The following is a 144,179-nucleotide window of genomic DNA, read 5'->3' as shown; positions in this document are numbered from 1 at the left end:
GTGTCACCCTGCCTGCGAGAACGGAGCGGCGATGCATCACCAACGAGAAGGGGGAGCTGCGATGTTACTGCTGGCCAAATTTCTCCGGGGAGCGCTGTGAAGTCGACCACTGTAAAGACTACTGTCAGAACGGGGGCACATGCTCAGGCTCTTCCATAGGTAAGCCTCTTCTGGTGTGTGTGTGTGTGTGTGTGTGTGTGTGTGCTCCCTTCTCTTCCACTGGGACCTCCAGGACAGGAGAGGGCGCTCATCCATCCGTGACTATGGGAAATGAGCATTGGGACCAATGCCCCTGTCCTGTCAGCCAATGAGATCCTTCCCACAGATGCCAGTTCTGCTGTGACAACTTCTGGCTTCATGATTGATAATCTGCTTCTAAATAACTATCGCTCTGCGTCACATGTGTCAAACGTATTCCATGGAGGGCAGAGTGTCTGCAGGTTCACTCCTCTGCTGTACGAGATGGATCAATTAAGGTCACTGATTAGTAAGGAACTCCCCACACCTGGTTGTCTAGATCTTAATTGGACACCAATCTAATGGAAATAACTCAAACCAGCAGACACCCCATGGAATGAGTTTGAATCTCTTGCTTTGTGTAGTTGTTGATGGGACATCAGTGAGCATTTGTGCCAGTGTCAGGGAGCCATACGAAAGTGCAGTTAAAACCCCTTCGTTTGACTACCCCTGAGAGATGTAAGCTATAGATGTATCTGAAAATACAGTATGTATGGCCCCACTTTGGTATTGCATTAGCGAAGACGTCAGTACCACCATGAATATGCACGGCACGCTTTCCGTGTGACATTGCTATCTATTTTTGAACAGTTGTTAAAACACATTAAAGTCCCCAAAGTCCAGGTTCCGTTACAGTAAATGCATAGCAAGGTTGTTTTTTCTCTCTCTTCAGGATGAATAATTGAGAGTGGAGATATAAATAAATGGCATGGATCAAGCTTCTCTCTTTTCTTTCTCTTCCGATGACATTTTTGGGAGGAAATGAGGTGGTCAAATATTTAGGCGTGAAAGAACAGTTCAATGTTAGTGTTGGCATGGCGACATCAGTGACAACTTACCTCTTAGCTGACAGATGGAGCATCAGGGGAAAGAACTTCAGACATACACAGTAAGTTTCTATTCATCCCAGTCAGGAGCGGGCAGCAGATTGTTGTATTTCAGATGAAAGCTCTCCAAGCGGTCATAGGACCAGTGTGAAACCAGTTAAAATCCTTCCAGTGCAAATAGACATGGCTGCTTAGAAAACATTGGACCTTGGGGGTCTCTTTGTGGACATCACCTTGGATGAGAATTGGTTTTGAATCTCTCATATGAAATGTGAGTGAAATCACATCTGCCTTGTGTTTGCTTGCTTTTCCATTATGACGTTGGACAGAGGACATGCTTGTGATTATATTTATATCAGCTACAGAATTTGGAGCCAATTTCAATAGATTGTCAAATAAATCAAACTACACCCCCCCTCTCTCTCTCTCTCTTCCTCCCTCCTCCTCATTCTCTCTCTCTCCCCTCTCTTATGTCCCCTCCCTCCCTCTCTCTTTCTCTCCCTACCTCCATCCATCTATGTCTATCTCTCTCTCTCTCTCGATATCTCTTAGGGAGGCCTACATGTCGTTGTGCTGTGGGGTTCACAGGGCCGGTCTGTGAGAGGAAGGTGTGTGACAACTACTGTCTGAATGGGGGCACCTGTGACGTCAGCAGGGGGAACCAGCCAGTGTGTCGCTGTATGGCCGAGTACACTGGGGAGCGTTGTCTCCACCGTGAGTCAGATACACACACACACACACACACACACACACACTAAGATTGGCCTGTTTTAGGACAAGCAATCAATCCATATTACGTGTTGCATTCAGTCTCCGCAATGAGAAGAGAGGGGTTTGTGGTTTCCACATTTACCACAACACTGAAAATGAGTTGGAATATTTTGTTAGTCTCCTCATATCTGGTGGTTTCAAATAAGTTTGATAGGAAAATCACTTCAAAAGCTGCTTGCTTGCAATGGCTCAATATCAAGGGCTGAACAAATAGATGTTGCACTGATTGATACAGTGGAAGGCCAGGAACACGTGAAATAAATACGCTTGTTTACCTCCACCTTGGATCCAGATATCTGCCATCACTACTGTGCCAATTCGAAGGCTTGTACTCTGTCGAGCAAGAGCCACGTGGAGTGTGTGTGTTCAACCAGATATGAGGGAGTGAAGTGTGAAGTGGACAGATGTCTCCAGTGTCGAGGGGCACCGTGTATTGTCAACCCGGAGACAGACAACGTGTCCTGCAAGTGAGTATCATCTGAGTAGAATAGGTCACACTTGATTTGGATAGTCCAGATAGTATGACCATCTGAAAGACGGAATATCTGTTGATAAACAACTGCTTGCTAAGGTTAGGGTTAGATCAGGGGTTAGTTTAAGGATTGGTTTAGGGTTAGAACAGGGGTTAGGGTAAGGATTAGTTTGGGGTTAGAACAGGGGTTAGGGTAAGGATTAGTTTGGGGTTAGAACAGGGATTAGGGTAAGGATTAGTTTAGGGTTAGTGTAATGATTAGTTTAGGGTTAGAACAGGGGTTAGGATAAGGATTAGTTTAGGGTTAGAACAGGGGTTAGGTTAAGGATTAGCTTAGGGTTAGAACAGGGGTTAGAGTAAGGATTAGTTTACGGTTAGAACAGGGGTTAGGGTAAGGATTAGCTTAGGGTTAGAACAAGGGTTAGGGTAAGGATTAGTTTTGGGTGAGAACGGGGGTTAGAGTAAGGATTAGTTTAGGGTTAGAACAGGGGTTAGGGTAAGGATTAGTTTAGGGTTAGAACAGGGGTTAGAGTAAGGATTAGTTTAGGGTTAGAACAAGTTAGAGTAAGGATTAGTTTGGGGTTAGACCAGGGGTTAGGGTAAGAATTAGTTTAGGATTGAACAGGGGTTAGAGTAAGGATTAGTTTAGGGTTAGAACAGAGGTTAGAGTAAGGATTAGTTTAGGGTTAGAACAGGGGTTCGGGTAAGGATTAGTTTAGGGTTAGAACAGGGGTTAGAGTAATGATTAGTTTGGGGTTAGAACAGGGGTTAGGGTAAGGATTAGTTTAAGGTTAGAACAGAGGTTAGAGTAAGGATTAGTTTACGGTTAGAACAGGGGTTAGGGTAAGGATTAGTTTAGGGTTAGAACAGAGGTTAGAGTAAGGATTAGTTAGGGGTTAGAACAGGGGTTAGGGTAAGGATTAGTTTAGGGTAAGAACAGGGGTTAGGGTAAGGATTAGTTTGGGGTTAGAACAGGAATTAGGGTAAGGATTAGTTTAGGGTTAGTGTAATGATTAGTTGAGGGTTAGAACAGGGGTTAGAGTACGGATTAGTTTAGGGTTAGAACAGGGGTTAGAGTAAGGATTAGTTTAAGGTTAGAACAAGGGTTAGGGTAAGGATTAGTTTAGGGTTAGAACAGAGGTTAGAGTAAGGATTAGTTTAGGGTTAGACCAGGGGTTAGAGTAAGGATTAGTTTAGGGTTAGAACAGGGGTTAGAGTAAGGATTAGTTTAGGGTTAGAACAAGGGTTAGAGTAAGGATTAGTTTAGGGTTAGAACAGGGGTTAGGGTAAGGATTAGTTTAGGGTTAGACCAGGGGTTAGAGTAAGGATTAGTTCAGGGTTAGAACAGGGGTTAGAGTAAGGATTAGTTTAGGGTTAGAACAAGGGTTAGAGTAAGGATTAGTTTAGGGTTAGAACAGGGGTTAGGGTAAGGATTAGTTTAGGGTTAGAACAGGGATGACAGTAAGGATTAGTTTAGGGTTAGAACAGAGGTTCGAGTAAGGATTAGTTTAGGGTTAAAACAGGGGTTAGAGTAAGGATTAGTTTAGGGTTGACCAGGGGTTAGAGTACGGATTAGTTTAGGGTTAGAACAGGGGTTAGAGTAAGGATTAATTTAGGGTTAGAACAAGGGTTAGAGTAAGGATTAGTTTAGGGTTAGAACAGGGGTTAGGGTAAGGATTAGTTTAGGGTTAGAACAGGGATGACAGTAAGGATTCATTTAGGGTTAGAACAGAGGTTCGAGTAAGGATTAGTTTAGGGTTAGAACAGGGGTTAGAGTAAGGATTAGTTTAGGGTTAGAACAAGGGTTAGAGTAATGATTAGTTTAGGGTTAGAACAGGGGTTAGGGTAAGGATTAGTTTAGGGTTAGAACAGGGGTTAGGGTAAGGATTATTTTAGGGTTAGAACAGGGGTTAGAGTAAGGATTAGTTTAGGGTTAGAACAAAGGTTAGAGTCAGGATTAGTTTAGGGTTAGAAAAGGGGTTAGGGTAAGGATTAGTTTAGGGTTGAACAGGGGTTAGGGTAAGGATCAGTTTAGGGTTAGAACAGGGGTTAGGTTAAGGATTCGTTTAGGGTTAGAACAGAGGTTAGAGTAAGAATTAGTTTGGGGTTAGAACAGGGGTTAGGGTAAGAATTAGTTTTGGGTTAGAACAGGGGTGAGAGTAAGGATTAGTTTAGGGTTAGAACAGGGGTTAGAGTAAGGATTAGTTTAGGGTTAGAACAGGGGTTAGGGTAAGGATTAGTTTAGGGTTAGAACAGAGGTTAGAGTAACGATTATTTTGGGGTTAGAACAGGGGTTAGGGTAAGGATTAGTTTAGGGTTAGAACAGGGGTTAGGGTAAGGATTGGTTTAGGGTTAGAACAGGGGTTAGAGTAAGGATTAGTTTAGGGTTAGAACAGGGGTTAGGGTAATAACTAGTTTAGGGTTAGAACAGGGGTTAGGGTAAGGATTAGTTTAGGGTTAGAACAGGGGTTAGGGTAAGGATTAGTTTAGGGTTAGAACAGGGGTTAGAGTAAGGATTAGTTTAGGGGTTATAGTAAGGATTAGTTTAAGGTTAGAACAGGGGTTAGAGTAAGGATTAGTTTAGGGTTAGAACATGGGTTAGGGTAAGGATTAGTTTAGGGTTAGAACAGAGGTTAGAGTAACGATTCGTTTGGGATTAGAACAGGGGTTAGGGTAAGGATTAGTTTAGGGTTAGAACAGAGGTTAGAGTAAGGGTTAGTTTAGGGTTAGAACAGGGGTTAGGGTAAGGATTAGTTTAGGGTTAGAACAGGGGTTAGGGTAAGGATTATTTTAGGGTTAGAACAGGGGTTAGAGTAAGGATTAGTTTAGGGTTAGAACAAAGGTTAGAGTCAGGATTAGTTTAGGGTTAGAACAGGGGTTAGGGTAAGGATTAGTTTAGGGTTGAACAGGGGTTAGGGTAAGGATCAGTTTAGGGTTAGAACAGGGGTTAGGGTAAGGATTCGTTTAGGGTTAGAACAGAGGTTAGAGTAAGAATTAGTTTGGGGTTAGAACAGGGGTTAGGGTAAGAATTAGTTTTGGGTTAGAACAGGGGTGAGAGTAAGGATTAGTTTAGGGTTAGAACAGGGGTTAGAGTAAGGATTAGTTTAGGGTTAGAACAGGGGTTAGGGTAAGGATTAGTTTAGGGTTAGAACAGAGGTTAGAGTAACGATTATTTTGGGGTTAGAACAGGGGTTAGGGTAAGGATTAGTTTAGGGTTAGAACAGGGGTTAGGGTAAGGATTGGTTTAGGGTTAGAACAGGGGTTAGAGTAAGGATTAGTTTAGGGTTAGAACAGGGGTTAGGGTAATAACTAGTTTAGGGTTAGAACAGAGGTTAGAGTAACGATTGGTTTGGGGTTAGAACAGGGTTAGGGTAAGGATTAGTTTAGGGTTAGAACAGAGGTTAGCGTAAGGATTAGTTTAGGGTTAGAACAGGGGTTAGGGTAAGTATTAGTTTAGGGTTAGAACAGGGGTTAGGGTAAGGATTAGTTTAGGGTTAGAACAGGGGTTAGAGTAAGGATTAGTTTAGGGGTTATAGTAAGGATTAGTTTAAGGTTAGAACATGGGTTAGAGTAAGGATTAGTTTAGGGTTAGAACATGGGTTAGGGTAAGGATTAGTTTAGGGTTAGAACAGAGGTTAGAGTAACGATTAGTTTGGGATTAGAACAGGGGTTAGGGTAAGGATTAGTTTAGGGTTAGAACAGAGGTTAGAGTAAGGGTTAGTTTAGGGTTAGAACAGGGGTTAGGGTAAGGATTAGTTTAGGGTTAGAACAGGGTTAGGGTAAGGATTATTTTAGGGTTAGAACAGGGGTTAGGGTAAGGATTAGTTTAGGGTTGAACAGGGGTTAGGGTAAGGATCAGTTTAGGGTTAGAACAGGGGTTAGGGTAAGGATTCGTTTAGGGTTAGAACAGAGGTTAGAGTAAGAATTAGTTTGGGGTTAGAACAGGGGTTAGGGTAAGAATTAGTTTTGGGTTAGAACAGGGGTGAGAGTAAGGATTAGTTTAGGGTTAGAACAGGGGTTAGAGTAAGGATTAGTTTAGGGTTAGAACAGGGGTTAGGGTAAGGATTAGTTTAGGGTTAGAACAGAGGTTAGAGTAACGATTAGTTTGGGGTTAGAACAGGGGTTAGGGTAAGGATTAGTTTAGGGTTAGAACAGTAGTTAGGGTAAGGATTGTTTTAGGGTTAGAACAGGGGTTAGAGTAAGGATTAGTTTAGGGTTAGAACAGGGGTTAGGGTAATAACTAGTTTAGGGTTAGAACAGAGGTTAGAGTAACGATTTGTTTGGGGTTAGAACAGGGGTTAGGGTAAGGATTAGTTTAGGGTTAGAACAGAGGTTAGAGTAAGGATTAGTTTAGGGTTAGAACAGGGGTTAGGGTAAGGATTAGTTTAGGGTTAGAACAGGGGTTAGGGTAAGGATTAGTTTAGGGGTTATAGTAAGGATTAGTTTAAGGTTAGAACAGGGGTTAGAGTAAGGATTCGTTTAGGGTTAGAACAGAGGTTAGGGATTTGATATTTAATTGAAATGTTATTGATACTCTTGCGATATCTAAATAAAGTGATACCGAATAGAATTACTAGAATGGAACATTTGACTGACACCCATCACAGAACACTCACTTGAAAGGAATATCCGTTCTAGTAATTATATTTCTGTGGATGCTGCCACATGTCAGCATTCTCCTGTCTCCATGATTCAGGCCTTGCGTCATTAGAAAAATGCGCAAGGTTTTATTAATGCGTTATGAATGTGCTTTGCAACACTTTATGAAGTCATTGCCATATTCCTTTCCTGTCCTTCCAGCTGCAGTAATGGCAGAGTGGCAGCCACCTGTCAACTGTGTGATGGATACTGTTACAACGGAGGAACCTGTCACCAAGACCCCAAGACCAGCCTGTTGTTCTGCCAGTAAGTCAGCACAATTGTTTTTGTATTTCTATTGATGATATTTCTTTCAACTGAGTAGGTTGTCATCGTCAGTTGTCATCATCAACTAGTGGCAAAAGATCCGAATTGGGCTGCCTGTGTAAACGCAGCCATTTCAGTTGTATCACACACACACAGCACTGATGCAGTACAATTAGTGGTATTGAAAGCGGTTGTGTTGTTTTGCTGTGCGAGACGGAGCGAGTACTGTAGTAGAGACGGGATTAGACCCAGGATACTAAAATGGGAACGTAGTCGAAGACAATGAGGTCTCACCCTGAGGTGGCTTATTTCCACGTTTTTTCCAAGAGAAAAAGGGTTTCAGTTTTCCTTTCTCTCTTGCAAATTGTTTTGATCTCCTACATTCAAGTACACAGAGGCTTTTGGTTGTGTTTGTTTCTGGGGCTGGCATCACTCACGAGACTTTTCAAAGTTGATCCATCCTTATTTGCGTCAACCATTTTTTTTTTTTGTACTTTTGGAATGAATCATATTCAGTATTATACAGTCTGTATAGCCAAATTAAGAATATATACCCATTGATTCAAGAGGACCACAATGGAAATAATTCCCAGACTTTATTGTGCGTTATCCTCGATGATTTGTGCATGTATGGCTTTTTCAAGTTTTTTTGTGTGCTTGTTTTGTAAACTGGTCGAATGAATAAACTAAACTCAACCTAAAGATTCTTGAATAATATAACGTATAAATGCCTCATGAGCTTAGTTCAACTGTCCTACCCCATCAGAACCCAAAATGTAATCTTATTTTACTCCAAATGCTTAGAAACAATGTAAATGGAAACAAACACTGTGTATCCTTAAAACATTGTTAAACTATCATGGACGGCCAGCCCTTGCATCCGTAGCTCTGTCTATCAATTTGAGAGTGGTTACATTTCTCCAGGCCCACCCCTCAGCCTATTACCAAAACAGAGGCGGGGTACGTGCTTTGTTATTGTTTCAATGAAGGATTCTAGCTTTAAACAGTATGCCTAACAGTATGCCTAACAGTATGCCTAACAGTATGCCTAACAGTATGCCTCGATAACACCGCCTCCAATACTACAGCTTTGAATGAGTGGTTTCCCTTTTGGGAAATTTAAAACAAAATTATTATAATAATGTGTGTCCTTGTTTAGTTCGTTTTTTTGCTTTTATCTTTGTCATCCAATTGCATGTTGTATTGGGTTGGTGGTGGAGAAAGACAACACGTACCTAGAGGGCTTTACACTACCGGTCAAGATATTTTAGAACACCTACTCATTCAAGGGTTTTTCCCCTATTTGGACTATTTTCTACATTGTAGAATAATAGTGAAGACATAAAAACTGTGAAATAACACATATGGAGTTGTGTAGTAACCAAACAGAGTGTTAAATAAATCAAATTATATTAGAGATTCTTCAAATAGCCACCCTTTGCATTGATGACAGCTTTGCACACTCTTGACATTCTCTCAACCAGCTTCATGAGGAATGCTTTTCCAACAGTCTTGAAGGGTGATTCTGGAGGCCAGGTCACTCCATCACTCTCCTTCTTGGTAAAATAGCCCTTACACAGCCTGGAGGTCTGTTGGGTCATTGTCCTGTTGAAAAACAAATGATATTCCCACGAAGCCCTTCAAGATGGGATGGCGAATCGCTGCAGAATGCTGTGGTAGCCATGCTGGTTACGTGTACCTTGAATTCTAAATAAATCACAGACAGTGTCACCAGCAAAGCACCCCAACACCATCACACCTCCTCCTCCATGCTTTACGGTGGGAAATACACATGCAGAGATCATCCGTTTACCTACACCGCGTCTCACAAATATATGGCTGGTGGAACCAAAAATGTCAAATTTGGACTCATCAGACCAAAGGACAAATTTCCACCTGTCTAATGTCGATTGCTCGTGTTTCTTGGCCCAAGAAAGTCTCTTCTTATTATTGGTGTCCTTTAGTAGTGGTTTCTTTGCAGCAATTAGAGCATGAAAGCCTGATTCACTCAGTCTCCTCTGAGCAGTTGATGTTGAGATGTTTCTGTTACTTGAACTATGTGAAGCATTTATTTGGGCTGCAATTTCTGAGACTGGTAACTCTTTTGAACTTATCCTCTGCAGCAGAGGAAACTCTTCCTTTCCTGTGGTGGTCCTCGTGAGAGCCAGTTCCATCATAGCGCTTGATATTTTTTGAGACTGCACTTGAAGAAACTTTCAAAGTTCTTGAAATGTTCCATATTGACTGACCTTCATGTCTTAAAATAATGATGGACTGTAATTTCTCTTTGCTTATTTGATCCGTTCTTGCCATAATATGGACTTGGTATTTTACCAAATAGGGCTGTATACCCCCCTACCTTGTCAAAACACAACTGATTGGCTCAAACGCATTAAGAAGGAAAGAAATACCACAAATTAACTTTTATCAAGGCACACCTGTTAAGTGAAATGTATTCCAGGTGACTACCTCATCAAGCTGGTTGAGAGAATATCAAGAGTGTGCAAGCAAAACTGTCATCAAGGCAAAGTGTGGCTATTTGAAGTGTAAAATACATTTATATATGAAATATATTTTGATTTGTTTAACACTTTTTTGGTTACTACATGATTCCATATGTGTTAGTTGATACTTTTGATGTATTCACTATTATTCTACAATGTAGAAATTAGTAAAAAATAAGGAAAAACCCTTGAATGAGTAGGTGTTCTAAAACGTTTGACCGGTAGTGTGTGTCATTCTATAGATCTCAAACAACAATCTGGGGCTATTCCTGCCGTTGAACCTATTTTGCTCCCACTTGGCGTGACATTAGATGGATTGCTTGCCATAATGCTTTGCTTTCTCACCTGAACACGCACACATCCTATGGAAACACTAGGATGAAATAGGGCCTAGCTCCATCTGTTCGATTTCATACTCTGTATCCTCCAATGGCCCGAGCTGGTGGTCTGTGAGAATGTGTTGTGCTCTACCTTCTTTTATCTATGTGTCCAAAATGGCACCCTATTCCATATGTGGGCCCTGGTCAAAAGGAGTGCATTATATAAAGAATAGGTTGCCATTTCATGTGCAGACTTTGTCTCTGTGTTCCTCAGTTATATGATTCTTTCATGTGGCGATAATTTCTCTGTGCTGCAGCTGCACGCCTGGGTTCTTGAACCAGCGCTGTGACCAGCGGGCCAATCCATGTGATAACTACTGTCAGAATAAAGGGATTTGCACGTTAACCGCCTTAAACAAACCCCAGTGCAAGTAGGTCTGACTTTTACCCCTCCTCTCTTCCCTGGCTCCCTTCCCCTCCTTCCTCCTCTCCTCATCTCCTTCCCTCCTCCTCTCCTGCCATTTCCGAGACCAGCCCTCACTCTCTCACTATCCAGCAGCATCCACTCTGTACATCACCCCCCGTCTCAGAATCTCACCAGTACCTCTGTCTCTGTCTGTTGTCTAACATATTGTACAATAGAACAGCTTACAACACATGTTCCTCGTTCCCTCATTCACAGCACAGACACGCCTTACGTTTCCCTCTTCGCCCTAGCATCTCAAAGCATGCAGTGAAAACAGGACAATAACGAAGTCTCTAAGTGATTGAGAACAACTTTCTGCAGCTAAGCATATTCCCAAGCAACCAATGGTGTGATTTTTATATAGGTCAGCTACAAGCTGTCATGCCCTTCAGAACTATGATTCATGTGGTACCTGCAGTGAGCCACAGTCCCTCTAATGAAAGTTTGATTAAATGCTGCTTACAGTCTATTTAATATGAGCTAATATCATTTCATCATCATGCGGTCCCCCTTGTCAGATTACATATAGCGTAATTGCATGTCTTACTCCCCTCTGGGCAAGGGAGGGGAATGAGAAAAGTAGTAATGGATCATTGTCTCTGGATTACATCCAAACCTTGATGGGTCCCATATGGCACCCTATTCCTTACATAGTGCGCCACTTTTGACCAGATTCCTATGGTCCCTGGTCAAAAGTAGTGCAGAATCAAGGGGAAAGGGTCCCATTTGGGATGCGGACTTCGTGTGAGATGATGCTTATTTTCTTTAACTCGACGAGGGAATGAATTATGCATGCATGTTCCCTGAGACTTTACCAAATGAGGAGATGAAATTAAGAGGTGTGTGTGTGTCACAGGAGACTGCTGAGGGGAGGGCGCCTTCATAATAAGGGCACACCTGGAAACCATGTGTTTGATGTATTTGATACAGTCATTACCACGAGCCCGTCCTCCCTAATTGAGACGGCTATAGTGTGTGTACACCATAGCCTTCTTGTTAAAGAGATTTGGTTTGACCAACAGACAGCTATTCATACTCATTGCGACTTTTCTAGGTGTCCAGCTGATTGGTCAGGTACACAGTGTGAGAGACCTGCCCCCAAGAACAGTCTGTCTGGCAACATCAGCGGGGGTGAGTAGTTATTGGAAAGAGTTGTGAAGAGACTCTCTCTCTCTCTCGCTTGTTTGCTCGCTCGCCCTCTCTCACAAACATACAGATGTGAGATCTTAATTTGATCACTATTTTGTTGCTTAGAATGTGCAAACTTGTGGTGTATTTGAAAAAAAGGCTTCTAAAGTTTAATGTCCACTACGGAAAATGTATAAACCCCTACAAAAATGTTCATTAATTATAATCCAGGTGATAATTCATATTTCCTGTTGCTGCAGGATTATTTTCCTGTTGTAGCAAACTGGCTCAAATTAAGATCCTGCATCTGTACAGACACACACACATTCACACACACAAACATAGACACAAAATCCTACAAGAAAAATACAGTCTATTTTCACTTCTAAAAGTGCTATTGTCTAGATTTGGAGACCTTTTCAGACTCTTTGAACCACCCTACCCTCCCAAAGATTGGTATTTCTGCACTCTGAAATTTCACTGTCGACTTGCTCTCAAGGCTTAACTGTGCAGACTGAGCCTTTTACCTCCATAGACTGACTTTAACTTTAGCAGAGCCATAGAAATGCAGTCCCCATATGTAGAACCTTGTTGGAAAGTTATTTTTCCAACCCCTGAAGCTTTTTGGATGTTAACATATTGTATTGTTTCACTACAGAGAGGAGGGAAGTATGTTACGTATTGAACTGTGTGTTACAGGAAGCATGGCCATCATTGTCCCACTGGTTCTGCTGGTGATTCTCATCACTACCATGGCCTTTGGTGTTTTCATATGCAAGAGGAAGCAAAGGTATGTCTTTACTTCTATGTAGACAGGTTCCAAAACATTCCCAGTCACTTCATACTACTTACAGTGCCTTCGGAAAGTATTCAGACCCTTTGACATTTTCCACGTTTTGTTAGGTTACAGCCTTAAATTGATCAAGGCGTTTTTTTCCCCTCATCAATCTACACACAATACCCAATAATGATGAAGCAAAAACAGGTTTTTAGATGTGTTTGCTAATTCATTAAAAAAAAATGTAAAACTGAAATATCACATTTATTTAAGTATTCAGACCCTTCAATGATGCTGCCACCACCACGTTTCACTGTAGGGAGGGTGCCAGGTTTCCTCCACACGTGGCATTCAGGCCAAAGAGTTCAATCTTTGTTTCATCAGACCAAAGAATCTTGTATCTCATGGTCTGAGAGTCTTTAGGTGCCTTTTGACAAACTCCAAGTGGGCTGTCATGTGCCTTTTTACTGAGGATTGGCTCCCGTCAGGCCACTCTACCATAAAGGCCTTATTGGTGGATTGCTGCAGAGATGGTTGAAGGTTCTTCTGGAAGGTTCTCCCATCTCCACAGAAGAACTCTGGAGCTCTGTCAGAGTGACCATTGGGTTCTTGGTCACCTCCCTGACCAAGGCCCTTCTCCCCCGATTGCTCAGTTTGGCTGGGTGGCCAGCTCTAGGAAGAGTCTTGGTGGTTCCAAACTTCTTCCATTTAAGAATGATGGAGGCCACTGTGTTCTTGGGGACCTTCAATGCTGCAGAAATGTTTTGTTACCCTTCCCCAGATCTGTGCCTCGACACAATCCTGTCTCGGAGATCTACGGATAATTTCTACGACCTCATGGCTTGGTTATTGCTCTGACATGCACTGTCAACTGTGGGACCTTATATTGTGTGCCTTTCCAAATCATGTCCAATCAGTTGAATTTACCAAAAGGTGGACTCCAATCAAGTTGTAGAAACATCTCAAGGATGATCAATGGAAACAGGATGCACCTGCCCTCAATTGTGTGTCTCATAGCAAAGGGTCTGAATACTTAGGTAAATAAGGTATTTTTGTTTTTTACCAACTTGTTTTCACTTTGTCATTGTGGGTTATTGTGTGTAGATTTCTGATTTTTTATTTATTGAATCCATTGTGGAATAAGACTAACGTAACAAAATGCAGGTCGGAATACTTCCCGAAAGCACTGTACATGTTCTGTTGTGTGATTAATGGACATGCGCATCGTAGTAAGCAGTCATGAAGGTTTATAATGCTCTCCTAACCTCCATCAATGTTATCATTCACAGGGGGAAAATAGTCCAGCGGCAGCCCATGGTGAATGGCGGGCTAAACGTAGAGATCGGTAACCCCTCGTACAACATGTATGAGGTGGACCACGACAATCACTCTGATGCTGGGAATCACCTTCAGCCAAGCTTCACTCTGGACCCACACAAGGTCTGGAAATGCTTACTCATGTGTCCTCTCTTTTCCCTGAGTTACTAACAAGGGCTACGCAATACCCACACTAGCGTGCTACATAGAATGCATGCCCAATACATTGATTCAGTGTTGTGCCAGTGTGGATATTGGCATGTAGCCAATAGGCAAAGGTTTATTGTATTCTATTCTGGAAGGTTAAACTGTAATGGTTGTGTTGGTGTGTGATGTTAATGTGGTCATTATGTGTTGTAGGGTTGGTGTGTTGGTGTGAGGTCTAGTCACCTGCACACTCTGTCAGTTCACCCTGACAGAGTACATCATCTCCCTAAGGAGATCCTTCCTGGACAGGTAAACTCCTTGTGAATTGTACTGTCCTCTCTGGGAGAGATGCTGTATAAAAGCCTACTGTATATTGATCCAAGGCCATTGGGTTCCTAGTAGGTTTTATGAGACAATCCAGGATCTCATGTTGTATTCATGAAAGCTACGGTAAAGGCTTCCTCCAGAACCCCTGAGGTGCCTTATTGCTGTTATAAACTGGTTACCAATGGAATTAGTGCAGTAATAATACATTGTTTTGTCATACCCGTGGTATATGGTCTGGTATACCACTGCTGTCAGGCAATCAGCATTCAGGGCTCGAACCACCCAGTTTTATAATTGAAAGAAACCATCTGCTGGTGTTCCACATGGCTAGAGCTTGTCTACAGTCACCTGGTGGGATGGTAGCGACAGTGTCCTTGTCTTGCCTTGTTAAGCAACAATAAGCTCTGGACTTACTGCAAAATACTTTATTCACATTAACACTGTCAATTGTTGTTTATACCCAAATAGGCTGGGCATCTGAAAGATACGAGATACTTTAATAAATAATGAATCTAATTGAAATCATGCTGGCCTATGAAATGGTTATTAGCTCATCCGGGCCATGTTTAGTGTAAAAGTAATACTCTCCTTGGGTTTTTGTGCTTTTTTCCCCCCAGGCCATGAACTACACCAACCCAGTATACGCTAAGTTATACCTTGATCAGGGACAGAACTGTCGGAAGCCCGTCATCAATATTGAAGAGAGAAGAGAGCCACTCCCAAAGAAACTGGAGGCAACTATACGAGAGACAGTTGCATAGCCTTTTACAGTACGCTATTGGGATAATGTTTTATATGAGCTGTATAAAATGTACAAAATGAAAAGAAGGATTTTTATATGTCCATATCACACTAGAATGTTCTGTTTTCATGTTATGTCCGAGGCATCATCAGGCGACACAGCGATGTGTATCTTTTGCATTGCACCTTAAAAAGGACTTTCCCTTCAACACTTTGAAAGTAGTACCTGCTATGATGCTTTGAGCTCGCAACTGTTACCAGCTGATCAGTAATCAATTGCTCATCAATGTGCCGCAAGGATAGGACAACAAAAAGAATGTGACTATGGTGTCACAGCCTACATTCATGTATACAGTATTTACCTTCTCAAATGGCGATGAAAAGATGGAACAGACGTTTTATAATTTTATATATGATTTATATATGTCCAGTTTGGCTTGTATTTTCTGACAAGATATTACGCGTCGTACTTTTATACAAAACTGTACAGTGCATCGCTATGTAATAAATGGGGGGTTTCTTGACCTTTCAAGTACACTACTGCTCATCTATATACATATATTGTGTTGCTGTTTTTATATATAAATGTATTGTTGTATGCCTCTGGCTCCCCAATTTGATTGCAAACCTTTTGCTCAGACTTAAAAACATTGCAACTGAGTAAACATGTCTGGGCTCAGTTTCCCGAAAGCGTCTTCAGGCTAAGTTCATCGTTAGAACAGTAGCATCTGAACTCAGGACTGTTCCTTTACCTGCTGATTGTCTTTGGGGGTGGTAATTGTTGGGTCAGTAGGGGGCACTATATGTCCCCTAAGTTGTTTTGCGTCACTGCATTCTTGCAAATGTCCTATCTTTCTCAGTTAAGCCACAGCACCAAAACCAGGGATCTGTTGTACATTATCACGTTTTGGGATATGTTTCCATGAACAGATATCTTCAAAAGCAACAGAGAAAAGGAAATGACTTCAACGATATGATCACTCATGAGATTGTGTGGGGCACTACTATCCAATGTACTGTATCCTTGTGCTCAGAATGATTTTCAGGCTCTACATACTCATGGATTGTGCTGTCCTTCGGGGAATGAGTCTCACAGCTCCTCTGTCTTCTACTAGGCAGGGTTTAATTCCACTAGCTGCTCCTTATCTGAAAGCACACCTGCCCGCACACACTGCAGAGGGTTGGTTGTGTTGTCAGCCTCCCTGTGATTTTCCCCACCCTCTCTAACCAAGGGCCACGCAGAGTATCCAGATTGAAAAGGTGAGAGAAATCCTGGCGAGCAGACACCTTATTATATAATATACATTGAAAGTAGCTTATTTGCTGGGAGCCCTGTATTGCTGTATGGAATGCTACTCTTGAGTGATGTCTTCATTGTCTTGTCATTGGTTGGTGACGCTCACGGGAGTCAACACTACTTGAAAACTGTCACTCATAGATGGATAGGCTCATCCCTTCCTATTCTTACTAACAAGATATCCATCAACATGGATTCATCTCTCAATCCATCCATGCCACTTTGTAAATCAGTCAAAACAACAACACAATTGGCATCCAGTATGTTGCAAAATGCTGTTATCGGCATTCCATTCTTCGGTCCCATGTTTTCTCACAGTAAAAAGCCGTGTGACATCTGGTATTGTTCAAGGTCTAACGTTCGGCCTGGGAGCTCCGGTGTCGTTCTCAGGGAGCGAGAGGACATCAATTGGCTTCAAGATAATGCCTTCTCCCCTGCAAAGTTAGCTTTAACTACCGTGAGTAGGCTACTACTTTAAGTGGCGCAGTCGAGAGGAACAACGTTTTCAAAGGCACAGAGAGGGAAGTTAAGTATGATGACACAGGACTTCTCATTGACCGGGTCTATCCCCAATTAGGCTTGTTAACAGCATTTTCTCCTTCTTTTGGCGGCTATGTTTAGGTGCAACAAAAAAGGATTTAAGCAATGCGATGAAACATGGTATTAGTAGTGCTTGGCCACAATAGTGTATGGCTTCACAAGATATCAGCATTGAAGGACACATTGATTTTGCCTTCTGATGAGAGATAGAGAGAAGGGTGAGGGAGAGACAGAGGTATTGTTTGAAGACAGGAAAATGATTGCCATTAAATGGTCAATTATATTTCAACGTTTCTTGTAAGGTATCTCTTTAATGAAAAACCTTACCTAACTACTTTTAGTCAGTCTGAAATAAATAAGCTATTATCACACACACATGGACGTAAAAGTTTGAATTAAAAGGCTAGGAACACCTGGGTTTTGTCATGGGCCCTATATTTAGACTAAAGACATCTCTTTTCGAAACCATCCACAACACACCTTATACTTAGTACTATTCTCCTCAGCCAAGCAGGAAGCCTACAATCACTATTTTGCCGTTAAGTGATAATACTTGTTTTGAGAATACGTGTCTCCAGTCTATAACTTCATTTTGATCACAAATGTGGATTAAAAAAGACAGAGCCAGAACCTCCTCTGGAATATATTCTCGGGAACCCAGAACCTGGCCAGCTAAAATTAAAGTTGCAGTCTTTCAAAGATTATCTTGAATATAACCTTTAGGAATTACAAGAAACACACACAAAAAAGGACGAAAAAAAAAGATCTCCGATATATGCCTCAGTCGAACATCCTATTCACCTCAGATCACATGGGGTGGCTATGCTGCTCTGCTTCCCGATCCTCTTTCAGAAGACCGTCTCCAGGAATGTGCTCTAGTGTATTATGGAAACATCCGTCCTTGCTGTGTTAATTGGCTGCTGGTATGCAGACTGTAAAATCTTAACCCAGAAGTAAGATCTTGTGCAATTTGGTCAGCTGCGCAGAATCTGTCCACGGGAGATTATGTAGACGGTGAGTAAAATACAGTTACAGTCATGTTCTTTGCAATGATATTTTAGTTCCCTATTATAAGGTAATAATTGGAGGGTAAGTTGACAAGGCTTGTAAATATTGTATCGGTCACAGTTAGTGAAGATACACCATTCGAGAGCACCAAGTCATAGAAAGCCCAAAAGTGTTACAACTTTCCAAGTCTCCCCTACTTAGGCTATGTAACAGGAAAGGTAACTGTCTAAACAAACACTCAAGAATGGACCTCACAAGTGAACTAATGAGGAGGGTACGTTCATTTCTTTGAACACTACAGGAGCTGACACTTTGAAAGGAAGTAGGCACAGGGTGGGCACTGGGTAAAAACCTGACACAACCTACTTGTTCTGTTGCTCATTCCAGTGAGAAGTAGCTTTGGCATAAGGTAGGAAGACCCACACAGTAGGATACAGGAGGAAATCTGCTGGAAATCAGACACCTTTGCTATGAACAATTTATGAGGTTTCTTCTCATGGAAATCCAAAGCAATATCTTCAGAGATGTATGATATCCGACAGACAAGGGTCTAATTTGACTTCAGCTAGACATCAGTAGAATCCGTGGTTAGGAACTATAGCAGGGTTCCCCAAACGGCAACCTCCTGATGATATTATTTGGCCCCAGAAGTGTTCTAAGCAAAATATACAGTTGAAGTCAGACGTTTACGTACACCTTAGCCAAGTACATTTAAACTCAGTTTTTCACAATTCCTGACATTTAATCCTAGAAAAAATTCAGTTAGGATCACCACTTTATTTTAAGAATGTGAAATGTCAGAATAATAGTAGAGAGTGATTTACTTCAGCTTTTATTTCCTTCATCACATTCCCAGTGGGTCAGAAGTTTACATACACTCAATAAGTATTTGGTAGCATTGCCTTTAAATTGTTTAACTTGGGTCAAAAGTTTTGGGAAGCCTTCCACAAGCTTCCCACAATAAGTTGGGTAAATTTTGGCCCATTCCTCCTGACAGAGCTGGTGTAACTGAGTCAGGTTTGTAGGCCTCCTTGCTCGCACATGCATTTTCAGTTCTGCCCACACATTTTCTATAGGATTGAGGTCAGGGCTTTGTGATGGCCACTCCAAAACCTTGACTTTGTTGTCCTTAAGCAATTTTGCCACAACTTTGGAAGTGTCATTGTGAATTTGGAAGACCCATTTGCGACCAAGCTTTAACTTCCTGACTGATGTCTTGAGATGTTGCTTCAAAATATCCACATCATTTTCATTCTTCATGAAGCCATCTATTTTGTGAAGTGCACCAGACCCTCCTGCAGAAAAGCACCCCCACAACATGATGCTGCCACCCCCACAACATGATGCTGCCACCCCCGTGCTTCACGGTTGGGATGGTGTTCTTAGGCTTGCATGCCTCCCCCTTTTTCCTCCAAACATATCAATGGTCATCATGGCCAAACAGTTCTATTTTTGTTTCATCAGACCAGAGGACATTTCTCCAAAAAGTACGATCTTTGTCCCCATGTGCAGTTGCAAACTGTAGTCTGTCTTTTTTATGGTGGTTTTGAAGCAGTGGCTTCTTCCTTGTTGAACGGCCTTTCAGGTTATGTCGATATAGGACTCGTTTTACTGTGGATATAGATACTTTTGTACCTGTTCCCTCCAGCATTTTCACACTGTTGTTCTGGGATTTATTTGCACTTTTCGCACCAAATAAGTTTATATCTAGGAGACAGAACTCATCTCGTTCCTGAGCAGTATGATGGCTGTGTGGTCCCATGGTGTTTATACTTGGGAACTACTGTTTGTACAGATGAACGTGGTACCTTCAGGCATTTGGAAATTGCTCCCAAGGATGAACCAGACTTGTGGAAGTCGACAATTTTTTTTCTGGGGTCTTGGCTGATTTCTTTTGATTTTCCCATGATGTCAAGCAAAGAGGCACTGAGCTTCAAGGTAGGCCTTGGAATGCATCTACAGGTACAAAGTAGATGTCCTAACCGAATTGCCAAACTATAGTTTGTTAACAAGAAATTTGAGTAGTGGTTGAAAAACGAGTTTTAATGACTCCAACCTAAGTGTATGTAAACTTCCGACTTCAACTGTATACTGAATATATATATATATATATATATATATATATATATATATATATATATATAGTAATTTACAGTACCAGTCAAAAGTTTGGACACTACTCATTCAAGGGTTTTAATTCATTATTACTTTTTTCTACATTGTAGTTTCATATAGTTTCATTTTTCTGAAAAACTGCTGTACAATGAGTCTACCAAACATTAGGAGCAGGGCATGGACTCTACAAGATGTCGAAAGCGTTCTACAGGGATGCTGGCCCATGTTGACTTGAAGTGGATTTAGCAAGTGATATCCATAAGGGATCATAGCTTTCCCCTGAATCGGAATCCACGCTTCAAGAATGTTTTGATCACACGGACTGCGATATGTTCTGAGTCGCCTCTGAGAATAACATTGACGAATACACTGATACGGTGACTGAGTTTATCAGGAAGTGTATAGGAGATGTTGTATCCAGTGTGACTATTATAACCTACGCTAATAGATGGCAGCATTCGCGCAAAACTGAAACCACAAACCATCATATTTAACAATCAAACAGGCAAAAGTCACAGTATAGAGACAAAGTGGAGTCGCAATTCAACAGCTCAGACACGAGACGTATGTGGCAGGCTCTACAGACAATCATGGACTACAAAGGGAAAACCAGCCATGTGGATAGATGGCAGCAACGACATTGTCCGGAAGCATCGAATGTCTTGCTTCCGGACAAGTTAAACACCTTCTTCGCCCACTTTGAGGATAACACAGACGCGGCCCACTATCAAGGACTGTGGTCTCTCCTCCGTGGCCGACGTAAGACATTTAAGCGTGTTAACCCTCGCAAGGCTGCCGACCCAGACGGCATCCCTAGCCGCATCCTCAGAGCATGCACAGACCAGCTGGCTGGAGTGTTAACGGACATATTCAATTTCTCCCTATCCCAGTCTGCTGTCCCCACATCATTGTTCCTGTACCCAAGACGCAAAGGTAACTGAACTAAATGACTACCGCCCTGTCATCATGTGCTTTGAGAGACTAGTCAAGGATCATATCATCTCTACCTTACCTGACACACTAGACCCACTTCAATTTGCTTACTGCCCCATTAGATCCACAGATGATGCAATCGCCATTGCACTGCACACTGCCCTATCCCATCTGGACAAGAGGAATACCTATGTAAGAATGCTGTTCATTGACTATAGCTCAGCATTCAACACCATAGTATCCCTCCAAGCTCATCATTTAACTCGAGGCCCTGGGTCTGTACCCTGCCCTGTTCAACTGAGTCCTGGACTTCCTGATGGGCCAACCCCAGGTGGTGAAGGTAGGAAACAACACCTCCACTTCGCTGATCCTCAACACTAGGGCAACCCACAAGGATGCGTGCTCAGCCCCCTCCTGTACTCCCGGTTCACCCATGACTACGTGGCCACACACGCCTCCAACTCAATCATCAACTTTGCAGACAACACTACAGTAGTAGGCCTGATTACCAACAATGACAAGACAGCGTACAGGGAGGAGGTGAGGGCTCTGGAGAAGGTGGAAAGCTTCAAATTCTGAAATGGTGCACACAGACAGTGTGGTGAAGAAGGCGCGACAGCACCTCTTCAACCTTAGGCGGCTGAAGAAATTTGGCTTGGCACCTAAAACTCTCACAAACTTTTACAGATGCACAATTGAGAGCATCCTGTCGGGCTGTATCACCACCTGGTACGGTAACTGCACCTCCCGCAACCGCAGCGCTCTCCAGAGGGTGGTGCGGTCTGCCCAGCTACCTGCCCTCTAGGACAACCTACAGCACATGATGTCACAGGAAGGTCAACAGATCATCAAGGACAACAACTAACCGAGCCACTGCCTGTTCACCCCACTATCATTCAGAAGGCGAGGTCAGTACAGGTGCATCAACGCTGGGACCGAGAGACTGAAAAACAGCTTATATCTCAAGGCCATCAGACTGGTAAACACCATCACTAGCACATTAGAGGCTGCTGCCCCATACACATAGACTTGAAATCACTGGCCACTTTAATATAGAACACTAGTCACTTTTAATAATGTTTACATATTTTGCATTACTTATTTCATATGTATATACTGTATTCTATGATATTCTACTATATTTTAGACTATGATGCTCTGACACTGCTCACCCAAATGTTTATATATTCTTAATTCCATCCCTTTACTTTAGAGTTCTATGTATTGTGTGTTGTGTTGTGAAATTGTTAGATATTACTTGTTAGATATTACTGCACTGATGGAGCTAGAAACACAAGCATTTCGTTATACCCACAATAACATCTGCTAAACACGTGTATGTGACAAATACACTTTATTGTAATTTTATTTGAATTCACCTGATTAGTCTATGTCATTGAAAGAACAGTATTTACTTTTACTATAAGTCCATATAACCTACTATAAGACCAGTGGTGTAAAGTGCTGAAGGAAAAATACTTTAAAGTACTACTTAAGTAGTTTTTGGGGAGTATCTGTACTTTACTTTACTCTTAATATGTTTGACTACTTTTACTCCACTACATTCCGAAGGAAAATAATGTACTTTTTACTCCATACATTTTCTCTGACACTCAAAAATTACTTGTTACATTTTGATTGCTTAGCCAGACAGGGAAATGGTCCAATTCATAACTCATATCAAGAGACCATCCCTGGTCATCCCTACTAGCTCTCATCTGGCGGACTCCCTAAACACAAATCTTAGTTTGTAAATTATGAATGTTGGTGTGTGCCCCTGGTTATCTGTAAATTTAAAAAACAAGAAAATTATGCCATCTGGTTTGCTTAATATAAGTGAAATGATTTATACGTTTACTTTTGATACTTATATTTTTGCAATTATATTTACTTTTGATACTTAAGTATATTTAAGACCAAGTACTTTTAGACTTTTACTCAAGTAGTATTTTACTGGTTGATTTTCACTTTCACCTGAGTCATTTTCTATTAAAGGTATCTTTACTTTTACTCAAGTATGACAATTGGATACTTTTTCCACCACTGTATCAGACCATGTTGAACACTGCTTCAATTTACCCATTATTCAGAACATAAGTTTGTAATCCATTTATTCCATCCTCACTGGCGGACTCAATTCCACAACAGCAGCAGTGAGTATTACCAGACTTGTGAAGTTCACATACAGTAAGAGTAGTAAAGATTAGCAGCAATCCCAGTAAAGCCTGTTCCAGGACAGTAAACTTTCTATTAGCCTTCATCTCGTCTTTGACCCAATGACCTGCTCACATCAGCGTCACATACACAACGTCTGACTCAAGGCTTGTGTCTCAAATGGCCTCTTATTTCCTATATAGTGCACTACTTTTGACCAGAGCCCTTTGTGCCCTGGTCAAAAGTAGTGCACTATGTCGGGAATAGGGTGCCGTTTGGGACGACCCATGGTAGATAGGCTGTTAGGTATATAGTCTGACTCATTGTAGAGCTGTAGAATCCAGGCCTGGGTGAGACAGATAGGAGGGTGGCTCCTGGGTCGCATTTCTTAACAAACAATAATTTTCTCCCCAATTTCCAATTGGTAGTTACAATCTTGTCCCATCGCTGCAACTCCCGTATGGACTCGGGAGAGGCGGAGCTCGAGAGCCATGCGTCCCCCTCCAAGCCGCATTGCTTCTTGACACACTGCTCGCTTAGCCTGTATGCCACACCAATATGTCGGAGGAAACACAGTACAGCTGGCGACCAAAGTCACAAGGAGTCACTCAAGCGCGATGGGACAAGGACATCCTGGCCGGCCAAAAACTGTGCGCTGTCTCATGGGTCTCCCGGTCGCGGACGGATGTGACACAGCCTGAGATCGAACCGGGTCTGTAGTGACACCCCTAGCACTGCAATACAACGCCTTAAACCACTGCGCCAACAAACCAATTTTCAACAAAAAAATAAATTCTGATTCAGGTAGTCCAACCATGTTTTCGTCCTGTTTCCATCCAGGCCTGGGTCATCCAGAGGCAGACAGGAGGGGAAGTTGGCACCTGCCTTCCAGCTTGTCACCCTTAAGACAGGGCATGTAGCATCTGGCTAAGGGAGACCGCCAGGACACAACTTCAGACTCATGGTAGTCTGTCTGTGGAATCAGATTTGAAGCAGATGGAAGAAGAGGGAGGCACCTGCCCTTCAGTATGTCTCCAGCCCCTTTCCCTCCATACTGTATTTGTTCTACGTTTACTGGACAGAGACCGTGTGGGACAGCAGAACCCATCCTGGCACCGGCATACGAGTGCTTCGTTGGCTGTGCAGTGACTCCTAGACCACCCCAGGACACTGTCTCCAACCATTAATCCAGGGCATCTGTCTGGGGAGGCTGGGAGAATACAGAGGCACTGCAGGACCGTAGCAGGGCCATGCCATTCAGCAGAGCCCCAGCTCTACTTCCAGAGCAGGCTAGAATAAGGGCAAGCCAAGTCTAATAGATGGCATCAAGACAAAGCAATAACTTTAAATTGGGACAGAGCCACATTCTGTGGCACAGCATCGACGGTGCGATGACCCTATCTCTCTCTCCAGGCGGCAAAGGGCTTATTCTGCTCACATACATTTAGGGGATTACAGTGTTATTGGCTGGTCAGTCAGGGTGAGAATAAACAACATAGCTGTAGCATTCTAAATCAGATGGAAAGAGGAGCATGTGGGAATAGTTCCCAAGACTTATGTTAGTTCCCAGAACGAATGTCTAGGCTTTAGCTCAGTGGGCTAAATCAGTTTTGAGATCACACCAACAATCTGGATTCAATTTACATGAATTGAATGATCATTGAGCTAACATCATAAATTGGTAAATTATAATTTTGTATATTATAGTATAACCGTAATAACTTTTCTATTCACGAAAAAAAGTGTAGATATCCCACAAAAATGGTCAAGGAGGAGTTGAATTTGCCAAAGACTATTGTTACAGTATGGATTCTTCAAGAGGGTCCACCTACACCCCAGGGGGTAGTATGGAGACTTGAAGGCGGGATGTGCTGTCCTCCCTCCTCCTTGTAAGACTGAGCAACTTGTTGTGTCTTGATTGGAAAAGTTGGCTGAAAAGAAAAGAACGCTCTAAAACTACCCACGGATTCAACCTTTAATTACAATCTGAGGAGCCACGGTTCTGAAACAACTAAACGAGAACTATTTCGTCACTCAAGAACATTTGGAAAACTTTCGAAGATTCTCAAATGGGATCTAACATCTGTGAAAATTTGTGGCATATTTTCCTTCGGTGAAATTGTGAACCGCTACTATGGATTGCGTAGTTTGCAGCCTCACACAGGCGTCAGTCCCGGGATATCTGCGCATTGTGGTTCTCTGTTTGATGCAGTTGAGAGCGCTTGCCCAGTTAGGTAAGTCGAATAAATCAGAACGTTTAAAAAAAAGTACAGTAAGACGTGAATGCCTCGACTATTGCCCTTAATAAAAAAAAAGGAAGATATCACAATTTAGTTTAGCGCACAATTGTTGACTGATGAGAGCTTTGCAGTTTGATTATTTTTTATGATCCAGGGAATATAACAAAGTGTATTGTCAGCGTTCTTTCACTCCTCCATATACTTTTTAATAACAAAAATGCACAGATAAGACTTGAGAGGATCAGAACATTTTCCCAAACTTTTCCATTGTCAGACAGCTGCATCAGATTTAAGGCAGTGTGGTATGGCAGTATGGACCATATGGTAAGAAAGCAGCAGTTTATTGGACACATCCGCAGACAACATAGCAGGGCTGACAATCATTATAGCCTTACATACAGTTACAGTCTGGATTGCTTTTGGGGGAGGTGGAACAAATGTCTCCCTTGATACCTAAATCAGCCTTTTGTTGTTCTACTTATAAATAAATACTGTTAAACAATCATAGTATAGTATGGTATAGCTCTGTATAGGTCTATGGCAAGTGTTGTGCTTTGTCACCTTACATAATGATGCACTGGACTCTCTATTATTATAAGTGATCTAGAAACACAACCAGCTGGAGAACTTGGCACTGTGTTGCTTAGGTCTCTTTCTCAAAACCTTACAGTAGGCCTATAATGTAAGTTGTATATAATGCATCATACTGTAGGCCTAAGTGTTTTAGAAATGCAAGCTGCTGGAGAACTTGGCACTGTGGCCAGTTGCTGAGGAGGACACAATTAGAGGTTGTGTGGCTGTGTCATTTGGTGTCTAGTTCTAAAGCCGTGCATACCTGTCACTCACCACCAGCCAACAAGTAGATAAGTAGATATGCATAAGGAGTTTTGTCATGGGCAGCTTTACAGCATTGTAACCATGTTACCAGTAATACAACATTAAAACAATGTCAATACAGAGTTGTAAATATAGCCTATGTGGGACAGTACAGAACAGACAGCACATACAGTACATGTAATGAATGGCATTTTAAACATAGACACTTGTAGACTTGGAGTTGGACGTTTCTCCCCAACACTGTAAGCCCCAAGGCATTTTTTACTCAAAAACGTCTAGTAAATTGAACCCAAAGTAAATTTAAAAAATCATTATTGTTTAAATTGTTTGTGCGGTACTGATATTTTTTAAAGAAGTTATGACAACAAATGTACTTTTTTCCCTAGCATGGGCTATTGCAGAGGTCGATTTTTGTGAATTGTATTTAATATCTATAATCGTATGCTACACATGCTATTTAGCTTGATTTTTTTTTGCACCAGTTACTGAAATGGTTGTTTCAGTTTAAATGGCTTGGGTAGTCTCCTCACACTGTTCCTCACCCTGGCAGTCATTACGAATGCAGTTTGTGGGTGAATAAATATTTTAACTATTGGATATCTTAACTCTGGCTGGATTCCAATAGGAATTACACATCACTTTTTCAAGCCAGCATAATGTGACTTGCAGGTAGGGTTGCAAAACTCTGGTAAATTTCAGAGGTTTTCCAGAACTTTGGGTTGGGAGATTCCTGGAAATCCTTCATCCAGGATTTTTTGAAAATCTGGGATTTTTGGGAAAGTTACTGGAATTTTGCAACCCTACTTGCAGGCCTGATGTGGCCTATAAACCATGAGTTTCAGGCCACTGTATTAGAGTAAAAAATAAGGCCATATGAGATTTATACTGAATAGAGTTTAATTATAATGATAACATTTGCCTAGGAACTCACTTGGTGAAGGCCACAGGACTGAAAATGAATGAATTCAGCAGCTATGTCGGTGGTAACTCTACAATTCACTCAAAAAGGCAAGGCACACTGGGAAATTATATTAGAGAAGTGGCTTTGTGGGGGCATTATTCAAAATGTTCAAGCTGATTAAAAAAAATATATAAAAATTGGCCAATCAGCATTGAACTGACCTCAACTGTGGTTTGTACTGCTGCAGCAAAATGCCCCCAAGGGAGGCCAGTTTGGATTTGGTTTCACACTAATTTGGACTTGTGGTTTTGACTTAATTCTCTGTACAGGCCAATTATTATAACGGAAGTTCTGATCTAACCATAATTTAACGTATTGTGCCACTGGCCTGAGACGACTGAAGTTCAATACAGTGTGGCAAAAAAGTATTTAGTCAGCCACCAACTGTGTAAGTTCTCCCACTTAAAAAGATGAGAGAGGCCTGTAATTTTCATCATAGGTACACTTCAATGACAGACAAAAAAGAAAATTACATTGTAGGATTTTTTTATTAATATATTTGCAAATTATTGTGGAAAATAAGTATTTGGTCACCTACAAACAAGCAAGATTTCTGGCTCTCACAGACCTGTAACTTCTTCTTTAAGAGGCTCCTCTGTCCTCCACTCATTACCTGTATTAATGTCACCTGTTTGAACTTGTTATCAGTATAAAAGACACCTGTCCACAACCTCAAACAGTCACACTCCAAACTCCACTATGGCCAAGACCAAAGAGCTGTCAAAGGACACCAGAAACAAAATTGTAGACCTGCACCAGGCTGGGAAGACTGAATCTGTAATAGGTAAGCAGCTTGGTTTGAAGAAATCAACTGTGGGAGCAATTATTAGGAAATGGAAGACATACAAGACCACTGATAATCTCCCTCGATCTGGGGCTCCACGCAAGATCTCACCCCGTGGGGTCAAAATGATCACAAGAACGGTGAGCAAAAATCCCAGAACCACACGAGGGACCTAGTGAATGACCTACAGAGAGCTGGGACCAAACAAACAAAGCCTACCATCAGTAACACACTACGCCACAAGGGACTCTAATCCTGCACTGCCAGACGTGTCCCCCTGCTTAAGCCAGTACATGTCCAGGCCCGTCTGAAGTTTGCTAGAGAGCATTTGGATGATCCAGAAGAAGATTGGGAGAATGTCATATGGTCAGATGAAACCAAAATAGAACATTTTGGTAAAAACTCAACTCGTCGTGTTTGGAGGACAAAGAATGCTGAGTTGCATCCAAAGAACACCATACCTACCGTGAAGCATGGGGGTGGAAACATCATGCTTTGGGGCTGTTTTTCTGCAAAGGGACCAGGACGACTGATCCGTGTAAAGGAAAGAATGAATGGGGCCATGTATCGTAAGATTTTGAGTGAAAACCGCCTTCCATCAGCAAGGGCATTGAAGATGAAACGTGGCTGGGTCTTTCAGCATGACAATGATCCCAAACACAACTCCCGGGCAATGAAGGAGTGGCTTCGTAAGAAGCATTTCAAGGTCCTGGAGTGGCCTAGCCAGTCTCCAGATCTCAACCCCATAGAAAATATTTGGAGGGAGTTGAAAGTCCATGTTGCCCAGCAACAGCCCCAAAACATCACTGCTCTAGAGGAGATCTGCATGGAGGAATGGGCCAAAATACCAGCAACAGTGTGTGAAAACCTTGTGAAGACTTGTTTGACCTCTGTCATTGCCAACAAAGGGTATATAACAAAGTAATATTTTCCACCATAATATCAAATAAATTCATTAAAAATCTGATTTTTCTGGATTTTTTTCTCATTTTGTCTGTCATAGTTGATGTGGACCTATGATGAAAGTTACAGGCCTCTCTCATCTTTTTAAGTGGGAGAACTTGCACAATTGGTGGCTGACTAAATACTTTTTTGCCCCACTGTATATTAAAGGGATACTTTGGGATTTGGGCAATGAGGCCCTTTATATACTTCCTCAGAGTTAGATGAACTTGTAAATACCATAAAATTTTCTCTGTGTCAAGTATGAAGGAAATTAGATATAGTTTCGCAAGCCAAAGCTAACTAGCATGAGTGCAATGACTGGAAGTCTATGTGTATCTGCTAGCAGATACCATAGACTTATGTGGATCTGCTAGCAGAAACCATAGACTTACAGTAATTATGCTAGCGCTAGTTAGCAATTGCACTACCGCAAGTCAGCAACTTCCTTCAAACTGCCTGTATGCAGAGACATAAAAAATGGATCCACGAGTTCATCTTACTCTGGGGAAGTTAATAAAGGGCCTTATTGCCACAATTCTGAAGTATCCTTTTAAGTGCAACGGGTTTACTCAAAGGTTTTGAGTAATTGGGTTATACAGTGCAGGGGACTAGTAGATTTATACCATTTATACCATAAACACTAGTTCCTTGGTGTTTCTCCTCTCCCACATCCAATTTGCTCCTTCAGCAGAGTTGTCACAACAAATAAATCATGAATGGGCCCTGACCCTTCAGTTCACCACAGCACGGCGTGTGTGTCGGTGAGCGCGCACATGTGTGCGTGTGCCTGTATGTGTGTGTGCATTTGTGCATGTGTGTGTGTAGTCAGAGAGTTAAACCACTAAACAACTGCCCTGAGAATGGACTCTGATGGCCATCTCTTCATGAGACAACAAAGCATTCTTTCACTCGCAGCACCATGTTCGGGGTCATAGGTCAGATCATGATGGGGAGCCTGTTGTTGTGTGTCACCCACTCTATGTCTAAAATGGCACCCTATTCTCTACATAATGCATGTGTCTGTAGGGCTCTGGTCAAAAGTATTGCACTATGTAGGGAAAAGGGTGCCATTTTAGATGAAGTCTTAGCTTTTGTGTTATGGCTTTTCAACCTCTGCCATATTGTAGATTCAGAGCTATTTATCTAATAGAACTCAAAGTGTGGCGTACCGCAGGGCAGCTCTCTAGGCCCTCTTTTCTATTTTTTGCCAATGATCTGCCACTGGTATTAAACAAAGCATGCGTGTCCATGTATGATGATGATTCAACCATATATGCATCAGCAACCACAGCTAATGAAGTCACGGAAACCCTTAACAAAGAGTTGCAGTCTGTTTTGGAATGGGTGGCCAGTAATAAACTGGTCCTGAACATCTCTAAAACTAAGAGCATTGTATTTGGTACAAATCATTCCTTAAGTTCTAGACCTCAGCTTAATCTGGTAATGAATATTGTGGCTTTTGAACAAGTTGAGGAGACTAAATTAGTTGGCATTATCTTAGATTGTAAAGTGTCATGGTCAAAACATGTAGATTTAATGGTTACAAAGATGGGGAGAGGTCTGTCCGTAATAAAGAGGTGCTCTGATTTTTTGACACCACACTCCAAAAAGCAAGTTCTGCAGGCTCTAGTTTTGTCTAATCTTGATTATTGTCCAGTCATGTGGTCCAGTGCTTCAAGGAAAGACCTAGTTAAGCTACAACTGGCACAGAAGAGACAGGCACGTTTTTCTCTTCATTGTAATCAGAGGGCTGATATAAATACTATGCTTCCAGTCTTTCTTGGCTAAGAGTTGAGAGACTGACTGCATCACTTCATTTTATAAGAAACATTAATGTGTTGGAAATCCCACATTTTTTGCACAGACAACTTACACATAGCTCTGACACATACACTTACCCTACCAGAAATGCCACTAGGGGTCTTTTCCCAGTCCCCAAACAAATTCAAGTACAGTATTATATAGAGCCCTTATTGCATGGAACTTCGTTCCATCTCATATTGATCAAATAAACAGCAAACCTGGTTTACAAAAACAGATAAAGCAACACCTCACGGCACATCGCCTCTCCCCTATTTGAACTAGATAGTTTGTGTGTATGCATTGATATGTAGGCTGCAGTACATGTGCCTTTAAAAATATATATATGTGGTTCTATCCTTGAGCTGTCTATTGATGTTCTGTATTATGTCATGTTTCATGTTTTGTGTGGACCCCAGGAAGAGTAGCTGCTACTTTTGCAAGATCTAATGGGGATCCTAATAAAATACCAAATACCAAATTCCATCCAACCAAGTTACTCCATACAGCAGGGGTGTCTAACTCATTTTGCCACATTCAGTCTTCAACAAGGTCCGGAGGGCCGCACTGAAAATGTGTATTATATTTCTTTGCCGTCCAAATGTGTTGTATTTACAAATCCTCTATCTTTCTGCACACACCTTGTCTGGAAGCTTTACACCTCGTCTGTGTCTGTGTCTGGGAACTCATTCTCTCCAAGCACTAAGGTCAAAGGTTTTCCAAACAGCCATGTTTTCCAGAGGAGAGGAAATGAGAGGCTGTTGCTGTTGGGTAAACCTAGTCAAATTGGCCTTTAACAGAGTTTACAGCGCGGCAGGGAGGTAACCTCATAAATAGTCTCTAGGGAACTCTCACCCCAGGACAAACCTTCATCATTAGCCCAGGGGGGCAGACTGTTGCCGCATCCAAATGATGTGAAATATGTAACGTCATTTGGGGGTATTGTAAAAAATGTGCTACATGCCATGTTTTGTGATTGATCATTCAACATAAATGTCCTAATATGGTCACCTAGGTAGGATTTCCAAAGTATGCTCTTCATTAGGTAGAAACGCAGTAAGGCCTTCCTATTCCTCTGTTACAGCTCTGACTGAAATCCTGAAGTCCTAGTCATTTTGACCCATTTTCAATTTACAGACAGGGAAGAGTGATAATTGGTGCAGGTTCTTTGACACTTGAATGGACAAAGGATGTGAGAGGTCTGACTTTAAAGTCATTTTCTCTCCATTTTTAGCCTTCAGCTGAGAGCTATGTTCAGAACCTGTCATGGATCTCTGGCTTTATTGTCTAACCCTCCAGGGGTGAGTTTAGAAAGGAGGGGAATTAAGTAAATGAATGTGTGTTATTTTTACCTGTTTGAATATACCCTCCTCATCTCTCCCTCTAAACGTTACAGTAAATTAACTCTCGTTCCACCCTTTAAGGAACTGACTGAAGTTATAGAGCCACTGGGATGACATATTTTGCTACCTTTTTTTGGTACCATGCCCTGCTCACTCCCTCCCTCCTTCCAACCCTACCTCCCTCCCTCCAACCCTCACTCCCTCCCTCCTTCCAACCCTACCTCCCTCCCTCCAACCCTCACTCCCTCCCTCCAACCCTCCCTTCCTCCATCCCTCCCTCCCTTCCTCCCTCCATAGTCCAGGTTGACATCACAGTAACTACCCAGAAAGACTCCTATATTCCAAATACGTTCATCTTAAAAAATAAAAAGTATACTGTGAACGTAACGTGTTTTCTTACTAACTTTGTCCTTCTGCCTCCCCCAGCTCCAGAGTGCTACCCGGGAGGTTACCGCATGTTGAGAAACCCGTATCGCAGCGTGGACTTTGACTCCAGTGACCTGCAGAACACTGCTATACAGGACCTGATCTGTGATCACTCCCTCTCCCCAGGATGGTACCGCTTCAGCATTAACAACAAGCCTGCAGAGATGCCCACCAGCTGTGTGGAAGTAAGCTAAAGCTGTTAAACCATGCCGTCTTGCCCCTAGTGTGTAAAGTGGTTCCACCAGGCTCCATTTTAGGGCCTCTTTTATTTACCATTCACATAAATGATACAGGCAAAACTATGATTAACTCTTCACAGGGGCTGCAGGGTAGCCTAGTGACAAGGTACAAATCTGTCGTTCTGCCCCTGAACAGGCAGTTAACCCACTGTTCCTAGGCCGTCATTGAAAATTAGAATATGTTCTTAACTGACTTGCCTAGTTAAATAAAGGTAAAAAAAATAAACAGTGCAAGGGATTTTCATTAATTACGTTGTCCACTACAGGAGATAATGTACTTAATCAATTGGTTTTCTTAATGGAACATGTTGTGCATCCAATATTTAAAGCGTGGTGTATTATGAGAATTATAAAGATTATTCTTTATAAACATCCCAACTGTAGTTACCAATGCAAGGCATGAATTATACAGTTCATTTCCGTGTAAATGAGTCCATACAACTGATCTCATTCAATACAGCTGTGTTTGGTTTTTGCGTGGAGGGTTTTTCTACAGTGAAAAGTTGAGTGTAAACTGTATAATGAGTAGCTACAGAACAGGTGGAAGCTTTTACACAAAGCGTCTCAAAGTAGGAATGCTGATCTAGGATCAGGTCCCCTCTCATACCCATTACAATTTAAAAGGCAAAACTGATCCTCGATCAGCACTTACTCTGAGATGCTTTGTAAATACGGGTCATTGTCTTCTCTCCAGATGAACAGATGTGGCACCCAGGCGCCTGTGTGGCTGTCTCTCACTGATAGCTCATTGCCCCGCCCAGGGGAGGTCCGCCAGCTCTCGGCCTGTGCCACCTGGCAGTTCTTCCACGGGAGCACCAAGGACTGCTGCCTCTTCCGCATCCCCATCTCAGTACGCAACTGTGGGGAGTTTCTCCTGTACTACCTGCAGCCCACCCAGGGGTGTATGGGATATTGTGCCAAAGGTGAATTAGAATTACAGAATCACTGTCAGTTTGGTGTGAATGGATGTATGGGTCACTGCTTCGCTGGCATTTGGAATTTGTTATTAGCCTTAAGATATGTCTGCTGCTCTATTTGTTCACTCTGGTCTAAAGCCTTTAAGTATATAGTGGAACTGAGGAAATAAAATACAAAATAACTGTATTTTTCTTGTTTTTAGTCATATCAGAATTTGGACCTAAATTATGCGCCACAGGTGAGGTGGAAGTCAATGGGCAATGCAAAGGTAAACAACCACAACAAGCTCATTTTTTAATTAATCATGTCTGGGTGGTCCTTGATATCAGCTTCTTGTTCATCCCTCAGCAAGTCTCCCTGCATTATCCTACAAGCCTGTGATCACCCCAGAGCTGGTGGGCAGCAGTGTCCACCTGCGATGCACCTTCAGTGGGGTGAAGACTTCGGGACTCCCCTTGGGCTATCTGGTGGTCTGGGCCCGACACCTGGCATCCAATATGAAGGTGGAGATCAGGAAAGATTCTATCATGGAGACCTTCTCATTGGTGGAGATGGACGGAGTCCACTTCAGACTGGGGGAGACGGTAATAATGCCTACCAGACGTGTGTGTGTTACGTGCGTGTGTGTGTGTGTGTGTGAGCTTACATGCGTGCGTTTGTGTGATGGGGGTTGACCTTCTTTGGTGGCTTAAAACCTCTTGAAACTCCCCATCCCGGATCCGGGATCGTGACTAAAGCCTCAGGCTCATTAGCATAACGCAACGTTAACGATTTCTGAAAATCGCAAATAAAATGAAAATAATGCGCCTACTCTCAAGCTTAGCCTTTTCTTAACAACACTGTCATCTCAGATTTTCAAAATATGCTTTTGAACCATAGCAATTGACTAATTTGTGTAAGAGTATGCTAAGCTAGCTTAGCATTTTGAGTAGCATTTAGCACGCAATATTTTCACAAAAACCAGATAACCAAATAAATAAAATCATTTACCTTTGAAGAGCTTCGGATGTTTTCAATGAGGAGACTCTCAGTTACATAGCAAATGCGCAGTTTTTCCTGAAAGCGTCTGTGTGTAGGAGAAATCGCTCCGTTTTGTACATCACATTTGGCTACCGAAACGAAACGAAAATTCAGTCACCTACAACGTCAAACTTTTTCCGAATTAACTCCATAATATCGACTGAAACATGGCAAACGTTGTTTGGAATCAATCCTCAAGGTGTTTTTTCACATATCTCTTCATTGATATATCGTTCGTGGAAGCCTGCATTCTTCTCTGAATTCTGTGGAAAAATACTTGCAGCTGACTTTTGCGCACCAATTTCGGCGCAGGACACCGGGCGGACACCTGGTAAATGTGGTCTCTTATGGTCAATCTTCCAATGATATGCCTACAAATACGTCACAATGCTGCAGACACCTTGGGGAAACGACAGAAAGGGCAGACTTACTCCTCTCGCATTCACAGCCATATAAGGAGACAAGGGAAAACAGAGCCTCAAAAATCCTGCTCATTTCCTGGATGCCGTCTCATCTTGGTTTTGCCTGAAGCTCACGTTCTAGGGCACGCACAGAAAATATCTTTGCAGTTCTGGAAACGTCAGAGTGTTTTCTTTCCAAAGCTACCAATTATATGCATAGTCGAGCATCTTTTTGTGACAAAATATTGCGCTTAAAACGGGCACGTCTTTTTATCCAAAAATGATATAGCGCCCCTAGAGTTTCAAGAGGTTAACCAATGGATGGATCCTGTTGACCTCTTGACCTTTCTGACTGGGGTTCAACATGTAGAAAAAAATAATAGAAGAAGGTGTGTCAGATTGTCAGGGAAGAGAAAGGAGGTCAGGAAGTGTAGAGGAATACATCAGACTCAGTTTAGGGTTGGTCTTTCTTACTTTTAATTGCTGCGAGGACTCTTTCACATGATTCCCATCAAATGCTTTCTTTGCAATTGGTATGTGGCATTGAGGCTCTTCTTCTAACACAGATAGTAGACATCTTCAACCTGTCCCTGTCACAGGCTGTAGTCACCACTTGCTTCAAGGAGACCAGCATAGTCCCAGTGCCCAACAAAACCAAGATGACATATGACTATCGCCCTGTCACACTCATCCCTGTAATCGTAAAGTGCTTCGAAAGGCTGGTCATGGCCCACGTCAAGGCCAGCATGCCAGGCACACTGGACCCACTCCAATTTGCCTACCGCTCCAACAGATCCACGGAAGATGCCATTTCCATCGCTATTCACGCGGCCCTAAAGCATCTGGACTAGAGGAACACCTAAAGTATGTAAGAATGCTGTTCAGTGACTACAGTTCAGCATTCACCACTATTGTTCCCTCCAAGTTCATCACCAAGCTCAGAGCCCTTGGTCTGGACACTACCCTCTGCAACTGGGTCCTGGACTTCCTGAAAGGCAGACCACAGGCTGTGAGGATTGGCAACATCACCTCCACCACACTGACTCTAACACTGGGGCCCCCCAAGGGTGTGTCCTCAGCCCTCTGCTACACTCCCTGTTCACCCATGACGGCATGGCTTTGCATGATCCCAATTCCATCATTAAGTTTGCTGATGACACCATGGTTGTTGGCCTGAAAACCAACAACGACGAGTCAGCCTTTAGATAGGAGGTAAGTGACCTGGCATTGTGGTGCCAGGAAAACAACCTCTCCCTCAACGGCAGCAAAACAAAGGAGTTGATTGTTTACATTAGGAAGCATAGGGAACATGCACTATCCACATCAACGGGACTGCAGTAGAGAGAGTCAGCATTTTTAAGTTCCTCAGTGTCCACACCACAGATGAATTCACATGGACCAACAACATCACCACTGTTGTCAAGAGGGTGCAACAGCGCCTCTACTTCCTAAGGCGGCTTAAGAAATGTGGCCCGTGCAGGAGTGTTGTGACACACAGGAGGAAGACATTGAATAGGACCACCGCAAGCACACACCTTTGGCTCACACTAGTGCCAACTCCAAAGGGTTCAGACTCCTGATCTCCAACTGTTATCCTACACACACATCACAACTGCTGCTACCAATAGTTATTTCCTATTGTTAATACTGCACTATTTAAACAGTTGCCCCCAAATCCACCCCTCCCCAATACACGTGTAAATATTGGACTATAAATGGTGCCTTCTTGTATTATACTTATGCTTAAATGTTTATTCTATTCTACTCAGCCATTTACTTTATGTTTGTATTCTTATATTTTCTTATTTCTTATTGTTGTTGCATTATCGAGAAGGAACCTGCAAGTAAGCATTTCATTGGACAGTGTAATACCATGTGTATCCTGTATATGACTAATACAACTTGAAAGTTCAGATAGCAAAAAAACTGTATTAGTGCTTTGTCTGCTAAATTACCATATATCCCTGCCATTGGAAGCCATGTGTGGATGGATACAACGTGCAATGCTAGTTGTGTGTATCCATGACAAGCTGTGCAGTACAAAGCAGGCCTGGCCTCACTCATCAGGCTCTGTTCCACACATGCTGATGTCACAGCTGGGCTAGATCAGGGGTGACTACTTTACTGAGGATGGAGTTAAACACACAACGTCTCCAGCCCTAGCCTACAAGCCACATGACTCAGTGAAATGTTTGGATGAATTACACATGCAAGCCAACACAAATTAGAAAGACCATTTTTATGGCCTTATGCTTTTTTGAAGGGAAAATATTGGTGTTTCATTTGTGTCATAGATAGCTTTGTCACTGACTTGCCAGGTGAACACTTGATAGTAGCTACTTGTGTCATTATTAACGTAGGATTATTTTGTACAGTTCTCCTGCAGTGTTTCCACGTTACTGGGTAACTCCAGCCGGACACAATCTCTGGCCAAAGAGAGTGAGAGCTTCTACGCTGGAATTAAGGTAAACCATCATGACTGATGCAATTTACTAAAACCCTCATCGTTCTGAATGTGTTTGAAGCTGGGATGGTTGTTGGTTGACCTCTAAGTTGTGTATAATCCATTGTTGAGCATTAAACTCCTCCTGAACTGCATCGCGTGCTGTAAAATAAATGAACATTGAGCCCAGTCTGTCCAGGAATCTGTGTCTGTACTCTCGCTCCCTCTCTCTCTCTTTGCCTGCAGTTTGTTCCAGATGTGCTGCACATTGCAGAGGATGGAAAAGAGCATGCTGTAACCATCCACAGTACAGTGCCTATCCCTTGTTACGGGACAGAGCATGGCCGACCATGTGGAGTCACTCTCACTCTGAGTGTCCGTGACTCAGGTGAGAATTAAAATAGCCTAATTTCCATGACCATGCAATCTCTGTGTTTGTTTTTCTTTCTTTCTTTTATTTAACCTTTTTTTTAACTAGGCAAGTCAGTTAAGAACAAGTTCTTATTTACAATGACAGCCTAACCTGGCCAAATCCTAACCCGGACAACGCTGGGCCACTTGTTATACAGCCTGGAATCAAACCAGGGTCTGTAGTGACGCCTCTAGCACTGAGATGCAGTGCCTTAGACCACTCGGGAGCCCCACTGTGTGAGCCAGTGCTTACTGTACTGCCAGAGGGGTTTAAAACCAAAAGACTCAACATGTGATTAATTCCTGTTTGTTTACACCCATCCAATCCTTTCTCAGATCTAGGGGCTAGGGGTTGATTTCATATTCAGGCTATCTGTCTTGCAGCTCTGTGGGGGTATTTACTAACCAGACACTGTTATGTGTCCTGTTGCCCTCCCAGACAGCCTGGATCCCAGCGTGGAGGCCCCCAACATGGCCCTGTCTACCTGCCAGGTGGAGCTACAGCCTAGTGCAGCCTGCAGCCAGAGACAGGGGTGTGCCTGGGCCAGCCTCACCCTCACCGCCGTCACAGACTTCACCCGCGACGGCAACCGCCCCAGCCTACTCAGCGCCACGCCACGCTCTGACGCACCGCGCCTCTGGAGGGGATACAGCCCCACACCTCTCAAGGTCCGACCGGGAGACCCATAGAAATATAATTAGTACACATTACAACACTACAATGGAATTAGAACTTTGGAAGATTCTAATGCACTTTTTTTCCGCAAAAACCCGCCTCTGGATGGGCTATAGCCCACCCCACTCAAGGTCTGAGAGAGAGAGAGATAATGTAGCTGTAAGCCTCAGAACAGCTGCTTATAACACTAACAGAACTGCAGTAAATGTCTGCATGACATAGCACCACAGTGTTTACATCGTTAAAGAGAAGACTGTTATGAACCAACGACAAATCACTCACACTGCTTTTCTACATGGGCTTCCACTCTTTCCTTTAAACTAAGTCTTAACATTACTCATGTAGCAAAACCCGTTGTGTCCTCCTAAACCTCCGACTTCCCCTTTGTTTTGTCATCATTCAGTCATGCAGTCAGGCTAGCCACATCTGTGTTTAGTGTTTAAGCCAGTGAGACATGAAAGCATTTCTGCCTGTTTATCACACACACACACGCACACACACACACACGCACATGAAAGCCCTGTGCTGTTGCAGACACTTTAATCAGCACGACCAGAGTGGGTCACGCTAAGCTTTGTTCCTCATACCTCTGCAGGTCACAGTTCAAGATGTTCCCACTGCAAGCTGCTACTCTCTGACTGATCCACACATCATTACGTTGGATGGCAGGTAGGTAACTGGGGCATGGTGGTTAGCATGCTGTGTCCTCTGTTGCTCAGTTGGTAGAGCATGTCGCTTGTTAGATTCCCAGGACCACCCATATGTAAATCACTTTAGATTTACGATTTATGTCACTTTGGATAAAAGCATCTGCTAAATGGCATATATTATTATTATATATTCGTGTGCTACGTACAGACTTGGAGACTTCACCCCCCCCCCCCCCCCCCAATAGACCTTTTTGTACATTGAAATACAGTGTGCTTCAAAATTGTTCTCATCTACTATGCATTTTCCCCCACATTACCTTGTTTTGGCCGATTTTAATGATCAAGAAGAGCTATTTATTTATTTCACCACTCCACCTCCTGCTAACTGATTAAGTTCTTTACTGTAATTATTATTATTAACTATCCTCTCAAAGCTGGTACTTCAAAACATTGCAAAAAACACCCACTAATCAGAGATAAATATGTTAAAAATGTTTTTCAGACCAAACAGGTTCGAAAGGGACCAGTCCGTAACCTTCTAAATAGATAGAACATTTTAAATCCTAATTATTTTTAAATAATTGCTTCACCTTCATCATGCTTTTGCAATCTCTAGATCCCATTATCAAAATACCCTTTTTGCTTGATTATGATAATTATTGGAAACTAGGTCTTACCATTTATTTTAACTTGCCAGTAAAATAACTTTAAGTTGAACTTATCTGATGCACATGTTCAATTCTAACAAATTGCCACAGACATTTTCACACGCAAGATGCACAATACACATATGTTGTTTTGGTATTTTCAAGTAAGAACATCACAGCTATGATATCAGTCCAATTTATCACCCCTGTTTTAAGACCAGTTTCTCCCCACCAGACGCTATGAGAACCAACAGACGGGTACCTTCCTCCTCTACAAGAGCCTCCACCGAGTGTTTGAGATCCAGGCTCGTCAGTGGGACTGTGGCAGCCGCCATTACGCTGTGTCCTGCAACTGTGGAGTGGCGGCCAGAGAGGGAAACGAGGTTGATTGATTCAATTGTTATTTTTGTACCTTTATTTGACCAAGTTTGTCTCATTGAGATTAAATATCTATTTTACAAGAGAGACCTGGCCAAAACGGCAGCACGAGAAGTTGAATACAAAAAAACACGTTTACAACATCAAACACAAAGCACTACAGTTTAACACACCCATTTACACATTGATCGGGCTAGATGGTTTGAGGAAATCATTTATTGATTGAATGATTCATAGATTCATTTAATTGATTTGAAAATTAACCTGGAAGTGGTCAAATGGAGGTCAAATGGAGGAATGAAACGTAATCTCTCTTTTCTATACTAGTGGTGCGTGGCTAAGCTTTAAATGCCTCAAGAGGAAACTTTGAGACAAAAGCACAAAATTTGTAGATGTATGTACCCTGAACAGATATAGATATTCTCATTCTCATCGAGGGGCTGCAGTGGAGCAGGTTGAGAGCTTCATGTTCCTTGGTGTCCACATCAACAACAAACTAACATGGTCCAAGCACACCATGACAGCTGTGAAGCGGGCAGGACAAAACCTATTCCCCCTCAGGAGACTGAAAAGATCTGGCATGGGTCCTCAGATCCTCAAAAGGTTATACAGCTGCAACATCGAGAGCATCCTGACTGGTTGCATCACTGCCTGGTACGGCAACTGCTCAGCCTCCGACCGCAAGGCACTACAGAGGTTAGAGCGAATGGCCTAGTGCATCACTGGGGCCAAGCTTCCTGCCATCTAGGACCTCTATACTAGGTGGTGTCAGAGGAAAGCCCTAAAATGTGTCAAAGACTCCAGCCACTCTAGTTATAGACTGTTCTCTCTGCTACCAGACATCAAGCAGTACTGGAGCGCCAAGTCTAGGTCCAAAAGGTTTCTTAACAGCTTCTACCCCCAAGCCATAAGACTCCTGAACATCTAGTCAAATGGCTACCCAGACTATTTGCATTGCCCCGTCTTACTTTTGTCTTTATTTTTATCCGTATTGTTTGAAACTGCACTGTTTGTTAGGGGCTCGTAAGTAAGCATTTCACTGTAAGGTCTACTTTGTATTCGACGCGTGTGACTAATAAAATTTGATTTGATTTTCTATGGAGCCACCCCAGATTTGGACCCCGGGAGGGTGTGGCAGCCAGTATAAAAAAAAACATAAATGCATAGCATTCCAGAGTTAGAGCTAAAAGCCTGATGGCGCCCATATCACCGATATCACCCATTTTGGTGGCTCAATCGCCAATTTGTCAGCCTCTGAGTACCACAGAAACACTTTGAATGAATAACAGACAAATGTTCATAGCAAGCGGCTATGAATAAAATTGATCAAAGTATCTCTTAAAACATGGAAAACATTAAAAACTTATATTTTGAAATATCACATTTTGATTGTAAATGTATGACTTTTTTATATATGCTTATTTTGGGGAATTTAAACTGTTTACTTGTGTTTCATCGGTTAATAAAACAAAAAGTGGTACTTGCTGAAAGACAGTGTCTCTTTGCAATCATTACCAATTTAGGGTAAAAAAAAAGACCACAATTGGCGCTTCTAAGCTACAAATATGTTGCCGCTTTTATGGTTAAAGAAATGTATATATACATTGCTCAAAAAAATAAAGGGAACACTTAAACAACACAATGTAACTCCAAGTCAATCACACTTCTTTGAAATCAAACTGTCCACTTAGGAAGTAACACTGATTGACAATAAATTTCACATGCTGTTGTGCAAATGGAATAGACAACAGGTGGAAATTATAGGCAATTAGCAAGACGCCCCCAATAAAGGAGTGGTTCTGCAGGTGGTGACCACAGATAACTTCTCAGTTCCTATGCTTCCTGGCTGATGTTTTGGTCACTTTTGAACTGGCGGTGCTTTCACTCTAGTGGTAGCATGAGGCGGAGTCTACAACCCACACAAGTGGATCAGATAGTGCAGCTCATCCAGGATGGAACATCAATACGAGCCGTGGCAAGAAGGTTTGCTGTGTCTGTCAGCGTAGTGTCCAGAGCATGGAGGCGCTACCAGGAGACAGGCCAGTACATCAGGAGATGTGGAGGAGGCCGTAGGAGGGCAACAACCCAGCAGCAGGACCGCTACCTCCGCCTTTGTGCAAGGAGGAGCAGGAGGAGCACTGTCAGAGCCCTGCAAAATGACCTCCAGCAGGTCACAAATGTGCATGTGTCTGCTCAAACGGTCAGAAACAGACTCCAAGAGGGTGGTATGAGGGCCCGACATCCACAGGTGGGTTGTGCTTACAGCCCAACACCATGCAGGACGTTTGGCATTTGCCAGAGAACACCAAGATTGGCAAATTCGCCACTGGCGCCCTGTGCTCTTCACAGATGAAAGCAGGTTCACACTGAGCACATGTGACAGACGTGACAGAGTCTGGAGGCGCCGTGGAGAACGTTCTGCTGCCTGCAACATCCTCCAGCATGACCGGTTTGGCGGTGGGTCAGTTCATGGTGTGGGGTGGCATTTCTTTGGGGGGCCGCACAGCCCTCCATGTGCTGGCCAGAGGAAGCCTGACTGCCATTAGGTACCGAGATGAGATCCTCAGACCCCTTGTGAGACCATATGCTGGTGCGGTTGACCTTGACCCTGGGTTCCTCCTAATGCAAGACAATGCTGGACCTCATGTGGCTGGAGTGTGTCAGCAGTTCCTGCAAGAGGAAGGCATTGATGCTATGGACTGGCCAGCCCGTTCCCCAGACCTGAATCCAATTGAGCACATCTGGGACATCATGTCTCGCTCCATCCACCAACGCCACATTGCACCACAGACTGTCCAGGAGTTGGTGGATGCTTTAGTCCAGGTCTGGGAGGAGATCCCTCAGGAGACCATCCGCCACCTCATCAGGAGCATGCCCAGGCGTTGTAGGGAGGTCATACAGGCACGTGGAGGCCACACAGACTACTGAGCCTCATTTTGACTTGTTTTAAGGACATTACATCAAAGTTGGATCAGCCTGTAGTGTGGTTTTCCACTTTAATTTTGAGTGTGACTCCAAATCCAGACATCCATGGGTTGATATATTTGATTTCCATTGATAATTTTTGTGTGATTTTGTTGTCAGCACATTCAACTATGTAAAGAAAAAAGTATTTAATAAGAATATTTCATAAATTCAGATCTAGGATGTGTTATTTTAGTGTTCCCTTTATTTTTTGGAGCAGTGTATATACAGTTTGTAAATACAGTACAAAACTATAAGGATAACACAATACAGTCAATTACTTATTTTATTTTGTGGTCCTTAAGGTGGTCATGCTGGACATGTGTAATGGTCAGCTTCAGGAGACCAGGCCCCAGCTCTCTCTGAAGAACCTGGGAGGATATAACAGAGGCTCCAGTCAGTATCGGATCAAGATCCATGAATCTCACCAGGGGAAGAAAATTACAGTAGGTATTGGTTCATTTAACGGGATCACTTTTACCAAGTAGGTTTACCCATTAAATTGTTGGGAGAATATATCGCTTGTGCGACTTTCTTTTTCTTCCCTTTTCGTGGTATCCAATTGTTAGTAATTACTATCTTGTCTCATCTCTACAACTCCTGTACGGGCTCGGGAGACACGAAGGTCAAAAGCCATGCGTCCTCCGATACACAACCCAACCAAGCCGCACTGTTTCTTAACACAGCGCGCATCCAACCCGGAAGCCAGCCGCACCAATGTGTCAGAGGAAACACCGTGCACCTGGCGACCTTGGTTGGCGCGCACTGCCCCCGGCCCGCCACAGGAGTCGCTGGTGATGAGACAAGGATATCCCTACCGGCCAAACCCTCCCTATCCCGGATGACGCTAGGCCAATTCTGCTTTGCCCCATGGACCTCCCGGTCACGGCCGGCTGCGACAGAGCCTGGGCGCGAACCCAGGGTCTCTGGTGACAAAGCTGGCGCTGCGATGCAGTGACCGAGACCATTGCGCCACCCAGGAGACGGCTTTCTATCTTTTTGTTAAGTTTTTTCTCAGGTAGTCAGCACCTCTACAAGCATTTTTGTATATGCGTCAGCTCATGCTTTTTTACTAAAGTCATTAAAACCACTTTTATGGGCTGTTTCCTCCTTCACTGTCTAGACAGGTTTTGGGGATGTGTGAGTTTGTGAGCCCAATGAGCCCAATATTGAATGAAACGACTTTTACAAGTCATGGGAAAACACATTTCTGCTCGGGGCAATCTGCAACACTGTACGATTGATGCAATGTAATGTCCAACATGATGTTGTTGATGTTGTTGTTTTGATGAGTCCCAGTATGTACTACTCTGATCCACACAAGAAAACAATGAGTGAACTCTTTCTATAATATGCAGTTTGCATTAAGATCTGTTAGAATTGGCTTCTGGGTGTAATAAATGTTAACTCTTACTTTATAATATATAATAATATATGCCATTTAGCAGACGTTTTTTTATTCCTTTTGTAGTTGATCTTTCCATCTGGGGCCTTTGTAAGGGCGGACATCAGTGATTGGGGGATGAGCCTGTCAATCAGAGCTCCCAGTGTGGACTATAGCAGTACCACGGGACTCTGTGGGACGTTCGACCGGAACGGTCACAACGACTTCCATGGACCTGATGGGACCACCTATGGGAGCACTGAACAAGAACGCTTTGTGGAGGAATGGAGGTAACTACTAATGATTCTATATAGATCTGACAGTGGTCCCCTGAGCTGGTAACTGTTCAGTGTACATTCCCCCCACCCCTTTCCTTTTTTGTCATTTAGTTTGTAAGTGAATTGTTGTTCCTTAATAACCTTGGGTTACCTTTTCTATTTTAGCTGGCATGAGAAAAGAAATCCTTTATCAAATCCTGTGTTATCCCCAAGGCTTACTCTAATTCAGAGTCTGATGAGATCGCTCGTTGTCTGATCCGTACCCCTCTGTTTCTTCTTCGTGTCAGGCTAGCCGCGGGGGAGAGCTTATTTGACACCATGCCCCCTGTAATGGAGGTGGAGGAACTACGGCCTTTCTGTCGGTGTCAGGAGGGCTACAGCATGTCTCTGCATTTCACCACGGGCCACACCGGCGATAGCCACTACAACTTTAACCCCTCGTCACCCCAGCACCAGGCCCAGTGCCAGTCTCATGACAACGTGGATTATACCTCTGTCTTCCCCTGGGTGGACACTACCACTGAGTACATTAGGAGCTCTGAGCCAGAACAAAGTGACCACCAGGGAGTGTCCATCCTGAACGGCCCAGCTCTGCCTATGGAGATACACAAACAGCCGAGTTCCCAGATGGTGGACTATGGTGGTTTTGGGGACCACGGTGATAAGAGTGAGAGAGAGGTTGACAGGGAGCTCAGAAGAGAGTTCCTGGTTGCCGTAGACGACAACAGGCCCAAGACAAAGAGACAGGTGCTCATCCTTTGAATTTGTTCTTCTATTTTTGTTTTTCTTGTTGTACAGTGTCCTTGAGTTTATTTGAATGGCCCTTTGTTGTTGTTATTGTCATTATTGCTATTATTACTATTGTCATTATTAGGCGCTGTACGAGTTCCAGCCCATCTTCACCTCACAGTCCCTGAGCCAAGCGGACCTGGAGAGCTTAGCCTATTTCTTCCCTGAGGACCACCACCTGTCTGCAGAGCGACCAGTGGCCCAGCCTGTGTGGCCCACCCCGAGTGGGCTTACCTCGGTCAAGGCCCTGGAGGTGTGCCAGCTAGCCCTGGGGAACTCCACGGTGGGAACAGTGTGTAGAGGGCTGCTGGGCCGGAGGCTGGATGAGGCAGTGGACCTGTGTATCCTGGATCTGCAGCTCAAGGTATTTCTGTTTGTGTCTGTGTCTGAAATGACGCTCTATTCCTTATATAGTTCACTACTTTTGACCAGAGCCCATAAGGGCGAGGAAATCTTGTGTCATTTCGGACACTACCGTTGTTGATTTTGTAACTTGTTAGTATAGGTCTTGTCTGCCCTTTTGTCAAGCCAATTGTACAGTATGCTCATGGATTTCAGTTTCCATTGACTGCAACGTGAGTGCAGTTCAACTTGAACTTACTGAACTTGATGTTGTAGGATGACCTGGCCTGGGAGGAGGCTCTGGTGCACTACCTGGAGAACGAGTGTGAGAGGAGGCTATTGGAGAACCGGACCCAGAGGGTCCTGGAGCTGGGAGAGTCCAGGGCTGGGCTGGAGGGGGTTGAAGGGATCATTGGGACGGTACTCACCGCACTGCGCTGCCCCAACTTCTGCAACGGGAATGGCCAGTGCACTGAGTGGGGTTGTCAATGCTATCCTGGCCACAGCTTCTACGACTGCAGTCTGGCTATCAGTGAGTATTCACTTGCAAACTGCTCAGAGATTGGATATAATTTTGCGGCAAAACATATTTTCTTAAAATTGGATTTCATCAGCTTATTGGTCATTTTGTTGTTAAGTCTGCAACATTAGACTACTGCAGTCTCAAGTTATTTTTAATATTGAATACAGTGAGTAATCCTAATTCACATCCACAAAGGTCCATATAATTATAATGTAAAAGACAAAACTGACCCGAGATCAGTACTCCTATTCTGGTATGCTTTGTGAACATAGATCCTGATTGAGAGATGGGTGATAGTAGGATACTGTTTATCACCAGGTAGCGGTCCGGGCATCCATCCGTGACCTCTCTCTGTGTGTTGTGTGATTTATAGTAGCTGATCTGGGATCAGGGTCCTAGGGGAATATGGCAGGGCGCGCCAATAAATCCAGCTAATAGCTCAACTGATCACAGGCGAGCATCAAGTCTCCCCCTGGGCAAGAGCACAGGGGGAGGAGGGGACATTGAAGGGAAATTGTCTCCTCTTTTGTGTTGATTGTTTGTTGTCATTCTTATTCAAATGCCATCGACTTCAAAAGTTTAATATCACTTATGACATTGTTTTCTGTAGAAAGTAGAATCAAACTAGAATCAAAGGAGGCAGACATACTAGTACTGTACTTTATGCAGACAAAGGGACTCTTTGTTAAACTCATTCTTGCAGGTATTATAAAACAGTGTGCTGCTTCATGACAATGTACTTGAACATGACCTCTCAATTCTATGACTTTGTGTCTGGCTGGTGATGTATTTATTGCGACGGTCTCTGCGAATTTACTAACTGTGTTGTCGTCATGGACAACGTGCCATTTTGTCACATCATACGTAATGTATACCTGAGTGCCCTTGAATTGGTGAATCTTCCATTTTGAGTCTTTCTGTTTTGGCACTTCCTCACTTACACATATTCCACTCCGTCTTTCCTCAACTCTGATGATCTATCTATCTCTCTTCTCCTCTCCCCTCTCATCCCTTTCTCCTCTCTCCTCAGGTCAGCCCGTGGAGTTGACAGACCTGGAGAACAGTGGTCTGTGTGACATCAGAGCGTTCGACTGTCGCAGCGTCCGGGTCTTCGGCCTCGGCTTCATCGACTCTCCCAACCTGGGCTGCCACCTCACACGACTGATGGTGAGAGAAATAACTCAGACAATCGTCACGGTCATACAAGGACATACCCGCAAAGTGTTGCTGCATTCAACAGAGTGGGGAACACAGAAAAAGCAGACAGGATGCTGAAATCTCTCCAAACCAGTATTTTTTTCATTGAAAGAGTTCAGCAAAACTATGGTGCTCTAGATTCCCTTTCTCTATCATAGGAGGGGGGCTCATTTCAGTAGGCCTTATAATCATCCCTCAGACAGACTGGTAAAATGCTAGTTTTACAACAGGACTCCAACGTCAGCTATGTGAATAGGCAGACTGTGGTGGGAGAATGGGTCTGTCTAACCAACCCAGTATCACAGATTATTGTGAAATAGACATAAATTGCTTATTGGACTGTATATTTTTGTGTGTGCAGTTTACGGTTTTGTATAGAGTGCATTTCAATCACAGATGAGGACAGTGGGTTACTTAAGACAGAAATGATAGGAGGGAGGTTGGTCAGGGAGGATGGTTTGGCATATAACGTGAACGTCTTGCAACCCAAAGGTTGTGTGTTCAAATCTGATCACAGATCACTTTACCATTTTTGCTAATTAGCTACTTTGCAAATACTTACTACTTTCTAGCTACTTTTCAATTACTTAGCATGTTAACTAACCCTTCCCCTAACCTGAACCCTTTATCCTAACTCCTAAATTGAACCTGTTAACTACTTAGCCAGCATGCTAACTAACCTTAACCCCTAAACCCCTAACCCTTAACCCCTAGCCTAGCTAACATTAGCCACCTAGCTAGACTACCTAACATTAGCCACAAAAAAATAATTTGTGTAATGTACACCAATGCGTTATGAAGAAAGAAAATTGTGTAATACACACAAAATGCGTTGTGATGAAAATTGTGCAATACTCTTTCTTCTTTTTTTGTGCAAAAACTTTTCCGTGTGCCTGTCACGAATTTCGAATAAGTCATTTGTGTCTATTTCACAATAAGCTGTGATATTGTGTAGGTCTTAACAAACTACTGCTCTGCAGGACTGGGGTTCAGCCATGATCAAAGTTGTAATTACACATTAGACACACAATATTCACATGCTCTGATGGTGATCTATCGATCTATCTCCTCTAGTACCTGAATGGTGAGCGGGTTCCGCGAGAGAAGCAGAGGACCAGAGCTACCTTCCTGAGCTCCAAGGCTTTAGACTGTTCTGTCCCCTCACTGAACAGCATGATGACTATCAACTCTGTAGACTTTATGGTGGATGACAAACCCTATGCTCGCTGGGAAGTCAAGGTAAAGTTACTTACAGTATTATATAGTTATATCAATCAAGTTCATTCATTGCGTCATTCATTTTACTAAAGCGCATGGAAAGTCACCTCATTTCCTTGTAAGAAACTGTTGTTATAGCTCACTTTTTTTTAAAGTCAACTTGAAGTCTTCTGCTTTGCCCTATTCCTGACCTTCTCCTTGCCTGCTCTATAGCCTATATATCATGTTCCAGCATGTCCCTGAGTGGTTTGGGATCGCTGTTTGTTTACTGCCGTATTAGAAGACATTAGCATAAATCTCAATGTAGGAGACAGAGCCGTGGGGCCTCTCTCCTCACCCCCAAGGTTAGCCCAAAGTCAGGTCTGTCTGCTGAAGTGGATTATGTGAGCCTGGGTAAGTGGGCTTAGAAGATGAGCCCAATATTACCGACCTTAGCCCTGGCTCTGCCATTAATCTACAAGGTTTAGGGGAGCTTGAGTCACCCATCCCATAGGAGTGTGAGGTACATTTGTATTGGATGCTGTGAAAATGTCTAAGTGTGCATAAGCATGAATTTCAAATCCTATATCAACTTGTTTTGATGTTGTTGTTGTTGTTGTTGTTGTTTTACCGTATTATGAGCTTCATCCTTCTGAAATCATATTAAATGATTTACTTAAAGCTAAACCACCAAACCGTTTGACCATCCATACCAAGCTCAAGACACGGAAGCCTTACTAATTGATACGAATGTCTGAAACTGGTTAGCACTAGTGTGTTGAGTATTGGTTGGTTACAGTGTTGTTCCTTCCTGTCTCAGGTGACCAATGACGGCTCTCAGTACAGTGAGCCTAAGTTGCTAACAATCTACGATGGTGTGTGCCAGGTGTGTGAACCAACCCACTCCGGACTCTGTAAGTTAAAGGTAACTACTATACACCACACAAACCCGTGCACACATGCATGCACGACCACACACACACATACGCACACACATTCATATTTCCCCTAAAAGACGCAGTGTATCTCCTCAAGAACCATGCAGTATTAGGACAACTCTTCACCACTGAGAAAGGCGTAAGATATTCGTATAACGAGAAGAAGTAGAAACCAGGCTGTCTCGTAATGTCTGCAGGGTAACTGTTGTTGAACATGCTGTGCAACATGTTTAGTGAAGTGTTGTTGTACATCTTTACTCTTGGGTTTACTGTACAGTGGAAACCAGGCTGTCTCGTAATGTCTGCAGGGTAGCTGTTGTTGACCATGCTGTGCAACATGTTTAGTGAAGTGTTGTTGTACATCTTTACTCTTGGGTTTACTGTACAGTGGAAACCAGGCTCTGGAATACCGGTTGTCTCTAGGATGACTAAAACAGACACTCACAACATCACTTTCAGAGCTCCCTACGTCCAAGGATGTTTGTTCTACACCACAGATGTTATGAATGTCCTCCCCGCACACCATACAGTACACACACACACACACACAAACACACACACACACACACACACACACACACACACACACTGGAACACAAGCACACACACACACACGCACACACGCACACAGGGGACTACTGTAGCTGCTCCTGCCAATTATGTTTTAATCAAATTGAGTTACATTTGGTAGAAATTGATTTGTTAGTGTTTGTTTTCTGTTCATTTCCTGCTGTGATTTTCTTCTATGGTCTCCAGATGGAGGCTCAGACATGTCCTAGTGCTAAACATTGAGAAGGACATATTGCATGACACTTTATCAAATTGTTGCTTCATAAATTTGTACAAGTTCATCTCTGTCACACACTCTTCCTTTAACCTTTTTATTCCTATTTATCATCTCAGTAAATGTAGTAACAGTGAATGTCTTTCTTCCTTCCTTCCTTTCTTTCTTTCTGTCTGTCTGTCTGTCTGTCTGTCTGTCTGTCTGTCTGTCTGTCTGTCTGTCTGTCTGTCTCTCTCTCTCTCTCTCTCTCACTTGTCTGTCTCTCTCTCTCTCTGTCTCTCTCTCTCTCACTTGTCTGTCTCTCTCTCTCACTTGTCTGTCTCTCTCTCTCACTTGTCTGTCTCTCTCTCTCACTTGTCTGTCTCTCTCTCTCTCTCACTTCTCTCTCTCTCTCTCTCACTTGTCTCTCTCTCTCTCACTTGTCTGTCTCTCTCTCTCTCTCTCACTTGTCTGTCTCTCTCTCTCTCTCTCTCTCTCTCTCTCTCTCTCTCTCTCTCTCTCACTTGTCTCTCTCTCTCACTTGTCTCTCTCTCTCCCTCTCTGTCTCTGTCAGGAGAGGACATGCAATATAGATGGAATGTGTTTTGCTAAAGGAGACTCCAATCCTGCCAGTCCCTGCCTCCTCTGTAATCCAAACATATCCAAATTCACATGGTCCGTAAATGAAGGTAAGTCAAATCCGTCAAATGGAAATTACTGCTGAATATTGTAGAACAAAATATGCTTGAAAAGTCTCAAACTACACACTGATACAACAGACTGCAAACAGCTATGGTGACCGTGATTGGCATGTAAGGTTTGAAAAAGGATCAATCGGATTGATATCCTTGATTTCTTGCGTCCTCTCTCCTTCTTTCAAAAACCATTCAATGAGAAGGTCAGATCTCCCTCCCCTCTGATCTCATCCAATGGGTTTTGAGAAGGAGGCGAGGAGAGAGGACGCGAAGGATCAAAGAAATGCAATTCAAATTCTCGGCAAAGACTAAAGTGGTAGGTGACGATAACGATAGATAGCGGTGCTCTTGCCACGGTCATTCATTTTCACTTGGAGGGGGGCTGTCACACTGGTATAGAGAGGAGAGACAATCTCTCTCTTTCTCCATTTTCTCTCCTTTCCTCTCTCTCTCCCTTTTCTCTCCTTCCTTCCTTCTCTCTCTCTCTCTCTCTCTCTCTCTCTCTCTCTCTCTCCCTCCCCCCCTCTTTCTACCCCTCCTCAGGTATATTTACAGTCTGCCTGCCGGCCTGCAACACACCCACCCGCCCAGGGCTACAGATGCTTCCTATATCTTTGCGCTGCATGGTTCACTTCATTAACACCGTCTAATAGGGATTAATAATAGACAGTCAGACAAGATTGATCATGATTGGCACAGGGTACATTTGATGGAGTGGAGAACTTTGGAGTTTTATGACTTTTATGACTCAGACATGATTCTATTTTAGTTGAGTTATAGGTCAGGAAGTTTCATTTATGGGCTTTGAACAGATTTCCCTTTGAAGGTTATATTGTTGGATTATACTTGCAAACACACCCATGCACAGGCACACACACACACACACACACACACACACACACACACACACACACACACACACACACACACACACACACACACACACACACACACGCGCACGCACAGGAACACACACACAAATGAGAAAATAGTCTCTTAGTAGTTCTCGAACAGGCCCTGCCTTTCTCTCTTCTCAGGGGCTGTGTGTTTCTGAAGCAGCCTGTCCCTGTGTTACTGTCTATGTCATTAGGTCTCAGCTCTGAGGAAGATGCCTGGTCCCATTAGCTGTGTCATCAGTCTCTGTCCCAGTGTTAGATCAAAGGAGAGCAGGCCATCTGCAGGGGCTCTGTTTCTTTACCTGTCAGGACCTGTCTAAATGCACTCTGCAACAGAGGAGCCTGTCTTCACATGTCTCTGTGTCCCTGTAGAGAGACTGTACCCCTCCTTCTTCCTCCCACCCTTCATCCTCTTCCTCTCCTCTCCCTCCCGCCATCCCCAACCCTCTCTCTCTCCCTGTATCTCTCTCCCTTCCTCCATCCCTCCTTCCCACCCCGGACACTAACATGTTGTGACAGCCCTTTGGGGCTTCACAGTGTCAGTGATGCTCTCTGTAGTAGACTACAGTACACCAGTTCCCCCTCAATTTCCCTTTGTGCTCGGAACTACCCTCTCAAACCGCTGGAGTACAATAATGAATACCGTCTGTCAACCACAGTGGATAAAAAGAGAATACTTTTGACTGTTTTATCTTTTGTCTGTACCTCAATCTTTCTCTCTGTCTCTCTGTCTCTCTGTCTCTCTCTCTCTCTCTCTCTCCCCCTACCCCCAGTCAACCAGCCCCCCAACCTGCACCAGCCTCAGGGGGGCCTCAGCACCTTCGCGGGGGAGAACTTTGTGTTCCAGTTCACGGCGGCGGACCCCGAGGGCTCGGCGCTCCTCTTCCTCCTGGAGCAGGGCCCTCCCGACGCCAGCCTCTCCCCCGCCGGCCTCCTCATCTGGAAAGTCCATCCAGGGGAGACACAGGGGAAGTCTCGGCAGAGCTTCGAGTTCACGCTGTCCGACGAGTGCAATGCCCAGAGCAGCTACACCGTCGAGGTGAGAAAAGGGGGAGGGAGTGACTTGTAAACAGTTTATTCTTACCTCCCTCATTCCCTTCCTCCCTTGGTGGGTGGTGCACCACCGTTTAGCCCCCAAAGCATGAAAACAGACCTCAGTCAACACATGCAGTCATCACGGATGTGTTTCTCTCCACACCATAGCTCCGTGCGTGCTTATCCTCTGTTGACATGATGTCCGTCTGCTTAGAGCTGGAACTTGACAACAAGTTGACAACCCAGGGTTTTGTCATTCCCAGGTTCATGCCCATAGTTGGTCATGTGGTTATAAAACCGTTTACCCCAGAGCTGTGAGACAACTACAGTATGTATCTGCACCTTACCCTGTGAGCCCAGGTCTGGCTTGGCACGGACAGCAATAAAGAAGACATTGATACGATGCTGATAATCACCCTCAACTCCCATGGTATAAAACAGTAATACGAGGATCTCTTTCCGTGATCATAAGAGAGCTGGAAGCAGATGGTGGTTTCCTGTCTGAGGGTATTGTAGAGTCAGAGTGGGTATTCATCTCTTTATTAGCAGTGAGAAGACTTGAGGATCTAGGGAAAGTGAAAATAGCCATACGCTATGATTAAGCAGACCATATGAAGCTATTCTGTTCCTATAACAGGCTGAGTATGATGCCATTTAATTGGCTATGTTGAAAGCTATGTAGGCAACAGCTGTTTGTCCGTCCGTCCTTCCGTCTATCCGTCCGTCTGCCTCTTCTCTTCAGGTGGCTGTGAAACCTTGTGGGTGTTTGAACGGCGGGACGTGCGTGACCAACGTGGCCTTCCCGGCGGGCAGCGGAGAATACCTGTGTGCGTGTCCCCAGGGGATAGGAGGGGTCCTGTGTCAGGAGGACTTTGACGCGTGTCTTTCGGCTCCATGCGGTGCCGGGGTGTGTGTTGATACCGTTGATGGCTTCCTCTGTGAATGCCCTGCAGGCCTGAGAGGTAAGGCTACAGGAACACACACGCAGGTGCACACACATAAAGACAGAGAAACCCAGAACTGTGTATTGACACTGTCAGAGATCTGATATATTTTCCCCCTCCCCGTTCACCACTACCAGCAACAAAGAGCCCAGAGTCTTAGTGGTGTTTGCGATGTATTCATAACCCCTGGTGAAAACACAGATCTGTGCTGCCGTGGGTTAATAAACAGCTGCAGGCTAGTTCCAAGCATCCTGATCACTCCCTCGAGGCTGTGTGTGTAACTAGTAAGTGTTGAAAGATCAGGGGTGAGGTGAAGTGGGCGTCGGGAGTAGCTAAGAGCTGAAAACAGTGACGTGCGTTGAGGTCTGACTTAGGCACTTTCTATTGAGGACCCCCCCCAGGTCCCCGTCACTCACTCATAAAGCGGATTATTGCTACGGTGTTTATCGGTATGACACGATCACAAAGATAACCATCAAACAACCACAACCATACATCAAACAGCATCAGGTAGGCGGCTTAACCCTTGGACACACGCCCTCACATGCCCTAATAGGTTGTGCCCCTCTCAACTACTGCCCTGCACAAACAGGCGACTTTCAGCACCACGGACAGCAACCCAAATGCCAGCGAAAAGGCCTACTTGTGACAGCGCTGCAAACGCAACATGGTAGTCAGCACTACCGATTGAGAGAGATACTCTGTCCTCACACCATAGACATGCAATGTAATAATAGTGGACGGCACTACTGTAAATAAACACTTGCACGTGTAAACGAAGTCCATCCGTCTGTACTTCTGGGTTAAGTCATCAGTGACTGAACTGTAACACTCGTCACAGTTGGCCCTCGGTTTTAAAAGTCGGTCTGATGATGGCAATGGTCTTAAGACGTTGGTGGCACCCGTGGGGGAACTGGGTTTGTATCCCGTAGGTTAGACTAGCTCTCGTCTGAACATTGATATTGTCCATTATGTTATAGTAGATTAGCCCCCTCTCTACTCTGATCAACTGTTTACTATGAGTTTTCGCATACCGTCAGGCCCAGTTCATTGCATCTCTGCTTGAACAGCTCATAGAAACTACCAAAGTTATGTCGCTGCCTTTCCAGTGCTTTCGTTGTGATTCTGATACTGGTAAAGCAGATACTCATATCCATCACTTTGTTCTGTACGTAGAAAATTCCATCATAGGCTATGAGTAAAAAGCGAACAATTTGGCGGTCTCTACATGGGTTGCTAACTGTTTAATAGTTCCACATAGGGGCCCCTGGGCCTGTTTGATGAGCTGGCGCTCTCATCGTTGGCACGAAATGCCCACTCCTACCGAGGTCTTTCGAAATCTCTCGGTTCTCTCTTTGTGCACCCTGAACACACCCGTTGTTCATTCACTGCCACATGTTTGAAGAACTACCTGGCTTTGGATATGAGACTTAGATGTCTCATGCTTGTTGAGTGCAATGTGCAAGTTGTTCAAGTCGCCGTAACCAGCTCTTGTCTACACGCTGTCGCTGGTGAAGAAGCAGGCAGGGGATGTAGTCGAGTCGGCTGTTAGCAGCGCAGCCACAGAGTCAGTCTTTCCCGTTGATGTCACTCATATTGAAGTTATTGTGTTGTTTTCTGTGTTGGTCGTCCATCCCTTATCACCCGCTGTTTCGCTAGGAAATTCGACTTTGAAAACGGTTTCAGATGCAATATGTTAGCCATCCCGATCAGCTTACTTTATCTCGCTGTAAAACGAACGTAACTGGCAGATGACGTGTGACGTCCACAGCCGAGAGCTGGCTGTCCCCCTGCCTGTCCCATAACTCCTTGTCACGCCATTATGCCATTATGGGTATTTATTATTGGAGTGCAGTGAAGATGGATGGGACATATTGACACTTGATAGGCAGCGAAGCTCTCTGCCTGCCTTTTGGCGCCCGTTAGCTGGCAGTATGAGGCAGAAACATGCACGCACAAGTCATGTCAGTGCCTTGCTTTGAGTTTGGAGTTTGGCCTACTTGTGTCTTTTGTAGCAGATCCCCCGCAAGTTTGGAATGTGCTTGTTCAGAAATGGATTTTATCGTGCAGAAAAAAAATGAATGACCACAAAATTATTAGTGATAAAAATGTATGTTGATTTATTTTTCATTGCAGTTCTTCTTTCATTCATTGTGCCGCATGTCACCGGCTGAAAATGCATTAACTCCCTGTTGTTGTATTGGGCTTCCTTGTCTCTATGTCTCTATACCTCTTGTTGTATTGGGCTTCCTTGTCTCTATGTCTCTATACCTCTTGTTGTATTGGGCTTCCTTGTCTCTATGTCTCTATACCTCTTGTTGTATTGGGCTTCCTTGTCTCTATGTCTCTATACCTCTTGTTGTATTGTTGTATTGCTTCCTTGTCTCTATGTCTCTATACCTGTTGTTGTATTGGGCTTCCTTGTCTCTATGTCTCTATACCTGTTGTTGTATTGGGCTTCCTTGTCTCTATGTCTCTATACCTCTTGTTGTATTGGGCTTCCTTGTCTCTATGTCTCTATACCTCTTGTTGTATTGGGCTTCCTTGTCTCTATGTCTCTATACCTCTTGTTGTATTGGGCTTCCTTGTCTCTATGTCTCTATACCTGTTGTTGTATTGGGCTTCCTTGTCTCTATGTCTCTATACCTCTTGTTGTATTGGGCTTCCTTCTATGTCTCTATGTCTCTATACCTCTTGTTGTATTGGGCTTCCTTGTCTCTATGTCTCTATACCTCTTGTTGTATTGGGCTTCCTTGTCTCTATGTCTCTATACCTCTTGTTGTATTGGGCTTCCTTGTCTCTATGTCTCTATACCTGTTGTTGTATTGGGCTTCCTTGTCTCTATGTCTCTATACCTCTTGTTGTATTGGGCTTCCTTGTCTCTATGTCTCTATACCTGTTGTTGTATTGGGCTTCCTTGTCTCTATGTCTCTATACCTGTTGTTGTATTGGGCTTCCTTGTCTCTATGTCTCTATACCTGTTGTTGTATTGGGCTTCCTTGTCTCTATGTCTCTATACCTGTTGTTGTATTGGGCTTCCTTGTCTCTATGTCTCTATACCTCTTGTTGTATTGGGCTTCCTTGTCTCTATGTCTCTATACCTCTTGTTGTATTGGGCTTCCTTGTCTCTATGTCTCTATACCTCTTGTTGTATTGGGCTTCCTTGTCTCTATGTCTCTATACCTCTTGTTGTATTGGGCTTCCTTGTCTCTATGTCTCTATACCTCTTGTTGTCTCTATACCTGTTGTATTGGGCTTCCTTGGCTCTATGTCTCTATACCTCTTGTTGTATTGGGCTTCCTTGTCTCTATGTCTCTATACCTCTTGTTGTATTGGGCTTCCTTGTCTCTATGTCTCTTGTATACCTCTTGTTGTATTGGGCTTCCTTGTCTCTATGTCTCTATACCTCTTGTTGTATTGGGCTTCCTTGTCTCTATGTCTCTATACCTCTTGTTGTATTGGGCTTCCTTGTCTCTATGTCTCTATACCTCTTGTTGTATTGGGCTTCCTTGTCTCTATGTCTCTATACCTGTTGTTGTATTGGGCTTCCTTGTCTCTATGTCTCTATACCTGTTGTTGTATTGGGCTTCCTTGTCTCTATGTCTCTATACCTCTTGTTGTATTGGGCTTCCTTGTCTCTATGTCTCTATACCTGTTGTTGTATTGGGCTTCCTTGGGTCTCTATACCTCTTGTTGTATTGGGCTTCCTTGTCTCTATGTCTCTATACCTGTTGTTGTATTGGGCTTCCTTGTCTCTATGTCTCTATACCTCTTGTTGTATTGGGCTTCCTTGTCTCTATGTCTCTATACCTCTTGTTGTATTGGGCTTCCTTGTCTCTATGTCTCTATACCTGTTGTTGTATTGGGCTTCCTTGTCTCTATGTCTCTATACCTGTTGTTGTATTGGGCTTCCTTGTCTCTATGTCTCTATACCTCTTGTTGTATTGGGCTTCCTTGTCTCTATGTCTCTATACCTCTTGTTGTATTGGGCTTCCTTGTCTCTATGTCTCTATACCTGTTGTTGTATTGGGCTTCCTTGTCTCTATGTCTCTATACCTGTTGTTGTATTGGGCTTCCTTGTCTTGTCTCTATGTTGTATTGGGCTCTATATACCTCTTGTTGTATTGGGCTTCCTTGTCTCTATGTCTCTATACCTGTTGTTGTATTGGGCTTCCTTGTCTCTATGTCTCTATACCTCTTGTTGTATTGGGCTTCCTTGTCTCTATGTCTCTATACCTCTTGTTGTATTGGGCTTCCTTGTCTCTATGTCTCTATACCTCTTGTTGTATTGGGCTTCCTTGTCTCTATGTCTCTATACCTCTTGTTGTATTGGGCTTCCTTGTCTCTATGTCTCTATACCTCTTGTTGTATTGGGCTTCCTTGTCTCTATGTCTCTATACCTGTTGTTGTATTGGGCTTCCTTGTCTCTATGTCTCTATACCTCTTGTTGTATTGGGCTTCCTTGTCTCTATGTCTCTATACCTGTTGTTGTATTGGGCTTCCTTGTCTCTATGTCTCTATACCTGTTGTTGTATTGGGCTTCCTTGTCTCTATGTCTCTATACCTCTTGTTGTATTGGGCTTCCTTGTCTCTATGTCTCTATACCTCTTGTTGTATTGGGCTTCCTTGTCTCTATGTCTCTATACCTCTTGTTGTTGTATTGGGCTTCCTTGTCTCTATGTCTCTATACCTGTTGTTGTATTGGGCTTCCTTGTCTCTATGTCTCTATACCTGTTGTTGTATTGGGCTTCCTTGGCTCTATGTCTCTATACCTGTTGTTGTATTGGGCTTCCTTGTCTCTATGTCTCTATACCTCTTGTTGTATTGGGCTTCCTTATGTCCTTGTCTCTATGTCTCTATACCTGTTGTTGTATTGGGCTTCCTTGTCTCTATGTCTCTATACCTCTTGTTGTATTGGGCTTCCTTGTCTCTATGTCTCTATACCTCTTGTTGTATTGGGCTTCCTTGTCTCTATGTCTCTATACCTGTTGTTGTATTGGGCTTCCTTGTCTCTATGTCTCTATACCTCTTGTTGTTGTATTGGGCTTCCTTGTCTCTATGTCTCTATACCTCTTGTTGTATTGGGCTTCCTTGTCTCTATGTCTCTATACCTCTTGTTGTATTGGGCTTCCTTGTCTCTATGTCTCTATACCTGTTGTTGTATTGGGCTTCCTTGTCTCTATGTCTCTATACCTGTTGTTGTATTGGGCTTCCTTGTCTCTATGTCTCTATACCTGTTGTTGTATTGGGCTTCCTTGTCTCTATGTCTCTATACCTCTTGTTGTATTGGGCTTCCTTGTCTCTATGTCTCTATACCTGTTGTTGTATTGGGCTTCCTTGTCTCTATGTCTCTATACCTATACTCTATACTCTTGTTGTATTGGGCTTCCTTGTCTCTATGTCTCTATACCTGTTGTTGTATTGGGCTTCCTTGTCTCTATGTCTCTATACCTCTTGTTGTATTGGGCTTCCTTGTCTCTATGTCTCTATACCTCTTGTTGTATTGGGCTTCCTTGTCTCTATGTCTCTATACCTCTTGTTGTATTGGGCTTCCTTGTCTCTATGTCTCTATACCTGTTGTTGTATTGGGCTTCCTTGTCTCTATGTCTCTATACCTCTTGTTGTATTGGGCTTCCTTGGCTCTATGTCTCTATACCTCTTGTTGTATTGGGCTTCCTTGTCTCTATGTCTCTATACCTCTTGTTGTATTGGGCTTCCTTGTCTCTATGTCTCTATACCTCTTGTTGTATTGGGCTTCCTTGTCTCTATGTCTCTATACCTCTTGTTGTATTGGGCTTCCTTGTCTCTATGTCTCTATACCTCTTGTTGTATTGGGCTTCCTTGTCTCTATGTCTCTATACCTCTTGTTGTATTGGGCTTCCTTGTCTCTATGTCTCTATACCTCTTGTTGTATTGGGCTTCCTTGTCTCTATGTCTCTATACCTCTTGTTGTATTGGGCTTCCTTGTCTCTATGTCTCTATACCTCTTGTTGTATTGGGCTTCCTTGTCTCTATGTCTCTATACCTCTTGTTGTTGTATTGGGCTTCCTTGTCTCTATGTCTCTATACCTCTTGTTGTATTGGGCTTCCTTGGCTCTATGTCTCTATACCTCTTGTTGTATTGGGCTTCCTTGTCTCTATGTCTCTATACCTGTTGTTGTATTGGGCTGTCTTGTCTCTATGTCTCTATACCTCTTGTTGTATTGGGCTTCCTTGTCTCTATGTCTCTATACCTCTTGTTGTATTGGGCTTCCTTGTCTCTATGTCTCTATACCTCTTGTTGTATTGGGCTTCCTTGTCTCTATGTCTCTATACCTCTTGTTGTATTGGGCTTCCTTGTCTCTATGTCTCTATACCTTGTCTTGTTGTTGTTGTATTGGGCTTCCTTGTCTCTATGTCTCTATACCTCTTGTTGTATTGGGCTTCCTTGTCTCTATGTCTCTATACCTCTTGTTGTATTGGGCTTCCTTGTCTCTATGTCTCTATACCTCTTGTTGTATTGGGCTTCCTTGTCTCTATGTCTCTATACCTCTTGTTGTATTGGGCTTCCTTGTCTCTATGTCTCTATACCTCTTGTTGTATTGGGCTTCCTTGTCTCTATGTCTCTATACCTCTTGTTGTATTGGGCTTCCTTGTCTCTATGTCTCTATACCTCTTGTTGTATTGGGCTTCCTTGTCTCTATGTCTCTATACCTCTTGTTGTATTGGGCTTCCTTGTCTCTATGTCTCTATACCTCTTGTTGTATTGGGCTTCCTTGTCTCTATGTCTCTATACCTCTTGTTGTATTGGGCTTCCTTGTCTCTATGTCTCTATACCTCTTGTTGTATTGGTCTCTATGCTTCCTTGTCTCTATGCTTCCTTGTTGTATTGGGCTTCTCTATGTCTCTATACCTGTTGTTGTATTGGGCTTCCTTGTCTCTATGTCTCTATACCTGTTGTTGTATTGGGCTTCCTTGTCTCTATGTCTCTATACCTGTTGTTGTATTGGGCTTCCTTGTCTCTATGTCTCTATACCTCTTGTTGTATTGGGCTTCCTTGTCTCTATGTCTCTATACCTCTTGTTGTATTGGGCTTCCTTGTCTCTATGTCTCTATACCTGTTGTTGTATTGGGCTTCCTTGTCTCTATGTCTCTATACCTCTTGTTGTATTGGGCTTCCTTGTCTCTATGTCTCTATACCTCTTGTTGTATTGGGCTTCCTTGTCTCTATGTCTCTATACCTGTTGTTGTATTGGGCTTCCTTGTCTCTATGTCTCTATACCTCTTGTTGTATTGGGCTTCCTTGTCTCTATGTCTCTATACCTCTTGTTGTATTGGGCTTCCTTGTCTCTATGTCTCTATACCTCTTGTTGTATTGGGCTTCCTTGTCTCTATGTCTCTATACCTGTTGTAGTAATGGGCTTCCTTGTCTCTATGTCTCTATACCTCTTGTTGTATTGGGCTTCCTTGTCTCTATGTCTCTATACCTCTTGTTGTATTGGGCTTCCTTGTCTCTATGTCTCTATACCTGTTGTTGTATTGGGCTTCCTTGTCTCTATGTCTCTATACCTCTTGTTGTATTGGGCTTCCTTGTCTCTATGTCTCTATACCTGTTGTTGTATTGGGCTTCCTTGTCTCTATGTCTCTATACCTCTTGTTGTATTGGGCTTCCTTGTCTCTATGTCTCTATTGTCCTGTCTCTATACCCTTGTCTCTATGTCTCTATACCTCTTGTTGTATTGGGCTTCCTTGTCTCTATGTCTCTATACCTCTTGTTGTATTGGGCTTCCTTGTCTCTATGTCTCTATACCTGTTGTTGTATTGGGCTTCCTTGGCTCTATGTCTCTATACCTCTTGTTGTATTGGGCTTCCTTGTCTCTATGTCTCTATACCTCTTGTTGTATTGGGCTTCCTTGTCTCTATGTCTCTATACCTGTTGTTGTATTGGGCTTCCTTGTCTCTATGTCTCTATACCTCTTGTTGTATTGGGCTTCCTTGTCTCTATGTCTCTATACCTCTTGTTGTATTGGGCTTCCTTGTCTCTATGTCTCTATACCTCTGTTGTATTGGGCTTCCTTGTCTCTATGTCTCTATACCTCTTGTTGTATTGGGCTTCCTTGTCTCTATGTCTCTATACCTCTTGTTGTATTGGGCTTCCTTGTCTCTATGTCTCTATACCTCTTGTTGTATTGGGCTTCCTTGTCTCTATGTCTCTATACCTCTTGTTGTATTGGGCTTCCTTGTCTCTATGTTGTTGTATTGGGCTCTATACCTCTTGTTGTATTGGGCTTCCTTGTCTCTATGTCTCTATACCTCTTGTTGTATTGGGCTTCCTTGTCTCTATGTCTCTATACCTCTTGTTGTATTGGGCTTCCTTGTCTCTATGTCTCTATACCTCTTGTTGTATTGGGCTTCCTTGTCTCTATGTCTCTATACCTCTTGTTGTATTGGGCTTCCTTGTCTATGTCTCTATACCTCTTGTTGTATTGGGCTTCCTTGTCTCTATGTCTCTATACCTCTTGTTGTATTGGGCTTCCTTGTCTCTATGTCTCTATACCTCTTGTTGTATTGGGCTTCCTTGTCTCTATGTCTCTATACCTCTTGTTGTATTGGGCTTCCTTGTCTCTATGTCTCTATACCTCTTGTTGTATTGGGCTTCCTTGTCTCTATGTCTCTATACCTATACCTCTTGTTGTATTGGGCTTCCTTGTCTCTATGTCTCTATACCTGGTTGTATTGGGCTTCCTTGTCTCTATGTCTCTATACCTCTTGTTGTATTGGGCTTCCTTGTCTCTATGTCTCTATACCTCTTGTTGTATTGGGCTTCCTTGTCTCTATGTCTCTATACCTCTTGTTGTATTGGGCTTCCTTGTCTCTATGTCTCTATACCTCTTGTTGTATTGGGCTTCCTTGTCTCTATGTCTCTATACCTCTTGTTGTATTGGGCTTCCTTGTCTCTATGTCTCTATACCTGTTGTTGTATGTCTCTATACCTCTTGTTGTATTGGGCTTCCTTGTCTCTATGTCTCTATACCTCTTGTTGTATTGGGCTTCCTTGTCTCTATGTCTCTATACCTCTTGTTGTATTGGGCTTCCTTGTCTCTATGTCTCTATACCTCTTGTTGTATTGGGCTTCCTTGTCTCTATGTCTCTATACCTCTTGTTGTATTGGGCTTCCTTGTCTTGTCTCTATACCTCTTGTTGTATTGGGCTTCCTTGTCTCTATGTCTCTATACCTCTTGTTGTATTGGGCTTCCTTGTCTCTATGTCTCTATACCTCTTGTTGTATTGGGCTTCCTTGTCTCTATGTCTCTATACCTCTTGTTGTATTGGGCTTCCTTGTCTCTATGTCTCTATACCTCTTGTTGTATTGGGCTTCCTTGTCTCTATGTCTCTATACCTGTTGTTGTATTGGGCTTCCTTGTCTCTATGTCTCTATACCTGTTGTTGTATTGGGCTTCCTTGTCTCTATGTCTCTATACCTCTTGTTGTATTGGGCTTCCTTGTCTCTATGTCTCTATACCTCTTGTTGTATTGGGCTTCCTTGTCTCTATGTCTCTATACCTGTTGTTGTATTGGGCTTCCTTGGCTCTCTATGTCTCTATACCTGTTGTTGTATTGGGCTTCCTTGTCTCTATGTCTCTATACCTGTTGTTGTATTGGGCTTCCTTGTCTCTATGTCTCTATACCTCTTGTTGTATTGGGCTTCCTTGTCTCTATGTCTCTATACCTTTGTTGTATCTTCCTTGTCTCTATGTCTCTATACCTCTTGTTGTATTGGGCTTCCTTGTCTCTATGTCTCTATACCTCTTGTTGTATTGGGCTTCCTTGTCTCTATGTCTCTATACCTCTTGTTGTATTGGGCTTCCTTGTCTCTATGTCTCTATACCTCTTGTTGTATTGGGCTTCCTTGTCTCTATGTCTCTATACCTCTTGTTGTATTGGGCTTCCTTGTCTCTATGTCTTCCTTGTCTCTATGTCTCTATACCTGTTGTATTGGGCTTCCTTGTCTCTATGTCTCTATACCTACTCTATACTGTTGTTGTATTGGGCTTCCTTGTACTCTCTATGTCTCTATACCTCTTGTTGTATTGGGCTCTCTATGTCTCTATACCTCTTGTTGTATTGGGCTTCCTTGTCTCTATGTCTCTATACCTCTTGTTGTATTGTTGTATTGGCTTCCTTGTCTCTATGTCTCTCTATGTCTCTATACCTCTTGTTGTATTGGGCTTCCTTGTCTCTATGTCTCTATACCTCTTGTTGTATTGGGCTTCCTTGTCTCTATGTCTCTATACCTCTTGTTGTATTGGGCTTCCTTGTCTCTATGTCTCTATACCTCTTGTTGTATTGGGCTTCCTTGTCTCTATGTCTCTATACCTGTTGTTGTATTGGGCTTCCTTGTCTCTATGTCTCTATACCTCTTGTTGTATTGGGCTTCCTTGTCTTGTCTCTATGTCTCTATACCTATACCTTTGTTGTATTGGGCTTACCTTTGTTGTATTGGGCTTCCTTGTCTCTATGTCTCTATACCTCTTGTTGTATTGGGCTTCCTTGTCTCATGTCTCTATACCTGTTGTTGTATTGGGCTTCCTTGTCTCTATGTCTCTATACCTCTTGTTGTATTGGGCTTCCTTGTCTCTATGTCTCTATACCTCTTGTTGTATTGGGCTTCCTTGTCTCTATGTCTCTATACCTCTTGTTGTATTGGGCTTCCTTGTCTCTATGTCTCTATACCTCTTGTTGTATTGGGCTTCCTTGTCTCTATGTTCTATACCTGTTGTTGTATTGGGCTTCCTTGTCTCTATGTCTCTATACCTCTTGTTGTATTGGGCTTCCTTGTCTCTATGTCTCTATACCTCTTGTTGTATTGGGCTTCCTTGTCTCTATGTCTCTATACCTCTTGTTGTATTGGGCTTCCTTGTCTCTATGTCTCTATGTCTCTATACCTGTTGTTGTATTGGGCTTCCTTGTCTCTATGTCTCTATACCTTGTTGTATTGTATTGGTTGCTTCCTTATGTCTCTATACCTCTTGTTGTATTGGGCTCTATGTCTCTATACCTCTTGTTGTATTGGGCTTCCTTGTCTCTATGTCTCTATACCTCTTGTTGTATTGGGCTTCCTTGGCTCTATGTCTCTATACCTCTTGTTGTATTGGGCTTCCTTGTCTCTATGTCTCTATACCTCTTGTTGTATTGGGCTTCCTTGTCTCTATGTCTCTATACCTCTTGTTGTATTGGGCTTCCTTGTCTCTATGTCTCTATACCTCTTGTTGTATTGGGCTTCCTTGTCTCTATGTCTCTATACCTCTTGTTGTATTGGGCTTCCTTGTCTCTATGTCTCTATACCTCTTGTTGTATTGGGCTTCCTTGTCTCTATGTCTCTATACCTCTTGTTGTATTGGGCTTCCTTGTCTCTATGTCTCTATACCTCTTGTTGTATTGGGCTTCCTTGTCTCTATTGTATTGGGCTTCCTTGTCTCTATGTCTCTATACCTCTTGTTGTATTGGGCTTCCTTGTCTCTATGTCTCTATACCTGTGTTGTATTGGGATTCCTTGTCTCTATGTCTCTATACCTGTTGTTGTATTGGGCTTCCTTGTCTCTATGTCTCTATACCTGTTGTTGTATTGGGCTTCCTTGTCTCTATGTCTCTATACCTGTTGTTGTATTGGGCTTCCTTGTCTCTATGTCTCTATACCTCTTGTTGTATTGGGCTTCCTTGTCTCTATGTCTCTATACCTGTTGTTGTATTGGGCTTCCTTGTCTCTATGTCTCTATACCTCTTGTTGTATTGGGCTTCCTTGTCTCTATGTCTCTATACCTCTTGTTGTATTGGGCTTCCTTGTCTCTATGTCTCTATACCTCTTGTTGTATTGGGCTTCCTTGTCTCTATGTCTCTATACCTCTTGTTGTATTGGGCTTCCTTGTCTCTATGTCTCTATACCTCTTGTTGTATTGGGCTTCCTTGTCTCTATGTCTCTATACCTCTTGTTGTATTGGGCTTCCTTGTCTCTATGTCTCTATACCTCTTGTTGTATTGGGCTTCCTTGTCTCTATGTCTCTATACCTCTTGTTGTATTGGGCTTCCTTGTCTCTATGTCTCTATACCTCTTGTTGTATTGGGCTTCCTTGTCTCTATGTCTCTATACCTCTTGTTGTATTGGGCTTCCTTGGCTTGTCTCTATGTCTCTATACCTCTTGTTGTATTGGGCTTCCTTGTCTCTATGTCTCTATACCTCTTGTTGTATTGGGCTTCCTTGTCTCTATGTCTCTATACCTCTTGTTGTATTGGGCTTCCTTGTCTCTATGTCTCTATACCTCTTGTTGTATTGGGCTTCCTTGTCTCTATGTCTCTATACCTCTTGTTGTATTGGGTCTCTATACCTTTGTATTGGGCCTTGTCTCTATGTCTCTATACCTGTTGTTGTATTGGGCTTCCTTGTCTCTATGTCTCTATACCTCTTGTTGTATTGGGCTTCCTTGTCTCTATGTCTCTATACCTCTTGTTGTATTGGGCTTCCTTGTCTCTATGTCTCTATACCTCTTGTTGTATTGGGCTTCCTTGTCTCTATGTCTCTATACCTCTTGTTGTTTGTATTGTCTCTATGTCTTATACCTCTTGTTGTATTGGGCTTCCTTGTCTCTATGTCTTGTCTCTATGTCTCTATACCTCTTGTTGTATTGGGCTTCCTTGTCTCTATGTCTCTATACCTGTTGTTGTATTGGGCTTCCTTGGCTCTATGTCTCTATACCTCTTGTTGTATTGGGCTTCCTTGTCTCTATGTCTCTATACCTCTTGTTGTATTGGGCTTCCTTGTCTCTATGTCTCTATACCTCTTGTTGTATTGGGCTTCCTTGTCTCTATGTCTCTATACCTCTTGTTGTATTGGGCTTCCTTGTCTCTATGTCTCTATACCTCTTGTTGTATTGGGCTTCCTTGTCTCTATGTCTCTATACCTCTTGTTGTATTGGGCTTCCTTGTCTCTATGTCTCTATACCTCTTGTTGTATTGGGCTTCCTTGTCTCTATACCTGTTGTTGTATTGGGCTTCTCTATACCTGTTGTTGTATTGGGCTTCCTTGTCTCTATGTCTCTATACCTCTTGTTGTATTGGGCTTCCTTGTCTCTATGTCTCTATACCTGTTGTTGTATTGGGCTTCCTTGTCTCTATGTCTCTATACCTCTTGTTGTATTGGGCTTCCTTGTCTCTATGTCTCTATACCTGTTGTTGTATTGGGCTTCCTTGTCTCTATGTCTCTATACCTCTTGTTGTATTGGGCTTCCTTGTCTCTATGTCTCTATACCTGTTGTTGTATTGGGCTTCCTTGTCTCTATGTCTCTATACCTCTTGTTGTATTGGGCTTCCTTGTCTCTATGTCTCTATACCTCTTGTTGTATTGGGCTTCCTTGTCTCTATGTCTCTATACCTCTTGTTGTATTGGGCTTCCTTGGCTCTATGTCTCTATACCTCTTGTTGTATTGGGCTTCCTTGTCTCTATGTCTCTATACCTCTTGTTGTATTGGGCTTCCTTGTCTCTATGTCTCTATACCTGTTGTTGTATTGGGCTTCCTTGTCTCTATGTCTCTATACCTCTTGTTGTATTGGGCTTCCTTGTCTCTATGTCTCTATACCTCTTGTTGTATTGGGCTTCCTTGTCTCTATGTCTCTATACCTGTTGTTGTATTGGGCTTCCTTGTCTCTATGTCTCTATACCTCTTGTTGTATTGGGCTTCCTTGTCTCTATGTCTCTATACCTGTTGTTGTATTGGGCTTCCTTGTCTCTATGTCTCTATACCTCTTGTTGTATTGGGCTTCCTTGTCTCTATGTCTCTATACCTCTTGTTGTATTGGGCTTCCTTGTCTCTATGTCTCTATACCTCTTGTTGTATTGGGCTTCCTTGGCTCTATGTCTCTATACCTCTTGTTGTATTGGGCTTCCTTGTCTCTATGTCTCTATACCTCTTGTTGTATTGGGCTTCCTTGTCTCTATGTCTCTATACCTCTTGTTGTATTGGGCTTCCTTGTCTCTATGTCTCTATACCTCTTGTTGTATTGGGCTTCCTTGTATACCTCTTGTTGTATTGGGCTTCTTGTCTCTATGTCTCTATACCTCTTGTTGTATTGGGCTTCCTTGTCTCTATGTCTCTATACCTCTTGTTGTATTGGGCTTCCTTGTTGTATTGGGCTCTATGTCTCTATACTCTCTTGTTGTATTGGGCTTCCTTGTCTCTATGTCTCTATACCTCTTGTTGTATTGGGCTTCCTTGTCTCTATGTCTCTATACCTCTTGTTGTATTGGGCTTCCTTGTCTCTATGTCTCTATACCTCTTGTTGTATTGGGCTTCCTTGTCTCTATGTCTCTATACCTCTTGTTGTATTGGGCTTCCTTGTCTTATGTCTCTATACCTTTGTCTCTATGTCTCTATACCTCTTGTTGTATTGGGCTTCCTTGTCTCTATGTCTCTATACCTCTTGTTGTATTGGGCTTCCTTGTCTCTATGTCTCTATACCTCTTGTTGTATTGGGCTTCCTTGTCTCTATGTCTCTATACCTCTTGTTGTATTGGGCTTCCTTGTCTCTATGTCTCTATACCTCTTGTTGTATTGGGCTTCCTTGTCTCTATGTCTCTATACCTCTTGTTGTATTGGGCTTCCTTGTCTCTATGTCTCTATACCTGTTGTTGTATTGGGCTTCCTTGGCTCTATGTCTCTATACCTCTTGTTGTATTGGGCTTCCTTGTCTCTATGTCTCTATACCTGTTGTTGTATTGGGCTTCCTTGTCTCTATGTCTCTATACCTCTTGTTGTATTGGGCTTCCTTGTCTCTATGTCTCTATACCTCTTGTTGTATTGGGCTTCCTTGTCTCTATGTCTCTATACCTCTTGTTGTATTGGGCTTCCTTGTCTCTATGTCTCTATACCTCTTGTTGTATTGGGCTTCCTTGTCTCTATGTCTCTATACCTCTTGTTGTATTGGGCTTCCTTGTCTCTATGTCTCTATACCTCTTGTTGTATTGGGCTTCCTTGTCTCTATGTCTCTATACCTCTTGTTGTATTGGGCTTCCTTGTCTCTATGTCTCTATACCTCTTGTTGTATTGGGCTTCCTTGTCTCTATGTCTCTATACCTCTTGTTGTATTGGGCTTCCTTGTCTCTATGTCTCTATACCTCTTGTTGTATTGGGCTTCCTTGTCTCTATGTCTCTATACCTCTTGTTGTATTGGGCTTCCTTGTCTCTATGTCTCTATACCTCTTGTTGTATTGGGCTTCCTTGTCTCTATGTCTCTATACCTCTTGTTGTATTGGGCTTCCTTGTCTCTATGTCTCTATACCTCTTGTTGTATTGGGCTTCCTTGTCTCTATGTCTCTATACCTCTTTGTTGTATTGGGCTTCCTTGTCTCTATGTCTCTATACCTCTTGTTGTATTGGGCTTCCTTGTCTCTATGTCTCTATACCTCTTGTTGTATTGGGCTTCCTTGTCTCTATGTCTCTATACCTCTTGTTGTATTGGGCTTCCTTGTCTCTATGTCTCTATACCTGTTGTTGTATTGGGCTTCCTTGTCTCTATGTCTCTATACCTCTTGTTGTATTGGGCTTCCTTGTCTCTATGTCTCTATACCTGTTGTTGTATTGGGCTTCCTTGTCTCTATGTCTCTATACCTCTTGTTGTATTGGGCTTCCTTGTCTCTATGTCTCTATACCTCTTGTTGTATTGGGCTTCCTTGTCTCTATGTCTCTATACCTCTTGTTGTATTGGGCTTCCTTGTCTCTATGTCTCTATACCTCTTGTTGTATTGGGCTTCCTTGTCTCTATGTCTCTATACCTGTTGTTGTATTGGGCTTCCTTGTCTCTATGTCTCTATACCTCTTGTTGTATTGGGCTTCCTTGTCTCTATGTCTCTATACCTGTTGTTGTATTGGGCTTCCTTGTCTCTATGTCTCTATACCTCTTGTTGTATTGGGCTTCCTTGTCTCTATGTCTCTATACCTCTTGTTGTATTGGGCTTCCTTGTCTCTATGTCTCTATACCTCTTGTTGTATTGGGCTTCCTTGTCTCTATGTCTCTATACCTCTTGTTGTATTGGGCTTCCTTGTCTCTATGTCTCTATACCTCTTGTTGTATTGGGCTTCCTTGTCTCTATGTCTCTATACCTCTTGTTGTATTGGGCTTCCTTGTCTCTATGTCTCTATACCTGTTGTTGTATTGGGCTTCCTTGTCTCTATGTCTCTATACTATACCTGTTGTTGTATTGGGCTTCCTTGTCTCTATGTCTCTATACCTCTTGTTGTATTGGGCTTCCTTGTCTCTATGTCTCTATACCTCTTGTTGTATTGGGCTTCCTTGTCTCTATGTCTCTATACCTGTTGTTGTATTGGGCTTCCTTGTCTCTATGTCTCTATACCTGTTGTTGTATTGGGCTTCCTTGGCTCTATGTCTCTATACCTGTTGTTGTATTGGGCTTCCTTGTCTCTATGTCTCTATACCTGTTGTTGTATTGGGCTTCCTTGTCTCTATGTCTCTATACCTCTTGTTGTATTGGGCTTCCTTGTCTCTATGTCTCTATACCTCTTTGTATTGGGCTTCCTTGTCTCTATGTCTCTATACCTGTTTGTTGTTGTATTGTTGTATTGGCTTCCTTGTCTCTATGTCTCTATACCTCTTGTTGTATTGGGCTTCCTTGTCTCTATGTCTCTATACCTCTTGTTGTATTGGGCTTCCTTGTCTCTATGTCTCTATACCTCTTGTTGTATTGGGCTTCCTTGGCTCTATGTCTCTATACCTCTATACTCTTGTTGTATTGGGCTTCCTTGGCTCTATGTCTCTATACCTCTTGTTGTATTGGGCTTCCTTGTCTCTATGTCTCTATACCTGTTGTTGTATTGGGCTTCCTTGTCTCTATGTCTCTATACCTGTTGTTGTATTGGGCTTCCTTGTCTCTATGTCTCTATACCTGTTGTTGTATTGGGCTTCCTTGTCTCTATGTCTCTATACCTCTTGTTGTATTGGGCTTCCTTGGCTCTATGTCTCTATACCTCTTGTTGTATTGGGCTTCCTTTTCTCTATGTCTCTATACCTGTTGTTGTATTGGGCTTCCTTGTCTCTATGTGTCTATACCTGTTGTTGTATTGGGCTTCCTTGTATTGGGCTTCCTTGTCTCTATGTCTCTATACCTGTTGTATGTATGTCTCTATACCTGTTGTTGCTTCCTTGTCTCTATGTCTCTATACCTCTTGTTGTATTGGGCTTCCTTGTCTCTATGTCTCTATACCTCTTGTTGTATTGGGCTTCCTTGTCTCTATGTCTCTATACCTCTTGTGTATTGGGCTTCCTTGTCTCTATGTCTCTATACCTCTTGTTGTATTGGGCTTCCTTGTCTCTTTGTCTCTATACCTCTTGTTGTATTGGGCTTCCTTGGCTCTATGTCTCTATACCTCTTGTTGTATTGGGCTTCCTTGTCTCTATGTCTCTATACTCTTGTTGTATTGGGCTTCCTTGTCTCTATGTCTCTATACCTGTTGTTGTATTGGGCTTCCTTGTCTCTATGTCTCTATACCTCTTGTTGTATTGGGCTTCCTTGTCTCTATGTCTCTATACCTATTGGGCTTCCTTGTCTTATGTTCTATACCTGTATTGGGCTTCCTTGTCTCTATGTCTCTATACCTCTTGTTGTATTGGGCTTCCTTGTCTCTATGTCTCTATACCTCTTGTTGTATTGGGCTTCCTTGTCTCTATGTCTCTATACCTCTTGTTGTATTGGGCTTCCTTGTCTCTATGTCTCTATACCTCTTGTTGTATTGGGCTTCCTTGTCTCTATGTCTCTATACCTCTTGTTGTATTGGGCTTCCTTTTTCTCTATGTCTCTATACCTGTTGTTGTATTGGGCTTCCTTGGCTCTATGTCTCTATACCTCTTGTTGTATTGGGCTTCCTTGTCTCTATGTCTCTATACCTCTTGTTGTATTGGGCTTCCTTGTTGTATTGGGCTCTATGTCTCTATACCTGTTGTTGTATTGGGCTTCCTTGTCTCTATGTCTCTATACCTCTTGTTGTATTGGGCTTCCTTGGCTCTATGTCTCTATACCTGTTGTTGTATTGGGCTTCCTTGTCTCTATGTCTCTATACCTGTTGTTGTATTGGGCTTCCTTGGCTCTATGTCTCTATACCTGTTGTTGTATTGGGCTTCCTTGGCTCTATGTCTCTATACCTCTTGTTGTATTGGGCTTCCTTGTCTCTATGTCTCTATACCTGTTGTTGTATTGGGCTTCCTTGGCTCTATGTCTCTATACCTCTTGTTGTATTGGGCTTCCTTGTCTCTATGTCTCTATACCTCTTGTTGTATTGGGCTTCCTTGTCTCTATGTCTCTATACCTCTTGTTGTATTGGGCTTCCTTGTCTCTATGTCTCTATACCTGTTGTTGTATTGGGCTTCCTTGGCTCTATGTCTCTATACCTCTTGTTGTATGGGCTTCCTTGTCTCTATATACCTGTTGTTGTATTGGGCTTCCTTGTCTCTATGTCTCTATACCTGTTGTTGTATTGGGCTTCCTTGTCTCTATGTCTCTATACCTGTTGTTGTATTGGGCTTCCTTGTCTCTATGTCTCTATACCTGTTGTTGTATTGGGCTTCCTCTATACCTCTTGTTGTATTGGGCTTCCTTGTCTCTATGTCTCTATACCTGTTGTTGTATTGGGCTTCCTTGTCTCTATGTCTCTATACCTGTTGTTGTATTGGGCTTCCTTGTCTCTATGTCTCTATACCTGTTGTTGTATTGGGCTTCCTTGTCTCTATGTCTCTATACCTGTTGTTGTATTGGGCTTCCTTGTCTCTATGTCTCTATACCTCTTGTTGTATTGGGCTTCCTTGTCTCTATGTCTCTATACCTGTTGTTGTATTGGGCTTCCTTGGCTCTATGTCTCTATACCTCTTGTTGTATTGGGCTTCCTTGTCTCTATGTCTCTATACCTCTTGTTGTATTGGGCTTCCTTGTCTCTTCCTGTCTATGTCTATACCTCTTGTTGTATTGGGCTTCCTTGTCTCTATGTCTCTATACCTCTTGTTGTATTGGGCTTCCTTGTCTCTATGTCTCTATACCTCTTGTTGTATTGGGCTTCCTTGTCTCTATGTCTCTATACCTCTTGTTGTATTGGTCTTCCTTGGCTCTATGTCTCTATACCTCTTGTTGTATTGGGCTTCCTTGTCTCTATGTCTCTATACCTGGACCACCTGCACAAGTAGGCATGGTCAATCAATCAAATGTATTTATCAACACTTTTTACATCAACAGGTAGGCATGGCCAATCAAATCACTAGTGCTACCACACTACTGTATCAGTTAGCTAATGCACTCCCTTAGAAACAGACTGTGGGCCTTGTTTGTCAATGTGGAAAAGGGATTGATTTGATATGAATATAAGACATGTTACAAAGACGTTCCAGAGGTACTTGCAACCTTCTCCCACCTGTAATATGGAAGTGGATGGAAACGTAAAGCTGCATGCACCTCTAACTGTGGGAAGACCAGGCCGTCACTGTTATCTTTGACAAGACAAACGGAAACAATACGACATTCCAGCTCAGCATTCCACAATTCCCATATCTGGATACCATTACTCACACAAATTTAATGGGAATAATAATTGCCACTGCACTTTGAACCGCTCACATGATAACCAACAGGGATGCATGTCCAATGGAAACCAGAGGGCAGGTGATGAACCGCTCACATGATAACCAACAGGGATGCATGTCCAATGGAAACCAGAGGGCAGGTGATGAACCGCTCACATGATAACCAACAGGGATGCATGTCCAATGGAAACCAGAGGGCAGGTGATGAACCGCTCACATGATAACCAACAGGGATGCATGTCCAATGGAAACCAGAGGGCAGGTGATGAACCGCTCACATGACAACCAACAGGGATGCATGTCCAATGGAAACCAGAGGGCAGGTGATGAACCGCTCACATGATAACCAACAGGGATGCATGTCCAATGGAAACCAGAGGGCAGGTGATGAACCGCTCACATGATAACCAACAGGGATGCATGTCCAATGGAAACCAGAGGGCAGGTGATGAACCGCTCACATGACAACCAACAGGGATGCATGTCCAATGGAAACCAGAGGGCAGGTGATGAACCGCTCACATGACAACCAACAGGGATGCATGTCCAATGGAAACCAGAGGGCAGGTGATGAACCGCTCACATGATAACCAACAGGGATGCATGTCCAATGGAAACCAGAGGGCAGGTGATGAACCGCTCACATGACAACCAACAGGGATGCATGTCCAATGGAAACCAGAACCCCACCCCCCCATAAATAATTTTTGGGTGTTTAGCTGAGTTAATTGGTGAAGCACTTCTTCCCTGAGGGAGAGCAGAGCAGAGTGTATCCTGACACCTGGCCCCAGGCTTAGAGTGCTGCCGCAGCACCTCAGGTGTGACAGCTAACTGACAAAGGCCATTAGAGGTGAAGTGTGGGAACCTGGAAGGGTACAGAGGAGGGAGCAGAGAGTAGGGCTGGGAGGAAGGAGCATGGCAGAAGGCAGTGATGAGGTAAGGGGCCTGGCTAGCAGCATGGAGATGGAAGAGGAGCATGACCTGGTGGAATGGAGAGTGATCTACCGCCTGGGCCACAGAGCTTATAGACGAGGCAAGGTAATGTAAGGTGAGGTGAGGTGTGGGGCCTGGTTGAATACAGAGTGATCAACAGTACTGCGTGAGCCTAAAGCCTAAAGAGGAGAAGTGAGGTGCGGTGAGGGGGGAGAGCATGGAAGGAGCATGGAGAGTGATCTACCGCCTGGCCACAGAGCTGAGACGAGGCAAGGTAATGTAAGGTGAGGTGAGGTGTGGGGCCTGGGTGAGCAGGGAGCACAGAGCTGAGGCGAGGCAAGGTAATGTAAGGTGAGGTGAGGTGTGGGGCCTGGTTGAATACAGAGTGATCTACCGCGTGGCCGCAGGGCGAGGGTAACAGGGCGAGGGGAACAGGGCGAGGGGAACAGGGCTAGGGGAACAGGGCTAGGTGCGGTGAGGGGGAGAGCATGGAAGGAGCATGGAGAGTGATCTACCGCCTGGCCACAGAGCTGAGACGAGGCAAGGTAATGTAAGGTGAGATGAGGTGTGGGGCCTGGTTGAATACAGAGTGATCAACAGTACTGCCTGAGCCTAAAGCCTAAAGAGGAGAAGTGAGGTGCGGTGAGGAGGGAGAGCATGGAAGGAGCATGGCCTAGTTGAATACAGAGTGATCTACCGCCTGGCCGCAGGGCTAGGGGAACAGGGCTAGGGGAACAGGGCTAGGGGAACAGGACTAAGGGGAGCAGGGGCGAGGGGCGAGGGGAACAGGGCTAAGGGGAGCAGGGGCGAGGGGAGCAGGGCTAAGGGGAGCAGGGCTAAGGGGAACAGGGCGAGGGGAACAGGGCTAAGGGGAACAGGGCGAGGGGTCTCTGGGCTAAGGGGAGCAGGGGCGAGGGGAACAGGGCTAGGGGGAGCAGGGGCGGAGCTGGGGAACCATCCATAAGACACACATACGCATCTAGAGGGAAATCCAATTTTCATTCAGCAGACGTTTGTTTCTGTAGTCCAGGGTAAACCACTTGAATTCTGCAGGAGTGCACACACACACACACACACACACACACACACACACACACACACACACACACACACACACACACACACACACACACACACACACACACACACATACACATACACTTTGTTACCATTTTGCTACCGAAAAGCCATGCCATGTTTCCACCAACATCCCTCTTTTATTTCCCAAGCATCTTAGTCTTTCTCTCTCCTTGATCTTTTTCTCCCTCTGAGCGATGAGTTTCGACTGAGTGGTCCTCTGCTTTGTTTATTACCGTGCCATGCTGCCTCGACAGGAGTTCCACTGCCAGGTTTATTTCACTTGCCATCGCTCCACTCTGCCATCATCAATCACACAGTCTCTCTCTCTCCTCCTGCTCTGCTTCTCTTTCTTTTTTAAAAACAGTTTTTTTTTACACAAATCTGCTGCTCGCAGATCTATTGTGGAGCTGTGATTTCTAGCGGTGTAGGTGTGAGATGAAAAGTGTTGTAAAAAAAAAAGAGCTGATAAACTGTGGACCAACATTCTTGAATAGAGTGTGAGAAGTTTCTATGAAATGTTTTTAATAAAAACAGTATTGGTTGTGTGACAGCATAAGACAAACATTTGGCTCTGAACCTGAAGTGTCCTCTATCTATCTCTCTCCCAGCATCATAAAAGCGCTGAGGTGTTACGAAGTCCGCCTCTTACTCTCTCCATGTGTCCACATCTGTCTCTAACACAACAGCAGCTGTACGGTCAATCCCCATTGTCCCCAGTACTGGACCCACCACTGTCCCTACCACCACCACCACCACCTCTAAGTCCTCACCCAACAACAGACCAGACCAACACAATCCACCAAGGATGGACACTGGCCGACCTGGAATCGTACCAACCAATCAGCCTGGACTCCCACAACCCAACATGCCTGGAGTTCCAGAGGCCAACAGGGCACCTGTCAAGGCCCCAGCTGTACATACACCGTCGAAGAATGGACATAAAACTGGCAAGTACCCCGAGTACACCAAACATTAGGAACACCTTCCTAATATTGAGTTGCACCCCCCCCCCTCCCCTTTTGCCCACAGAACAGTCTCAATTCATCGGGAGATGGACTCTACAAGGTGCCGGAAGCGTTCCACAGGGATGCTGGCCAATGTCGACTCCAATTCTTCTGACATTTGTCAAGTTGTCTGGACTTTTTTTTGGGGGGGGTGGTGGACCATTCTTGACACGCACGGGAAACTGTTGAGCGTGAACAATCCAGCAGCATTGCAGTTCTTGACACAAACCGGTGCGTCTGGCACCTACTACCTTACCCCCGTATTTCCCAAAAGCCCCTAGCTGATACTCTTCAGATCGCCTACAAAAGGCTGTTTAACACCTGGGCTCATATAATAGTTCATCAGGGGTGTCACATTGCTCCGCAACTGAGTACCTCATAGGCATTGGCAGCTATAGCCAGCCCAGTTAGCGGCCTTGCAAAATTGCCTGTCATCATCATCACACTAAAGGGCTGGAGATGGGATTGAAAGGCACACAGCGAAATATGCCATCTCCTGTCGACCCCGTCGTTCCGATAAAACCACCCATTGTCTGAGTGGATTCTGCTGCCCTAGTCAAAAAATGAGACACAATTCACAGGCGATAAGCCTTAATATGTGGAGTCATAACGCTGATAAATCACTTCCTAATAAAAGACAGATGGTCCATTCTTTTTCCTATTTTGTCACCGTGAAGATGGAACGCTTTATTAGACTGAGAGGGAGACGAAACGCTGTGCGGCACGCAAATGGGAAAAAGAGAAGGGTTGCCAGTGTCACGTTTCAAAGCTTCTAACCGCACTGCAATGACAGTCATTCGGTCTCAGTCTGCTCTCTTCCATAGATCCGTCACAGAATAGAGATATGCCGAGAAACATGCAATACCAACGTAACACAGCAGAGTCGAGCCATAATACACTTTTGATGATGTGGTGGTTTGATGTGATGCCTGTGCAAGGTGCGAAACAAAGGACAAGGACGAAGTTATGGGTCAAACTTGACAGAATCCATCTAAAAGTGCCAATGATACCAGCAGTTTCAGTTCTGAAGTACATAGCTTCGTTTAAGACGAATAGGGCGATTGGCATTTTCATCACTCTTCTTTTTGGGTGGGGGTGAGAGGGGAGCCCAGGAGGGGAGTGAAGGCCTATGGGTAGAGGGAAGATGATGCAGCTGGATTGGGGGTGAGGGCAGGTCTGGAGGTGAAGACAGGGGACACAGTCGGGGTCTCACACACACACATCTCTCTCTTTCGCTCGCTCCAAGGGGTTTCTGACCTTGATCGCGTATCAATCAATTACTCCGAGACTTTCATCCCGAAGCACTGTAATGAGCCTCCTGCCATCAAAACACAAAGTGCCAACTAAGAGTTTCTCCACAGTCCTAATTTCAGTTATAAAGCACCTTTATATAATTGGTCTTCCCAGACTTTGCATTTTAATCAAAACATTTGAGCAATTAGCAACTGTAGCAGCTTTGGATTTAACTGCGAGTTCTGCCACATAAAATCTGTCAGGCAGTGTTGAATATATCACCCCGGTAGGCAACTGTACGTCAGTGGTATTTGTGAGCTGTTTACATCTATGGGGCTGCACTGATTTGAATTATGACTAATCATGAAATGTGCAAACGAAGACAGCATGGTGTGGCCGATGCAGAGGCATTGACAGCTGATTACAGCATCCCACTGAGCATAAACAAATGGTGAACATCGCTGTTCATGTGAAGGCTCGGGGGAAGGGAATTCATTGGCTAAATATGTACATGTCCTGGGGATGATGACGGTGATTATGTGTTCCAGGCTTAGGGCTATCATCCCATGCAGGAAATAACAACAATGTGACAGGTACGTGTGCCAGCCGACCGTGCTTCCTGGGGGTCCAGTGCATCGACCGACGTCCACCCTACACGGGCTATGTCTGCGGGCGCTGCCCACCGCCCCTCAATGGCAACGGACGCACCTGCACCAAAACCGCTCGAGGTAAGACTTCGGCTTGAAGTGTTACACCACCTCCCTGGCCATAGTTACTAGCCTGGTCCCAGATCTGTTTCTGCTGTATAGCCAACACCTGTTGTTGCCTATGCCAAGGACCATAGGAATCGGCAAGACAAAAACAGATCTAAATACGTTAGTACTTTCAAAAATATGTAAATAAAAAGTACATGCATCACCACACATTGGCTTTTAGTATTTATTCTACTGTCACTGTTGGAAAACTATTTGAAAACAATCTGATGTAGTGTGAATGGTCCTCAAGTGCCTCTGTGCCGTTACCATCCCTATTAAACCTGGTCTCAATTTGTAAGATTTGGTATGGAAACATGTTTCCTCCCTTTAGAGTTGTATATTTAATTATATTAGGTTACATTATGAATGGAATAGTGGTTGTACAATATCGTACGATTTAGGGGACGTATAGCGTCAAACATCTTACCCGGGCATACAAAAGCATACGAATTGGATGAGTTATCATACATCTTGAAGAACGTATAGTATTATACGTCTTTTTCTGAAACCAGGTTGCCTGTTGCATCCTAACAACCAAGGAGAATGACTTAATTTGTTTTAACCCATCCCGCCCTTCAGAGGACACAAAAATATATTTGTATTTTTACAGCTTTTTTGTGGTAGCCATTTTACGTATCACACTTTACATATACATATTTACGTTGTTGGTTAGGAGAACAAACGACAAGGGTTAGGGTAATTTTATGTCAAATGTGAACAAAAACAGGTTAGGAGAACTAAGGTTAGGAAAAAGTTAGGGGAAGGGTTAGCTAAACAGTTGTCCCCGACACGACTCAAACACGCAACCTTTGGATTGCTAGATGGTCGCGGAATATGCCCACCCATCCTTCCCCACCAACATCCCTACTTTAGTTTCTGTCTAAGGTAACTAGACCAGGGATCTAGGCTGCAGGACAACTTTTTCTTGAGCGGATGGTCGGGGGGCCAGAACATACGCTGCAAATTGACCACAAGAAGTCCAAACAGATATTTAATTTCAAGCCTTGCTTATATTTGTTTACGATTACGTGTCTCTCTATTATGCATGGGAATACTTGGGAACATGTTTCTTCAATTAAAATCACTTGGAGCTGTTTTTACAGTCTATTATGTCCAGCAATAAAAATATAAATTAAATTAAACTGAATTAAACCAACAAAAAAAAAAACACTGGCCAAACTCGGGTCGCTAGTTGAGGAACGCTGAACTAGACCATTAGAACATACGTGTTGGAGGTCCATAAAAAGAGGTCTATAAAAATACATATAGCATGCTCCATATAGCTCTGAGGCCAAGCTGCCCTATTACTCAGCTCAATATGCTAATCATCATCACTTTGTTTTGTAGATCAGTGAAATGTGGAAAGCTTTGCACTCTCTCTTCTCCTCTCCTCTCAGCTTTAGTTCTGTTTTATATCCTCTCTATTTGTCCCTTCCTCCTTTGGACTCTGTCCCTGTGTGTCTACTGTCCACGTCAACCGCAGGCACTTCCAGATGAGAAATGAATGTCAGTGGAATATGCTTTTCTCATGCATTCGTCTTTCATGACGATGTGAAACATTTAAAGATATTTATTTAGAGTGAGAGTTCAAGTATTTCCCATCATCAGTCCTACTAGTCCTCCAGTCCTGAGGTGATGACCTGCTGCACCCTCGACCACTACTGTGATTATTATTATTTGACCCTGCTGGTCATTTATGAACATTTCAACATCTTGGCCATGTTCTGTTATAATCTCCACCCGGCACAGCCAGAAGAGGACTGGCCACCCCTCATAGCCTGGTTCCTCTCTAGGTTTCTTCCTCGGTTTCGGCCTTTCAAGGGAGTTTTTCCTAGCCACCGTGCTTCTACACCTGCATTGCTTGCTGTTTGGGGTTTTAGGCTGGGTTTCTGTACAGCACTTTGAGATTTCAGCTGATGTACGAAAGGCTAAATAAATCAATTTGACTTGATTTGATTTACTATTGAGTGGCTAGGACCCATGCCGGGTTGTTTGGAAGAGCACGGGCGAGTTTACAGTGTTTCAATATTTTCGGGCAGTGTTTATGCCTTTTGTTTCTTTACCCAGCCAGTGTGATGGCATTTTTCTTAATTGTACTAAATAGATCATTTTAGTGCATCTCATAATTTGTGCAGCCACCTTTCTAAATCACATAAGTGTTTAATATCCAACCCTGTTGCCATGACTTTCTACACAGTCAGTTCCCTTTCAGTCCAGCTGTGTGTGTGTGTGTGTGTGTGTTTGTGTGTGTTTGTGTGTTTGTGTGTTTGTGTGTTTGTGTGTGTGTGTGTGTGTGTGTGTGTGTGTGTGTGTGTGTGTGTGTGTGTGTGTGTGTGTGTGTGTGTGTGTGTGTGTGTGTGTGTGTGTGTGTGTGTGTGTGTGTGTGTGTGTGTGGTTTATAATTCCCTCACTGTGTATCAGATTCCTCTATGAAGTGATTTGGGCATCTTTTGTGAGGTTTCAATACAGGTGATGTTTCCAGTCAGTCTCAGTTGGGGACAATAAATCAATGAAGCGTCTCTCAATATGTCATTTAAACTAGTGTCGGGTAATATTTGTCGGGTAACACTTTAATTTAATTTCAATTCGAATTCAAATAACTTTATAGTTCCCATGAGTCGTCCAATGGTTTTGATTCTGTTCCAACCATGTTCTGTGTCAACATCAGTGTTTATAGCAAATGTTAATTAGATTAGAACAGATATTTAACACGTCTTTGTTTTCTCTTGCACTGTATCTGACGCAATGACATTTTATACTGCTGTAATACATTTATTTGGAGAATCCAACGTGTCTCCATTACAGTTCAATCCTAACCCTCAACCACAACCATAACCCTACACCCTTAGAAAAAATGTGCTATCTAGAATCGAAAAAGGGTTCTTCAGCTTTCCCCATAGGAGAAACCATTGAAGGACCCTTTTTGGTTCCAGGTAGAACCCTTTGGTTCCTTTCTGCAGAGGGCTCTACATGGAACCCAAATGAGTTCTACCTGGACCCAAAAGGGTTCTAACTGCAACTAAAAGGGGTTCTCCTATGGGGACAGGCGAAGAACCCTTTAGGAATCCTTTTTTCTAAGACAATAACCTTATACAGCTGTAGGTATAGAGTTTTTTTGTGTCACATCATTATCTCCCCATCTCCCCTCAGGTAACCCTCACCTGACCCAGCAGCAGCTGACAATAGCCAAGAGCAGCAAACTCTACCACCACAGCAACAGTAAAGTGTCCCAACTCCACCTTCCCACCTTGCCCCCCAGGCACGCAGTCAAACATCTCTCCTCCCTCTCCTCGCCAGTCTCCAGGGGAGCCTATCAGAGCCCCCCGCACCTTCCCCTCTCGCCCGCCCGAGGGCCAATCACTGGGTGGAGAGAGGCAGCCACACCCCTATTTCCTAGACACACCCCTATGTCACCTGAAGGTTCCAACAGCCTCACCATGGGCAGGCATCATGCCATCAGTGCCCTCACTAGGACTCGTGCCAAAACAGGTGCCAAAGCCAGCGCTACCTCACTCAAGGTGACAACCAGAGAGTCTGTAGCTGTCGTGCAGAGTGCCACCTCTTCCAAGGTTACTCCTCCATACTCCACCTACCCCAAGGTTACTCCACCCCAATCCAAGGTTACTCCACCCCAATCCAAGGTGACTCCACCCCATTCCTCAGCCAACACAGAGTCCGGGCAGACAACCCAAGGGAAGCTCATAAATGTGGTAGTGGTGCCCACCATGACCAAGCCCTGGACCCTCCCTAAAGCCGTGGCCCCACTGACTGCAGCCCTCTCCTCCATTACCTACTCCCTCTCTGAGTCCGAGTTCTCCGCCGACGGAGCACTGACGGGGCCTGGCTCCAACCCCTCTGACCTACCTGACCACCCACAGGAACCCCTGGTCTCCCTCGCCCTCACCACCCCTGCCCGGAAGCACCACTACACTCCCCCCCTCCACAGGGCCACGTCTCCCCACCTCCACCGTGGGACCAGGATCAGTAATTCTGTGGCAGTGGAGCGGGAGCGGCCTCTGACCTGCGCTGACATGCCCTGTTTCCCAGGGGTCCCCTGTGAACCCACCAGGGACGGGGGATTCCACTGTGGAAGGTGTCCCCTGGGATACACCGGAGACAGACAAACATGCAGAGGTATTTTTATTGAATTTATTTATTTATTTATTTAAAAACAAATGATTACAGGAGCATGAGAACAAGGAAACATGAGAGGTGCAAAAAATGAAGAGGCTTGTGAAGTAGGCCTAAGGTTGATCCCTCTTCTTGAGGAAGAGCTACTGCTGAAGAGCTACTGCTTTGAGAAACACTATCTATTATCACTGTATCACTGCTTGAGAAAGAGCTACTGCTTTGAGAAATGCTATCTATTATCACTGGCCCATTATAGAGGACCCTTACCCTTGCTATTTACCGGCTGTATTGAATACCACCTGTGCATCAATCCTTTTCAATGACTGAAAGTGATGCCTTTCTCTAGCCTCTCCAAAAGGCATCCTAATGATGGTCGTTTTTCAAGATGTCTAGCTGAGTGCTCCCTGTACCAGAGCAGCGTGGGTTGGGTTGAGTTGACAGATGTTTCTGTACAGATGCTGTAAGTGAGGTTGGAGTTGGAATACATGGACGCAGCTTGTAATTGGCCTATGGTTGTGTGTGTGTGTGTGTGTGTGTCGCCTGCCTGCCTGCCTGTTATTTATAGCTGTGTGCAGGCATGCGTGTGGCAGGAACATGGAGTGTGCCGCTCCCAACACATGCCGCTGTAAACCAGGCTACACCGGGACCAACTGTCAAACAGGTAAAACACCGTCTTTCTCTCTCTCGCTCTCTCGCTCTATTTCTCTCTCTCCCTTCTCCCTCCCTCTTCTCCCCTCTCACTCTTTCTCTCTCTCACTCTTTCTCGCTCTCTCTCTTGCTCTCTCTCTCCCTTCTTTCTCCCTCTTCTCCCCTCTCACTCTCTAGCTCTCTCTTGCTCTCTCTTTCTCCCTCTTCTCCCCTCTCACTCTCTAGCTCTCTCTTGCTCTCTCTCTCCCTCCCTCTTCTCCCCTCTCACTCTCTAGCTCTCTCTTGCTCTCTCTCTCCCTCCCTCTTCTCCCCTCTCACTCTCTAGGCTCTCTCTTAGCCTCTCAAAATACCACATCATCATTCTGATGTTGTTTTTGATTCCCATGCATTGCCCAACCTTTTGCATCGTTTGATGTCTTTACAATCTTCTCCTCAGCGATCTGTAAACCTGAGTGTAGGAACGGAGGACAGTGCGTCGCCCCGGGGACGTGTGAGTGCCTGAAAGGCAACCACGGGGAGACGTGTGAGACAGGTAATTATACCTCTGCCTCCCAAATGGCACATTTGCCCATTGGGATCTGGTCAAAAGTAGTGCGTTATGCAGGGAATAGGGTGCCATATGTAGGGAATAGGGTGCCATATATCGGATGCGGCCTATCTGTTCTCGTTAGGGCCAATCAGAACTGTCTCTGTGTGCTGTTTCAGACTACAGACAGGAGCTTGTTGTCGCAGCTCATCAGTAAAAAACAGAAAGGCACTGCTGAGAGAAGGCCGGTCCATGTCCGGTACTGTACAGTTGGGTGCGTGCGAGTGAGTGCAGATCTAAGGAAGCAGTTGTGGGCATTTGATAAGCCCTCGCTCCTTGAGCTGGTCTGACACATTACTGACAGAGGCTTGAAACACTACTGCCACCTACAGCTCAAAGTCAGAGTCCACCCCACCAATGCAATGGAGATAAGGCTAACCAAGCTGTAGTGAGACACTGGTTCCTAGTCCTCGCTGACTGACGTAGAAATGCGACGCCGTCGTGAATATTTTCCCGTTAACACTTTATGTGAAGGCTACCTCCAGAAGAACTTCATAACACATTCATATCATCTCCACCCACAGCTCTGTGCAGTCTGCCCTGTGAGCATGGGGGAACATGCGTGGGACTCAGAACCTGCTCCTGTCCCTACGGCTTTGTGGGCCCCAGATGTGAGACCAGTGAGTTCAGCCCATATCATCACAAATCATTCATTTTGCAAATTGAATATGCCATCACTCACACATTGTTCAAATGATGTAGGACCCACACACATGACTGCTTCTCCACGTACAGAGGGTAGCATGTACAGCCCAATGCATCACTGGGGCCAAGTTCCTGCCATCCAGGACCTGAACACAGCAGAAAAAAAAGAAAGGTCCTCTCACTGTCAGCTGCGTTTATTTTCAGCAAACTTAACATGTGTAAATATTTGTATGGCCATAACAAGATTCAACAACTGAGACATAAACTGAACAAGTTCCACAGACATGTGACTAACAGAAATGGTATAATGTGTCCCTGGACAAAAGGGGGGGTCAAAACACTGACATTCCTGTCTTGAAGGAAATCACTCACAGAACGAGCAGTATTGCTGGTGGCATTGTCATGCTGGAGGGTCATGTCAGGATGAGCCTGCAGCAAGGGTACCACATGAGGGAGGAGGATGTCTTCCCTGTAACGCACAGCGTTGAGATTGCCTGCAATGACAACAAACTCAGTCTGATGATGCTGTGACACACGGCCCCAGAACATGACGTACCCTCCACCTCCAAATCGATCCCGCTCCAGAGTACAGCCCTGGTGTAACACTCAGTCCTTCACCGATAAACACGTATCCAACCGTCACCCCTGGTGAGACAAAACCATGTCTCGTCAGTGAAGAGCACTTTTTGCCAGTCCTGTCTGGTCCAGTGACGGTGTGTTTGTGCCCATAGGCGACGTTGTTGCCGGTGATGTCTGGTGAGGACCTGCCTTACAACAGGCCTACAAGCCCTCAGTCCAGCCTCTATCAGACTATTGCGGACAGTCTGAGCACTGATGGAGGAATTGTGCAGTCCTGGTGTAATTCGTGCAGTTGTTGTTGCCATCCTGTACCTGTCCCGCGGTGTGATGTTCGGATGTACTGATCCTTTGCAGGTGTTGTTACACGTGGTCTGCCACTGCGAGGACAATCAGCTGTCCATCCTGTCTCCCTGTAGCACTCTATTAAGCTTCTCACAGTCCGGACATAGCAATTTATTGCCCTGGCCACATCTGCAGTAATCATGCAGCATGCCTAAGGCACGTTCACGCAGATGAGCAGGGACCCTGGGCATCTTTCTTTTGGTGTTTTTCAGAGTCAGTAGATAGGCCTCTTAGTGTCCTAAGTTTCCATAACTGTGACCTTAATTGCCTACCGTCTGTAAGCTGTTGTCAATGGCGGGTGTAGCTGGTGCATGGAAGTCAGGCGCAGGAGAGCAGAGATGAAAGGACAAAGCACTTTACTTAGGCAATCATAAAACAGAACGCAACCGTGTCACAACACAAAATGCCTAAAGAACAAGTGAGGCACAAAGCACGGGTAAAATAAAACAAAACCCGGCGCAAACCAGCCGGAAGTGTGCCAACCTCGACAATAAACAATACCCCACACAGACATGGAGGGAACAGAGGGTTAAATACACATGTTAATTAGTAGGAGATGTAAACAAGGTGTGCAGGAAGACGGGACAAAACAAATGGAAAATGAAAGGTGGATCGGCGATGGCTAGAAGACCGGCGACGTCGACCGCCGAACGCCGCCCGAACAAGGAGAGGAACCGACTTCGGCGGAAGTCGTGACAGCTGTTAGTGTCTTAACAACCGTTCCACAGGTGCATGTTCATTAATAGTTTATGGTTCATTAAACAAGCATGGGAAACAGTGTTTAAACCCTTTACAATGAAGATCGGTTTAGTTATTTGGATTTTTACAAATTATCTTTGAAAGACAGGGTCCTGAAAAAGGGACATTTATTTTTTTTGCTGAGTTTACATACTAGTCGGTGTCAGAGGAAGGCCCCAAAAAATGGTCAAAGACCCCAGTCACCCAAGTCATAGACGGTTCTCTCTGCTACCTCACGACAAGCGGTACTAGCGGTACCAGAGCGCCAAGTCGAGGTCCAAAAGGCTCCTTAACAGCTTTTACCTTAATCAGATTTTGCAATTAATCAAATGGCCACCCGGACTATTTACATTGACACACCCCCACTTTGTTTTTACACTGCTGCTACTCGCTGTTTATTATCTATGCATAGTCACTTTACCTCTACCTACATGTACAAATGACCTGGACTAACCTGTACCCCTGTACATTGACTCGGTACTGGTACCCCCTGTACATAGCCTTGTTATTGTTATTTTATTGTGTTTGTTTTATAATTTTTTTTAATTTTTTCTTTTTACTTTGTTGGTTAAAAGGCTTGAAAGTTAGCATTTCCCAGTAAGGTCTACACCTGTTGTGTTCGGTGCATGGGACCAAAAACATTTGATATGATTTGATACCTTTAACGAGGCTTTTATATATCTTTGTCAGGTTACTCACGTTGAAATTGGATTGGATTTGAATGGCAAACCAATGGTGTTCATGCCAATGCTGTGTCTCTCCTCATCGCAGAATTAAATAGAACTGTATTGCTAGAGATGGAAAGGTTTATGACATAAGCCACTTTAGTAATATTGTGTCTTTGGAATTCTATGGTTTTATCTGCCAAAATATGATTCTGAGATAATTAGCTTTAAAGTTCCCGAACCCTCATTGGTTTGAATGTTTTTAATTTTTTAAATCTTGTATTCTTTTTAACTTAACATCAATTGGGGTATACTACATACTGTAGGTAGAGAACTTTACAGAACAACGCTATGTCAATAACTCAGTTTATATCGTATCTCTGTGTTGCTCACCCTCTCCCATCTATCTGTTCCGTAGTGGTGTGTAACCGCCACTGTCACAACGGAGGAGAGTGTGTGTCTCCTGATGAGTGTTCCTGTCTGCCTGGCTGGACCGGACCCTCCTGTGAGACAGGTACAGCTCTGGTCCTGAACAGGGTGTTTTAAAGTTGATCCCCAGTAGCTGTTGCTCGTGCAGCAGCTACTCTTCCTGGTGTTTTCTGTCCTTCCTGTCCTTCCGCTTGCTCTTTTGGGGGGGGGTTTGAGGTCTGTTTGCTTTAACGCGCTGTGTGACAGCTGCAGACGTACGAAGGGCTTTATTGATTGGTCAGTTGATGTGTTGCTTGATTGATTGATTGGTTGACGTGTCTGTCTGTCTAGCTGTGTGCTTCCCTATGTGTCGGAACGGAGGGACTTGTCTTCGTCAGGACACGTGTGTCTGTCCCCGAGGCTTCTACGGCGCCCAGTGTCAAAACGGTAAAACACATTATTCATTTAATTGTTGCACTTAGGAGACACTTTTATCCAAAGTGCTTTACAGTAAAGTGGCTGCATACAGTCTTAGTGTGTGGTCCCTGCGGGAATTGAATCCACAACCTTTGCATTGCTAGCATCACACTCTTACCAGCTGAGCCGCGCACACACACACACACACACAATTCAGTTCGCCCATGTCCTTGTCCACATACTATCCTGACAACACACAGAGTCATGGGCCCGCTGTGGGAGTTTTAACTTGTGTATTTACTTGTTGAATGAAAGGAAAACTAGTCCAATAGATTGACAGGGGTTTAGGTTTGAATTGAAGGAGCCCATCAAGGGCTCTGGCAGAGTTCCACTGTGTCCAATTATCAAGGGATTTCTCTAAGTAACTGTTTACTGGGGACTGTTTTTGTCCCTCATATATCGTGAAGCCTCAGGTTTGGACGGACCACTGTATCGATCAATGGAGTGATGTCTCCGCCTTTTTGAAATGGTGCATCTCTTTCTCTCTCTCTCTCTCTCTCTCTCTCTCTCTCTCTCTCTCTCTCTCCATCTCTCTCAATCTCTCCCCTCTCTCTCAATCTCTTGCTGTTTCCCAGCTGTCTGCAGCCCTGCCTGTAAGAATGGGGGCGTCTGCATGAGAAACAGCGTCTGCTCCTGCGCCGAGGGATACACCGGATGGCGCTGTGAAAAAAGTGAGTAAAGCCACGCCACCTCCTCCTCCATGGCCCGCCCCTTCCACCTGCTCCTCATCCGCCTCCTCTTCCTCCGCCTCCTCTCTTCCTCCTCTACCCCTTCTCCCCTCCTCCTCCTCCTCCTCATTATCATCATCATCATCTATTACCCACCACCATATGTGTGTCAGCCTGACAAAGTGCCCTCAAGAGCCTTGTTAATGTACAGCATATTGGCGGGTAAATTGAGCCATATGGATGAGGGAAGCATTTGACGGATGCAACCAGTAAGAGGCTCCGCCCGAGGGAGCAGGAACCAACATTTCAGAGCCTCATGTGGAGACTGGGAATAGTCAGATTGACACTATGGAGTGCTATTGACTAAGAATAGTGCTGCATGCAGGGGGTTTGACGTCAAGGTTTTAATTCAGCTATACATTGCCAACTTGCTACGAATGGGTCATTAGTGCCATGACAGCTTCAGCAATGTGCTCATTGCCGAACTGTCTGTCCTCTCCATGGCATTGATTGCGCCTATCAGGTACAGTAAATGCATGGGTCAGTTGAAAATCTCTCTGCCATATGCGAGATACTGTGGATAATTATTCTGGTGAATATGTATGAGCTGAGTTGGTAAGTTTGAGTCTCTCCCTCCATCCCCGATACAGGTGTGTGTGAGCCCATGTGTATGAACGGCGGGCGGTGCGTGGGTCCAGATGTGTGTGACTGTCCATCTGGATGGAGAGGAAAGCGGTGCGATAAACGTAAGTGGGCTCGCGTAGGAGTTCCACAGTTGCACCGCCACCTGTAAACAGATGCTTCCATTGCTAGCTGTGGAGGCATGTGCATATGGAAACAATTCATCATGGTGCTTGGGATGTGTAGTGGTTCACCGATGGCAGGCTTGTGTCATGCCCTCACAAACAAGCATTTAATGGCAGCAGGTAGCATAGAATGTAAACAGATTGTAAACAGAAGCCGATTTATACAAGCCTATTAGCCTATTTATAACACAATATGAACACAATTACAACATGCCAAAAGATGTTCTGGTAACACTGTTTATTTAAATGGTACCTACGCAATACATTTAGAACATTCATGAGCCATACATAACTCATTCATGAGCCATACATAACTCATTCATAAGCCATACATAACTCATTCATAAGCCATACATAACTCATTCATAAGCCATACATAACTCATTCCTAAGTCATACATAACTCATTCATAAGCCATACATAACTCATTCATAAGCCATTCATAAGTCATACATAACTCATTCATAAGTCATACATAACTCATTCATAAGCCATACATAACTCATTCATAAGCCATACATAACTCATTCATAAGCCATACATAACTCATTCATAAGCCATACATAACTCATTCATAAGCCATACATAACTCATTCATAGGCCATACATAACTCATTCATAGGCCATACATAACTCATTCATAGGCCATACATAACTCATTCATAAGCCATACATAACTCAGTCATAAGCAGTGGTTTGTGAGTTGATTGGTGTTGTGTTTGTCTCGCCCCAGCCACTTGTCTACAGAAGTGTCTGAATGGAGGAGAGTGTGTTGGCCATAACACTTGCCACTGTCCTCCAGGCTGGCAGGGCATGCTATGCCAAGCCCGTAAGTACGCCTACATACGCGAGCCTGCTCGTACACACACGCACGTACACACGCACACACACGGACACACACACACGGACACACACACACACACACACACGGACACACACACACACTTACCAATGAGAAACTGATTTAGACCGTGGTTATTCCCCCAAAGTTACCGCTGATAAAAATCTTTATTGACATTTATTTTATTATTGTATTTATTTTCTAAGGGGGAAGATCAGCTTTAATAATGCAGATAGATTGTGGCTTTTATAAATGTAATTGTCTGCATCATTTCCAATCCCCATATATTTTGGGGGAAAATATATATATGAATGCATGTATATATTTTTTCACAAATATTTTCCTTTATTATGTCCCACAAACCCTACCACCCCTCCCCTAATTGGAGTAGACTAATAAACAATAACACTTAGGCTTCTACTTCTAGCTTTTACATACTATATACATTTTATGGACACAGTATATTTTGCAATAGTTCTCTTTCATTGACGTTTATTGCCAGTTTCATATGTCTCTAAAACGTCCCTCGTCAGCCCACTCCCACCACCACCATGCTTAAGAAGCTCTCCTCGTTAACACCATTTATCACCTGGTCCACGTTAACCACGTAAAAAAATCAGCTGTGTGTTTGATACACACACACAAACACTAACAGCTACATCTCATCAGAGTGTCACTAATAGTTCCTGCATAAGCTCGTTCAGCATCCCAGCATTAACCAGCCAATACGTGACTTTGAAGAATGACCCGGGAGTCATGAGAGAAGTACTTAACTCCCGTTAAAGTGAAGTCGCCGTCCGTAAAGATGAGTCATCATTTCTGTTTACTCTGCCTGGGCCCTATTTATTTATTTCTATCAAACCACTAATAGCCGTAAGTAACTCTCCCAAATATACAGCGCAGTAAAATCTATAAACTCAGAACAAGAAGCAGAGAGAATTCAGTCCACACAGGGGCATCCAAATGCATAATAAAATCATTTCTGTCATAAATTCAAAGGCAGACTCCGTCACAGTGTATGCATTTAGCTATGCATGGCAATGATTCAGAGGTTTGATGGGATGATTATGGTAACTGTGTTGCCACGGCTCCATTTTGGACCCCTCTCTGGGACTTACCCAGAATCCTCAGGGTGGTAATATGAGCAGAGAGAGATTAGTGTCAGCTCTGTCGTTATGACGGTGTCGTTATTAGGATGCGAGGCTGATTTAGGACTTGTCCCTCACCTGCTGCCTCTCTCTCTCTCTCTCTCTCTCTCTCTCGTTCTCTCTTCTCTGCATTGTGATTTTCATTTCAAATGTATCATTCCCACATTGTGATTTTCTCTATCCTTTCTACAGCACTCTGTGAACAGAAGTGTCTTTATGGGAGCCGATGTATCCGCCCTAATGTCTGTGCCTGCAGGAAAGGGTATTCAGGGGTCTTGTGTTCCCATAAGGTAAGTAGATACATCCCCCCCCCCAGCACTTACTGTGACTGGAATCAAGAGAGGAATTGGGAATATCATTTGAAAGCTGAGCACTAAGCTTACACCTGACAGTCAGAAAACTCTTATTGGTGGGGGGGCTTTTCCAGCTTTTTGCATTTGCTGGTCCACTTCAAGACTGTGTGGATGCACGGTGGAATAAGTGTGGCCAAATTATGTGTGGTGTTTTTCAGCTCCCAATTCCACGAGGCTAATGGAGAACTGGGAGCTATGTACTGAAGAAGCTGGGCTGAAACAAGACAATGAAACTCCTAATGGAACCACCACACTGACTTAGGATGCTCAATGCCCACAGCTTTTGTTTCTTCAAAAACAACATTGTAATATATGGCACAATTCCAAACATTAGGATCTGTACATGACCAATGTATGTATAATATTTGTATATTTTTTTTTCTTAGAACCAATAATACTGTATTTTATCTATTAAAGTCTGGCTTTAAAAAAAAAGATTAAAACAAAGCACAACACTGTCACCATTGATAAAAGAACCAATAATACTGTATTTTATCTATTAAAGTCTGGCTTTAAAAAAAAGATTAAAACAAAGCACAACACTGTCCTTTTTACTGTGGAACAAACTCATCAAGTTGGCAGTTTACGATCAAACTAAAAACTCACTTGGAATTGTTATTTATTTGGTTGTTTTTATGTTTTATAATTTCATACTGTTGTAAATATCATCAAATAGGTTTTTGCATTACTCACAAATAAAACCCAGGCAATGTATGATATTAAAGTCCATTTGTTATGGTCTCGATCCTCATTCTGCATGCAATCATTTCTTAAAATGTGAAGAAGAAATGTGGTTTGTGGAATGTTTCTATTATTTAAACAGAGAGTTACCATTGAGATCAGAAAACAAACTAAACACAGCACAACAAACAATCAGGAAAACAGCCACATTTCTTAGTAAATAGTTCAATATTTACATTTTCCCAAGTGGCATCAGTGTCCAGTAATGAGGTGCATTAAAACTAAAAACCTAATTAAAGCTAAAAACCTAATTCGGTGGAGCCCCGAGGAATCTCAAGGGTTAACTAACCATGTGACCGGGTCATGTATCTCATGTTAAAAAAAAATATATACATACATTAACAACAAAGTTAGGTAAGTTGGAAGCTTGTGTAGTAGAGATTTGAACAAATAGGGAATAATAAATTGATCTACGGGACTTTAAATGAGGACTAGCCGACCTTTTGATACAGGATACAGTGGTGAGTATTAAACCTGTCACCATTGTGGTAGACGAGATCCACAGGTCTGAGAGGAGTGGCTTCTGCAATCTGATAAATGGTGTCATCATAATCAAGAACTGGCAAGAAGGTTGACTGTACAACCTGCTTCCTGCTATTTAGGGAGAGGCAAGATCTATTTTATAAAAAAATAGTCTGTTTTTTTTAAAAATAAGCAATAACACTTGGTCAATCCAAATGTCCAGGTATTTGTAGGCGGGAACCCGATCAACGGGAGAACCGTCCAATTAATAAATATGTAGTCCATCTGAAACATTCTTGTGAGAACCAGTGTGTAAGGTAACAAGGTCAGATTGCAGCTCTAAGGGAACAAGGTCAGATTGCAGCTCTAACATACAAAAGGTGTGATGGGTCCGCACTTTGCAGCCTTCTTGTACTTACACACTGAAGAAGGCTGCAAAGCCATAATGTCTGTGTAGAATATCCCTGATTCAGTGAAAATAATTAAAGAAATTAAGAAAGCTTTATGCAAAATCTTTTTGAGTGCGTACCATCATATCTTTTGCTTGTCTGAATTCACAGGTTTTACTCGCCAGCCAAGCTTCTGGGAGAGCGTGATGTTCCCATTTTGCTTTGTGCAGCTCTATCAAAGCCTGGTCAACAGTTGGGGCAATGACGTATAAACTCAGCAAAAAAAGAAACGTCCCTTTTTCAGGACTCTGTCTTGCCTTGCTGGAAGAGTGAGATAACATCTCTCAGCAAGAACGGGCAAATCTGTCCATGAGGAGGAGATGCACTGCAGTACTTAATGCAGCTGGTGGCCACACCAGATACTGACTGTTACTTTGGAGGACCTTTGAAGACGTTTCATTTTTTGTTTATAACAGTGTTGTTTACATACAGATTAATATTACAAGTTTTAACAGATATACCATTATTATTTATGTAAATAGTAAAGAGTACAGGTCCCAGTACTGACCCCTGTGGTACACCTTTTGTAATATCCATGAACAATTTATGATCAAATACGTGCATACCAAACCGTTTATAAATGAGCCCCCTGGTAATTATGCAGTGAAGGAGTTAGGGGGATAGGGGTTAGAGGGATGCCTACCTAGCCCAGGGGCCACAGACATTCACTGTGTGAGTCACTGGAGGTGGAGGATGAGGAAGAAATGGGGATTAACAGATAAAACCATCACCAAACTGCATCACCTCTGAGCCAATTTTGACAGGCTATTCTGCTCTAGCAGCCTTTTGTCTTCGGTTTTCAAATCTCATTAAAATCAGTCTTAGTTGCCCTGTTTGAGCTCAGTAGGATTAGTCTTTTTGCAAGTCAGTTGATGTTTGTGTAGCTTTGTTCTAATCCCCCGTACTCTGCATACTGGCAGCTAATTCTAGTTCAACCCAAGCAAGCAGCCTCTGCTTTTGAAATAGTGTTCAGAAATAATTCTGTGCCAACCCCTCACTAACTCCTGGATGGTAAATATCACGGGAAGGCCTGAGATCCACCCTCAGTGATTGTCTCTCACGGTCAAAACTTTGAGAAGCGAAACAAACTTTGTTAGGGAAATTACTGTTGTGTTCTCTGCTGTTCATCCCTCACAGGATGCTGAAAGATATTAGTTTATGGTAATGTGTTTATTTTGGAATAAACGGAAATGCTCACATTAAATAAAAACGCTGTTCATTTTGTCACGGCAATGACAATGTATCTTCCTTTCCGGCAAATTCAGTTACAACCGTCATTTACCATGGAAAGCATCTTGACTGGCTGCATCACCACGACAACTGCAAGGCTGCAAGGCGCTACAGAGGGTGGTGAGTACGGCCCAGTACAACACTGGGGCTGAGCTCCCTGCCATCCATACCAGGTGCTGTAAGAGGAAGGCCCAAAAAATGGTCAAAGACTCCAGCCACCCAAAGCCATAGACTGTTCTCTCTGCAACCGCACGGCAAGCAATACCAGTGCACCAAATTTGGAACCAACAGAACCGTGAACAGCTTCTACCCCCAAGCCATAAGACTGCTAAACAAGACTGCTAAATAGCTAATCAAATCGGTGCCTGGACTTTCTGCATTGACCCTATGTACACATACTGGACTCTGCCCACACACTCACACATATTTACACTAAAACCCCAACACACACATACACACACACACACTACATACGCCCACACATGCGTACACATGCATACTGACGCCACACTCACTCACTCACTCACTCACTCACCCACTCACACACACTTTCACACTCAACACATATGCTGCTGCTACTGTCTGTTATCTATCCTGTTGCCTTGTCACTTTACCCCTACCTATATATACATAGCTACCTCAATTACCTCTTACCCCTGCACATCGACTCTGTACTGGCACTGCCTGTAAATAGCCATGTTATTTTTACTCGTTATTGTTATTCGTTATTCACTGTGTATATATTCCTTGTGCCACTATTTCTATTTTTTTTATATGTTTAACTCTGCATTGTTGGAAAATGACACGTAAATTAGCATTTCACTGTTAGTCTACACATCTTGTTTATGATGCATGTGACAAATACAAATGCATTTTATTTTATTATCTCTCTCTCTGTATGTCTCTCTCTCTATTTCACCCTGTCCTTCGTTAGTCCCCAGGCTCATTGTCTGATCTTTCTAAACCCTCCCTAGTTACCAATAAAATGTGCCTGTACACATCTATGGGTGGTAATCAAAGTGATTTGGGAAGTGCAAAGTTTCCCAATGTTGCATAATGGTCGAGAAGCGAAGGGGAGAAGCAACTGCTAATGTTACCCTACTAAATGAAAGAAGAAGCTGAGCTACACCTAACTACACCACTCTTTTAGCACAGACAGACAAGCATGTAGACCTGCACCTTGTTCCTCTCCTCTCTCAGCCCCCTCCTCTCCTCTCCTTCTCTTTCTCCTCCTCTCTCGCTCTCCCACCGATCGTTCCCTCTCCTCTCGCTCTTCTCCCTCTGTCAGCAGTGTTAGTGACAGAGCTGCTACATCAAACATGTCACGCACTTGTCACTAGTAAGTCTCCAATGTGCTGTCACACACACACACAGCCCACACACGGCTGACACAGCTCCATTACTGTGGATGTATGCCTGTGTCCACCTACACAAAGAAAGGCTGTCAAAAGTACTTCTGTCATAATGGCTCATAGTAATTCCTCACCAGTGCTATATTGCCATCTAGTGATGACATGCAGTCTATTGCTATATAACCCGTAGTGTAGACCTGAAATACCAAAACAACAACTTGACAACGGACATACAAATCAACTCCCCTAATGTTTAATATTTTAATTTCCACAATATATGGTTGCGTTGATTAGCTCAGTTGGCCCTTTGAAATCATTCCAACCTATTGATATGCACTTGCTGTGGTTATAATTCTCTTTTCACACAACTTACATTGCTCTCAGGAACACTAAAACTATTGTTGGTATCATGATGAAAATCTTGGTATGATGATCTGAAATTTGACTGAAGTAACACTATATAAGTGACTTGTACATTCACAGATATTTATATCAAGGCTAAAGATGGCACAAGTTATTGGGGAGACTGCCATGGGGTGGAGGAACAGCTGGAGGGTGACTGATACACCTGGACTACTCACTCACGGTCCTGGTCGGAGAGCACTGAAGCTGGTGTCATGACGAAGACCAAGGAGTGATTCCTTCTCTGGGGTTTGAACCGAGTTTGAATTTGAGTTCTGAGAATTGTTGACATGCTGTAACGAAGTAGCACTTCACCAAATAATAGTGACAGGATTTCTAGGAACACACTAATGTGAAACGATGCAACGTGTTCTAAACATCAGCCATTTGCCTGACATAGTGACCTCGCGTAAACCGGAGGAATGTTTTCACTATGTCAAGATTAGCTTTATCATCTATTTGTGACCTTTGCACAGCGTGCAATAGACGTTCGTGCGATTGTGTGTATGTTGTTGAGGCTTCAGGTAGTTAGACCGGCATTTGAATCAGCGGGAGAAGATGAAAGACTTCCAGGAAGCAGGAGATAAGACAATGAAGATTCGTGATGGAGGGAGTAGAGAGTCACAGCACGACTGTGTTTACATGGGCTGAGAGTGGGAGAAGGTTAATGTCGTGCATCTGCAGTCACACTGTCACACCCCGACCCCCTCAATGCTTGCAGATCTGAAGGGGCTGGATAAGTATAAGCAGTGTGATGGTCAAGCTTCCACCATATTGCTTCCACCTTCCACAGACCTGCAAACATGGAAGGGTTAGGGGTCAAGGGGCAGGGGTTAGGAGCAAAGTGGGAGTGTGCTGGCTCTCTGTGGGGGGTTATATATATATATAAACCTCAAGCACCCAAAGAACCACGACCGGTGGATTCTCCTCTCCAGCCTCCACCTGTCTTTCCGTTTCCAGAGGCCACATGCATGGTGACCGGGCCCAGAAAGGATCCGTTATTCAAGAAATGGCATGATGCTCTGCCAAGGGGATGGCGTGAGCCCAGTTAGCGCAGGATCCCCACACCCCCAGTCACCGGATCACACGGTGGCAGCTGGTCCCAGGTGCTATTTTCACTCTGCATTTATAAAGCAGTCGCCATGAAACAGACACAGGAGCAGAGCCAGTCCCAGATCCCAACTCATACCCCCGCCTTAGACACCCAGCCAGGCCCACCATGAAGTCCACAGGGAGCGAACAAGGTGCCGCGCCGGACGGTTTCCCCTCCGACTTGGACGAACTGGATAGCGGAAGCGAGGAGAGCTCCGACAACAAGTCGACGGGCAGCGGCTGTAGCCCCCAGGGAGGGGGCCGGGAGGGGGCCAGGCAGAGGGAGAGGGGGTGCAGCAGGCGTCTGCAGGGCGTTAGCAAACAGAGGCAGGCAGCCAACGCGGGAGCGGGACCGGACCCACAGCGTGAACACGGCCTTCACCGCGCTGCGCACCCTCATTCCCACAGAACCAGCCGATAGGAAACTGTCCAAGATCGAGACGCTGCGCCTGGCGTCCAGCTACATCTCCCACCTTGCCAACGTGCTGCTGCTGGGGGACGAGTGTTTGGACGGGCAGCCCTGTCTCGGGTACCACAGCATCCTGCAGAGCAGCACCAACATCAACAGCCCCCCACTCAGGCCCATATGCACTTTCTGTCTCAGTAACCAGAGGAAAATGGTGAGTCCTCAAAATAAATCAGTATATATTGGTTGACATTGGGCTATCATAGAAGGCTGCATGTAATCTCATAAAATAAAATGGATGGGATTTGGCTACATTTAGATAATGGGTCAGTACTTTAAGATTGGAGCAATTCCATAACAGCCATCCCAATCAATAGTATTCCAATGGTTTTATTTCAATGTAAACTACTACAATTTCTCTACTCTCACAGCTCAGAGATGGAGGAAAGCACACAGCCATCTGACATGGTCACGCACTACTGTCAAAACAAGGATGCTTACCAAGTCACACGGATGTTTACATGTACCTAAGAGTGGGAAGAAAAAAACGATTTAACATATTTTTGAAAAATCTTAGAGGACAAAAAAAAACCCACCGAAATGCACTTTCCGTTCACTTCATGTGCGTCTTTTCCACCGTGTTTTGGTAAAATTGGAAATCGAGCGCAATGTGTAAGGTTCCACCTGACAGTGGGCTATTTCGGTATCAGAAATAGTAAGCCCTAGTGTCGCGCTCCTAAAAAACAGTCTCGCCTCCCCCGTGCAGCCAGTCACATGGTTGTAACCCAAGCCTAGGCCGTGCATCGGTTCGTCGGTGGAGTAGCGGACCAGCGGACTAGTTAGCTTGTCTCCTGGCTGATTCATCTTTTGCCAACTGAGGAGAGGGTGACGTGCTTCACAATTATGAATTCTAACTGCCATTCAAACTCAATTCAATAGTTCCAAATATACTTTGGTAGCAGTAATATTTAAATTAATCTTAACCAGGATAGTACACTTAATTTAAATGGGGGAGGCAAAACAATATACAAAATGTGCTTGAATCCAAATATGAAGTGTTATATGTAGGCCCACCTGCTAGCAGAGCAGAAGCAACCAGACTTGGTGTTTAGAAACTTTACCACAACATCAAGTCATATTCCATGTCAAATGTAACATGGTGTAGATCAAAAGAAAACGTAACATACATATTAAACACTCCTTTTGGGAGCCCAATGCTATACTGTACATTGAGAAATGTTTACTTGCATGTATTGCACAAGCCTTTTCACAATCCACAAACACAATAGTTCTGCATATGTTTGTGCAGTATTGGTTGCACCTTTGAAGGCCCAATGAAACTGTTTTTATATCATCATCAAATAATTTATAGTTAACAAAATACCTTACTGTAATATATTACACACAATTTTTTTCAAGAAGCTTTTTAGCACAACTTTTTCAAGCAATAATTTTTTCTTGGACTGCCTGGGAGTGGTCTGAGTGGGAAGGGTAAACTGACAACTAGCCATTATTGGAAGAGGGGTTTGGAACCCTTATTGGTCATGGTCTATTAACCACATGGTGATGTCACCATCGAAAGCAAAAACTCAGCCATGGAAACCTGCTGATCAGAAGGGCCTGTGTAGATTGTATTTTCAACCAGCAACTATCAGGAAATAACACTATTCAAATGTTTTCACACTTTTACAGTGTTGGTTTCAGCCATTTCACAATATAATTTAAAAGGCAGGAACAGAATTGACTGCAGATTTGGGTATATAATTATTTCAAACTCATGCAAATTATAAATACGATCATATTTGGATGAATTATCCAAAACTAATAACGATGTTGCACACTGACTGCAATACTTACCTCAATGAAGACCTCAATGTATTAACCTAATAGAATTATAGGCCTACCTTCAAGTCTATTGTAATGTGTAACATTGTTGTAAACATACTTGAATTTCTCCAAACTTATGTAAGACAATTGTCCTCTTCACATAGCAACCAATGAGAAGCTGTTTGAAGGAGAAAAATGCTTTTTTGTACAAGAAGTAAAAAAATATATATTTGACTTGTAAACACAATCATTAAAGTACTTTCAAAATAAATATTGGACTGATTGAGTTGAATGTACATGTAAAATACCTTCTTAGGCCAAGTTTACACAGAGTCCAATTCTGAACTTTTCCCACTAACTTGACCAATCAGATCAGCTCTTTAGTCAATAATTGGGCAAAAGATCAGAATTGTGCTGCCTGTGTAAACACAGCCTTAGAAAATCAGTCAAGACCATTTACTGTGGATTGTGTAGTTCATTAAAATCAGGTTTACCCAGTAATAACATTAAGCCGTGTGTGCATTTGGGACCTCAGGTGGAGTTGTATTAGTACAGCAGGCACATAAGTTTAGTAATTGATCGCAATGCTACACACCAAACATACAAGAAATGTATACCATAAATAATCAGAATAAGAATTTTAGTCATCTTTATTTCTTTAAAAAATTATTGGTTTAATCAGATTAAAGAAATTAACCAATATTACTTAGCTGGCATTGCATCGTCCAGAGAGGATGTCAGTCAGGTCAAGAGGTGGTTCTACCAAGATGAGTCACTGCACAACGTTCATCCGATCACCAATTCAACTGTTCATTACAGGTTTGTCCAAAAGGCCAAGGTCAGGAAAGGAGCTAACATGAGGATAGGGCTACCGGGTAAAACCTTTGGCGAGAAGGCAATGACTTGTCATTTTAGCGTGCCTTTAAGTCACATAGCAAGAAGGCGCACTGCTGCAATATTAACAGTTACAGCAGTATCAGGGATATCAGACTGGATGTAGCAACATCAATAGAGCATCTTAATCAAGTGGAATGTTCCATTTCCAAAACACAGAAGGCATAATAGTAATACTAATAAAAGGGGGTAATTTCTGCTCCTTTCCAAACAAATCAACACTTCATTTGTTAATCTTATGATTGAGGTTTTAATTCACAATACGTGTGAACCATTAAGGGTAAGTTAAAAACAAAATGTAATAAGGAGTGTACCGTTCACGTCACAGCCCTCGAGTTAAAACGTAAATGTTGAAGTTGGACAGGGGTGAAAGAAAACAGAAGGTAAAATAAGAAAACAGGACTGGGAGAGACTAGCACTTCAGTAACAAAAACATTCTACTGCTCCTACTGTGCTGTTTAAAATGCACATGTGGAGGGTTGAGTTCTCAGTTCTCTTCCTCGTCCTCGGACTCAGACTCTGGAAGACAGAAAAGAGTCGAGTCAAATCAGAACATTACAATTTACAGCAACATGAATATTAAGATCATTTTCAAAAAAGTAACTATTAAACAGTTTCTTTTTACCTTCCTCTGCATTCTTCAGCCACTCAACGAATTTCTTCATCTGCTCGAGGAAAACACTCTTTCCTTTAGCAACGTGGGCCTCTGCGTACCACTTAAGAATTGCCTCTTCACTCAAAACATCCGCTGTGTTGGGAGAAGGCAAAACACGGAACATTTGAATGTTCAGATCAAAGGTAATGAGTGCACACCATAAGGGGCACACCATGGTACCTAAACAACATGTCACATGTGCCCACCACACACAGGTTGTATCCCAAATGGCACCCTATTCCCTTTATAGTGCACTACTTTCAACCAGGGCCCACACCTTTGTAGAGGAGCACCACAATCTTCTGGAAGGCCTTCATGAAGTGGATGTTGTCATAGCAGTACTCCTGGATTTTCACCAGCAGGATGATCTCAGAGGCTCCCTGGGAGGTGAATGCCTTCAGGAGAGGACTGTATTGCTGTGGAGAAGAGAGAAAGATGGGGGGGTTAGGGTATAGGAGAGTTAGAGACTAGATGATCTCAGAGGCTCTTTGGGAAGTGAACACCGTCAGGAGAGGACTATTGCTGTGGTGGAGAGAGGACCAATTAGTTCCCATTCATCCAATCTGTTTTTATTAATAGGCAAGTCAATTAAGAACAGATTCTTAGTTGCAATGACACAATGTCAGGGGCAGGCAAAGCAGCAATATAAGCACCTACATTTGAGTAATTTAGCAGATGCTCTTATCCAGAGCAATTTACAGGAGCAATTAGGGTTAAGTGCCTTGCTTAAGGGCATATCAACAGTATTTTCACCTAGTTGTCTTGCGGATTTGAACCAGCAAACTTCCAGTTATTGGCCCAACACTCTTAAATTGCTATACAGGGAGGGGGGGGGCACAAGGTGGTTGACTGGACTAAAACCAGCCAACTAAAACCTAATCATGCTCCAATCTGGCCTATATTAGCACCGCTCCATCCTCCTCTTTCAATACTATACAGTTCCAAAAAACGCTAATCTGAAATTAACGAAGCAGCAACTAATTTAACCTCATCTAGGTTTGTCTCATTGATGAATCTTTTTGGCAAGAGACCGGTTCAAGACCGCAGAAGACATTTACCTTCAAGTGTTTGATAGATTGTTCGCAGACCAGCTCTTCCTTCTTGTTCCATTCCACACAGCTCATGACACTGGACCACACGATGCCGATCATCAGTTGTTCAGAGATGCTGGTCTTCTTCATCTCCTCCCTGACGTAGGCAATTATCTAAACACAGCAGGGAACACGTCAATGAACAATGCCCAGCTATCAAGCATATATACACTGAACAAAAATATCAAACGCAACATGTAAAGTGTTGGTCCCATGTTTCATGAGCCAGAAATAAAAAATACCAGATATTCTCCAAACGCACCAAAAAAAAATTCATTTGTTTACTTCCCTGTTAGTGAGCATTTCTCCTTTGCCAATGTAATCCATCTACCTGACAGGTGTGGGCATATCAAGAAGCTGATTAAACATTACACAGGTGCACCGTGTGCTGAGGACAAAAGGCCACTAAGATGTGCAGTTGTGTCACACAACGTCCCAGTTGTCTCAAGTTGAGGGAGCGTGCAATTCGCATGCAGACTAGAGGAAGGTCCACCAGAGCTGTTGCCAGAGAATTGAAATTTAATTTCCCTACCATAAGTCATTTTAGAGAATTTTGCAGTACTTCCAGCCTCACTAACACAGACCATGTGAGCCCAGAACCTCCACACCGGCTTCTTCGCCTACGGGATCGGTAGAGACCAGCCACCCGGTACGTTGATGAAACTGAGGAGTTTCTCTGTCTATAATAAAAGTAGTTTTGTGGAGAAACACTCATTCTGATTGGCTGGGTCTGGCTCCCCATGGGTGTGCCTGGCTCCCAAGTGAGTGGGCTGATGCCCTCCCAGGGCCACCCATGGCTGCGCACCTAGTCATGTGAAATCCATAGATTAGCCTAAAATGTATTTCAATTGACTGATTTCCTTACATGAACTGTACAGTGCAAAACTGGTTACTAGACCATTTACTCAGTACTTTGTTGAAGCACCTTCAGTAGCGATTACAGCCGCTAGTCTTCTTGGATATTACACTACAATCATTGCATGCTAGGAATATGGGACCAAATACTAAATTGTTGACTACTTTAATACACAAGTGAATTTGTTTCAATACTTTGTCCCATAAAAAAAAACGTGGGGACTATGTACAAAAAGTGCTGTAATTTCTCAAAAGGTTCACCCGATCTATGAAAACACCCTCACAAATAAAAGCAGACAGTCTGCACTTGAACCTGTCATTGTAATTCAAATAACCAAGTGCTGCATGCAGTACAGAGTCAAAATAACACAAATGTGTCACTGTCCCAATATTTTGAACCCACGGTATAAGAATAAGTCTCACATCTTTGAAGTTGTCCCCACGGGCCATCATCTCTTGGAGCTCCTTCTGCAGCTCCTTACGGGACCCGATGGCCTCCTGGTTCCTGGCAAAGTCTGACAGCTCTTTCAGTCCCGCGTCAGTGAAGTACTTTGAAAAATGCTCACAGCTCCGCTTGTTGGCAGGAAAGAGTTCCTGTGACAGATATTGATACAAGTAATTAGTTTCTATTCAATATTTATTGTTTTAAATCTAAAGGCCAATATATAAAAACTTAAGCTGGTTTAACAGACAATCGCCATAGATGTTTTTTAGACTATGACTAGTCTTGAAGGGATAGTTCACCCAAATTACAAAAGTATACTTGCTGCCTTACCCTGTAAGCAGTCTACGGATAAGGTATGACAGAAATCCATGCTTTGGTGAAGTATCCCTCGCACCATGCTAACGTTTCAGCATTTAAAAAAGTAATGGGACCGATTAGCATTCGTCGCACATGTCCAAATCATCCAAAACTACCTAAAATTGATTGTGAAGCACAGTCACTTATAGATCATTTGAAAATGGTTTTAAAATGTTAATATCGGTCCCATGACTAATGGGATGTGCCACAAATTCTAAAATGTTATCGTATGGAAACAGTGCCAGGGATACCAAAGCATAGACTGCATACAGCAGGTGTCAAACTCATTCCATGGAGGGCCTAGTGCCTGCTGTTTTTTCCTTTAAATTAAGATCTAGACAAGCAGGCGAGGGGAGTGCCTTACTAATTAGTGACCTTAAAATCAATCAAGTACAACGGAGGGGCGAAAGGCTGAGTGTCTGTGGGTGTCCGTGGAATTAGTATGACACGTGGCTTACAAATAACATTTTGTCACATGTGCCAAATACAACAGGTAGAGAGAGACCTTACAGTGAAACACTTACTTACAAACCCTTAACCAACAATGCAGTTAAGAAAATAACAAACAAAATAATTAAAGGGCAGCAGTAAAACAACAATAGTGAGGTTATATACAGGGGGTACCGGTACAGAGTCAATGTGCGTGGGCACCGGTTAGTCGAGATAATATGTACATGTAGGTAGAGTTAGTGACTATGCATAGATAAGAAGTAGCAGCAGCGTGGGGGGGGGAGGCAAATAGTCTGGGTGGTCATTTGATTAGATGTTCATGAGTCTTATGGTTTTGGGGGGGGGGGGGGGGTAGAAGCGGTTTAGAAGCCTGGGCCATACGCACTACCCTCCGTAGTGCCTTGCAGTTGGAGGCCGAGCAGTTGCCATACCAGGCAGTGACGCAACCAGTCAGAATGCTCTTGATGGTGCAGCTGTAGAACCTTTTGAGAATCTGAGGACCCATGCCAAATCTTTTCAGTCTCCTGAGGGGGAATAGAGTTTGTCGTAGCCTCTCCACAACTGTCTTGGTGTGCTTGGATCATGTTAGTTTGTTGGTGATGTGGATGCCAAGGAACTTGAAGCGCTCAACCTGCTCCACTACAGCCCTGTCAATGAGGGCGTGCTCAGTCCTCCTTTTCCTATAGTCCACAATCATCTCCTTTGTCTTGATCACATTGAAGGAGAGGTTGTTGTCCTTGCACCACAAGGTCAGGTGTCTGACCTCCTCCCTATAGGCCGTCTCGTCGTTATCAGTGATCTGGCCTACCACAGTTGTGTCATCGGAAAACGTAATGGTGTTGGGAGTCGTGCCTGGACATGCAGTCATGAGTGAACAGGGAGTACAGGAGGGTACTGAGGATGTGTTGTTACCTACCCTTACCACTTGGGGGCGGCCCATCAGGAAGTCCAGGATCCAGTTGCAGAGGGAGGTGTTTAGTCCCAGGGTCCTTAGCTTAGTGATGAGCATTGATGGCACTATGGTGTTGAACACTGAACTGTAGTCAATGAACAGCATTCTGACATAGGTGTTCCTTTTGTCCAGGTGGAAAAGGGCAGCGTGGAGTGCAATAGAGATGGCATCATCTGTGGATCTGTTGATGCGGTATGCAAATTTGAGTGGGTATAGGGTTTCTGGGATAATGGTGATGTGAGCCATGACCAGCTTTTCAAAGCACTTCATGGATACTAATGTGAGTGCTATGGTGGTCTGCTTGAAACATGTTGGTATTACAGACTCAGACAATGTTGAAAATGTCAGTGAAGACACGTGCCAGTTGGTCAGCGCATGCTCGGAGAACACATCCTGGTAATCCGTTTGGCCCTGCGGCCTTGTGAATGTTGACCTGTTTAATGGTCTTACATCGACTGCGGCGAGAGTGATCAGTCAACCGGAACAGATGATTCTCTCATGCATGTTTCAGTGTCACTTTCCTCAAAGCGAGCATAGAAGTTATTTAGCTCGTCTGGTAGGCTCGTGTTACTGGGCAGCTTTGGTTGTGCTTCCCTTTGTAATCTAATAGTTTAAGCCCTGCCACATCCGACGAGCGTTGGTGCAGTACGATTCGATCTTAGTCCTGTATCGATGCTTTGCCTGTTTGATGGTTCGTTGGAGGGCATAGCGGGATTTCTTATAAGCTTCAAGGGTAGTCCCACTCGAATGCAGCAGCTCTACCGTTTACCTCAGTGATGATGCCTGTAATCCATGGCTTCTGGTTGGGGTATGCACGTAGTCATTGTGGGGACGATGTCGTCGATGCACTTATTGATGAAGCCAGTGACCGATATGGTGTACTCATCAATGCAATTGGAAGAATCACGGAACATATTCCAGTCTGTGCAAGCAAAACAGTCCTGAAGTTTAGCATCTGCTTCATCTGACCACTTCTTTTATTGACCGGGTAACTGGTGGTTACTGTTTAAATGTTTTACTGTAAGCAGGAATCAGGAGGATAGAATTCTCTCTGTGGTTGCACATTTAGCATGATGAAAGAAATTAGGCAAAACTGATTTGTTTCCCTGCATTAAAGTCCCCGGCAGTAGTGCCAGCATCGGTCTGTGGTGGTATGCAGGCTACGAAAAATACAGATGAAAACTCTAGGTAGATAGTGTGGTTTACAGCTTATCATGAGATACTCTACCTCAGGCAAGCAAAACCTTGAGACTTCCTTAGATATCGTGCACCAGCTGTTGTTTACAAATATACATAGACCGCTACCTCGTAAAGCTAGGGGGCAGAATTTTCACTTCTGGATAAATAGCGTGCCCAATTTCAACTTCCTGCTACTCATGCCAAGAATATAAAGATATGCATATTATTCATATATTTGGATAGAAAACACTGAAATTCCTAAAACTGTTTGAATCATGTCTGTGAGGAAAACAGAACTTATGTAGCAGGCAAAACCCCGAGGACTAACTGATTTTTTTTCCTCCCCTGTTTCCTGTATTGTCTTTGCCATGGGATATTTCATAGGAACCCATTTTCAGTTCCTACCGCTTCCACTGGATGTCACCAGTCTTTGGAATTTGGTTGAGGTTATTCCTTTGTGCAATGAAGAAGTAGGCCAACTCAGAACTGGGGACACTTTTGTGAGTTGCGCAATTCGTGAAAAGCAGCGCTGGTTTCTTTTCTTTATTGAATACAGATTGTCCCGTCTACAATTTGATCGATTATTAACGTTTAAAATACCTAACATGGTATTACAAAAGTAGTTTGAAATATTTTAGCAAAGTTTATAGGCAACTTTTGAAATATTTTGTAGTGACGTTGTGTTTTTGTATGCTGTTTTTTTCTGGATCAAACGCTCTTTATAAATGGACATTTTGGATATATATGGACGGAATTAATCAAACAAAAGGATTAATTGCGATGTTTATGGGACATATTGGAGTGCCAACAAAAGAAGCTTGTCAAAGGTAATGCATGTTTTATATTTTATTTCAGCATTTTGTGTAGCGCCTGCAGGGTTGTAATAGCCTGCACCAGCAGTGAATGAAGGAGCTATCAGATAATAGCTTATGCTTTCGCCAGAAAGCATTTTTAAAATCTGACATGTTGGCTGGATTCACAACGAGTGTAGCTTTAATTGAGTATCTTACACATGTGATTTGAAAGTTTGAATTTTATAGCATTTTATTTGAATCTGGCGCTCTGCATTTCTCCTGGCAACCGGCCAGTTGAGACATTTGCATCCCGCTTATCCTGAAGAGGTTTTAAGAGGGGCTGCTGTTCTATCCTGCCGATAGCTTGTATAACCCTCCAGCTTTATGTTACTCATGTCGTCATTCAGCCACGACTCTGTGAAATATACGATATTACAGTTTAATGTCCCGTTGGTAGAATATACATGCTTTTAGTTCATCCCATTTATTTTCCAGTGATTGTACATTGGCTAATAGTACGGATGGCAAAGGCAGATTAGTCACTCGTCGCCGGATCCTCACAAGGCACCTCGATCTCCTTCCGCAAAACCTCTCCTTCTCCTGTGAATGACTGGGATGAGGGCCTGTTCAGGTGACTGGAGTAAATCCCTCTTGTCCGACTCATTAAAGAAAAATTCTTAGTCCAATTCAAGGGGAGTAATCGCTGTTCTGATGTCCAGAAGCTCCTTTCGGTCATAAGAGACAGGAGCAGCAACAACACTATGCACAAAATAAGTTACAAACAATGCGGGGGAAAAACAATAGCACGGTTGGTTAAGAGCCAATAAAACGTCAGCCATCCTCTCCAGTGCCATGAAATGTTGTAAGGAAATGTATATCATTTTGGAGAACTATCCCTTTAATCTGTGTTGAGGAAACCTCTTCTATATGTATTGGTATCCTTGGAGGGGGGGGGGTATATATAAAGTAAGGAATTGTAGCTTTACCATCAGCCTGTTGTCCATGCTGACTTTGCGGAGAGCGACAGCAACAGCATTGATGTCCCTTTCGTAGATCCAGGACTTGAACAGGTTGACAGCAAAGGCTGCAGATACTCCTGCAAACAGTCATAAAGCAACAGTCAAAGCAGCAGGTACCCTGCAATGAACAGCACTCAAATCACTATTTTGTATGAACTAAAAACATGTTCATTTCAGAGACGTTGGGTTCATACAATGTGCCTGAATTACTGTGTCCATTTAACAAAAAGTTTCCAGTGAAGAGAGCCATGTTCATTTGGGGCCAGTGCTCCGGGCAGCCGAGCGGAAATGGAGGAAAACTCGCCTCCCTGCGGACCTGGCATCCTTTCACTCCCTCCTCTCTACATTTTCCTCCTCTGTCTCTGCTGCTAAAGCCACTTTCTTCCACTCTAAATTCCAAGCATCTGCCTCTAACCCTAGGAAGCTCTTTGCCACCTTCTCCTCCCTCCTGAATCCTCCTCCCCCTCCCCCCCCCTCCTCCCTCTCTGCAGATGACTTCGTCAACCATTTTGAAAAGAAGGTCGACGACATCCGATCCTCGTTTGCTAAGTCAAACGACACCGCTGGTTCTGCTCACACTGCCCTACCCTGTGCTCTGACCTCTTTCTCCCCTCTCTCCAGATGAAATCTCGCTTCTTGTGACGGCCGGCCGCCCAACAACCTGCCCGCTTGACCCTATCCCCTCCTCTCTTCTCCAGAACATTTCCGGAGACCTTCTCCCTTACCTCACCTCGCTCATCAACTCATCCCTGACCGCTGGCTACGTCCCTTCCGTCTTCAGCGAGAGTTGCGCCCCTTCTGAAAAAACCTACACTCGATCCCTCCGATGTCAACAACTACAGACCAGTATCCCTTCTTTCTTTTCTCTCCAAAACTCTTGAACGTGCCGTCCTTGGCCAGCTCTCCCGCTATCTCTCAGAATGACCTTCTTGATCCAAATCAGTCAGGTTTCAAGACTAGTCATTCAACTGAGACTGCTCTTCTCTGTATCACGGAGGCGCTCCGCACTGCTAAAGCTAACTCTCTCTCCTCTGCTCTCATCCTTCTAGACCTATCGGCTGCCTTCGATACTGTGAACCATCAGATCCTCCTCTCCACCCTCTCCGAGTTGGGCATCTCCGGCGCGGCCCACGCTTGGATTGCGTCCTACCTGACAGGTCGCTCCTACCAGGTGGCGTGGCGAGAATCTGTCTCCTCACCACTGGTGTCCCCCAGGGCTCTGTTCTAGGCCCTCTCCTATTCTCGCTATACACCAAGTCACTTGGCTCTGTCATAACCTCACATGGTCTCTCCTATCATTGCTATGCAGACACACAATTAATCTTCTCCTTTCCCCCTTCTGATGACCAGGTGGCGAATCGCATCTCTGCATGTCTGGCAGACATATCAGTGTGGATGACGGATCACCACCTCAAGCTGAACCTCGGCAAGACGGAGCTGCTCTTCCTCCCGGGGAAGGACTGCCCATTCCATGATCTCGCCATCACGGTTGACAACTCCATTGTGTCCTCCTCCCAGAGCGCTAAGAACCTTGGCGTGATCCTGGACAACACCCTGTCGTTCTCAACTAACATCAAGGCGGTGGCCCGTTCCTGTAGGTTCATGCTCTACAACATCCGCAGAGTACGACCCTGCCTCACACAGGAAGCGGCGCAGGTCCTAATCCAGGCACTTGTCATCTCCCGTCTGGATTACTGCAACTCGCTGTTGGCTGGGCTCCTTGCCTGTGCCATTAAACCCCTACAACTCATCCAGAACGCCGCAGCCCGTCTGGTGTTCAACCTTCCCAAGTTCTCTCACGTCACCCCGCTCCTCCGCTCTCTCCACTGGCTTCCAGTTGAAGCTCGCATCCGCTACAAGACCATGGTGCTTGCCTACGGAGCTGTGAGGGGAACGGCACCGCAGTACCTCCAGGCTCTGATCAGGCCCTACACCCAAACAAGGGCACTGCGTTCATCCACCTCTGGCCTGCTCGCCTCCCTACCACTGAGGAAGTACAGTTCCCGCTCAGCCCAGTCAAAACTGTTCGCTGCTCTGGCCCCCCAATGGTGGAACAAACTCCCTCACGACGCCAGGACAGCGGAGTCAATCACCACCTTCCGGAGACACCTGAAACCCCACCTCTTCAAGGAATACCTAGGATAGGATAAAGTAATCCTTTCCCCCCCCCTTAAATGATTTAGATGCACTATTGTAAAGTGGCTGTTCCACTGGATGTCAGAAGGTGAATTCACCAATTTGTAAGTCGCTCTGGATAAGAGCGTCTGCTAAATGACTTAAATGTAAAATGTAAATGGGCCACCATAACCAAACATTTGGGAAAAATTAAAATTAAAAACAAGCAGCTCTTATTGGACAGTTCCAGGTAAAGATAGTGGTGGGCTGGCAAACACTCACCCTCTTTGACCACGTTCTCGTTGAAGAGACTTCCAATGACGGCAGCTGATATGTTTCCATTGGCCAACAGAATGCCAGTGAGCATGGCCAGCTTGTTGCGCTCTGATTCAGTGAACCCTTTTAAAAACAGCAGCAACTGCAGAGTAGATAAAATAATGAGCCTGCAGGGTACATGTTTTAGTTCTTTGTTGTGAAAATTAAATATCCCATTCAAATAATCCATGCAGGTTCCATTGTGTGTAACATTCATCAGTGCCAACTGCCAAGCAGGAGTTCAAACTGTCTCACCTTCTTAATCTCCTCCTCAAACCCTTTCTCCAGGTACTTGTAACGCCGGATCAGCTTGTTAAAAACCTACAGGTTCAAAACAAACACTGTGGTAAATGTGTTATTATACAGCATTGATATAGATACTTTGCAGTAATACATTATTTCCACATCCTCTTACCTGAGCATATGCTTGCATTGTCTCAAGGTCCTCTTGTGCAGTGAAGAGGCAGAACTCTGTGCGGGTCAGGTCATCAGATATACTCCCTCCTGGGGCTGCAGACAGGTGAAGGGGGAGAAAGAGTATCAGTGCGCTAATCTGGACAACAGCAGCTTTCCAAATGGAATGGAAACTGACAACACTACACTTCATCTAAAACTTCCCTAGAATCCTCTTTCCTCCTCAAAGCGCATTGTAGAAGAAGGTCAGATGGGTGGGACTTTGGAAGGAGGCAAGGGATCCATGAAAGCTACTGACTTGCAACACTACTTAAAGATCTGTACTCACCAAGCATTCCGCCAGCCACCAGGATGTCAAAGAGTGTCTCTGCATACCGGCGGTAGTCAAGCTTGGCGCCAGAGGCATCAAGGAATTTTGCAACAGCTTCCAAATCAGATCCAGTTTGATTCAAGCCTTGTACGATACTTTCTTGAAACTGAGTAGGGTCAAATCTCTCCTTTTCATCTGTTGAAAAACATGTCATAATTTCACGGCCGGAACCATGTTGACACAGCTAGGTGAACCAAACAAGTAGAGGCAAATTGGTCGACAATGAAGATGCCCAACTTACCTCTTTTCCTCGTTTTGAAACGCTGGCCGGTTAGCGTTGGCTTTTGCTGCTTTTGATTATTCATAAAAGACACTCTGGAAGAAAAAAGTTTAACATTAACGTCTGATTGCGCACCGTCAAGATAAGTCAACATTAGCAGGCTATGTATAGCTAGTTGGGAACGTGCTGTGCCCAACAGGATTTCTGTAACGTTAGGCCCATGCGAGAGCTATGCTATGCCTTGTTCTGGCTATATTTTAGCTAGCTTATTAGCAAGCCACACCTGGTAATTTGGAGAATTTTCAAAGTTGACATTGTAACCTGGCTTTGTCATGATGAATAGAAAATACAATCAAAATGTAGTTCGGTGAAGTTAGTTAGCTAGCCTGCTTTAGTTGCCCTCCAAGATGGTAGGCTTTAGTATGAGCACGGGGACCTTCCGGCAATGCGCCCGTTCAGACAGGCCTTGCTTGTTCGTGTGGCACCTGAGAAACTCCCATAGCAGCTAACTTTAGCTAACAAGCCACAATTTCCTGTAATGCTAACAAAACTTGGAACAAAGGACGTCGATATTCACGCCTGATTATCAAATATAATGGGCAACTAAGTGGCTCTACAGTGGGCAGATAAATAAAGCCTGTGTTTCAACGTGCCATATCTAAAAAGTCAGTTCTTCCGACATGATAGCCAACGTTATGTTAGCCATGTAGTTTGTTAGGTAGCGAAGTTGTGCTTGCTAGCTAACAATGCAGGAAAAATAACTCTAAGATAAAATACTTTACTAGCTAGCCAATGTTAGTTTAAACAGACACATGTAGATTACATTGTCAACCGAATGTGCAAAGTATGCAGGTCACCTACCGAAATGTATGCAGATAAAAAAACGGTTAGAGAAAGAACAAATTCAAAACACCCGAATTCAGTCCTATCGACCTAACAAAAATACCCCTTCCAGAACCAACTTGTGACCGGTTTTCGCAACTACGCATGCGTATTTAAATATGGCTCTATGGTGTCACTTTATCTGGTCCTGAGAGCTGACTTTGCGTGGGTGCATGGGTGGGTGGGTGCATGGGTGGGTGCATGGGTGGGTGCATGGGTGGGGGGATATATGTAATGTTTCTTTGTCATGATATAACTTCGTTGATAATGTGTGTAAATGATTGTCAAGCTCAAGCCATGTGACGTTGGTCAATCCCAAAGGTATTTAAACTGCCACAAATGATAATTCAAAGACAGAGTTTCAGATTGCTGCTTTTGAGTAAACATCAATGATGTCCTCTCCCAACAGTTGCAGTGAATTGATTTTCTATGTAAATGGACAAAAGGTAAGAAATATTTTTTTTCTAATATGTGACTATGGCTGTGTTCACACAGGTAGCCCAATTTTGATCTTTTGCCCTATTATTGGTATTTTGACCAACCAAATTGGCTCCCGAGTAGTGAAGCAGTCTAAGACCCCTGCATCTTGCTTGAGGCATCACTACAGACACCCTGGTTCGAATCCAGGCTGTATCACAACCAGCCGTGATTGGGAGTCCCATTGGCCCAGCTTTGGCTGGTGTAGGCCTTCACTGTAAATAAGATTTTTTTCTTAACTGACTTGCCTAGTTAAATTATTATTTTTTATCAGATATTTTGCCAGTAATGGAGCAAAAGATCCAGACTATGCTTAATCATATTGGATCAACACATTATTTAGTCTCTATTAGATGTTGGTTTGACCATTTATACTGTACTGGCCTTTTGGAATAACATTAGGCCACATTTTCAAACTGCAGAGGACAGTATATTTTCCTTTTGCTGAGCAGATCAATTGACATTAGTTCCAAATGCAATTGAATAATAATTGTAATTAACGCAATGCAGTTGTCTGGTAAATGTCTATTGTGTTTGTGATACTTTCTATTATTTCTACGGTTAGTATGATGAAGTCATATCATTTCAACACTGTAAGAAAATATTAAACAAAAGGCTGCTTTCTAAAATGTATAATCTACAGTTTTTCTGCATCTGAAATATTTTCTTATACAGTATTCAATATATTGATACAGATTCCCCCAGTCCTCCCACCTCAAAATGTTGACCTTTATGTAAAGCACATGATTGTCAGCAGACTGACACACCAATGTCCTGATTATAGTCACAGATAACACTATAGATTAGATGCAGATCTTATGGCAGTCTCAAGCCACCCATGATATAATTTTGACTCTCCAGAGTGTTTCCTCTCGCCTGATGTAGATATGCCTTGTTACTGTTTTTTCACAGACAGAGGCTTGGTTGTCTTAGAATAGATTGTGACCTCTGTCTGTGTGCGTGTGTGTGTGTGTTTCAGATCTTAGAGAGGAATGCCGATCCAGAGGAGGTGCTCCTCAAATTCCTCAGAAGGAAAGGTACTTTTCCTCAACAAAATTACAACACCTTTTTGCATGTAAATAACAGCACATAATGTCTATGTTCATCAAATCAAATTTTATTGATCACATACACATATTAAGCAGATGTTGTAGCGAAATGCCAACAGTGCAGTTTTGGACGAGCAATGACGTAGTGGCATTGACCAAATACAATAGAATAGAATAAAGTATATACTGTACGTATGAGATGAGTAAGCAGTATGTAAACATTATTAAAGTAACTAGTGTTCCATTATTAAAGTGGCCAGTGATTCCATGTCTATATATACAGGGCATCAGCCTCTAAGGTGTAGGGTTGAGTAGCAGTGGGGCGGCAGGGTAGCCTAGTGGTTAGAGCGTTGGACTAGTAACCAGAAGGTTGCAAGCTCAAATCCCTGAGCTGACATGGTACAAATCTGTCGTTCTGCCCTTGAACAGGCAGTTTACCCACTATTCCTAGGCCATCATTGAAAATAAGAATTTGTTCTTAACTGACTTAGTTAAATAAAGGTAAAAAGTGAAGGTCATTTCAAAATGCTTAGCCAAAATCATCTACATGTGTCTCTTCTCTATATAGTGCTTCTAACTGGGACTAAGTATGGTTGTGGAGGGGGTGGATGTGGGGCCTGCACGGTCATGGTGTCCAAATATGACCAACTCAACAACAGAGTTCTGTATCCTTTCTTTCTAATAGTGCCCTCACAACCATATGTGGGAAGCAAACCATTTAATTTAATATTTTACTAAATAACACTGTCACAAAATATAATGACTGAGAAATATTGTTTTGGAGTAAAATGACTGGAATCTTCTTCAGTTTGCATCACACTATTCTATTGGACACGGCACTGCTTGTTATATCCTTGATCACTGATCCTATAGCCACTACACTGTCAACGCCTGTCTGCAGCCCATCTGCACACTGCATGGAGCTGCTGTGGTAACAGTGGAGGGTATTGGCAGCACCAAGACCAAACTGCATCCGGTTCAGGTAGGTCCTACTATACGGTTATATAGGGTTTTGTGATCCTAAATCCTACAAGTGGAGCTCATCATTCATTGTGGCTGGATGATATTTTTTTGTAAGGAAAACTGATATGTCTACGTTCTTGCAGGAGCGTATAGCCAAGGCCCATGGCTCTCAATGTGGTTTCTGTACTCCAGGCATGGTGGTGTCCATGTACACTTTACTGAGGAACAAACCACATCCTACCATGGAAGACATCAGAGAGGCTCTAGGAGGTCATTCATTTATATTTTATAGATAAAAAAAATTAAACATACTCTATTTCTTATTATTATTATTTTTTTAATCATCTTTAGTCGTCCAAAGGTCTCCACAAAACATTGGCTGTAGGTTCATCGCTAGCTTTTTTCAAACGTAATTGACAGTTTTTTTGACCCCATTCTCAAAGGAAACCTCTGCCGCTGTACTGGCTACAGGCCGATCATTGATGGATTCAAAACTTTCTGTAATGTGAGTAATGTCCTTAACCTATTTCCACAAGCTAGTTGTTTGATTCAAAGCACATGTCTCTTAACCAAAATGAACAAGTTTTCTCTTTTGATAACTTTGAAACAAGTTCTGTTAAATGCATGTGTTACATATCACTAGGCATCAGAGAATGGAGAAGGATGTTGCCAGAATGGAGAATCTGGGGGAAAGTGCTGTATAGAGAATGGAACTAAGCAACACAAGGATAGTGATGTGAGTTAAATACTTTACATTTTCACCTCATGAATTCCAACCTTATACATGCGCAAGATGCGTTAGGGAACGGTATAGTCCCTTTAACCCAACGAGTCCCACCGTAACGCCGGCGTGTTTTGGACTTTTAATACCTTTTAAACATTGTGTTTTTTGGCTACAGACTTCTGGGGTGAACCATTGGCTTTTATATTTCTTCTGCGTCCATGAGCCTGTGTGATTAATGGGGCTGAGCTAGAGTGATGTTTGTGAGACAAGGGCGGATCCCGAAGGGGCGCGGGGCAGGGTCTATTACAAAAATGTCTTTAGAGTTCGAATGGTTTCAGCTACAAACTATTAAAAGCTGTCAATGAAAAGCTGAGACTCACAGAGATGCACGTTTTGTGTCTATTGTGGCATAGTGTCTATAATACGCTCACATAGTTGCTGTCACAAACTCCACAAAGGTGTCAGTGACTAGTTGGTTATTCATTTCCCTTTTAAGCAAAATATTTCTGTATTAACATCATTCATATAAATACGTTTTTGCTTTGTCCAGGCCTTGTTTTATGTCAATAAAAGTCATGAATGCAACTGTTTATATCTCATTGTTTTGTGTGGTACTCTACTTGTAGCCCTGGTTGTCGTGAAAATGAAATGGTAAAACATTTTATTGTCAGGCTAAATATGAGTGCTTGACAATGCAGATAAATGAAAGTCCAAAGAATACCGTAACAGTACTTCATGTAAATGTAATCACAGCACATAACTACGGTGGCCCAAGAGGCAAAGTAGCTTTTTCAATTGAGGGGTAGTTGAAATGATGACACCAGGAAAGAATGATTGTGTTCTAAATAAATATTTGATACCTTGTCAGATCTCAGAGGAGCTGTTCCATATGGACAATGTTCTTCCGCTTGACCCATCCCAGGACCTAATTTTCCCTCCAGAACTCATGGTACGTTAGATCCAGTCTTCACTCTAAAGAGACTTGTTTATTGTCAACTCAAACAGAACTAACTTGCAGATAACTTTGATTTCACTCTTCTCTATACCAGATTATGGGAAAGAAACGTGCCTGTGGCAGTCTGTGTTTCCAAGGCGATAGGCTGAAGTTGATATCTCCAGTAGATCTGACCAATCTGCTTGAGTTGAAAACAGAATATCCTGAAGCCCCTGTGGTGGTTGGCAACACAACTATAGGTATTAACCTTTTGCTTTGCCATCTTGCTTTTGTGTTTCAGAAATGCTTTCACTCAAACCCGAAATATTTTCCCCCATTAAAAAATAGATCCATACGTTGTACATGGTACAAAAAAAAATTAATCCTGACGACTGCTCAGCCACATTGTATCTATTATGTGTTTATTTATTTTGAGCAGGACCAAATATGCAAGTGAAAGGAGTCCATCATCCTCTCACCATCTACGCCGGGAGAGTTTCAGATTTACATACTGTGACGTGGGGGAAGGATGGTAGGTTTAGAAGTGTATTCATTGTCCGTTCGTTGAAAGAACTTGTCAGCTTTTCGTCATCTACTTGCTGTGTGTTCATGTCCATGCAGGTGTGAGTATGGGGGCAGTCTGCACCCTGTCCAGTCTGAAGGAGGAGATGGAGAGGGCTGTGAGGGAGATGGAGGCAGAGAGAACCAGGGGGTACCAGGCCCTGCTACAGACCCTACGGTGTCTAGCAGGGAAACAGATCCGCAACATGGCTGTAAGCCCTATAACTATTACCCACAGATACAGATGTTCTATCATAATTTGACCCATATCTCACAGCAGGAAAGTAATCCTGCAGCAACAGTACACTTTAATCATTATGTGGATTATAATTAATGGACATTTTTGTATCGGCTGAAACATTTTTAGTTAGGATAAATCAAGCCTGACTTTTTAAATGACCAACCTTAGAAGCCTTTTTAAACCTTGAATACACTAGAATTTGCATTTCCTCCTGCACAAGAGGAACCTCCTGCATTTCCTCCTGCACATTCTCTGTGACAACAGAATTATCAAATTATGATAGCACACCTGTATGACCACAACAAACTTAACTGTGTTGGCTCAGATATTTTCTCCTCACGTTGTCCTTTTCAGCATGGTTCCAGAAACTATGGTCAATGCGTAACTAGGCAACACAGCTTGGCTTGGCTATGTAGTGTGAAAAGGGTGTCGCTGGGCCTTTGTCGTTATTGTTGACTACTGCATTACTCTTGCCTGAAAGCCTTATTGGTGTGTTTTATTTGATCGGTTTTATCATGTCCCATGTCTACAGACCATTGGAGGCAATATCCTCAGTGCCAACCCAAAGTATGATCTCAATAGTGTTCTAGCTGCCTTGGACTGCACGCTGCAGGTCATGTCTAAAGGTACTGTTGGCCAAAGCATTGATTCTTCTTGATTTGATCCTTTTCTTTCAGTTCGTGATCATGCAATATCACATGACCTAAACGGGAAGGACATGGTTGATTGAGTGATGCCTAGATTCATAGTATGAAACTGTCTTTTTGTTGTAGAAAATGGGACAAGGGCGATCACTCTGAATGAAGAACTCTTCACTGGCTTTGGCAAGACAGCGCTTAGACCAGATGAAGTCCTCCTGTCCATTGACATCCCCTACTCCAAACCAGTGAGGAATAACTGTTTTAATCTCTCATACAAATACCTCTCTGGATATATTAGTTTAACTCATAACTCCAACTTCTTTCAAGCTTTGGGTGCTGAGGATTTGGTTAATTGGTAAGTAAACATGATTAATCTGTTGCGAGGTTTTCAGGTTGGAGAAATGGTCTGTTGACTGTATTGAGGATGACTGATTATTGACCGTATTATGTCTGTTGACTGTATTGAGGATGACTGTTGATTATTGACTGTAATATGTCTGTTGACTGACTGTATTATGTTTGTTGATTGTAGTACAGTATTTATTTTTACTTTGATCTCTGCAGTGGGAGTTTGTGTCCGCCTTCCGTCAGGCCCAGAGGAGGGAGTTTGCCTTCTCCATTGTCAACGCAGGGATGAAGGTGCTCTTTAGGGAGGGCACTAACATAGTGGAGTCTCTCAATATCTACTACGGAGGAGTGGGACCCACACTGGTCAAGGTTGGACGCACATGCCAGAAGCTTGTTGGACGGTATGTAGACTGACAACAACATATTTTACAGACATTGCAGACCTGGGTTCAAATATTTGATTATGTAAATGCTTATTTTCTGTGTATTTGAGTGTTTTCAAATAATGTGGTCCAAATTATCTGCAATTTCCTATAAATAGCCTACTATTTAAAAAAATAATTCAAATACTTATTTATAATACAATTTTCCAAATGCCTGGGTTAAATGCATGAGGGGAGTGTATTTCAGTCAGTGTATTTGAGTATTTTCAAATACATGCCAATACTTTCAACCTGGAATCCGGGGTAGACGTAACACAGTAAATCCTGGATACTCCAATTAGCAGAGGTGGGACCAAGTCATTGTTTTACAAGTCACAACTAAGTCTCAAGTCTTAGCACTCAAGTCCCAAGTCAAGTCCCAAGTCAAGACAGGCAAGTTCGAGTCAAATCTCAAGTCAAGACCATCAAGTCAAGTCTCACGTCCTAAACTTTGAGTTTCAAGTCCTAAACAAGTCATGTAATACCGTTTCATATTTTTAACAAGAATAATAGTTAGTATATTACATTTACGCTAATCATTAATGCTTTTAAAAATATCTATATATTTATTATTTTCCAAATAAACGTTATATTTCCAAGGAAATATATGCGTAGCCATGAGAAAGACCCCCCCCCCCCCCCCAACAGTGGTCAAGGGTTGGCCCTGGGTTCCTCCTGATGCAAGACAATGCTAGACCTCATGTGGCTGGAGTGTGTCAGCAGTTCCTGCAGAGGAAGGCATTGATGCTATGGACTGGCCCGCCCGTTCCCCAGACCTGAATCCAATTGAGCACATCTGGGACATCATGTCTCGCTCCATCCACCAACGCCACGTTGCACCACAGACTGTCCAGTTGGTGGATGCTTTAGTCCAGGTCTGGGAGGAGATCCCTCAGGAGACCATCCGCCACCTCAGCAGGAGCATGCCCAGGCATTGTTGGGAGGTCATACAGGCACGTGGAGGCAACACACACACTACTGAGCCTCATTTTGACTTGTTTTAAGGACATTACATCAAAGTTGGATCAGCCTGTAGTGTGGTTTTCCACTTTAATTTTGAGTGTGACTCCAAATCCAGACCTCCATGGGTTGATAAATTTGATTTCCATTGATAATGTTTGTGTGGTTTTGTTATCAGCACATTCAACTATGTAAAGAAAAAAGTATTTAATAAGAATATTTCATTCATTCAGATCTAGGATGTGTTATTTTAGTGTTCCCTTTATTTTTTGGAGCAGTGTATATGCATGGAAACCAAAGTGTGAGACCATGACGGTTCCCCCTTTCTCTTCACCTGACTCTATGCCTCCAGGATACTTTTATGCTGGATTCCACGAAAACTAAAGCCCTAAAAAAATCTCCTCATGCTTCCACCAAGACTTCCCTTTTAGGCCCCAGGTTCCGAGAGGTGTTCCCAAGTCATGTCATTGTCACTTTTTTCCCCCATCTCCTCCATTTCCACAACCCTACATCCTCTTAAGGTGACTCAGCGCTGTATATGCTTTCACATCAATTCCTTCAAAATGTTGTACAGAGTACAATTACCAAAACATCTATCCTCTTCCATGTGATACATTAACTAATAAAGCAGCTAAACCCCAACCCAAGTATATGATGTATAAAGTAGCTCCCAGACCCAACCCATCTGCATGTCTTACAGTGGAATCTAGTCTCTCTCTCTCTCTCTCTCTCTCTCTCTCTCTCTCTCTCTCTCTCTCTCTCGCAAAGCTTCCTCTGTCATGGTGTCTTCAAGCTCAACCATGATGCAGCTGGACCTCACTTCACATGAGAACTATGTACCACCCCCAATTAGAGACATGACCATCTTTACCGCTGCAGGTGCTGTAAGGAGTAGTGTGTGTGGACCAAACCAACACTGTCCCCAACACCCCCGCCTGGTGTGTCTTGATGCACATTCAATCTCCAGAATTCAGCACGTGCCCTTGGTTATCTCTGCTTTCACCTGAGGATATACACACTGCAACACATGGGTCATTTCCTGACAACATTAACAATCCTCTTATGGCAAGAGGATTGGGAAAAAAGATGAATGAGTTGGGAATAATATCCAACCTAACAAAACTCGGAGTCACAGGTTTCCTGAAAGTTTACCATAGTGTCTGAAATGCCTCCACTATCTCTTCTACTCTCACCATGATCTGGGTATGTGTAATGTTCAATTAAATCCCCATGTTGTGTACTGTTAGCTGTCCACCCTCTCCTATGAGCGATCTCCTGTAACAATATACAGTCTCTATGCATGATACTCCTCTATCATCCCATCTAACCCATAACACGCAAGTCACTTCTCCTAATGCATTTCTACAGTTATAAACATACTAAAACATTATCAAATCAATTAGTCAATATACATCAATGTTCAAAGTTTACCCCGAATCCAACAGTACAATATATTACAGATGGCAAATCGTACAACATGTTAGAAATTTGCAAACGTATGATATGTTACGAATTCCAATTTGTTGTGGCAAACGCTAGGTTAAGGGGGTTATTTTTACATTATACATATATATGTATATATACATTAAAAAAATGTTTTTTTATTTAACCTCTATTTATCTTTATTTGTCAGTTAAGAACAAATTATTATTTACAATGATGGCCTAACCTAATTAACAATAGGTTAATTGCCTTGTTCAGGGGATTCGCATGGGGATTCGATCCAGCAACCTTTTGGTTACTAGCCCAACATGCTAAGTAATTGCAAAGCTGCTAAAATGCTAAAGTTGTCCATGATGAGATTTGAACACGCAACCTTTAGGTTGCTAGACTTTGCTTTATACGCCTGACCCAGCACCCTGCTGTTGTGGAAATTCATCACTAAGGACTCAAATTCAAAGTAAATTAAGTAATCTTAATTATCACTGCCGGAGAGTTTCATAAACTAAATACAAGCTTGATAAAAACTCTGAAAACGGTGTTCCCTTTCAGTCCTTATAAATTGCTACACAAACAAATCATATAAGCATGATTTACATTATTTATTATTAAACTTGGTTCCTGAATTTGACTGACTGATACCTCACAAAGCTTCTTCTCTCAAAGATGAGACCTTGAAACTGAGATACTCCTTTTGGTTCCCAGAGCAATGTTCTGGGCGTACTGCCAAATTGCTTATCTTCTAATGGCTGGGGGCAGTATTGAGTAGCTTGGCTGAATAAGGTGTCCAGAGGTGCCCAGAGTAAACTGCCTGCTACTCAGTCCCAGTTGCTAATATATGCATATTATTAGTATATTTGGATAGAAACCACTCTGAAGTTTGTAAAACTGTTTGAATGATATCTGTGAGTATAACAGAACTCATATGGCAGGAAAAAACCTGAGAAAAAATCCAACCAGGAAGTGGGAAATCTGAGGTTAGTCGTTTTTCAACTCATTCCCTATTGAAGATACAGTGGGATATTGGTCATGTTGCACTTCCTGAGGCATCCACTGGATGTCAACAGTCTTTAGAGCCTAGTTTGATGCTTCTACTGTAAAGTGGGGGCGAATGAGAGGGGAATGAGTCAGGTCTGGCAGAATGCTTTGAGCTCGTGACGCTCATTCACGTGAGAACAAGCTCTGTTCCATCGCAATTCTACAGACAAAGGAATTCTCCGGTTGGAACATTATTGAAGATTTATGTTAAAAACATCCTAAAGATTGATTCTATACATCGTTTGACATATTTCTACGGACTGTAATGGAACTTTTTGACAATTCGTCTGCTCCTAGTGAACGCGCTTCATGACTTTGGATTTGTTTACAAAAGCGCTAACAAAAGTAGCTATTTGGACATAAATGATGGACATTATCGAACAAAACAAACATTTAATGTGGAACTGGGATTCCTGGGAGGGCATTTTGATGAAGATCATTAAAGGTAAGTGAATATTTATAATGCTATTTCTTACTGATTTTGACTGCACAATATGGTGGATATCTTTTGGCTTGTTTGGTCTCTGAGCGCCGTACTCAGATTATAGCATGGTTAGCTTTTTCCGTAAAGCTTTTTTGGAATCTGACATAGCGGTTGCATCAAGGAGAAGTGTATCTAAAGTTCCATGCATAACACTTGTATTTTCATCAACATTTATAATGAGTATTTCTGTAAATTGATGTGGCTCTCTGTAAAATCACCGGATGCTTTTGGAACTACTGAACATAACGCACCAATGTATACTGAGATATTTTATATAAACATGAACTTTATCGAACAAAACATATGTGTATTGTGTAACATGAAGTCCTATGAGTGTCATCTGATGAAGATCATCAAAGGTTAGTGATTCATTTTATCTCTATTTCTGATTTTTGTGACTCCTCTCTTTGGCTGGAAAAATGGCTGTGTTTTTCTGTGACTTGGCTCTGACCTAACATAATCATTTGTGGTGCTTTCGCCGTAAAGCCTATTTGAAATCGGACACTGTGGTGGAATTAACAAGAAGTGTATCTTTAAAATGGTGTGAAATACTTCTATGTTTGAATAATTTTAATTATGGGATTTCTGTTGTTTTGAATTTGGCGCCCTGCACTTTCACTGGCTGTTGTCATATCGATCCTGTTAGCGGGATCTCAGCCCTAAGAAGATTTATCAGTGATAGAAGAATTCCCTCCCATGTACAATCAATCAGTCACTCTCATGAACCAAGACAGGTTATTAGAAAAGCAGCATTACGCTAAACATACGATCTGATACACAGAGCAAATTTCCATCACACTCCCTCCTTTTATCACTCTGTGATTATTATTGCTACATTTTAAGGTAAGCATTAGATTATGGCTTACATTATCAAAGGTTATATCAAAACACTTCCATTAAAAGTAAAACCAGACACTTTATCCTTTCAAACCCTTCACTCTGGGTTGTACAATCTAACTAGTAACTGATCCTTATTCCATCAAATCATATCAAATTGTATTGGTCACATACACATGGTTAACATATGTTTCTGAGAGTGTAGCGAAAGTGCAGCAATATCTAACAAGTAATATCTAACAATTCCACAACAAATACCTAATACACACAAATCTCTCGGTATAGGAATCGAATAAGAATATATATGGATGAGCAATGACAGAGCGCATAGACTAAGATGCAATAGATAGTTTAGAATATAGTATATACATATGAGATGAGTAATGCAAGAAATGCAAACATTATTAAAGTGACTAGTGTTCCATTTATTAAAGTGGCCAATGATTTCACGTCTGTATGTAGGCAGCAGCCTCTCTGTGCTAGTGATGGCTGTTTAACAGTCTCTCGGTCCCAGCTTTGCTGCACCTGTACTATCCTCACCTTCCGGATGGTAGCAGGTTGAACAGGCAGTGGCTCGGGTGGTTTTTGTCCTTGATGATCTTTTTGGTCTTTCTGTGACATTGTGTGCTGTAGGTGTCCTGGAGGGCAGGTAGTTTGCCCCCTGTGATGCGTTGTGCAGACCGCACCACCCGCTGGAGAGCCCTGCTCTCAATTGTGCATCTGTAAAAGTTTGTGAGGGTTTTGGTTTACAAGCCAAATTTCTTCAGCCTCCTGAGGTTGAAGAGGTGCTGTTGCGCCTTCGTCACCACACTGTCTGTGTGGGTGGACCATTTCAGTTTGTCAGTGATGTGTACGCAGAGGAACTTAAAATTTTCCATCTTCCCCATTGCTGTCCCGTCGATGTGGATAGGGGGTGCTCCCTCTACTGTTTCCTGTAGTCCACAATCATCTCCTTTGTTTTGTTCACGTTGAGTGAAAGGTTGTTTTCCTGACACCACACTCCGTGTGCCCTCACCTCCTCCCTGTTGGTAATCAGGCCTACTACTGTTGTGTTGTCTGCAACCCTGATGACTGAGTTGGAGGCATGCATGGCCACGCAGTCATGGGTGAACAGGGAGTACAGGAGGGGGCTGATCACGCACCCTTCTGGGGCCCCAGTGTTGAGGATCAGTGAAGTGGAGATGTTTTTTCCTACTTTCACCACCTGGGGGCAGCCCATCAGGAAGTCCTGGACCCAATTGCCCAGGGCGGGGTTGAGACCCAGGGCCTCAAGCTTAATGATGAGCTTGGAGGGTACTATGGTGTTGAATGCTGAGCTATAGTCAGTGAACAGCATTCTTACATAGGTATTCCATAGCCCTTACACTTGTAAAATCATTGCAGTAGAATGGTTTAATTTAATACCTTCATGTCATACACACATGCTTTATTACACAATTTAATTTATGGAAACACTATTGTCATGAGCAGAGGGGAGAACATGGTTATACTCTTCATGGCCTTCAGTGAGTTCCTTATAGTCCACATTATCTTCATCATTCTCATCAGAAAATGGCATTTATTTTAGCCCAATCAAACTAACAGTCTCTCCTGCAGTTGCAGAATTGAACAAAATAGTTGCTGAGACCTGTGAGACAAAACAAGAGCACAGAGCCTTACAACATGAAATCAGTGTTATCACATACAAGGACATACTCCCAACATGGCCCATTTTGCAAAGTTCACAGACTATGATTCAAACATATTTGGCAGCCAAGCTGTCACCTCCAACTTGTTATCTTTATTGTCAGAGTAGCTTCTAGCGGTTTCTGATAATGACATTTCAGTGAGACTTTTTGCAATTCTCTTCCTCCGGGTTCCTAAGAGAGTGATAGCAAAAGACTTGAAAAGCAAAAGAAATCACAAAATATGACAAGTATTAATAATGCATTATGCTATGCATAATCATATATGGCAGGAAACGAAGTTTGATGATGATGACATGATGATTCCCACTCTCCCTTAGCCTGACTCTATACCTTCAGGAATACTGTACTACTGGGGTCCAAACAAAATGGAGTCTGTAAAAAAACATCAACTCATGCTTTTTTACCCAGGAATACCAGTTAGGCAGCATGTTGTACAAGCGGTATTCCGACACCATATCACGCTCACTTCGCCCTTTTCTTGCATGCTATGGCGGTCAACTAGTATAATTATTGTTCTACCAAACAAGCCCTCCCTCCTGGGTCTAGGACGTACAATGACTCTCTGTGGCTAGGCAGGTGTTGTTATCTTCCCAGCCCAAGTTCAGTACTCCCAGTCTTCTTATCAGTCAGGAAATCCTTGGGATTAGGAAGTGTACATTCATGCAGCCTGCCGCAGTCAACTAAATTCAGAGGCTGGACCCCTTTGTACTTTGTTTCCTGCGACAAATATATTTGCACAAAAATCATTCCATCTAACCCATAACATGCTAAACACTACTGCTAGGTCACTTACAGTGCATTTGGAAAGTAATAAGACCCCTGGACTTTTTGCACATTTTGTTCCGTTACGGCCTTATTCTAAAATGGATTAAATATATGTTTTTTCTCTTAGAATTACACACAATACCCTATAATGGCAAAACGAAAACAGGTTTTTATAAATGTTTGCAAAAAACAGAAATACCTTATTAACATAAGTATTCAGACCCTTTGCTATGAGACTCGAAATTGAGCTCAGGTGCATCTCATTGATCATCCTTAAGATGTTTCTACAACTTGATTGGAATCTACCTGTGGTAAATTTAATTGATTGGAAATTATTTGGAAAAGCACACACCTGTCCATATAAGGTCCCACAGTTGACAGTGCATGTCAGAGCAAAAACCAAGCCATGATGTTGAAGGAATTTTGCTTATAGCTCTAAGACAGGATTGTGTCGGGGTACAGATCTGGGGAAGGGTACCAAAACATGTCTACAGCATTGAAGGTCCCAAGAACAAAGTGTCCTCCATCATTCTTAAATGGAAAAAGTTTGGAACCACCAAGAATCGTCCTAGAGCTGGCCGCCCGGCCAAGCTGAGCAATCAGGGGAGAATGGCCTTTGTCAGGGAGGTCACTCTGACAGAGCTCTAGAGTTCCTATTTGGAGATGGGAGAACCTTCCAGAAGGACAACCATCTCTGGAGCACTCCACCAATCAGGCCTTCATGGTAGAGTGGCCAGACGGAAGCCACTACTCAGTAAAAGGCACATGACAGCCCGCTTGAAGTTTGCCAAAAAGCACCTAAGGACTCTCAGACCATGAGAATGGAGATTCTCTGGTCTGATGAAACCAAGATTGAACTCTTGGCCTGAATACCAAGCGTCACTTCTGGAGGAAACCAGGCACTATCCCTACAGTCACGGATCCTGTGTGTTTTATGCTTTCGTACCCTTGTGGATTTCGCAGATGATTCCGGGTCTGATTCCAGGTTATTTATTCAAGGTACTCCTCGCGCTTTTGTTTGGGATTCAACCCTGTGTTTTTGTTACGCGTTTGTTTGGTCTTCGTCCCCGTGCATTTTCACGGCACGCCGTAATTTGGTCTTGATCAAAAAACTATTACGCATTCCTGCGTCTGTCTCCCGAATCTCTTCATACCAGCGTGACACCTACAATGAAGCATGGTGGTGGCAGCATCATGCTGTGGGGATGTTTTTCAGTGGCAGGGATTGGGAGACAAGTCAGGATTGAGGGAAAGAGGAACGGAGCAAAGGACAGAGATATCCTTGATGAAAACCTACTCCAGAGCACCTTGGACCTCAGACTGGGGAGAAAGTTCACCTTACGACAGGACAATGAACCTAAGCACACAGTCAAGACAGCGCAGGAGTGGCTTCGGGACAAGTCTCTGAATGTCTTTGAATGGCTCAGTCACAGCCTGGACTTGAAACCGATCAAACATCTCTGGAGAGACCTGAAAATAACTGTGCAGCGATGCTCCCCATCCAACCTGACAGAGCTTAAGAGGATCTGCAGAGAAGAATGGGAGAAACTCCCCAAATACAGGTGTGCCAAGCTTGTAGCGTCATACTCAAGAAGACTTGAGGCTGTAATCGCTGCCAAAGGTGGTTCAACAAAGTACTAAGTAAAGAGTCTGAATACTTACTGTACCAGTCAAGTTTGGACACACCTACTCATTCAATGTTTTTTATTTATTTGTACTTTTCTACATTCTAGAATAATAGTGAATACATTAAAACAAAAATTAAACAGCACATATAGAATCATGTAGTAACCATAAAAGTGTTAAACAAGTCTAAATATATTTGAGATTCTTAAAAGTAGCCACCCTTTGCCTTGATGACAGCTTTGCACTCCCTTGGCATTCTCTCAACCTGGCTTCATGAGGTAGTCACCTGGAATGCCTTTCAATTAACAGGTGTGCCCTGTTAAAAGTTAATTTGTGAAATTTCTTTCCTTCTTAATGCGTTTGAGCCAATCAGTTGTCACACCAGCCTTCGCTTTGGCTCCTCCTCTTGTCCAGCTCAGGCATTCGGCGTCGCCAGCCTTCCAATTGCTGCCAAACCTACTGTTGGGAAACACCCTTCACTCATCAACCCCGGACGTGTGTTGACATCATTACACACACTTGGTTCCAATCCCCACTCTATCACTGTATACATACTCTCTCTGCCATTTGTCTTTGTTATTTGTTTTCCCGAGAGGAATCTCTCTGACATTTTCTTGAGTATTTTATATTTTGCACTTTGGGTTCACCCTGTGCCATTTTGTATATGAAAATATATTTAGAGCACAACAGTGTTTGGGTTACGTCTCGCTTTGATCTATGGTTCTTAAATAAATTCAGTAGTTGTAAACCTGCGACTGCCTCCTGCCTACTCCTTTCTACACCAGTGACAGAATGACAAACCCAAGAAAACAGCGAAGCTCCGCCACCACAACTCGTGCCTGGAGCGCCTTGGGACTGTATTGGACGAGGTGCTCCGGGCCGTACACCAACTGCAGGCCACACCAGCACCTTCCCAACTCCCCGCGTCATTCCAGCCACCCCACCACCATCTACATCAAATCTACAAAATTCTACAAATGTTACATTTCAAGAACTCAACTGCAGTCGCAAAAAACCATCAAGCGATTTGATGGAACTGGCTCTCATGATGACCGCCACAGGAAAGGAAGACCCAGAGTTACCTCTGCTGCAGAGGATAAGTTCATTAGAGTTAACTGCACCTCAGAAATTGCAGCCCAAATAAATGCTTCACAGAGTTCAAGTAACAGACACATCTCAACATCAACTGCTCAGATGAGACTGCATGAATCAGGCCTTCATCGCCAAATTGCTGCTAAGAAACCACTATTAAAGGACATCTATAATAAGAAGAGACTAGCTTGAGCCAAGAAACAAGAGACATGGATATTAGACAGGTTAAAATGAGTCCAAATTTAGATTTTTGGTTCCAACCGCTGTCTTTGTGAGATGCAGAGTAGGTGAACAAATGGTCTCCGCATGTGTGGTTCCCATCATGAAGCATGGAGGAGGAGGTGTGATGGTGCTTTGCTGGTGACACTGTTGGTAATTTATTTAGAATTAAAGGCACACTTAACCAGCATGGCTACTACAGCATTCTGCAGCGATACATCATCCCATATGGTTTGCGCTTAGTGGGACTATCATTTGTTTTTCAACCGGATAATGACCTTTAACACACCTCCAGTCTGTGTAAGGGCTATTTGACCAAGGAGAGTGATGGAGTGCTGCATCAGATGACCTGTCATCCACAATCATCCGACCTCAACCCAATTGAGATGGTTTGGGATGAGTTGTACCACAGAGTTAAAGAAATGCAGCCAACAAGTTCTCAGCGTATGTGGGAACTCCTTCAAGACTGTTGGAAAAGCATCCATCCATGGTAAATTATCCAAAACAAATTTAGAACGACAGTCCATAATGCTTTGCGTTGCTCCTATCACTCGGCACTCATTCTTCTGGTGTTTCTTCATTTGCTTCTTCAGATAGCTTTACAGTTCATCCTCCCAATGGCACACATGTAACTCATGCATGTCAAGGTGAATGGCCCTTGATAATGTCCCGATTTCAATATCTGTGGAATAATCTGATTTTCCCAAACAGACAAATGTCTGAGCCGCCATCCCCATCCGTAAAGGATTACGGTCAATTCTGTCTTGTCCATTTTCAAACTAGTACACCAGCAGAATGAGAGAAGTTTAGACCTGATCTCTCTCCATGCTCACTCCACATGGACGGTCTCCGGACTCATGCTGTACTCCTGAGAGAAAAGGCCATAGTGAACGCCATTGTTGCCATTACTTCAGCCGGTTAGAGGGGAAGGGGCTCACACTGTTCTCGGTCTAATTATCCCTTCCATGCATCTAGATACCATCTGTGGTCCCCTTCGCCATAAGCTTGAGAGAGGACAGACCAGAACAAAAGGGCATGTATGATTCAGGAAATCCAGACAAACTATTCACTGTATGACAAATTATTACATTCCCAATATTCCCAATATTCTTAATATTCTTAATGAGACAAATGTCAAAGAGAATTTCAAATTGGCTTATACTCCTTTATGATCAATCAATCAATCAATCCAATTTATTTATAAATCCCTTCTTACATCAGCTGTTGTCACAAAGTGCTGTACAGAAACCCAGCCTAAAACCCCAAACAGCAAGCAATGCAGGTGTAGAAGCACGGTGGCTAGGGAAAACTCCCTTGAAAGGCCAAAACCTAGGAAGAAACCTAGAGAGGAACCAGGCTATGAGGGGTGGCCAGTCCTCTTCTGGCTGTGCCGGGTGGAGATTATAACAGAACATGGCCAAGATGTTCAAATGTTCATAGATGACCAGCAGGGTCAAATAATAATAATCACAATGGTTGTAGAGGGTGCAGCAGGTCAGCACCTCAGGAGTAAATGTCAGTTGGCTTTTCATAGCTGATCATTCAGAGTATCTCTACCACTCCTGCTGTCTCTAGAGAGTTGAAAACAGCAGGTCTGGGACAGGTAGCACGTCGGTGAACAGGTCAGGGTTCCATAGCCGCAAGCAGAACAGTTGAAACTGAAGCAGCAGCACGACCAGATGGACTGGGGACAGCAAGGAGTCATCAGGCCAGGTAGTCCCTGGGCATGGTACTAGGGCTCAGGTCCTCCTCCGAGAGAAAGAAATACCTCACCAAGAGTTACAATGTCAGGGAGTTAGAGGGCTAATGCTTAGGGAGAAATCCTGACCATACAGCAGACCCAATTTGGTGAGATTTGTTTTGACACAAGACAAAAACAAAACAAACAAAACAACAACACTTCCTCATATTTACTAGCATTTACATAATACACTTAAATCCCACCCAATGTCTCTAGCCTTTCTAGCGAGGGTGATCAGGTCTCACCAGAAAGTCAGGACAGAGGTCATTCAACACCATGAAGTGAGTGTTCTTTTCCCTTTGCTTTCCCTGTACTTCAGACTCATTATTTAGCCTCTAACGTCGAGCAATCCCGTATCCGGGAGCGTAATAATAGCCTCAAGCTCATTACCATAACGCAACGTTTCCTATTCATGAAAATCGCAAATGAAATGAAATAAATATATTCAAACACAAGCTTAGCCTTTTGTTTAACCTCTCTGGCCCACCCGACGCGCTAGTGTCCCACCTTGCCAACAATAAATGCAAATGCGCTACGCCAAATGCTAATAGCACTCGTTAAAACTCAAACGTTCATTAAAACTCACATGCAGGGTACTCAATTCAAGCTACACTCGTTGTGAATCTAGCCAACGAGTCAGATTTTTAAAATGCTTTTCGGCGAAAGCATGAGAAGCTATTATCTGATAGCATGCAACACCCCGAAATACCAGAAGGGGACGTAAACAAAAGAAATTAGCGTAGCCGGCGCTACACAAAACGCAGAAATAAAATCTAAAACATTCATTACCTTTGACGAGCTTCTTTGTTGGCACTCCTATATGCCCCATAAACATCACAATTGGGTCTTTTTTTCGATTAAATCGGTCCTTGTATACCCAAAATGTCCATTTATGAAGACCGTCAGATCCAGGAAAAACACCGTTTTTAAACACAACGTTATTTTTTTAAATTAAAAAAGTTGCCTATAAACTTTGACAAAACACTTCAAACTACTTCTGTAATCCAACTTTAGGTATTAGTAAACGTTAATAAACGATCAAATTGATCATGGAGCGATCTGTATTCAATAGGCACAAGTTTGAAAAACGTAGCCAACTTTTCCGGTTCCATTTTTCACAGCTGTGGACCTGAAAACCGGATGTGGTTATTACTCAGATGACCAAGGATTTAGTTGAATCGAAATCACAACACTGGCGACATCGTGTGGAAGCTGTAGGAACTGTAATCTCACCCTTAAGTATTTTTCCTTGCAATAGACAATACATAGACTGGCGGATTGATTTTTTCTCCGTCGATTTTGTGATCAGGTTTCCTTGCGATTTTGACCACGGAACTCGTTCTGTTATAGTCACAGACACCATTGAACCAGTTCTAGAAACTTAAGAGTGTTTTCTATGCACACATACTAATCATATGCATATACTATATTCCTGGCATGAGTAGCAGGACGTTGAAATGTTGCGCGATTTTTAACAGAATGTTGAAAAAAGTAGCCCGATCTCTAAACACTGTCATCTCAGATTTTCAATATATGCTTTTCAACCAAAGCTACACAAGCATTTGTGTAAGAGTATTGATAGCCTAGCATAGCATTAAGCCTAGCATTCAGCAGGCAACATTTTCACAAAAACAAGAAAAGCATTCAAATAAAATAATTTACCTTTGAAGAACTTCGGATGTTTTCAATGACGAGACTCTTAGTTAGATAGCTTAAAATGTTCATTTTTTCCAAAAAGATTATTTGTGTAGACGAAATAGCTCCGTTTTGTTCATCACGTTTGGCTAAGAAAAAGACCGGAAAATGCAGTCACTTACAACGCCAAACTTTTTTCCAAATTAGCTCCATAATATCGACAGAAACATGGCAAACGTTGTTTAGAATCACTCCTCAAGGTGTTTTTCACATATCTATTCGATAATCTATCAGTGGTGGCAGTTGGCTTCTCATCAGAAGCAAACGGAAAAATACTGCAGCTGGAGATTACGCAATAATTGCGACGGAGGACACCAAGCGACCACCTGGTAGATGTAGTCTCTTATGGTCAATCTTCCAATGATATGCCTACAAATACGTCACAATGCTGCAGACACCTTGGGGAAAACGTGGAAAACGTAAGCTGACTCTTAGCCCCTTCACAGCCATATAAGGAGTCATTGGCATGAGGCAGTTTTAAAAAATGCGGCACTTCCTGATTGGATTTTTATCTGGGTTTTTTCTGTAACATCAGTTCTGTGGCACTCACAGACAATATCTTTGCAGTTTTGGAAACGTCAGAGTGTTTTCTTTCCAAAGCTGTCAATTATGTGCATAGTGGAGCATCTTTTCGTGACAAAATATTTTGTTTAAAACGGGACCGTTTTTCATCCAAAAATTAAAATAACTATCCAAGAAGTTAAAGACATTTCTAACATTCTGTGTACCAGGTTTACATTGAGTTTTTCAGTAAATTTCTCATCAGGAGAACTTACACCTGTGCAAACAAAATTCGGACAATAGATGCTTCAGAAAGATGTATTTGTGTGCCCTTTAAGGTGCATCCTTTCCAACCCGTGAAGAACCCACAAAACCCAAATAAAAAGACCGCACACAATGAATCAGACACGGTAATAACACCACTAACAAATATGTGGGTTAACAGGTGGGTTGTGTTTTTGCCATGCCTTACTTATTTGGGAGCTTATTTCCTTTATACTTAATAGAACAGCAGAATTTCACTAACTGCTCTCCCAAGGCAACCCGGCATCCAGAAACATTTCAAATGATGAGATAGGGACACCCCATCCTCTCCTAAAAGAGAAAATAAACATTTTGTTAGTTTTCACCCTGCCAAATCTTAAATTGGCAACAAAAAGGTTTGAATTACAGGCAAAACAAAACATGATAACTTCTGGCCACTGTCCTCCCTCCACTCTTTAATCATTTGTTTTTTAATCCACCCCAATGTTTACTGGTAATATACTATTACCAATCTCTGTTGGATATTCATTACTTGCTTCATAGTCATTGTCTACTATTCTAAGATGAATATGCACTAAATGGAGACAGATCTACTTTTTAACCATTTTAAAAGGTAATTGTAGGTTTGGTGACCCCAATGCTGGTGCTTTTTTATACCTCTACAATTGCAATTGTTTATTTTAGTCTACAAACACTTCCTCACAATATTACTCCTTTATAATTCTGGTTGTTTCTTTATAATACAGGAGTTGAGATATTCATTCTTCACAAACTCCCCCTTCACACTAGTGTTCTATTCATACAACATATTCGGTAATAGTGATCTCTCCTTTCCTATCATCACACACACATCACATCAAACAGAATTAAATGAACCAAACTGAACTGAACTGGTGAACTTAACCGGTGATCTGGTGAACTTGTGAATTGCAATTGAAGTGTTGGTTGATTGGCTCAGGTCCTGGGGGGAGGAGCTTCTGGCTGATGCCTGCAGGCTTTTGGAGGAGGAGGTGGAGCTATCTGACTCTGCCCACGGAGGGAAGGTGGAGTATCGCAAGACCCTTACCACCAGCTTCTTCTTCAAATTCTACATGCAGGTCCTCCAGGAGCTCAGAGAGAGGGTACATATACAGGACAGGCACAATCCGTAATTATTTTTCAGCGAAACATCAAATCTGCCACTTGTTTTGCTGAATCTGAGGAATGCAACAATATTTGTGTGTAGCAATATTACATTGGCTCTCTAAAAGGTGTTTTACAATCATTTTTATTATGCTTCATGTTTCTTGATTTCTACCCAATTGTGCAGGATGTGAACGTGTGTCTTCTACCCCTTGAGTACCTCAGTGCTCTCAAGCCTTTCAAAAATGAAGTGCCCCAGGGACATCACTCTTTCCAGGTTTGCGATCAACAATGGCTTATATCTAAAAGGTTACAACTTACTCCGATGGATGATGGTTGTATCCCCATAGTGTCTGTCTCTTTCCTCTGCAGCTTGTGTCCAATGCCCAGTCCTCCCAGGACCCTGTGGGCCATCCCATGATGCATCAAGCAGCCTTCCATCAGGCTACAGGAGAGGCCCAGTATTACGATGACATACCAGCTGTCCAGGGGGAACTCTTTGTCTACATGGTGACCAGCACCAGAGCGCACGCCAAGATCATGTGAGTCTATGTTAGTGGGTCATTATTTGACTGTTTTTGGATTGGCCATACAAACTTCTACAGTTGGATCTGTATGATAAGATAATCACCTAAATCCAGACTCGTCTTTTTGAAATTGCATGTATGTTTTCTTTCTTCTTTCTTCTTTTTTTCTCCTCAATTTCGTGATATCCAATTGGTAGTTATAGTCCGGTCCCATCGCTGAATCTCCCGTACGGTCGAGAGCCATGCGTCCTCCGAAACACGCTTAACCAGGAAGCCAACCGCACCAATGTGTTGGAGAAAACACCGTACAACTGGGAACCGTGTCAACGTGCATGAGCCCAGCCTTCCACAGGAGTTGCTAGAGCGCGATAGGACATCCCGTCCGACCAAACTCTCTCCTAACCTGGACGACGCTGCGACAATTGTGTGCCGCCTCATGGATCGCCCGGTCGCGGCCAGCTGCGACACAGCCCGGGATCGAATCCGGGTCTGTAGTGATGCCTCAAGCACTGTGATGCAGTGCCTTAGACCGCTGTGCCACTCAGGAGGCCGCATGTAGGTCTTCTGATCATGTGTCTTTATTCCACTTCACAACCAGCAACATTGACCCATCTGAAGCACTTGGCATGACTGGGGCAGTCACGTTCCTATCAGCTGGGGATGTCCCTGGTCAGAACCGACGGATGTTGTTCAATAACCCAGAGGAACTCTTTGCTGAGGAGGAGGTAGGCTACCGTACTGTCCCCTCTCACTACCATTCCCAGTCTGTAGCACCGTACCATAGACAGAAAGTATGACCATGGCAATGACCAAGGATGATAATTGAGGTGAATAGAGAACCTCTGTTCTAATGACATTTCTAATTATGAGAGGTCTATTATATTGTATATTGGCTTACCATGGTGGTTTTTGATTGATTGAATGATTGGTTTGTTGACTGGTTGTTCCTGTGCAGGTGTCTTGTGTGGGGCAGATCATTGGGGCTGTGGTAGCAGAGAGCAGAGAGCAGGCCAGGAGAGCAGCTCAAATGGTAAAGGTCACCTACCAGGATCTACTTCCTGTCTTCTTCACAATAGAAGAGGCCATCCAGCATCAGTCCTTCTTTGACCCAAAGAGGAAGCTGGAGAGAGGAGACGTGGACAAAGCCTTTGAGAAAGTGGATCAGATTCTGGAGGGTAAAATGCAATGGTTTACATCTGTGCATCTCCTTCTTCTAATACAAGTTCATGTCTTCAAATGTCTTGATGATATGTGATTGTGTTGTGAGCAGATGAGATCTACTTGGGAGGTCAGGAGCATTTCTACATGGAGACTCAGGGCCTTATTGCAGTGCCCAAAGGAGAGAATGGAGAACTGGAACTGTTTGTGGCCAGCCAGCATTCAGCATATACTCAGGTTAGACACACATAAACGATCTATGTTTTAGTTTTCTCCTCTGTTATGTTGCTACATACATTGGATATTGGAGTCTTGTTAACTTCTTTCCCGCCAATCAGAGTCTTTGATTTGTCATTTGAATGTCCTTTGTTTTGTCCCTGCAAACACAGGAAGTGGTAGGAATCACTCTGGGCATCGACTCCAACAAGATCACATGTCACGTGAGGAGGTTGGGGGGAGCGTTCGGTGGCAAAGTCATGAAGATTGCCTCCCTCTCTGCTATCACTGCCACAGCTGCAGTCAAGTAAGAGCTTTCAACAGAGTGTTGATAACACACATTAGTGGAATATAATACATTTAATAATACCTTGAATACATATAATACATTGAATAGATATAGTACATTGAATACATACAGCATAATACCTTGAATACATATAATACATTGAATAATACCTTGAATACATGTAATACCTTGAATACATATAATACCTTGAATACATATAGTACATTGAGTACATACAGTATCATACCTTGAATACATGTAATACCTTGAATACATGTAATACCTTGAATGCATGTAATACCTTGAATACATGTAATACCTTGAATACATGTAATACCTTGAATACATGTAATACCTTGAATACATGTAATACATGTAATACCTTGAATGCATGTAATACCTTGAATACATGTAATACCTTGAATACATATAATACCTTGAATACATGTAATACATATAATACCTTGAATACATATAATACCTTGAATACTTAGAGTAAATATGCCTATGTTTTCATTGTAGGACAGGGCGACCAGTACGCTGTGTCCTGGAACGTGGAGATGACATGCTGATCACCAGTGGCAGACACCCCTTCCTAGGAAAATACAAGGTATTGTAGAGTAGTCCTCTCAGATGAGCATCATCAACAACAACTGTATGAGCAGTGGAATTTTTACCTCAGCATTTCTAACGACCTGTTTTTTTTCTCAGGTGGGATACAACAACGATGGAACCATTATGGCAGCGGACATCACCTACTACAGTAACGGGGGGTGCACCCTGAATGAATCATTAGCTGTAAGCTTGTTAAGAGCTTTGAATTCAATACTGTGTATGACTCAATGGTTGTCTGCGATTGTCCAATATATTGCCTGATATCAGTTGAAAAGTCCTCGACAACAGGGACTGAGGATTCTCACCACGTTTAAAAATGGACAGCAGAAACACCCTAGCATAAGACACATTTTCATTTCCCTGTAATGTGCTGTGATTCAGATCATGGAGAAAGCCCTGCTTCACATGGACAATGGCTACAAGATCCCTAACCTGCGTGGGCGTGGCTTGGTGTGTAAGACCTACCTGCCCTCCTACACTGCGTTCCGAGGCTTCGGAGGACCCCAGGGACTCATGGTGATGGAGAGCGTGCTGCACGAGGTGGCTGTCAAATGTGGCCTCCCTCCACAGAAGGTTAGTGAGAGGTTACTGGAGGATTCAGGGTCATGTTTAGTTAGTTAATTACCCACCTTTTATCCATCTTCCTACTGATGATGAATGTGGCCTGGTGTGTCTCTGCAGGTGAGGGAGATCAACATGTACCGGGAGGAGGAGTGCTATACCCACCACAAGCAGCTCTTCTCCCCCCGCGACATGCTCCGTTGCTGGGACGAGTGTCTAGACAAGGCTGGGTACCACGATCGCCTCCAGGCCATCCAGCAGTTCAACACCTCCAACCGCTGGAAGAAGAGGGGCATCTCTGCTGTGCCTATGAAGTTTGGCGTCGGCTTCTCCAAAGGCTTCTTCAACCAGGTGAGGATGAAGAACTCCCTTTAAACACATGTTGACTTTCGAATGCCCCATGTTCATTTTTCCACTGTGCTCGGAAGATGCTTTGATAAAGGACATTTGTTGACTGAGAAGTTAACTATTTTAACACTGTAACTTGTGTCTGGTTCGGGTGTTCAGATACTTATTTGCATAGCTGTAAGCACTTGTAAGTTACTGTGGATAAATAACTTTTTACATATAAATGTAACCTTTACTTAAACTAGGCAAGTCAGTTAAGAACCAATTTTTATTTACGATGACGGCCAATGGGACTCCTAATCACGGCCGGTTGTGATACAGCCTGGATTCGAACCAGGGTGTCTGTAGTGACGCCTCTAGCACTGAGATGCAATACCTTAGACCGCTGCGCCACTCAGGAGCCCACAGTATAAACTGTGTTCATCCCCATAGAGATACAATATAACAGTTGTTCATTACCTGGTTCCACCTCTACTCAAGGGTGCAGCTCTGGTGAACATCTACAAGGATGGCTCGGTGTTGGTGGCACACGGAGGCACAGAGATGGGCCAGGGAATCAACACAAAAGCCCTCCAGATTGCCAGTCGTATCCTGAAGGTGCCCATGTCCTCAATCCACATCAAAGAGACCTGTACGGGCAACGTTCCCAATGCTGCACCCTCAGCAGCCTCCTTTGGCACGGACGCAGTGGGCATGGCAGTCAAGGTATTTCAACGAAGCCTGGCCTCCGATCTGTTTGTGTTGTCACGCCAACTGCCCTGGACAATGACCATAGGAGTTGGCGAGACTACACAAACAGACCCGGGACCAGGCTAGCTCCAATGTTCTGCTGTCACAGGCTTCTCATAGGCTTATAAAGACACATGGTGTAGATGTGTTTATTGTACTGTTACGAAATGTTACTGTGTATGATTTTAGGATGCTTGTGAGAAACTGATGCGGCGCTTGAAGCCATTCATGGAAAATCATCCCAAATATACATGGCAACAATGGGTAATCAACAAACATCCACCAGGCTATAATAAAGTCAATATAATGATGTTATTGTGTCTATCTCCATAATGGTATAGCATGCAATGACTTGTGTTCTTTCCCACAGATTTTTGAGGCTTATTGCCAGAAGGTCAGCTTATCTGCAACTGGCTTCTTCATGTACGTACCCTGTCAATACTGTAGACTGTTAGTGTGTAATGAAGCAATGCGGCGTATCACTCACTGACTGTTATAAGACCGTGATAACTGCAATGGCACGATTTACGGCGCTCATATTGGGAACGTCTCGGTCACAAGTAGGCTATCCTAATGCGGTCACCGTATGGGTTCCAGGGGACCTCACACGGATATGGACTGGGAGAACAGCGAGGGTCCAGCCTACTATTACTTCACCTTTGGGGCCTGCTGCTCAGAAGTGGAGATTGACTGTCTCACTGGAGATCACAAAGTACAATAGTATTACCCTTGGTTTAAATCAGTGAAATGTTCATTAACACTACTTCATACGGTACCTGCAGGCATCCCCTAGAACTTGCAATGAGCATGTATGAGCCTCTGTTTTATATGTTATGTCTTAAGGGCGTCATTGGCTTTATACAATTAGCTGTGTGTTCGTTGCAGAATCTCCGAACAGATATTGTGATGGATGTCGGGAGGAGCCTCAACCCAGCTCTAGATATAGGACAGGTACAGTACAGTCTAACACTCACAGGTCTACTGGCTCTACATTTCTACAGTAATTATGGATCAATATAGGACATCTTCATTGGCATACATTCCAATATGACTTGAGACAAAGTTAACATGGTGCTATATATTCCAGATCGAGGGCGGCTTCGTCCAGGGCATAGGTCTGTACACCATAGAGGAGCTGCAGTTCTCTCTCGAGGGGGTTCTGATGACCAGGGGTCCGTCCCAGTACAAGATTCCTGCCCTCTGTGACGTCCCTCCTCAGTTTAACGTCCACCTGCTGGCCAACGCACAGAACCCACATGCCATCTACAGGTCCAAGGCAAGTCAAACGATATGACATCACGCGAGCATTTTTTGGACTGAACAATTTACACCATGCCAAATTGTCAAGTTCCAAGTTTATTTGTCGTATAAAACATGCTAAAATGCTTTCACTCAAGGCTCCTGAGGATTCACTTCCTAAGTGTTAATTGATGGTCGGCCATGTTGTTACAGGGTATAGGCGAGCCTCCAGTGTTCTTGGCCAGCACCATCTTCTTTGCTATAAAGGAGGCAGTTGCTGCAGCCCGTAGAGAGAGGGGTCTAGAGGACAGCTTCCCTCTTAGTTCCCCTGCTACTGCTGAGAGGATACGCATGGCCTGTGAGGACCAGTTCACTGAGATGGTAACATTTCTTCATATCAAAAGGACTGTTTTTCCAGAGGACACAGATCAAGCCTAGTTCCAGACTAAAAAGTTGTTTGATGAAAATGCTCCATTGAAAGTGCTTTTTTAGTTCAGGATGAGGCTTATTCTGAGTCCACTAACTGGCCCATGTCTACCGTTTTGGTCTCACCAATACCCTTTCTCCAACAACATTCGTTTAACGGCATTATATATATTTTTTCCTCAAGGCTCCATCTCCAAAGAAAGGAACATTCAAACCATGGAGTATCAACATATGAGCCAACTGAATATGACTTGGCAGCCTCGTCAGACCTGGACTTGGCTCCTACTATTAATCATTCACCTCATCGTAATGTATTGTTCGGTGTTGGTGGGTTGCTTTTGCAGATTGTGTGCTTTCTGGATGACTTGGAAATGTGTCTAGAGTATGTGCTTGACGCTGTCGCTTGAAATTTCACTTTGTCCTAGGGTAAGATAAATACACCATCTGGTGTTGGGTCATGTATGTTTTGGGCTGTTTGTTAAAACTTTAACAACCTGCATCTGTGACCTACAGCCAAGTGCAGTCAACATACAAAACTCAGATGAACCTAAAAATTAGAACTGAACTTTGAGCGTTGGTTTAATTCTGTGCCCTAAAGCCTTCTGATGTCTAACTGACTAATAAAGGATGCATTTTTGAAGCATGTATTTTCGTATATTCAAGTTGAGACACATTCAATTTATTGAAAGTGAAATAAGGCATACATGACATTGGACGGATTCACACACAATTGGACAACCCTACCTTTTAACATCCAATTTCATTTGAGACAAACTTGTTTTTTTTTTAAAGCAAAGTATAGGTTGACAGCAAAAGCGTAGGCTTATTCTGTAATTTGATATTTAAAGTAGTGCAGTCAGTGTTATTTATCCTTATTCAGCTAAATATAGAATTACTATGTTAGTAACATTTTATGATTAGGTATTATTCCTTATGGTAGTGATCAATACCTCATTGATTGACAAATCATAATGTTATTTTAATTCAGGGAATATTCAAAACCTATGGTTGGAATGATCCTGGTTTGCTGGCTGGAATCTGGAAAAGAACAACAGTTGACATTACTCTTGAGCAGTAAGTTGGATTTCAAACAGTCAAGACTCCCATGTGAATAAGGTACAGTACATTGAACTGGTGACTTCCCGGTCCCATTTCACTCCCTACCCCTTCTCCTTGTCCATAACTCTTTTATGGAAGCAGTATGAAAACTCCTCATTCAAATTGGCAAATATTGATGGGTTAGGGTCAAGCATTATGTGTTGGGGTAGGGAGCGAATTGAGACCGGCTGGTGGCATCGCCTTACCTTCTGAGTAAAGGGGGTGTTACAGGCCAGACAGGTCCTCTCTGGGGTAGCAGGGCTGTCCAGGGTAAAGGGCCCCACTATACCAGCCTCTACCCTGGCTGCTGCCACTGCCTCTTTAATGGCGAAGAACACAGAGCTACCCAGGAACAGCACTGGCTTTCTGATGCCTTGTAGAGAAGAAGATTTACTTTACCGTCAATTGAACTCGACAGAACAATCTTTACGGACTACTGTAGACACCAAAGGTCTTGGTTAGACTTGGTTAAAGGCTATAACTAGTTTGACTATAGTTTTTCCTGATCACACACACACACACACACCCTTCTCTCACCTTAGATGAGTAGATGGCATGTGGGTTGTCAGAGCCTGAAAGCAGGTAGACGTTGAACTGCAGTGGTATGTCACAGACAGCGGGGATCTTGTACTGGGACGGGCCACGTGTGTACAACACTCCCGAGGGAGAGAACTTCAGCTCCTCCATGGTGTACAGGCCCAAACCCTGGATGCCCTCAATCTGGCCAATGTCTACAGATGGGTTGATCCTCCTTCCAATATCCATAACAATGTCTGTCTTCACAGTCTAGAAATGGGCAGAAGAAAACGTCAAATTCTGCATATTTAATAGTATGAAATGGTGAATACTGTATGTCCATCTGACTAGTACTGAAGATAAAAGGTAAAGTGTGTAACAATAGTAAATGCATGCAAGAGATACTGGTTGTGTAAGTGAGGTTACCCTGTAGTCTCCAGTGAGACAGTCGACCTCCACCTCACTGCAGCGGGCACCGTAGGTGTAGTAGGCATACGACTGGCCCTCCTGCTTCTCCCAGTCCAACATAAACATCAGCAGTTTATGTTGTTAGAAATACACACAATGCTATCTACTGTAAATATATACATTAAAGATTTGTGTCTCTTCCACATTAGGTAACTGTAACCATATGTTACACATAAGCCCTACAGTCCTAAAGGTCAATGGTTTTGTATCTGCAATAGTGAAATAAAAGACAGTGTGTAAGGCTTCTATAAACTCATGTAAGGTCTGCATGGAAATCTCTGAGGTATCCAGTAGCTGACAGACTGATCTTTTGGATGAATGCTTAGTTCACCTATTTTTCAGAACACAAACAGGTCATTTAGGACCATGTCGATATTCATGAGCTGATTTATATCCCTCTCTTCTACTTAAATACATTTTGTCATGGGAAGTGGACATCAATAGGAAATACGCAGGTCTGCCATGTGCCTTCTGGGTTCAGTTTCCTGACAGGTTCCAGTCTTTGGAACAGGGTCTCACAGGCATCCTAAGGGACGAAACAAAAAATGAAAAAAACATACCGGTTGAATATGACTGAATGATTGGTTGAATATCCATAGTAACAGGCCAACAGGACAATATCCACATCAGCACCAACTGATCTGGGATCAGGCTAGCTGGGGAGATCCCAGGCAATACTGTACCTTCACAGGCCATGCCATTGACATCCTTGCCAAAGGAGGCGGCGGAGGGGCAGGTGTTGGGTACAGCGCTGGTGTTGGTCTCTGTGATGTGGATGAGAGAGGCGGGGATGTGCAGCTCTGTACTCGCCACCTGGAGATATTAATTAATTGATTGAATGTAAAAAAGTACATACAGCCAAGTAGAAGCGGTACACATTTATGGAATAGTTACATAGTTAGTACAGAATGTGTACTACAATCATTATTTCACTCCAACTAGTCAAGCTAAGTGAGAAAGTATTGTACCTTCCTGTTGCATTTTAGGGTGTATTCCCTGACCCATCTCTGTTCCACAATGACTGACTAAAACAGAACCATCCTTGTAGATGTGTACCAGAGATGCAGCCTGTCTCACAAACACACACACACAAAACATATAAAACCTTTATTTTATTGATTAATTATGTACAGTTGAAGTCGGAAGTTTACATACACTTAGATTGGAGTCATTAAAACTCGTTTTTCAACCACTCCACAAATTTCTTGTTAACAAACTACAGTGCCTTGCGAAAGTATTCGGCCCCCTTGAACTTTGCAACCTTTTGCCACATTTCAGGCTTCAAACATTAAGATATACAACTGTATTTTTTTGTGAAGAATCAACAACAAGTGGGACACAATCATGAAGTGGAATGACATTTATTGGATATTTCAAACTTTTTTAACAAATCCAAAACTGAAAAATTGGGCGTGCAAAATTATTCAGCCCCCTTCAGTTAATACTCTGTAGCGCCACCTTTTGCTGCGATTACAGCTGTAAGTCGCTTG

General features: G+C 43.3%; 4 protein-coding genes and 1 pseudogene across 4 annotated transcripts; 4 read left to right on the top strand and 1 right to left on the bottom strand.

Moving 5' to 3' along the window:
* The window catches only part of LOC135543581 (low-density lipoprotein receptor-related protein 1B-like), a 212,328-nt pseudogene extending 196,851 nt beyond the window's left edge, over nucleotides 1–15,477 (top strand).
* Nucleotides 15,478–24,890: 9,413 nt separating this feature from the next.
* si:ch211-246m6.5 (von Willebrand factor D and EGF domain-containing protein) lies at nucleotides 24,891–92,417 on the top strand. The gene is made up of 34 exons (XM_064970173.1): nucleotides 24,891–25,221; nucleotides 32,324–32,508; nucleotides 33,257–33,485; nucleotides 33,683–33,748; nucleotides 33,829–34,064; nucleotides 37,277–37,366; nucleotides 37,591–37,732; nucleotides 38,195–38,424; nucleotides 39,027–39,100; nucleotides 39,964–40,111; nucleotides 43,376–43,516; nucleotides 44,542–44,744; nucleotides 45,020–45,479; nucleotides 45,607–45,885; nucleotides 46,140–46,395; nucleotides 47,417–47,553; nucleotides 48,658–48,822; nucleotides 49,601–49,705; nucleotides 51,056–51,170; nucleotides 52,846–53,111; nucleotides 53,850–54,069; nucleotides 76,359–76,585; nucleotides 78,448–78,637; nucleotides 81,815–82,798; nucleotides 83,361–83,456; nucleotides 83,880–83,975; nucleotides 84,554–84,649; nucleotides 87,417–87,512; nucleotides 87,758–87,853; nucleotides 88,459–88,554; nucleotides 89,202–89,297; nucleotides 90,091–90,186; nucleotides 91,539–91,636; nucleotides 91,858–92,417. Exons 1-34 carry the CDS (start codon nucleotides 25,122–25,124, stop codon nucleotides 91,876–91,878), a joined length of 6,135 nt encoding a protein of 2,044 aa, XP_064826245.1. The 5' UTR covers nucleotides 24,891–25,121; the 3' UTR covers nucleotides 91,879–92,417.
* Nucleotides 92,418–97,352: 4,935 nt separating this feature from the next.
* si:ch211-246m6.4 (basic helix-loop-helix transcription factor scleraxis) lies at nucleotides 97,353–98,297 on the top strand. Its single transcript, XM_064970171.1, is given in 4 exon segments — nucleotides 97,353–97,441; nucleotides 97,536–97,766; nucleotides 97,768–98,047; nucleotides 98,265–98,297. Coding segments are annotated over 4 exon segments (633 nt in total).
* Nucleotides 98,298–100,292: 1,995 nt separating this feature from the next.
* LOC135543580 (eIF5-mimic protein 2-A-like) lies at nucleotides 100,293–112,778 on the bottom strand. The gene is made up of 12 exons (XM_064970957.1): nucleotides 112,647–112,778; nucleotides 111,807–111,880; nucleotides 111,524–111,700; nucleotides 111,197–111,291; nucleotides 111,037–111,102; nucleotides 110,749–110,884; nucleotides 108,319–108,428; nucleotides 103,579–103,749; nucleotides 102,268–102,414; nucleotides 101,487–101,625; nucleotides 101,180–101,302; nucleotides 100,293–101,073 (listed from the first exon to the last, which is right to left on the bottom strand). The coding sequence occupies exons 2-12, from the start codon at nucleotides 111,868–111,870 to the stop codon at nucleotides 101,042–101,044; spliced, it is 1,260 nt and encodes a 419-aa protein (XP_064827029.1). The 5' UTR covers nucleotides 111,871–111,880; nucleotides 112,647–112,778; the 3' UTR covers nucleotides 100,293–101,041.
* Nucleotides 112,779–112,893: 115 nt separating this feature from the next.
* On the top strand, nucleotides 112,894–141,231 carry aox5 (aldehyde oxidase 5). The gene is made up of 34 exons (XM_064970955.1): nucleotides 112,894–112,988; nucleotides 113,077–113,113; nucleotides 114,124–114,181; nucleotides 114,762–114,858; nucleotides 115,067–115,175; nucleotides 115,300–115,426; nucleotides 115,600–115,661; nucleotides 115,800–115,892; nucleotides 116,749–116,829; nucleotides 116,930–117,074; nucleotides 117,254–117,346; nucleotides 117,436–117,587; nucleotides 118,149–118,242; nucleotides 118,390–118,502; nucleotides 118,822–119,006; nucleotides 134,336–134,498; nucleotides 134,687–134,776; nucleotides 134,872–135,041; nucleotides 135,625–135,751; nucleotides 135,982–136,201; nucleotides 136,297–136,421; nucleotides 136,574–136,707; nucleotides 137,212–137,299; nucleotides 137,401–137,487; nucleotides 137,686–137,877; nucleotides 137,986–138,216; nucleotides 138,694–138,918; nucleotides 139,132–139,206; nucleotides 139,313–139,365; nucleotides 139,540–139,654; nucleotides 139,828–139,893; nucleotides 140,030–140,218; nucleotides 140,395–140,562; nucleotides 140,792–141,231. The coding sequence occupies exons 1-34, from the start codon at nucleotides 112,945–112,947 to the stop codon at nucleotides 140,840–140,842; spliced, it is 4,059 nt and encodes a 1,352-aa protein (XP_064827027.1). The 5' UTR covers nucleotides 112,894–112,944; the 3' UTR covers nucleotides 140,843–141,231.
* Nucleotides 141,232–144,179: the final 2,948 nt, after the last annotated feature.

This window comes from Oncorhynchus masou, chromosome 7 (genome assembly GCF_036934945.1).
Source record: "Oncorhynchus masou masou isolate Uvic2021 chromosome 7, UVic_Omas_1.1, whole genome shotgun sequence".
Lineage (NCBI taxonomy): Eukaryota > Metazoa > Chordata > Actinopteri > Salmoniformes > Salmonidae > Oncorhynchus > Oncorhynchus masou.
The sequence above is the reverse complement of the archived record's forward strand: the minus strand, read 5'-3'. Positions and strand labels throughout refer to the sequence as shown.

Coding starts and splice junctions, on each gene's coding strand:
- si:ch211-246m6.5 (XM_064970173.1), top strand. CDS start 25,122: ATGGATTGCGTAGTTTGCAGCCTCACACAGGCGTCAGTCCCGGGATAT. Junction 38,425..39,026: donor ACAGCCCCACACCTCTCAAG/GTCCGACCGGGA, acceptor ATACCTCTGCAG/GTCACAGTTCAAGATGTTCC. Junction 82,799..83,360: donor AGACAGACAAACATGCAGAG/GTATTTTTATTG, acceptor TGTTATTTATAG/CTGTGTGCAGGCATGCGTGT.
- LOC135543580 (XM_064970957.1), bottom strand. CDS start 111,870: ATGAATAATCAAAAGCAGCAAAAGCCAACGCTAACCGGCCAGCGTTTC. Junction 111,701..111,806: donor TTTCAAAACGAGGAAAAGAG/GTAAGTTGGGCA, acceptor GTTTTTCAACAG/ATGAAAAGGAGAGATTTGAC. Junction 108,429..110,748: donor CGAGAACGTGGTCAAAGAGG/GTGAGTGTTTGC, acceptor GACTGTTTGCAG/GAGTATCTGCAGCCTTTGCT.
- aox5 (XM_064970955.1), top strand. CDS start 112,945: ATGATTGTCAAGCTCAAGCCATGTGACGTTGGTCAATCCCAAAG. Junction 115,662..115,799: donor GATTCAAAACTTTCTGTAAT/GTGAGTAATGTC, acceptor ACATATCACTAG/GCATCAGAGAATGGAGAAGG. Junction 139,655..139,827: donor GTCTCACTGGAGATCACAAA/GTACAATAGTAT, acceptor TGTTCGTTGCAG/AATCTCCGAACAGATATTGT.